The sequence below is a fragment of the Thamnophis elegans genome, chromosome 6, assembly GCF_009769535.1.
Source record: "Thamnophis elegans isolate rThaEle1 chromosome 6, rThaEle1.pri, whole genome shotgun sequence".
Classification (NCBI taxonomy): Eukaryota; Metazoa; Chordata; class Lepidosauria; order Squamata; family Colubridae; genus Thamnophis; species Thamnophis elegans.
This window is the reverse complement of record NC_045546.1, coordinates 50,566,309-50,710,487: the sequence shown is the minus strand read 5'-3', so window position 1 is coordinate 50,710,487 and position 144,179 is coordinate 50,566,309. Positions and strand designations below refer to the sequence as shown.

General features: G+C 36.7%; 1 protein-coding gene across 1 annotated transcript; it reads left to right on the top strand.

Annotated features, from left to right (window-relative positions):
- Nucleotides 1-48,398: 48,398 nt before the first annotated feature.
- TIAM1 (TIAM Rac1 associated GEF 1) lies at nt 48,399-143,917 on the top strand. The gene is given in 32 exon segments (XM_032220358.1): nt 48,399-48,512; nt 48,617-48,779; nt 48,782-48,883; nt 48,886-48,959; nt 48,962-49,010; nt 49,013-49,291; nt 49,294-49,442; nt 49,444-49,524; nt 78,743-79,187; nt 83,497-83,669; nt 88,359-88,592; nt 89,870-90,055; nt 93,213-93,359; nt 94,500-94,574; nt 96,850-97,020; nt 104,326-104,430; nt 106,255-106,333; nt 111,158-111,244; nt 113,178-113,402; nt 118,148-118,251; nt 122,752-122,931; nt 124,829-124,897; nt 125,098-125,223; nt 126,576-126,684; nt 127,877-128,056; nt 128,870-128,988; nt 130,554-130,662; nt 132,902-132,960; nt 134,727-134,829; nt 138,713-138,800; nt 138,964-139,136; nt 141,174-143,917. Coding segments are annotated over 32 exon segments (4,839 nt in total). The 3' UTR covers nt 141,656-143,917.
- The last annotated feature ends 262 nt before the right edge of the window (nt 143,918-144,179 follow it).

Genomic DNA, 144,179 nt, shown 5'->3' with positions numbered 1-144,179 from the left:
TATGACTCTTACAGATACTTCCATATGGCATGATACAACATTATAGAAATATACATATGAATGAGAGCCATATAGTATATAAAATTACCTTCCACAAAGGACTGATTGCCTAAAATCTGTTGGCAATGGCTGTTGAGATGTCTCTGAGAGAGTGCATATAAAACATATGTTTTCATGCAATATGTGCTATTAAATTAATACAGTAGTTTTCTGTATGAGTAGATTTCTGCAAGGCCTTAAACACCTGATTTTATTACTGAACCTTGAGCCCTGGATCTGTGGTGAGCCTATATCATAGATATGTTGATTGTGTTGGTTGATTGTTTTATCTTGGCTGCTGTACATGTTATTTTTTATTTTGTTATGTTGTTTTTACTTGTTTTTTATTCATTGTTAGCCTCTCAGAATCATCTATTTGAGATAGGAGCTATATAAATCAAGTAAGCAAACCAATTAAACATCCAGAATCATACAGGTGAGATGAGTAAAGTAGAAATTTGATAGAATGAAATAAAATGAAATAAACAAACTGATTGTGCATTGGGGCCATTTATTTATTTATTTACTTTATTATTTTTACAAATAATTCAAGGTAGAAAACATATCCAACACACTGTTCTTCTCCTATTTTCTCCACAACAACAATCCTGTGAGGTGATTTGCGCTGAGAGAAAGTGACTGGCAAAGGGCACCCAGTTGGCTTTCATTGCTAAGGCAGGATTTGGACTCAATGTCTCTTGCCCGGTGCCTTAACCACTAGACCACACGGGCTCTGGGCAGGCACTGACAATTAATTTAATTCACTTGGACACATTTTTATACTTCTGTAACAGGATAGTGTAATATATAAAACTTGTGTCAAGTTACACAGCATGTATATTGAAAGCTGGCAGCTGACTCATATTCTTCTTGAAATATTAGTTGAATAAAAAGGTTTTAACAAGATGAAAACAAAATCAAGATGAGAGAAAGATGGGAGGTATTAGCAGACTCAAGATCTGCTGGGAATGTCAATAGTGTTGGAAAGTAAATTTGAAGCCCTGGGTAGTTTTTCTCTCTGTGATAAACAGACACAAATACAGAACTGTAAGCTTAATACTGAGATATTGATAAAACTCAATGCACATTCAAAGAATTATTCTTCATCAGCTGGAATACAGTGGCAAATCTCATTTTAAAGTACAGACTACTCTATCTTTATGACATTTATAATCAAAGTAGGAATTGATTTGTTACTAAGAAATCTTTTTTTGGGGAAAAAACAGCTATATAGACTACATTAGCTCTTTCCAGTCTAGAAGCATCTAAGATACATTGGATCATAACTTCCAGAAATCCCGTTTACCGTGGTCAATCAGGAAAGTTAAACTGTACATCCTGTACATTTCACCATTAGAGCTGTGCAAGTCCTTCAGAAAAGTGCTTTAGATTAGAATATGTAGGAGTGCACAGGATGTAGCTCTTTTTAAATCAATTAACAGGTGTAATTTCTTCCAAACTTTGTGTGGCTGTACTTGGTTATCTTTGAATGGGTCTACAAGCATGGCTACTTCTTTCAAAACAGGATAATATCTGTTTAATCATTTTAATGTTTTTTTTACAAGTTTATTAATTGGGGTTAGATTTTGATTATTAAAGAGAAGGATGAAAGGAATTTAGACTAAATGGAAAGGAGGATTATATATTTATATTGTTATATATTTCTGATAATTTTTACTGGACCTTTGTTGATTAAGAAGAAGTGAAGGTTTACAAATGAGTTAATACAAAAATGGGATGGGATATGGATTGAAGATATATATGGTTATATGTTAAGAGACAGTGATACATTATTTTATATTGAGTATATTTGCTGGGGATGAAGGGGGATGTTTCTTTCTTTTTACCATTTTCTTTATGGGTGGGAGATTTTTTTTCCTCTTTGTTCCACCACTTTTCAATATTTTTTTGTATTTTTATATTAGGTTCTTGCATTACTTTTATTTTAATATCAACCTTAATTAAATTATTGAAAGCAGGGTAACATGGAGACAACTGGAACAATTTTTCAAAGTTATTACACCTGCATGAAAAAAGATATGGTTGCTTTAATGATTAAAAAACAAAAAGGTACATAGAATGCACACTTGCAAGTTCCAAAGCAGCCATTTTGAAGGATTTGCACAGCCTTAATGATTACCTTTCAGTGGTAATTGCAGACTATCTGTTATTTCACAAGATGTTGCCTGAGAAACTGAGTTCTGGTTGCTACATTTCTGAAGTGCTTAAAGTTGGGGAATATGGGCTTGGTTATCTGAATTTTTGCTTATTAGTTCTTAAAGGCAGTTTGTCAGTCATATATTGTTTTCAGTCAGGCATCAGTCTTTTTTAATCTCTGGTGGATATTATTCTGCTGTGTCAGTGTAGAATTCCTTTGTCCAGAAAAGTTTTCCTGTTCATTTTAACTAAAGTTTAATTAAAGTTATATATATAATTAAAGTTATATATATGCCCAGGGCAGAGATGCACAAGTTGTTTCATAAAACAAGGATGCCAACATGCACAGAAACACTATATCTGCTTTATATTTATTTGTTTTTGTACTGGTACAGATATGTGCTTCCTATCCTACCAAATTTACTCTTAAATTATATTTGAACGCATTAGCATACTTAAAGAAACAAAGTGGTTTTTCAGCACTGCTCATCTTCCTAGAGTTTTACTTATAATAAAAAATTATCTTGGAAGAACAGTTTGAATACACAGCAAAATGCAGCAGCCTGCATGGTTTTGTGCAGACCTTGGTGTGCACATGTATCACCTCTCCTAAGGGAATTACATTGATTCCAATTTGCCAAATCAGAGTACAATTCAAGGTGCTGGTTGTCACCTCTAAAGCCCTTCATGGCTTGGGACCAGGTTATCTGAGGGACCATTTCTTGCTGGTCACATCTACTAAATCGGGTCCCATCCCTAGAGCAATACATCTGGAGGGATCCAGAATAAGGGCCTTCTCTATGGTGGCTCTCTCTCTCTCTTTGTAAGATCATTTCCCCAGAGATTAGAATGGCCCCCACTCTAACACTCTTCTGGAAGGTGCTGAAGACCCAGTAAGAGGCGAGGTGGCGCAGTGGCTAGAGTGCAGTACTGCAGCCACTTCAGTGACTGCTAAGCTGCAGTTTGGCAGTTCAAATCTCACCGGCTCAAGGTTGACTCATCCTTCTATCCTTCCGAGGTGGGTAAAATGAGGACACAGACTGTGGGGGCAATATGCTGACTCTGTAAACCACTTAGAGAGGGCTGAAAGCCCTATGAAGGGGTATATAAGTCTAACTGCTATTACTATTGCTATTCTGCCAGTAGGCCTGGGGAATCAAGAGTGGCTGATGTGATATGTTATTGTCGGGTTGAGGGGTGGGGGGCTATTATATTATTTTATTATTTTTATACCCCTCTAAGATGCCTTGAGTCACCATGTGCAAATAGGTGGCAATATAAGTCTTCTAATAAATAAATAAATAAATAAACATTTCCTCAGTGGTTTCACGTCACTTCAAATATTCGAATATTTTATTAATCCAATGTATAATATTACACCGAGTTAGAGGGAAGTATGGAAAGTATAAGAAGGAGTGAAGTGGTTGGGAAGGGAAGCGAAGGAGCTAGCAAGAGGAGAGAGCTTTAGATCTCAGCTACTTTTTAAAAGATGTCTAAAAAGAAGATATATAACCATATGAATGTACACAATAATAGTGACATACTTGCTTGCCCATCTGTGCACAGGTTTTCCAGAGGGATGGCTGTCAAGCAAAAAATTCCAACTACTGCAGAGCCATTTTGCTAAACTGGGACTAAATATCCTGGTATTAGAAAATTCCATAACATTAAAAAGTTTTAAAATTACAAATACCTAAATGGACAGCAATTTAATAATTATGATTATAAGACCAATTTTTATTATTTTTATTCAGACAACAGTATTGACAATCCATTTGGCTATTCTAGTTTAAAAGTTCTGATGTGGAAAATAATATGACTTGCTTGTACTGGAAATGTTAGAGAAATAAAAAAGAGGAAATTAAAGGTGAAATCGAATATGAATATGAATGCCTTTAAGTAGAAAAGCAACTAAAGATCTATTTACCGTATTTTTCGGAGTAGAAGACGCACCAGAGTATAAGACTTACCAAGGTTTTGAAGAGGCAAATTTAAAAAAAAGCAGGTAGGGAGATAGAGGGATAGAGAGGGAGAGAAAGAGAGAGAAATACATTAAGTAGATAGTAGTTTGGTAGTTAGATAGATAAAGGGATAGATAGATAGATAGATAGATAGATAGATAGATAGATAAATAGAAATAGATAGATAGAGAAATACAGTAGGTAGGTTGGGAGAGAGAGTGTAGGTAGGTAGGTAGGTAGGTAGGTAGGTAGGTAGGTAGGTAGGTAGAGGGATAGAGAAATAGAAATGGAAAGAGAGAGAGAGAGAAATACAGTAGATAGGTAGGGAGAGAGAGAGAGTAGGTAGGTAAGTAGATAGAGGGAGGGGGAGAGAGAGAGAGAGAGAGAGAGAGAGAGAGAAGGTAGGTAGGGAGAGAGAGTAGGTAAGTAGGTAGATGTTTCCAGGTGTATTTATCCATGTGCTGGAGAAGGAAATCGCTGACAATCTGCAGCACCTAACTTTGTTTCTGCTGGCACAGCACTTGATCAATGTAATTTAATCAATTTGTTAAAAGAGCTTTCCAAAAGGGAAAAAAAAGTTTTTGCACTCTGAAAACCTCCCAAAAATGGCCCGTTTTTCGCAAAAACGGGCCCATTTTTAAAAAAAATTCATGAATAGCCTTGGGAGGGCTTGTAGAGTGCTCCTGGGAGGGGGGGGGGGCAAAAACAAGCAAAAAGGCCTGTTTTAGCGAAAACAGGCCCGTTTTTTGTCAAAAAAAATTGCATGCATAGCCTTATGGAGGCTTATAGAGTACTGCTGGGAGCTGGGGGGGGCAAAAAACAGCCCGTTTTTTGCTCATTTCTGCCCTCCCCAGCCCCTAGGAGCTCTCTGAAAGCCTCCATAAGGCTATGCATGGTCATTTTTGTGAAGAGCGGAGTTTCAGGAGGCAAAAAAAATGCTGTATTCAATGTATAAGACGCACCCAGATTTTCAGCCTCTTTTTTGAGGAAAAAAGATGTGTGTTATACTCCAAAAATTTTGGTAATTACAACCTATATTGTAGCTTTGCTCAAAACCATGTTTATCTCTAGAAGGTGTTGACCTAGAGCAAGCTTTTGAGTAGAATTGGGTATGTGCACTTAAGAGTTACCTCTTGCTCTGAACTCCTGCAACCTTTGAACTATCTTGAGCTGTGAGAAGTGTTGCACAAGCAATTAATATGGACAATTTTGGAGCTGCTGTCTCTCCAGAGTCTTGGATTCCCTATAAAATTTGAAATACACATATAAAGAACTTGCTCATTTAATTTGATAATTACTTCATGCTGGTGCGCTGTGTAGACATGACAGAGCTGGTTCTTGATTTAGAGGTAATTTGTTCAGGTCACCAAGGGCAGCATTCTTTGCATACTTAAACTTGTAACTTTGGGTCATTCTCTCCCCCTTTTCCCAAAATGAGAATGTGGTTGACTTAAATGCTTGCTCTTTTTGCTGTTGTAAAGCATACCTGAACAATGTTTCAAAGACCAACTGCAATCCCTACTCTGCTTATTTGTGACCACCTGGGGAATAATAGATACTGAATGTTATGTCCCTGCTTCTTCTCTGCAGAGAGATCTGTGGGACTGAAGAATAAAGTAAGAGATGGAGAATGTAAATATCTGTTCCTATTGCTTGGAAGAATTTCAACACTGAAGTGTTAACTGTATCTGCTGACAATGAAGGATAATTTTTAGCTTATTCTGGTAAAAGAGGAGCACAAGGCTTTTACAGAGCACCAATGTGTGTTGTTCTAAAGGACATGATGCTTTTTGTTCAACAATTTTGTAGATAGGGGACTTGAAGAAAGTAATTTAGTGAATTATTTGACCACTGGCAAATGCTATGTAGGAACCGCTATGTAGGAACTCCAACAACAGGCACATGATAAATCTTCAGGATAATAAGGAATATTTGAAGCTCTGTTCCAGTTTATAAGAAGGTTTCTCCAGCAATTTGAAAGATAACCTTTTCTTCTTGCCTCTTAAGCTCTGCCATTTTCACAATTTCCATCTGGTATGTTCTGCGTTTCTTCTAAGACCGATCTTCCAGCTTCATGAAGTTGGGCAGGCAGCCATAAGGTGAGTAACTTTTCTTGGATTAAGGGATACATTTGCTCTTGGGTGGTTTCCTAAGGATTATACTCAAAATTAGATGGAGCCAAAATAAAAAAGGCAGAACCAAAAGGGCTGGAGTGAACAAAAGAGCCAGCTGTTGATTGTTCATCAATTAATATATGCAATAATAGAATAGTCTGCTTCTAGTATTGACCTTATAGAAGTAGAAGTGAAAATTTAAACAAAACAACATTTCTTCATATGTAAACTTATACCAATGTGCCTCCTTTTTTAGAAAAAAATCCTCTGTTCTTTAATAATAGTACTATTAATAATGTAATAATTTTTATTTATGACTAAAGGATCTGAACACTATACGATTAAAATGAAATAAACTGGTCCAATACTCAATAATCATTGAGGGCATTTGAAAAAAAAACAAGATTTAAAAATAAACTAATCAAATGTTCAGTGTTTCTTATCCAGAAATTTAATGATACTGTCCTCAATATTTTTTTCATTTGTCAACCTTTTTTATAACTTCAGCCTTCAGTCTTTTCTGACTACTAAAACTGCTTCCAAGCAGTTTGCCCCTAACACTTGATGTAGTGATTTGCTGCCAAAACTCAATGGGAAATTAAATTATGGTAATTTGGGTGAGGGCTGCAAGGAAGTGAACCAATACCTTGGGAGGATGCCTCTGGCAAACAGATTGCCCATACATATTTATCTCTGTGGTTGTGCCCAGCATGAGTAATAGATTCTTCAGGTCCTGGCACCATACTCTTTAGGACAACACATAAAATACTATCTGTGTAAGAAGAATTTCATATAAAAGTTTTAATAATTCTTAAGGCATATGGGTAACTGCTTTATTTTGGCAATGTTTGTTTTTAGTTACTTATTTGGGCTTTATATCATTACTTCAGATAAAGCTGATTTTATGTTGCTTTCCTGTGAAATAGGAAGGAAATTTAGCTTCAAAACAATCTATATTTGTCCCATGTTTCTCAGAAAATAAAGAATTGGGTAGCAGATTAAATCTACACTGAAAATCTTGAATTTTTTGGTATACCACTCTGAGAAACAAAGGGGAAACATCTCTTGGCCATGCTCTGCAATGTACTGAACGTGCATCTCAAGCATTCATAATTTTCTAATCAGTGAGATGAAGTTGGTGGTCGGGAGCAGTTAGTGCAATTAATGAGGAAAATAATGTACATTTTGAACAAGAGGAATGTATTCTCTCATGCACGAAACAAATACATTAGCCCTTCTAATTGTGAACGGGAGGGATTTAGGCTTTGTCTTCTTTTCCCTCAGCTACTTGTATCTGAGCTTCAACACAGTCATACTCTTCTGCCTAATAGGGAACCCTAGTTCCGATTCTCCCCCCCCCCCCCATTTAGGAATCTGATTCTCAATCATAGTGTCTTAAGATATGTTGCAATTCAGAGATAATTATTTATCAAAATAAATGTTAAATAGAACATATCCGATGGCATTTTTCAGTATAGATCAGTCCATCTTATAATAAAGTTCTATACATCAACAAATGTTTTGTTAATAATTGTTATAAAACTCATCTGTTGTAATCTGAATATGTACCTTCCTCTATGACTTTCTTTCACTGTAACATTTAATTGGACAGGCAAGGCTTTACAATTAAGAAAAATAATCTGAAGCCAGAGTCATGCCAAAATAATGAAACATGCAGTATGCTGTCTTAGGGCTAGCTCTAGCCTTTCATATTTGAGTTATGAAGTTACACAGAAATACATAAGGGGAAAAATTTGTATTATGACATTGTGGCACATTTTCATCATTTTCCTCATGAATTCCTTCATCTGAAGCTTGCATCCAAGCACACCTGAAAGTTCTGTTTTTATTCAGGCTGTGGTCCTAAACATACTAGAAAACAGGCTGTATTGAATACAAGCCATATTTCTGAATAGATACCTAAAGTTGTTTGTCTATCTTGTCTGTTGATAGTATTGCCAAGCCTACTCCTCATATTCCTTATAAACTTCACTATTATCTCACTCAAGTTTAGCAACTCATTATAAATTGGCCAGGAGCTGATAAAATAAGGTCCTATAGTCATAATAAATTCAATTCACATATTAAGTTTAAATTTAAATTAGTTACAGTATATGCCTAATTATATGGTTATGAATCTGACAACAGCATTTCTGCATATCTTAGTTGGTTTGTGAACACAAGGAAAGGTTTTTTTCAGGTGTCCCTGATGCAGCCTGTTCCTGCCATATTTCTTGACTGGTATTGTTTTGAAAGATGGTCTTCAAGGAATACAAGAGGTGGCTAATGTTCCCTAAACTACTGATAGAACTATTGATTCTATTCTACTATTGGTAATAAATCAAACTGCAGTCAGTTGGCTTCTGAAGCCAGGCAGGAATGTTGGAGTCCCAACTTATTTGGTCAAGTGGAGAGAAATAAATAAATTAGAAGAATAGGAAGAAGTTGGGAAAACATTTGCAAGGTCAAAGTTGCTGTTTGTCTGTCTGTTTGTTTCTTTTTATTCAACCAATTCATTAAAAGTGTATGACTGCCCTTCCAAACAACATATATTGAATTGTATCCTAAAGTTGATTGGTAGCATGTGCAGTTCAAGAAGCAATGGTGTTTCATGGGTGTACTGCAATGGCTCTGTACTGTAAAAACTCATGTTTTTGCATTCTGTATCACTTTAATGTAGGTTAGTTCTTCATCCAGGAAATAAAATCACACTACATGGCAGGGTATTGGGTAACATGCACACCAGAGTTTTCTAAAATTCAGTGTGGGTTTAGGCCGTTACAAACAGGCCATTCTGGATTAAGATAATAGATTAGTAGGAAAAGAAATTTAATACTGTCCCACCCCACTTCTTCATCATTCTACCTTTCTTTAGCATCTAAAATAGCAAAACCCTCTTCACTTCAAATAAATCCCTACAAAACACAACCTTCCTGCCCCCCCCCCCCCCCAATTACCTTCCCCAATGATCTGAATCAGGATAGGCTTTTAAGTAAAAGAAAACCCAGAGCTATTCGTTCTATATTTTCTGATCTTGAGGCGTTCAAGTTCACTTGAAACCCCCCCCCCCCCGGGGTTGTGAGAGCACCATGTTAAAATCAGAACAAGAAGTTTCATTAGACTCAAAGGGCTATTTGTTTTTGATTCCTAAAGCAGCATCACACCTGATAGTTTGTGAGGAACGCAAGTCAAAAAGTTTTTGCATTTATCTAGGTTGACTTAACATTATATTTCCTGAGGCAAAAGACCAAATGGTACTCTTTTCAAATCCCATCTATCAGAGACAAATATCCTCCACATTATGTGAGTTAAGAGAGTAGCTTAGGGTAACAGGAAGGTTGCAAAACATACTTTGCTCTGTCCTCCAACATTAGCCTCTTCCTGCTGCTTAACATCTTCTGCCTCCGGCAGCTACCCCAGTCTGCCTAATTGTAGGGCTGGCCCTGATATTTATAGCTTTACAATACTGGTTACAGTGCATGAATTACATGTACCATGAACCAAAAATCATTTATGTTGTTTGAAATAAAATCATCACATGATGACAATTTAATTTTTATGTTCTGGGCTTAGAATTGCAAATCTTTAATGTGAACAGAACTTATCTCATTAATCATCATTATAGAGCTAGTCCCCTTTCATTAGAACATATTTCCATATTTTTATCTGCATTTTTATGGCAGGTTCTTTGATCTGTATTGCTGCTTAATTTCTAAAATAGAATGGGTTTCCCTATTCCTTTCTTAGAAAGATTTTCTGTCTTTCTAATCTAATAGGATGGTTTATTCCATGGTGCAAAGGAGATAAACATCTTGGTAGCCCCTGGGAACATCTGGAATAGCCCTAGTTAGAAACATATTAGGACGATTTTCAGATAGTAAGCAATGCGTAAAATGGGATAGTTTTATACAATTTATGAAGAAGAGAGTGGTGATTGAAAATACGAACTGTTGGTGATATATTTGGTTCTTCTGATTTTTGAGCTATTAAAGTTTGAAAGTGCTTTGTATGATAATGTAATTGCAATGAATTGTGTGCAAAGATATATTAACAGCTAGCATTGAATTGATCCAAGGGAACTACTTGCTCTCATAGTTTTGTGGAACATTAATTGCTGATGAAGCCCTAGCAACTATTCAAGCATTCAAGTGCTCAATACCAGTTCACGTTCCCAAACCATCTTCCCACATAGATGATCCTGCAGTAGTCAGATCTGATTTAATGCCAACATTCATAACCAATATTACGATTGCTTTTCTTAGACAAGATCACAGTTATGAAGAAACAAAAAAACTTCTATGTCTGAAGGCAAGAAGGCAAGGAAGCTCTGTAAAACAACTTCATTTTTCATTATATCAAAAATACTTTTCATGACAAAACTGGATTAAAGTGACAAATTGTGCTCATTACAATGATTAAACAGCAAAGGCAGATGTGCCACTGCTGGGTTTTTGCCATGATCCTGAGAGTCCATTTACTTGTTGCCAAGGAACTGAATGCACACAGCATGGCTCTTTTTTATCATTTTAAAAGCCACAGCTGAGTGATTCTCAATAGAGATTTTAGTTGACAAATTAAAAAGAAATATGTAAAACAGCAGTGAATGTGAATCTGACTTTAAAAAAAATCTTTTACAAATCCCAAACATTGAGTTTGATATGGGATGGATTAATTTCATTTTATTGTGCTATTATATTTACTTAACTACTTAACTGATCCGTACATATGGATTAAACTACAGTTGTTTTCTAGACATCCAACTTGAGGTCTGCTACATGTAACCAAGTTTAAGTAAAAGGAAACAAAAACGGGACAAAAACAATGTTGTTAGACAGATTGTCTAAGAACATTGTTTAGATTACAGCTAATGATTCAATTCTCATTATTGAGGACCAATGTATCCCCAATTTCTTTCTTTTGGTGAAGCGAGACAGTCAAACACCAACTGGTTGCATTCAAAGAGAAATCATCTTAAGAGTCACAATTTTTGCTTTCAACACCTGAAATATTTCTCCAACAAGAGATTTAAAAGAGAGATTTGATTATAGTGATTAATGTAACTTGAAGCTTTTAAAGTGTTTTTGAAGCAATTTATTTTCATATTTTTTAAAGGAAATAGTAGATTAAAGGATGAAAAAAATGATAATATGGCATTCCAATTAACAATTAGGAGTTTCTAATGTTCTTGTAATGATCATATTTAATGAGCAATCCTGAAAATACAGACTCATGCAGCTACACAAATCATCTAGCAGTAGTCCCTTAATTTAATATATATCCCTCCTTATCTTACCTACGGATCAAAAATAGTGGCACGGCAATTACTGAATTGTATATATAATCCATCCATCCTTTCATATATTTATAAACTTGGAATATCTAAAATGGGAGATCATATGAGGAAGCAGAATGGAAAATAGCCACCATGTTTGAAATATTACTTTAATATATATTTTGAAGGTTGTGCAATGATTTGTTTTCAAAGGGGAAATTGTAATTTAAGGTGTGTATGGATGTGCATTGAGCACATGATGACAACATCTTTAAAAACTGCTTCTTCAAGGAATTGCTGACAGCTCTAGATGTATGGAATTATTTTTGACATAATTTCAAAATAGGGACCCAGTATTGCCATAATTACTGTGTATTAAAGGGAACAGTGATGATGACATTAAAAGAAAGGTGCATTATTAGGAAATGCCCACCTTAAAATGGATCAGCAAGAATAATTGAAAGCTATTACTAATTTTTCACCATTAGGTAATTTTCAAAGTTCATTTAACTTCTAAATTTGTCACTCTTCTGAAGAGGAAAAAAATATGAAGAAATCCAAAATTTAGTTCAGCCTAATTTGGGGGGAAACAGTGAGAAAGTTGAGGAAGGGAAGGGAAGGTCTTCATTCTTTGAATATTTTTTAACATCTAAAGAGCCATTGCAGCTGGATATGATCTAACGGGGCACAAGACTTTGGCACCAAAATTAGCACTGGATTTGGGCTGAAGACCATTTAATATAGACAGACAAGTTATACATATTTTATATCCTGAGGTGATTCTGAATAGGGGATTTCTGTCTAAACCTTTGGTCTCTCCCTCTCCTATTTTTACAATCATTAAATGCTCAATAGCTTTATACCTGCTTAAAGGACGTCAGTTCCTGTCTGTAGCCATGAAGTGTTATAAATACAAAATGGAAAAAGAACGAAATGGAAAAAATAAAGTAAGGATTTTAAGCAGCATGTTTTGTAGTTGATAGTTGTGTCCCATTTGATTTTGCTATATCAGGTCTTCAGGCAAAAAGGTAGAAAACTGAGGTAGATAATTTTTGGCAGGCCATCTCTTTGGATTATAGATTTAGAAGCTGCAATTTAGGCCATAAATTTCCACTCCTGTTCAGTGGAGAAATACCAATTAAAGCATCTCTGACAAATTATCTAGTCTCTACTTGAACACATCTAATGAAAAGAAGCCCAATTAATTGCTGGACAATTAGTTTCACTGTTGAGTTGCTCTTACTGTTAGGTTTTCACCCCCCCACACCTTTCAGATATGGGAATCTGCCTTCCCATAGTTTGAATTCACTTGTCCTGCACTCTGGAATGATGATGGGTATGTCAAGACTTTTTTCTGTGTGACATTGCGTCCTGTATTTCAAGAATCCCTTTCAATCTTCTCTCAAGAAGAACCATTCCCAGTTCCTTCAATCTCTCTTCATAGGCTTAGTTTCTAATCCTTTGAAAATACTTGCTGTTCTTCTCTGAGCCTGTTGAGGTGACACTGATCTTTCTTAAAATGTGCCCAGGATAGAACATCCAAGGTATGTGTGATCAAGCTCCAAGTAAAGTAGAAACTATATTTCCAATGATGTTTGAAATCATAGTACTACCTAGCTGTGGTGGTGATGTGGTTAGAATGCAGTATTGCAGGCTAATTCTGCTGAATGCCAGCACCTTGATTCTCACTGTCTCAAGGTTGGCACAGCCTTCCATCCTTCTGAGGCCAATAAAATGAGGACCCAGATAGTTGGGGCCAATATGCTGACTCTATAAAACTGTTAGAGACAGCTTCAAAGCACCATGAAACAGTATATAAGTCTAAGTGCTATTGCTAAGTGTTATTATATTCAATCTGCAATCAACTATTCTTCCCAGATCATTATCACAAGCAATATTTTCAAGCCTAATATTTCTCAACTTACACTCCTGAATTTATCTTAGTTCTTTAATTTACCAAGTTTTTTGGTTGTGGAGGTTGCTGTTGTACAGCTAGATTACAGTGATTATTGTGCTGGCAGGAAATTATGAGTATGGAGGAACTAAGGCAGTTTGTATTGATTCCATGGTACCTACAGGACATCCAAGGCATTTTTTAGAAACACAGCAGCAAATAATTTCAGTTCAAAAGTTCCCAGCATGAACGGTTTAAACACGAGGAAGAAAAATACACAATTTTGTTTTGAATTTAATTTCTCTCTTTTATGGTATTAATTATACCATCCAACATTGTGTCATCTGCAACTTTAACAAGTATTTTGTTTCTTCATCAAAGTCATTTAAAAAGGTTGAATTGAGGAAAACAGAATTAAATCATGTAGCACATCTCTTAGGACTTCACAGTGAGTTATAGTTCTGCACCCGGAAAGTCATTGGTTATCTGTTTCCTAGAGCTGTGCACTCTTTGGTTAATGTAAGAAGCCAAGTTTTCCTTCCTGTATCATGATAGATCTTTCTCTTTTGTAAGGCAGGGAATGAACCCAACTCCAATTTGAATGAAGAACTGTGTTTGCATTGTTTCTCTAAAATAATTATTTCTTCTGTTTCCATTCCCCATTCTGCTCACTTTCCTTTAGTTCTCATTCTAAGGTCTCCACATTCTGAAATGTTAGAACCAAGAGACCATGTAAAACAATGGGCAAAGTTTCAATATAATAGAATATAAAATTTTTATGCTCTTTTTTCCCTCTACCCTCTTTTATATTTCACCTTTTTTCTTTTACCTCTTTCCTCTTCTGCAGAGATCTCTTTGCAACCTGTTAGCTTCTAACTATAAAAATTATTTCAGGTAGGTTGGGGTCTTACCCCTCTCTCCAATACTGCTAGTTTCTAGAAATATAGTGCAGTATCCAACACTGTATAATTCCCAGAAGCAACGTGTTTTGTTGACATATTGCATGAATTTTATAATATTAGGTAACAGTTGTGAAGATTATACTGCAATGGAAAGACAGTGAGTTCTACAAAACAAAGTGAGCAAAACTATTCTTGCTTGTGCTTAATTCTGAAGGCTGGGGGGATCTTTGATGTCTGGGGAGGAAAGGCGAAAGCTGTTCTGCTTATCCGCTTGGATTCTGAAAAACAGCCATGACTCTGCTATCTCTTTATTTTTGCAAGTTTCCAGTTGTGTTGAAAAATTTAAGTATACTTTCAGCTATTTTTAAAATCGTTCAGCTAATAGAACCAGTTTGATGTAGTGGGTTAAGGCTAAGGTGACCAGATTTTCAGATTGGTAGAGAGGGACACCTTTGACAGGGGGGGGGTGGGGGCTTGATTAAAAAATTTATATGGAGCAACAAAAATTTTCATACAACGCAAAAATAGTATTGTAATATTTTTTATTTCAACATAACTACAATTTACAAATATAAATTGTAACTGTTGCCAAACATCAAAATTTTAATCACGTGACCATAAGGATGCTGCAACGGTCGCTAAGTGTGAAAATGGTCGCTAAGTGTGAAAAATGGTCATCAGTTCCTTTTTTCAATGGCATTGCAACTTTGGCCACTAAATGAACTGTTTGAAAGCTAAGGCTAGCTTGCATTATAATGCCTTATGGTAGCTTACATTTTCAAGAGAGAGAAGCTAAACTCCTAAACACACAAAGAATTTGTCTTTGGTGAATATGCTCTCAGTGTACATAAAGAAAAATAAAATAGAATACATTCATCAAGAATCATAAGCTACAACACTTAGTGATGGTCACTAAAGCCTGGAGGATTGTTCCCTCTGTGCTTCTTTAAAACAGTATATGTTAGAATAGAATAACAGAGTTGTAAGGCACCTTGGAGATCTTCTAGTCCAACCCCCTGCTTAGGAAGGAAACCCTACACCATTTCAGAAAAATGGTTATCCAACATCTTTTAAAAAACTTCCAGTGTTGGAACATTCACAACTTCTCTCCTTGATTAGTTTCCACCCATTGCTTCTTGTTCTACCCTCACGTACCTTGAAGAAGAGTTTGACTCCCTCTTCTTTGTGGCAACCCCTGAGATATTGAAACACTGCTATCATGTCTCTCCTAGTCCTTCTTTTCATTAGTGGTTCAGGCACCAGACAAGAAATCAGGAGTTTCTAGTCCCATTTTGGACATGAAAACCTGCTTGGATGAAATGAGGCCAGTCACTCTTTTTTCTCTTCTTTCCTTCCTTCCTTCCTCCTTTCCTTCCTTCCTTTCTTCCTTCCTCCTTTCCTTCCTTCTTTTCCTTCTTTTCCTTCCTTCCTTGTTTCCTTCCCCCTTTCTTTCCTTTCCTTCCTTCTTTCTTTCCTTCCCTAACTTTCTCCCCCCCCGCTTTCTCTGTTGTGGGGAGTTGGAAGGAGCATTAGATCTGCTCACCGCCTTAAAAGTGGGATTTTTAAAAAATGGCTTTTTAAAAAAAGTGATTTCAGCCGGGATGCCTTTAGTACTCGCCCCATCTGTCCTCCCATCCTCCTTCCAAGAAGTTGATTTAAAAAGTCAGCGATCTGCGCCCGCTTCTCCAGCGTACCTGATTCAGGGGCAGAGGTGCCTGGGCGCGCCCTGCGCCCCCCTCAAGGCTTCACGTTAAAGCCAAAAAGGACCTCCACAGAGATGGCTCTGGGTCTGGGAAGGCAGGGCAGGGAGGGACACTGGAGAGCAGCTTTCGCCTACAGCCTTGGGGGGAGGGGGTGTTTGCAACCCTGCCCTGCTTGGTGCCCCTCGTTGCTTGAATTGTTTCACAGAAAACTACTCCTGTGCTTCTTATAGGGCTTTTTCTACAATGGGTTAACTCATGGTGCAGACATTAATTAACAGGTGCTTCAGGGTGTGGCAACTCATTGATGTTTATTAGGGTTCAGCAGTGCATCTTCCCAGTGCTCTGTTTCATTTGCATGTACTACAAGTAGATGTCATAATCCCACTTTGTTTTTCACCTTGCCTATCAGCAGTGATACTGCTTTCTTCAGCATGGCATGGGCAATTTAACTGTTGAATAAATCCTCTGGTTTTTGCTCCAGAGATGCAGTTCCAAAGTCTAGGATAGTTGCCTAATTTTGAAGAGCATGTTGTCTCCTGTTTTATGGGAACTTGAAAGAATTTTCTTCAATTTAGCTGACGTAAATTTGGGTAAGAGATCTGCATGGAAACAAATAATGCTTCATTTTAATGCAATGTGTGGAGTTTGGTATGTACATAAAGAGAATATTATTTCATTTTCCTCAACAGTATGAAACTGGGGGAATAGGATGTGTGTTTTTTTATGGGAAGTGATTGGAGGAACCTCCCAGCATGAAAGAAGAGTGTAACCAAAGTGGCATTGAAACTTTTAAAAATGTGCAGAAAGAGAACTGATTTGCTGTTTCAGTTGGAGAAAATGAGGGCACTTTATAGCACATTTTAGAAGCAGAATTGATTAAAATTGTGATCTATCCTTCCCATAACAGTGTCCCTTCCTTGTTTCATTTATGTGTGACCATCAATATTTAGAAGTATGAAGGGTTAGACTTTAGATTATTCTAGGGTTGAACTGCAAGTTGTAGATCTGGAGCTCCACAGTTGTAAGGAGCGCACACAGAGAGTGATAAGACCAAGGGCAAGTAATGATGGCGAGAACTAGTTTTGTTGCTTCAACAAAGGGGGGTGGGGGAATGTAGCGGCAGCATGACAGTTAAGCTGCATAGAGATAGGACTAGCCAGGATAAAGGGCTATTCCAGGATTTCTCAGAAAACTTTCTCAAACTTGTGGCTGTTGCTTAAACAATAATGGAAGGGAGTAGGGATGGCTTTGTCTCTTACTGCTGCTTTTATTGAAGAAGAGAGAATAGAGTTTTGAATGGACTGCATTACTGTCCCCAAAGTCTCCCTGAAAATAAAAATCCAAACTACATACCTGTTATTGGAAGCAATATATTGAGGAGAGTTGTTTTGAGACTAATGTCTTTTAGCCAAATGTGTCCGTCATGAAATCTAAAGTAGCACATGCTGATAGCCATTTGTTGAAGATTGCAATGTATTTCAGCAGACAAAATCTTCCGCCTCTTCATTCTAAAACAATGTGAATGTTTCTTCTGGACTTTCTCAACTTAACTGGTTATTTAAGAGGATGATCCAGAGTCTGGAAATGCCTGTTTTCAAAATGTAGTGGGCGTGAGTTGACAAGCCACTGTTGTGCCTTCAAGGACTATTGGCTAAGGTGTCAGTCAGACTCTCTGAATTTTCCTGAACTGGTATGCATCATTTGTGATTTGGGAACATGCTTAGACTGTAATATGTCATCTCCATGAGTCACCTCCTTCAGTCAGGCTGAATTTTAAGCATGTCTGCTTCATTTACAGCTGATTCTTACTACAAATAAATTAATTAAAACATAGTTGAAATGTGTGACTAAAAAAAAAGTGATTTTTTTTGTACAAGAAATTTTAGGATCCTTGCTAAATATAAGATCAAATTCTGTTTATTGTCTATTATTGACTCAAGTCAGTGACTTGTATTTCTCCATGCATCTGTTTAATTTTTGTATGTATTTTATTCTGTAAGTTGAATTTTTCCATTTTTATTTGTTATCTAAGTTATTAAAATAATTCAAATGAAAGGAAATCTGTGTAGATACCTTGAGAAGAACATAAATGTAATTCCTGTATAAACATGCAGTAATTAAATAAAATAATGCAGTAGTGTAAATTATGTCAGAGTGCACATGAAGAGAGGCTGGCAGCAAAATGGTGTGCCTCACTTAATATCTTTTAACTCTGCAAAACTATTTAAAACAAAGTTTCAGTAATTTATTTCTAGCTTGCTGCAGTTGAAGAAAATGTTTCTCCTTTACATATATAATTAGTTGCATTTGATATCTGTGTTTGCTAGATATTGCTTTTGATTGAGAATAGAATGCTGACTCTGTAATTTTTAGCATCTTCATTTCTGAATCATTAATAATACTTTCCAGCTGTGTGATTTTCTAAACCAGTCTTTCCCAACATGGTACCCTTTAGAAGCATTGGGAACACTGCTGTAAATATTGGAAGTGATCTTGTGGTCCAGAATGGAGATGTGCATTATAAGGTTTTGCTGCATTTAGTATGATTAGTACCAGTGGGTATCTATTATAATTATACTTGGAAGGCTCTTTTATTTACAGTAGGCTTTCAAGCATCAGGGTTAAGGATATATAAGAATTGCAAAGCATCTGCTATGCTTTATCTTCTTTAATGGCATATATTGCACATTCCATATATTTAATTTGTAATAGAAATTTAAGTAGGGATTTATCTATTTTAATTTCTTCAGTGCCAAGATGTCAAGATAATCATAGTATCCCTTTTCTGTACCTTAAAGAATCATCTTCTTGAGTTCTGTGAGGTACACATTGCAATGTTAATTTTGCTGATGGTATTTCTCCCAGTAATTGCAGGTCTCTTTGCCCATTCCCTAAAGGCACATGATCTGAAAGGCCAAGTGGTAGCCTGCCCTCAACTAATGTATATGAGAGGGAGAAAATATGATGATTAAAGACTTCTACCTATGACCTCTTAAGAACATGAGAATAATTAGAAGAGATATAGGGTACTGTAAAAATGAGTTAGGTAGTCTTCTAATGTGCATTTTTACAACTGTCAAAATGCTTTGATTACATTTAATTAAAAACTCAAACATGATGCAGAACTGTGCCTCTATGAAACATTTGTGCATCCATTTTTGGATGGATGGAAGATTTAAACCTTGCCAGTTAAAGGCTGTCCAAGATACAACTTGGTTTTTAATCCAATGAAGTAATATGGCTACTGTGTTAAAATTCTGTATCAGCACTAGGAAATAAGTGCTGTTCAGGAATGTGTGACACTTTCTTGGAGGCTTAATAATACCTACCATTTAATTTTATCATTTTTAATTTTTTTTATTAAATATTGGAAGTAGAATAGTAAAAGCCAATCAAATTTAAATTAAAGAATAAAAAGTGCAAAAAAGGGAAGAAACATTGTAACCATAACTTACAGCTTCAATATTACACATGGACTACTCTTTCAGCTTCTCCTGATGTAGTTCTGCTAATGATTACAAATAAGAAAGGATATTGTTTTCTGAATTAGAGTAGGAAACCTGGGACTGCAGATTTTGTTGGACTTAACTATTACTATGGGTAATACTAAAGAATGCTGGGAATTGTAACTGATCAACATTGGAAAAGCTTGAGTTGCTTCCTATTTTCTTTTTCCTTTTTTCCTTTTTTCCCTTTTCTCCTTTCCCTTTTCTTCCCACCCATGTCATGCACCATATCCTGGGAGGTTTACAAAGGACAATAAAAATAAAATAAAAAGACGAATCATAAAACCCTCACAAAAATTCCTGGTGCCTCACCTCAAAAACCATACTCCTCTAAAAACCAATATCCAACTTTGCTGATCTCTAGCTTTGCTTTACCCTTCTGCTTCTGGGAATTGACATTCAGGTCTTTCCAGAAAGCTAGGAGAATAGGGGCCTGCTGGTTCTCCAGGGGAAAGGGAATTTATTAGATTTGTACTCTGCTGCAATCAACAAGACTCTTGGCAGTTAAAGTGCAATTATTCATCCATGATAAAATATTTTTTTTCATTAAAAGCAAATAATCACACAATATTCAGATAGTCCATCAGGTAGACTACAGTAGGTAGGAAACATGACCAGATCAGCTAATGTAATGTAACACTATATTAACAGAATCTTTGTGAGTCTGAAAGTACAGTTATCCTGCCATCTCCTTTACAGCCTGAGGAACTAGGGAAGGGCTGTTCTGAGCCTCTTGCTACATCCTCTATGCAGCTATGGCTATGCTGTCCCTTATCTTACTATCCCCTTGGCAACTTCTCTTGCCCTGCTCCTAAGGTTTTCCCCACAAAGCTTTAGAAATGGCACATCAGTGAGTATCCCATAGCAACTAGCCACTATATTCTGAACCAATTGCAACTTCCAAATGATCTAAAGAAGTCATACTGTAGTCATAGCAAGCGAGGAGGACATGAGTTACTGTTCCAAAGTCATCTTCCTCCAGACAGCAATTTAGTTGGCACATCAGGTGGAGCTGGACCAATGGGCCTCTTGTTCCTGGTCTCTACTTGCCCATGTAAGAGTAATATAAACCCTTCCCCAGCAATTCTATGTAAACGTTAAAAAGAGAAGGGAAACGACTAAACCATGTAGCATCCCACAAATGAGCAGCTGCTTGGTTGATCTTTCCTCTTGATCTTCCTCTTTCCTCCTACCCTCCCCACTGAATGAAATTTATTCTGAGGAAGGAGTAGAACAGGAGTGTCAAACTCACGTTGTCCTGGCAGTGTCACATGGCATATTGGGACTTTCCGCCCCCTTTGCTAAATTGGGAGGGGACAGGGCCAGCATGTGATGCATCTGGCCCACGACCAGCAAATTTGACACCCCTGGAGTAGAGCAAATGTAATTCTGATCCCTTTCTTGTTAGCAGTCCAAAAGAATACCATGGTTGATGATATCTAAGCCTGGCGAGAAATCTGAAAAGACCCATATGGATGCATTGTCCCCATCTAAGTCACAACAAAAGTTTTCCATAATGATGATCAGTGCCATCTTCAGCCCTTATCCAGACTTCCCTGGCTAAAAAGGGTATATAATCACTTGATTTCCCTAAACTGCTGTGTAAATTGTACACTGATCATAACTTTTCAAAAGAAGAGAAGATTCAAAATTGGGCATTCGTTGTCAAATACTGATAGATTCAGAAGTGGGTGATCTACAATCAGTTTTAAGATTTCAAGAACATTACCACCTCCAAAATGGGGAATGGACCACCTCCTAGATCCAAGTTGTCATGTTTTCCTCTGAAGGAGCCAGGAAGGCCAAGGGCCAAGCACATGAATGGCCGGGGACAAACAACAGTTCACCATTCTTTCCACCATAATAGTTTACAGGCCATAAAGAGTTCCAGACATCTGGAATGAAATTGCAAAATCTAATCTTTAAATTTTGTCCACGAAAAAACCAATTTTTAGTGAGTCTGAGTGTTCAGCAAGGTCCTGTGATAACTGGCTACAACAACCAGATGGAGATCTACCTGTTGTCTTTTCTCTGAAAAGAAATTGGCCATCTGAAACAGGCAGAGGTGGATTGCTATACAATACAATACAATAGCAGAGTTGGAAGGGACCTTGAAGGTCTTGTAGTCCAATCCCCTGCCTAGGCAGGAAACCTTATACTGTTTCAGACCATATACCGTTTCAGACAAATGGCTATCCAACATCTTCTTAAAAACTTCCAGTGTTGGGGCATTCACAACTTCTGGATGCAAGCTGTTCCACTGATTAATTGTTCTAACTGTCAAGAAATTTCTCCTCAGTTCTAAGTTGCTTCTCTCCTTTGCTTCTCTCACCCATTGCTTCTTTTTCTACACACTGGTGCCTTGGAGAACACTGCTATCATGTCTCCCCTAGTCTTTCTTTTCATTAAACTAGATATACTCAGTTCCTGCAACCGTTCTTCATATGTTTTAGTCTCCAGTCCCCTAATCATCTTTGTTGCTCTTCTCTGCACTCTTTCTAGATTCTCCACATCTTTTCTACATCGTGGTGATCAAAACTGAATGCATTACTTCAAGTGTGGCCTTACCAAGGCATTATAAAGTGGTATTAACACTTCACGTGATTTTGATTCTATCCCTCTGTTTATGTAGCCTAGAACTGTGTTGGCTTTTTTGGCAGCTGCTGCACACTGCTAGCTCATATTTAAATGGTTGTCCACTAAGACTCCAAGATCCCTCTCACAGTTACTACTATTGTGCATTTTGTTTTTCTTGCCTAAATGTAGAACTTTACTCTTTTCACCATTGAATTTCATTTTATTAGATAGTGCCCAATGTTCAAGTTTGTCAAGATCCTTCTGTATCTTAAGCCTATCTTCTGGAGTGTTGGCTATTCCTGCCAGCTTGGTGTCATCTGATTTGACATTTGATGAGTTCCCCATTTATTCCCTCATCCAAATCATTGATGAAGATGTTGAAGAATACTGGGCCTAAAACAGAGCCTTGGGGTACTCCACTAAATACTTCCCTCCATGTAGATGCAGTTCCATTGAGGATTACACGTTGAGTGCAGTTGGTCAGCCAGTTACGAATCCATCTGGTGGTGATGCTGTCTAACCCACATTCTTCTACTTTATCTAGTAGTAGGTTATGGTGTACCTTACAAATGCCTTGCTGAAGTTCAAGTAAACTATATGGACGGCATTCCTCTCGTCCACTAATTTTATCACTTTGTCAAAGAATACAATAAGATTAGTCTGGCATGATCTGTTTTTGGCAAATCCATGTTGGCTTTTGGCTTCCGGTTCGGCCTGGATCGGGTGAACTGGTAGTAGCGGTGGAAGGAGGCTCTGCCTACCCACCCAGACGCATTTGTGCATGCACAGAAGCGCGCACGAGCACATGATCAAACCAGTAGGAAAAAAATTGGAGACCCACCACTGGAAACAGGGCTACTAGATGACACTGTCAATTCAGCAATACATTTGGGAGGTATTGTTTGACTTTAGAAGTGAAACATTCTGTAAAAGCTAAATTCAAATTGCAGTTATTAAAAAGGATGCATGTAGAATTTCCCTTCAGGGTGTGTTAAAAACAAGATTGCATATTGGTACAATGTAAATTAATGCAGTGGGGTTTAATTTCTTTTATTTAAAAGAAGTTTAAAATCCTGATGATTACAAGTAATAATTTCTGCAGCTAACAGTTGGCTGGAGTTTTACAGTTTAAATTTGATAGTGCCAGTAGATGGGAGGAAATTTGGAAGTTACAGAATGGACCCATGTCTTTTTCCACTGACTCCCTTTACTGAGAAGCATAACAGGTTTTTAAAGGATACATTTTCCTTAAATATAAATAAAATACATCCTTTAACATTTTTAAAATTCTACCTAAAGATTTATTGAGCAGATGAATAGATCAACAGGAAAATTGTTGTGGTGTCACATCTTAGATTCTAGATCTGTGTGGGAAAGGCAATATATTTGATATTTTGATATGACCATCAAAAGCTTTTCAATTTTCTGGCAGAAAAATTCAGATTTATATAATACCCTTTTCCCAAATGATGCTTGTCTTGGTAAATTTCTCGTGGTTTCCAAGTGTTAGAAAGAGCATAAATTGAAAAGGGTGTGGCAGGAAGGCATGCTTTATTCCACAGTAGGTTGGCAGAGACATTGTGACACCTAATCCAGTTGTGAGTCAGGAACTGCCTTTGCTTGCTCTTTGTATTGACTTTCCTGATCGACCTGTTGCTTCGCCATGTGTGTCAAAGACACACGGGTGCAGTTTCTCACTTGTGGACTAGGCTTCCCTCTTATATCTGGTGCATTATAGCTGTCAACATCTTTGGCAACCCAGCACTCCTGGAGAGCAATGGCCTAAGAAGGTTGACCTGGCCTTTTATTCAGCTCACTGTGTTTCTTCAGTGATTGTCTAAAGCTGCAGTTGTTCCCAAGCTTCTTTGTCTCTGCTGTGAGGTGCTGTTCCTAGGTATTTAGATTTCAGGGAACTGAAAAAGACCCCCAGCCTGCTTTCCTCTGTATGACAAAATGGGTGAAAAAAGAAAAGCTTTTATTCTAGAGAAAAGGAGGGGGAGGAGAGGAAACTTTACAAATACACCCAAATGACCCATTCCGACTTAGCATGGAACTTAACAAGTTACACCCACTTTCTGAGCCAGAAACGGAATGAAAGATTCATGCTTCCTCATTTTTGTTGCTAGAATTGGCTGCTTTCTGAAATGAGAGCAGAGAATATGTCTCTGTCACTGAGGAAAGAGGTAAGAATATCTACCAGTAGATATTCTCCTATTGGGTGCGCTTATAGCCCTAAGCAAAAAAGTGGGACTGGGGAAAAATGTATATGAGAGGTTTCTGTGGTAATTGGTATGCTATTTACAGAGTATTCCTTGTGTTTTCACATGTCTGATTTTCTTCTATGCCAGAAGCCGAAAGGTGTCCTTTTCTGTTTATTTTATACAAATAGGCCTTAGAGAATTTTCTCCTATCTTTTCATCATTTATCTATAGACCTGAAATGTGAGACTTTTTCAAAAAGGAAATTTGATGCAGTGGAAGGGAGTGATTGAGTGAACTATTCCCAGAGAGGCAAGGAAGACAGTAAGTTTCATGTTACATATTAAAGATGCACGTTTTCCCTTAGCTGCTTGCCTGTATAATTATAGGTTATCCACCTGAGCTACCTTTAAAGCTTACCTTGTGCAAGTTTCCAGTTTCAGTGAAGATTCTGCTGTGAGTACTGAGAATGTGGAAATGTGATTCTGCAATATTTATACTTGCTTTCTCCACCTTCATGTCTTCAGGAACCTTAGCTTATTCCCATTCAGCAAGGCCCACAGAATGATTCCAATGATATTTCTCATGGCATTGGAAAGGATTCTTCCTAGGGAAAGCTGCATTTTAGTTACAAGAAGTGATTGGATCTGTCCCATTTAGATTTGCAAAGTATTCCAAAGCACAGCTGTTTAAAATCATTTTGTGCAATTATGGCAATTTTTTCTTTACAAACTTTTAATATTAATTTGAAATGTTTCCTTTCAAGTTGAAGTTTCTTTCCTTTAGGAGATAATGAATTGTGAGTAGCAAAGGTTTTTGACTTGTATTTCTTTTAATTCCTATTTTTTAAAGTCAACCTTGCTATATTCACTCTTCATTTTTCTGTTCATTTGTTTTTTGTTTTCAATGTTTTTATTTGTAACTGTTCAGATTATTGGAAGCTGAGTAGGATATAATTTTATAATATAGAAAGATACAATATAATATAATTATTAATAATATTTGGTTCATGTTCAAAATTGATAGCAAAGTTTAAGTAAAGAAATTACTTGGACACTGCAATAAAATGTAGTGTACAAAGAATGGATTGTAAGCTGATATCAGTATCAAAATGCAATAAACCTGAGTTAAGATAGAATGGTGTAGGCCAGTCTTCTCCAATCTGGTGCTGCTGGCTGAAAATGGGGGAACAAAGTTGTTACCTAGCATATTCAGAGAGCAACAGATTGAGGTGTTAAAGCTCTTGCTTGTTTCTGACTCAGATTGCCTGATATTATAGCAATAGATAGGCTGCATTTTGAACTTCATAACATTTCGTCACTTGGACTTTTATCTCAAGATTACACAAACAAAATTCATTAGCTTTATTAAGACACTGTTACTGCTTTGGTTGGGTCATTTCAAAAAATCCAGTTATCAAAACTATTATTAATTTTGGAAGTGTTACTTTCAAAATTGATTTAAATGATCAAATGAAATCAACATAAAAAGCCTCTCTGGACCAGGCTTCTGTGAATATATCAATTTTAACCTTAAAAGCAATCATGATTTCATTTTCAAATATTTTGAAATTTGCGGACATAGTTGTATTCTTAGTGTACCGTATTTATTCTTTAAAAGAACATTCTTACAATTAGCATTGTTTCTTGATTTGTTATTTCTTCTGTGATTAAAGCAAATTTTCTATATTGGTGCCCATCAGTTCCAGGAGGCTTGAACAGGAAGTTGACAGATGCATACTTTTCTAACTTTAATCTGCAGAGGGTATAAATGACATCAAAATGTTGGTGAAACTGGGCAATCAAGGGCGCACGCGCGCGCGCACACACACACACACACACACACATGAATGTTAAAAAATTCACAGACTGTCAACTGTCTGGTCCTACCCACTATTTTGTGTCATTGACTCCCTTGGTGGATATCCCTGCTTAGATTACCAGTGCATTTTCCCCCTTATGTTTTCAGTGCGTGAATGCTGCTGATTTTATAAAGTGCCTTAATATAAGGCTGATACAAAAGTTTGACTACTGTATCTTAAATATGCAGTTTTATTTTAAAATATTAAAAATTAAAAAAATTCCAGTAGATGTCAGTGTTCAGCATTCCTTTCCCCTTCCCCTTCCCCTCTCTTCATGGCACTAGAGTGCAGTAAATTATGGCCTGTGCAAATCTTAAGTAGTATGTTGAACCAGAACAAAGTTGAGTTGCTAAACCCAAACAATATTGGATAGCTGAGCAAAGCAATACTCTTCTTTCTTTGCATTGCAAATTTGTAGCTAAATTTCCCTGATGTTATTCATAACATTATCTCTTACTTCCTGGAGAAACTGCACATACTTGGTTGTTCGAAGCAATCTGAGGCACACCTAATAATGTTCAAGAAAGATATGTACTACATTGACTTTTGTGACCCTAATGAACTTGGAGATTTATTATGGAAAAATGTCATGGATCGTAGCCATCTTTATCAGATATGATTCATGAATTCTCTTGCAACATGAAATCAGTTCATTTTTAGGATACCACATTGTGTCTTTGCTGTAACAGAAGTAACATTATCTTTCTTCATTATGCAAGGAAGTATAAATAATAAGTATTGTCTCAAGAACTGTTTAGTCTTTCTTTCTTCAACTTTTCCTCCATATGTGGTTATGATTGAAATTGCCAGTATTTCCAGTTGTACGATATCTGGAGGAGGTCAGCTTGTGTAAAAACTTAATTTATCTTCACCCTCTTCTCTTCTCTTTGGCTTTATTATGAAAACTGACAGGGCAAGTAAACCAATATAGGTAGCAATAAAGTTGCATAGATAAAATACCAGGTTATCTCAAGTATTGCAACTTTCAACCAGTTATTTGTTTTTAATCAGAATAAGTTTTTTAAAATCACTGCTATATCCAGGATCTTTAGATTAATATTTAAAATAGTGAATGTGCAGGAGTGGACATTGTTTTAACCATGTTTTCTTCGGAATGTCTTTCTGGGTATTTGTGCATGAGTGATTCCACCATGTTTCAGTGATTTTTATGGAACAATAATCCATCTCTGGATGAGAGAAATAAATTATTAATAGAGCTGAATGTTTCAGCATGGGGCTTTTAAGGGAGGTCAGGAGACAGAATGCTCAGTTCAAGATTAACACAGCCAGGCTACAATGCTCCTGGAGCAGTGAGGAAGAAAATGGGTAGAGAACAAGTTTAAGAATCCTGAAAGCATTTATACTTTAGTCATAGATGGTAGAGAAAACTGTACCTGACTCCATCTGATTCCAAAAGCATCCTGCCTTTAAATGGTTGTGTGGTTATAACCTACTCCAGTCTTAATAATATAAACAAAAGTGACGCTTTTATTCCTTTAATTCAGCAGGTATATCCTTTGACTGTTGGTTTAATTATGCTGCAAAACATTGTCATGAGTCTTTTAAGACGCCAAAACACAAAACATTTCTAACAAATTCAAGCCTCAAGAATACTTTATAAAGAATACATTATAAAAATGCTGTGGAGAAATTGGACTTGTTTTCCTCTTCTTTTAGAGAGTGAACTTTTTATTTGGCAGTATTGAGAAAGTTTGACATATTTGAGCCTAAGTTAAGTCCTCCAGTTTCGACAAAGCTAACTAACATAGCCCTTGTTTAGGCACATAACATGAAAAAAATAATTTTGCTGATTTTTTTCAGCAGAGATGTAAAGAATGCAATCATATTAATCCCTGTCAATATAAACAGAGTGACTGTAATGTTGACAGAGTCAGTTTGAAAGTTAAAAGCGCGGAGCTTGGTGAAATACATCATAGTCAGAATCACAGATGTTAGCAGAGGAAGAGACCTGAACTCAGCACCATAGTAGCAAAAGTTTTTCTGGTTAAGCCAGAATTCTGAAGAATCCTGGCTTATATCTGTTTGATGAGCCCCATTTGTTATTTCCCCCCTGCCAGGGAAAGCAGTTAAAAAACTTGGAAATATTTGGAATGGAGTGGAGTGGAATGGAATAGAATAGAATATGTCTGGATATGGTTTGGTACAAATATGCAATATGATTTGTTAAATAAATCTTTAATTCAGTATTTCATGAAGAAATGATGAAATAATATTGATCCTCACTGATGGACCAATATTTTAGAAGGTTTTATCTATTTTTCCATAGATTGTGATTTAGTTTGGTAGATCTTATACAAGAAATCTCACATTAAAGTTTATGGCGTTCTTTTCTTTTTTATAATCAGGGTCTGAATAATTCCTGAACAGAAATTTGCTCATGGGCTATGTAGTGATAACAACATATACTATTTTCACTCTTTAGAAAACCTGTTAGGAAACAGTTGCATTATTTATCACAACTGAATAGTGGATAGCAACAGAACAGTTCCTACAGCATGTTAAGTATAGCTTTTAGATATCCAAGAGAGATGGCATTTTGATCTGTTTAAATAATATAACAAAGCTTACCTAGTGTAGGTGAATGTTTTTATAATAGATTAAAAAAAACAAAGCTAAACTGGAAAGGATTATCTAATTATGGGAGAAAATGCACTTTCAAATAATATTGCTGCACAACACAGAAGAACTGGTATATTTGATCATATATGTTTTATTGAAGTGCATTCTCTCCCAGTATTAAGCAAATTTACCAAAATAGTTTGGGACTGACTTCTATCATCTAATACGATAGTTTACATTATCTTGAGATTTGTTTGCATACACAGTGGTGTAAACCAGCACTATCTCAATCAAATTCATTTTGCATCCTTCATCATTCCAGAGATTCCTTAACACTACAAACTGGAATATTCCTAGTTGAAATATCATCAAATCTCTCCTTTTGTGGTGGCTTTTTAACTGTCTTGCCTGATTAGCATATATTGGAAACTCAATATTTCCTATCTTGTAAACCTTTAGCTAGTTTAATAAAGATATTCCCAGTTGATACTAATTTTCATAGGAGCAGTTCTACATACATGGAGATTAGAATATTAGCATGAAGGGGTTCTGATAGGTCATCTTTGATTAGGTTTGCCTAACAAGGTAATGCCAATTTTCTGCAGCTAAAATCTGCAAACAAAGAACCACTCATCTGTCTCCTCATTTTCTCTTTCTGAAAAAAATGGAAACCAATATTTTGATTGAAATGAGCATTCTTGCATACTGAATTTTTTATAATTGAGAAGATACATTTAAGGGCATTCAACTAATGTATTTGAAAAACCAGCATTAACTTTATTCTAAGTTTTATTATTTAGAGGAGGGCTATAAGTCTTCTGTATCTACTGTAGACCCAAGTTTATATACCCCCCTCTTGCAAGTCATGGGTTTATAACAATACTTTTCACTAACAGTCTGTTTCTAGATTACCCATTTAATAATCGCACCACGAATACCATTCACGCTAACAAAATCACCATAAGTCAATTGAAAAAGGCAGTTTTACAGGTAACATCCTGTGGCATTACTTTTACTATTATTAAACATCTGCCTACCTCAGATGTTTTAGGGAAGAATAGGTGGACAAAAAATGCCAAATGCAGTTTAAATATCTCGCTGATTGGGTGGCCAACCATAATAATGCTATGGAAAAAGAAATATGCTGTTAAACCAATTGCAATTGGAGCCCTTGGAGAAATACCTAAAGGATATCTTCACTATCTGTAAATTTTGAATTTTTCAGATCTGAATATCCTAATTTTACCCCTTGCTTGGAACACTCTATATTCTTAGTCACTACCTTAATAATTTTTAGTCCTTGGTTAGGACTTCAGTTATTAAGTTTTTGCAAATCTTAGACTGTGAATCTAAGTGCAGATTACTACTATTATTACTATAACAACAACTACTAATGATAATACTGATAAAAATTGGAACTGCTTTCTTTTAATTATTTTATTTTTTTGAAATCTGCAAACTACATCTTTATGGACAGACTACTTTCCAGCAGGCAATCCTTGATTTGAAGCTGCTTCTATTTGAAGGGGTGGTCAATTCAACCCTGCTTTTTTTCTTATAATAAGACTATAAAAAGTCTAATTGCATCAGCATCAGTACCTGGATAAAAGAGCTGGTAAATGGAAGATTTGCTGGCTACACTTTCCCACTATAGTGAAATGTTCTGTATTTCTTGCTAGATTATAGTAATTATTTCTAAATCTGCACCTGCATCTATATATAAAAAATAACACATGCTGACCTTAGGCAACCTGGCATTCTGCTTTGTTCTCTTATGTATTTTTTCTTTTTTTCTGGGTGGTGATCATCCCTTAGTAACTGCTCTGGTTTACAGTGACAGTGGGGTTTTGTGTGTATTGTAATTTGCTCTGTTTAGCTGGGAAGCAAGAGATGAAAAAGTTAGACAGTGAGGAAACATTACAATGACATCTCATTATGCTTTTAAAATCTCTAGGTGTGGCGTCAGAAAAATAAGGCTGAGACCAAGCAGATTGTTTTAGTCTGCGTTCATAGATTATTTCTCATCTCCATAATGTCTGCACCACTAGTCCCAAGGGCCAAGAAGATCTAAGCAAGTCATGAATGGCATCATGGCTGAATACCTGCATCTTTTCCAGCTAACCAGGGCTATTAACATTTAAATTGAGAATGATGGGGGAGGGGGAGAAGGCAGTCTAGACAGAATAAACAAACTCACTTCATAAAAGTATAACACAAAAGGCAGGAGATGAAGTAGAACCAGAGACGTCTAAGAATTAAGCCATGTATTTCAGCCATGGATCAAAACAGTAATTATTCTTTTAAAATATATTTATTTTAGGGAGAGTGCACACAGAATCACTTAGTTGTAACCAAAATAAAGGTTGATAGTTTTATAGCAGTCTAGATACTAAGAGCTATCTAAGTTTTAAATTGTTTTGTAATGTATTATCTAGGATCTGAGGTTTAAAATTAATAGATGTATACTGTACACAGTGTACTCCCTCCCTCCCTCTCTCCCCCTCCTTCTTTCATTAAAAATGTATTTTAAATAAATCCCTATTTCATATGGATGCAAGTCAGAAGGAACACTTAAAAAACAAAGACAGCCAGAAAATTACCTGGTTAGCTCTTGGTTTAAATTCTTTATGTATTAATATTTTGATTATATTTATATCCAGATTTCTTGCAAGACGCTCATACCTCTATTTGATTTTTCATGTCAATTTTATTGTGAGGGCAGATATTTGTTTACTACCCAATCAAAGTAAAAACTGCTTGAGGTAGGCCATATTAGGGCATCCAAGAAATATTAGAACCTTATTAGAATGGACTATAGTAGTCAATCAAAAAGTTCGGTGGTTCAAATCCCTAGCGTCATGTAACGGAGTGAGCTCACGTTACTTGTCCCAGCTTCTGCCAACCTAGCAGTTCGAAAGCACATAATAATGCAAGTAGAAAAAATAGGAACCACGTTTGGTGGAAAGGTAATAGCGTTCTGTGCACCTTTGATGTTTAGTCATATCGGCTACATGACCATGGAGACGTCTTTGGACAGCATGGCTCCGGCTTTGCAACAGAGATGAGCACCGCCCCCTAGAGTCGGGAACGAGTAGCATATATGTGTGAGGGAAACCTTTACCTTTACTTTACCTTTATAGTAGCAGAATTGTGAAAGACTGACAGAATTTCTCCTTTCCTCCTCCTCATTTCAAGGAGAGTCAAATGAGATAATCGACTTACTTTTTCATGCTTTTCTATTTCCAGGATTAAGTTCACATTTTCCTAATGGTTACTGCATATTTTCTTTCTCTGGGTTGCTCTACACCATCTCATTCTGTTCTCCAGTTATTCTGAATGGTCATTAAACTGATAGGCCAGTTCCATTTCAGTAATAAAATGATTCCAAATCTGTTTTGTTGTTTATTTACTGACATTTGTTTATAGCTCGTAGAATACTAGGAAACTTATTTTGAAAATGCCCAGATCAGACATCCAGATCTGGCGGGTGGAGGCTAGAGCCAGGATAGAATCTGGGAGATTTCTATATTATGAGAAGGGAGATTTTTTTTTGAAAAATACATAATTAGCTAGATGCTTTTTGACTCAATTAAGATTGTGGGTGTTTATTTATTTAAGCCAGAGGTCTTCAAATGTAGCAACTTTAAGACTCGTGGACTTCAACACCCAGAATTTTCCAGCTGGCTGGAGAATTCTGGGAGTTGAAGTCCACGAGTCTTAAAGTTGTCAAGTTTGGGGACCCCTGATTTAAGCAGTCCTGAGAGAAAACGTTTAGCTAAAACACTGCAGAGAGATGACTTGTTCAATCAAGAGCTTGAATTGCTCTTGCTCTCTCCTCCTCACAGCCCTCTTCTCCATCATAAAAGGGAGTCGAAATTGGTAGACCAGGATTTTCCTTTTTTTAATGGCTTATTTTAAATCTCAGTTTAAAGTTGAGCCTAGTTGTAAAAGATAAAATAACCATTAATTTGGTGGAAGTGTTTTACCTCTAAATTTGGTAGAGGTCTACAAAATAAGTTGGATATATGTGTGATCTGTAGGTCACTTGTTGCTCTCCTTGAAGAACTAATTCATACAAAGAAATGTAACAATGATTCCATTTATTGAAGCAGAATAGTAGAACTTCATCTTTGTTCTTAACCCTCTCTGTTCATAGCCACAATAAACAAAAAATATTTTGGATTATTACAGTTAAAACAATATAGTGATAATGATAATAACACTAGTAACTAATACACCGTAATTGATAATGATAGAATATCCAGCTTCCCCCCCTCTTTTTTTGTATCTAATGCACTTTTTTTCTTTTTACAATCCTGTAATCCCTTAATTCAGGATTATTATTATTATTATTATTATTATTATTATTATACAATTGTATCACAGCGGCCAGTTGTTTCACCGGATTTGGCATTGGTTACTAGTCGGGCCCCACCCAGGGGCCTAGGACGTCGTAACGTATTTTCTTAATATGCGTGCAGATCCAAGCAGTGCGGCTTTTTGCATTTGACTGATGGTGATTTTGTCAATTTTTAACTGTTTTAAATGTAATTCCCATGCTTTTGGAATAGCACCCAGTGTGCCAATTACCACTGGAATTACCACTGCTGGTTTGTGCCATAGTCGTTGAATTTCGATTTTTAAGTCCTGGTATCTTGCGATTTTTTCATGTTCCTTCTCCGCGACCCTGCTATCACCTGGTATTGCGATGTCTATGATTGTGACCTTATTTTTCTCAACCAGTGTGATGTCTGGTGTATTATGCGCCAGTATTTTGTCGGTTTGTATACGGAAATCCCACAAGATCTTGACCATCTGATTTTCGGTGACTTTTTCAGGCTGATGTTCCCACCAGTTTGTTGCTGTTTTAATATTATAATTTTTGCACAAATTCCAATGGATCATTTGTGCTACTGAATTGTGCCGCAATTTATAATCAGTCTGCGCGATTTTTTTACAGCAGCTGAGTATGTGATCAACAGTTTCATCAGCTTCTTTGCAAAGTCTGCATTTGGCATCATCAGAGGATTTTTCGATTTTGGCCTTAATGGCATTTGTGCGGATAGCTTGTTCTTGCGCAGCCAGGATTAGTGACTCTGTTTCTTTCTTTAATGTACCTGTTGTTAACCATAACCAAGTTTGTTCACTGTCCACTTTATCTTTTATTTTTTCCAGAAATTGGCCATGCAGTGCTTTGTTCTGCCAACTCTCCATTCTTGATTTTATCACATCTTTTCTGTATTCTTGTTTCGTCTGTTGGGCCTTCAGTAGATTTTTGTTCTTTACTTCGATTAATAGATGTTCTTGACTTTCTTTTAAATAATCAGCCAGTGCATGTTTTTCTTCTTCAACTGTTTGCTTCACTTGTAATAATCCTCTGCCACCTGATTTTCGGGGCAGGTACAGTCTATCAGTATCACCACGTGGATGTAAACTGTAGTGCATTGTCATTAGTTTCCTGGTTTTTTCGGTCCAAAAGGTCCAAATCAGCTTGTGTCCAGTTAACTATACCAGCTGTGTATCTTATAACTGGTATTGCCCAGGTATTTATGGCCTTGATTGTATTTCCACCATTCAATTTAGATTTCAAAATTTTCCTAACTCTGTTGGTGTACTCTCGCCTGACAATAGTTTTTACTTCTCCATGCTTGATGTTATCCAACTGTAGAATGCCTAAGTATTTGTAGGCTTCATTTTCTTTGCATTTAATTAATTGGCCATTGGGCATTTCAATTCCCTCACATGCAGTGATTTTGCCCCTTTTTATGGATACAGTGGCGCATTTTTCCATGCCAAACTGCATTGAAATATCGGTGCTGAATACTCGGACTGTGTTTGTCAATGATTGGATTTCTATTTCTGACTTTCCATAGAGTTTCAAATCATCCATATATAGTAAATGTGAAATTTTTTCAGCTTCTTTGGCTGTTTGGTAGCCTAATTTCATTTTTTTAAAGATTATTGATAGTGGGATTATTGCGATGATGAAGAGAAGAGGTGAAAGTGAATCACCCTGGAAAATTCCTCGCTTGATATTAACCATTCCGTAGATCTCATTCCCTACTGCCAACTCAGTTCTCCATTGTTTCATCGCCTTTTCAGTAAAGGATGTAATATTTTTGCTAATGCCAGTTGTTTCTAAGCATTTTATGATCCAACTATGTGGCAGTGAGTCAAATGCCTTTTTGTAATCAATCCAGACCATATTCAAGTTCGTTTTTCTGTTCTTACAATTTTCTAATATCATTTGTCAATTAGAAGCTGATCTTTGGTGCCCCTGCTCCTTCTTTTGTTGCCTTTTTGCTCTACTGGCAAGATGTTGTTTGTTTCCAAATAATCCATCATGTTATCTGCAATAATGCCTGTGAGTAATTTGAAGGTTGTTGGCAAGCATGTTATTGGTCTGTAGTTTTCAGGTGTTGTTCCTTTAGTTGCATCTTTCTGAATCAAGTATGTTTTTCCAGTTGTCAACCATTCATCAATTTGGCCCTTTTGTAAAATTTCATTCAGTTGCCTGGCCAATATTGCATGTAAACTGGTCAGATATTTGAGCCAGAAACCATGTAATTGGTCCTTTCCAGGTGATGTCCAATTCTTTACCTTTTTAACTCGATTTTTGACCATCTCAGTTGTTATTTCTAATACTTGCATTTGCTTGTTGCCAATGCTTTTCTCAAAGTCATGTATCCACTTTGCTTCCTTGTTGTAGTCCTTTGCATTTTCCCACAATTCTTTCCAGAATTCAACTGTGGCCTGTTTTTCTGGTTTTTCACTTTTGGTGTCACCATTCACATTAAGACTTTGATAAAACGCCGTTGGTCTGATCGAAATTGCTGATTTTGTTTATATTGGATGATTCGTGCCTCATATCTTTCAATTTTTCTAGCTGTTGCTGTTATCTGCTGTTTTACAATATCTACAGCTTCATTGATGTTTCTTGTATCCAATCTATATCGTCTGATTAGCCGATCTATGATTTTGTTGTTTTTAAGCCGTTGCTCATGCATGTTCTTTAAGTTACTAGCATCTGCCCTTAATTTTTTGATTTTTTGTTCTAAACGGATTTTCCACTTTGGCTTTGATGCTTTTTCTGTTGTGTGACTAGGTACTTTAATTTTAATGCCTAGTTCATTAGTGACTATTACAGCTGCGCTGTACATTAACTGGTTTGTTTCCAAGATGGATCCCGGTTCAATTGTTGAAAACACTGCATTAACCATTTTCATGATAGGGGCCAAAATTTTCTTAGGCACAGTTTTTAGTGATGGTAAACGTTGCCTTTCCTCATTAAGCAGAAAATGCTCCATGATCTTATCCTTCAATTCTTTTTGTTTTTGAGTTAGTTCATCAGTTGGTTCAGTGATAACTGGTTCTAGTGGTGGTGATGTTATTTCCTCCCCGAGAGCTTCTTCTGGGAGTTCTACTATAGTGTCTTTAGTTGTGTCTTGAGTATCAGTTATTTCCGCTTGTGATATTGTTTTTTGGGTTTTGCAATTTGCCTGAATTTCCTCATGTTCAACTTCACTAAACACTTTATTCCGTATAATAAATCGCCTTTGATCTGCTAGTCGTTGTTCACTAACATTTGAATCTGGATATTGTTGTTTCCATAATTCATACATTCGCTTTAAATAGCCTCTTTTTTCTGGCTCTGAGTTGTAGTAACAGGCCATTATGGCACGGTTTTCATCTGCACTATATTTTTGTCGTTTTGTTGGCTGGTCCACTTGTAGCCCACTTGTCGACGGATGTCCAGGGACCCCAACATCCACCGCGGCCCTTGTTAACCCGCGCGACGACCGATGCGGTATGGAATTCTTATTTGTTTTTTTCACCATATTGTATGGGTTGGCGGGGGTTTTTTTACGGGACCAGATGCTAACCTGTTCCCAACCTTCCTCCTTTCTCATCCGGGCTTGGGACCGGCAACGGCGGAGTTGTTATTATTATTATTATTATTATTATTATTATTATTATTATTAAATGGATTTATAGGCCACCCAATCCCGAAGGACTCCGGGTGTCTTACACAACAAAAGAAGTAATTAGTAAAAAAGTAAAAGAAAACATTTTAAAACATCACCATGCACCCAATCTGATCGGGGCTGTACCTCAGTACTGAGGTCAACAGCCCCAGGCCTGCCGGAATAGCCAGGTTTTAACGGCTTTTCGGAAGGCCATGAGAGTGGGTAAGGTCTGGATCTCTGGGGGTAGTTCATTCCATAGGGTCGGAGCGGCCACAGAGAAGGCCCTTCTCTGGGGAGCCACCAGCCGACACTGCCTGGCTGACGGCACTTGAAGGAGGCCCACTCTGTGCGATCTCACCGGCTGTTGGGAGGTATGCGGCAGTAGGCGGTCTCACAGGTATCCCGGTCCTAAGCCATGTAGGGCTTTAAAGGTAATGACCAGCACCTTGAATTGCGATCGGAGACCAATAGGAAGCCAGTGCAGCTCACGGAGGATAGGTGTAACGTGGGTGTATCTTGGTACACCCAATATCGCTCACGCGACTGCGTTCTGGACTAATTGTAGTCTCCGAATGCTTTTCAGGGGCAGCCCCATGTAGAGCGCATTACAGTAGTCTAGTCTTGAGGTGATGAGGGCATGAGTGACCGTTTGAAGTGCCTCCCGATCCAAATAGGGCCGCAACTGATACACCAGGCGAACCTGGGCAAAGGCCCCCCTGGTCACAGCCGACAGATGGTGTTCCAATGTCAGCTGTGAATCCAAGAGGACCCCCAAGTTGCGGGCCCTCTCTGAGGGGTGTAAATTCTCACTCCTCAGGGTTAAGGATGGACTATCTGGACTGTCCTTCGGGGGCAGCATCACCAGCCACTTGGTCTTGTCAGGATTGAGTGCAAGTTTGTTCACTCCCATCCAGATCCTGACAGCTTCCAGGCATCGGCACATCACGTCCACCGCTACACTGAGCTGGCACGGGGAGGAGAGATACAATTGTGTATCGTCCGCATATTGATGGTATTTAACCCCGTGCTGACGAATGATCTCACCCAGCAGCTTCATGTAGATATTAACTAGGAGGGGGGACAGGACCAAACCATGCAGCACACCATATTTAAGGGGCCTAGGGGGTTGACCTTTGCCCCCCAACCAACACCGACTGCCACCTGTTGGAGAGGTAAGAGGAGAACCACTGTAAAACGGTGCCTCCCACTCCCACCTCTTCCAGCCGTCGCAGAAGGATACCATGGTCGATGGTATCGAAGGCCGCTGAGAGGTCAAGGAGCACCAGGATAGAGGAATGTCCCCCATCCCTGGCCGCCAGAGATCATCGGTCAGTGCGACCAAAGCGGTTTTGATGCTGTACCCAGGCCTGAAACCAGACTGAAAGGAATCTAGGTAATCTGCTTCATCCAAGGTCCATCAGAGTTGAAGGGCCACCACCTTCTCGACAACCTTCCCCAAAAAAGGAAGGTTGGAGCAGGACGGTAGTTCTTAAGAATAGCTGGGTCCAGAGAAGGCTTCTTAAGGAGGGGTCTTACCACCTCTTCCTTCAAAGGTTGCGGGAAAGATCCCTCCTGTAAGGACGCGTTCATAATCATCTGGAGCCAGCCTCGTGTTACCTCCTTGCTGGTCGAGACCAGCCAGGAGGGGCACGGATCCAGTAAACAGGTGGAGGCACTCATCGCTCCCATGGCCTTGTCCACTTCCTCAGGGGTGACAAGCTCGAACTCATTCCAGGAAATCTGATCAAGACTCTCCGTCGGCATCTCCTCTGGTACTGCCCAAGTGGAGTCCAGGTCTGCCCGAATCTGAGTGCTTAGGTTACCCTAAACAAGGCAGCTGGATGAGATTCAGGATAGAGTCAGGTTACTGGGTGGAGCTGGGTGGAGCTGAGCATTTACTGGCTGGATGTCTTTCATGATGCCTACGTGGAGGTTGCAGCAGATATTTTTTCTTTGTGCCTTAGGAGAGAAACATGTGCCAGTATCTAGGTTTGGACTCTCAACCTTCTGAATGGAAGGAGAACAACTTCATCACTAGGCTACCACACCGCACTTTGGTACCTAAACAATGGAATGCTAATAACTTAAAGTATATTATATAAATATAATTGTACTGAAATAACAATGTATCAAGAATTATATTTACACAATAAAAAGAGCCCCCCCCCCACACAGTTGTTATAATTATTGAACAACTGTAGAGCCAGTGGTATCATTTAATTATATCACTCTTCATTGTACCCTACTGTGTTAGCACGTCAAAGGCTATTGATGGTCATTCTATCTAAAGTAGCAGATATGAACTAGTGATGAGAAAAATATCTCTAGTGCTTTTCCCTTAATCCTGCAGAGCTCCATCCTTGTGTCTGCTGTGTGTTTTATTCCAATTGTCTATTCTGACTGTGGATTCTGTGAATTGGAGGTCAAAATGTCCGTAAGTCATCAGGTTGAAGAAGGCTGCCTAATGACCTTAGTATTGTAATGCATATGGGCTATTCCAAACTCCTCCTTTTTTAGATTATTAATTCCTATTTCTCATTTGCTGATTTTATTGTTGTTTGGAGGATGTGACATGTCAGTTACATAGAGATACAAGGTCTTTGGGGAGGGATAATTAACTTTCTATTTATAGTTTTGTGTAGGATTGATCTTCATACTGGGATGAATCATTTATTTGACAGTTTTATCTGCAGCTTTGTTTGCGAATGTTCCATGATTAGACAAATATGCCTGAGAACGATAGCTGCTTGAGAGAGAGAGGGGGGGGGGGAATCTTTCCACTTATTCTTTCAGAATATCTACTTGTTACTGCAATATATTTATGGAGTGGGGAGTTATAAAAACTCCTGTGAAAAGTTCCTCCTTTGGACGTGGACATTAAATCAGATTTATATCAGCTATAGTTTGCAAAATGTATTTGCTATGAATGTACTTTGATTCTCTTTGCATATTGTAAGCTCAAGATTCTTAACCATATATTCCAACCATAGGATTGTTTCTGGAATGTAATATACTACACAAATGTCCTCAGAAATAAGCATACTGTGGTAGCATCACACCTACATTTTGAAATCAACATAAAAGTAATCTCGAATAGCACTTTTTTGCCTGGTGATAATCTGAACTCAGGTCCAATGATGATGATAAGGACAATACATTGCATGAGATAGATTGCAAGATGATTACATTTTTGAAATATCTGAATATCACTTTTTCCATGCTCTAAATCATGAGCAAAACCCAAACAAGGCAATTAAATAATAATAATAAAAAAAAATCAGGGGACCCAACAGTTTCAGAGTTGTAAAGAGAGACAAGGGTGAGGAAAGAGAGAGCAGGGACATTCCTATATTGCCAGTAATTAGGAGGAAGGGGAAAAAGGAAACAAAGGGAAAAACTACTTACCCAATGCCATATAATTCCTATTGTTTGCCAGTTTAATAATAAATAAAATTAGAAGGCAAAGTGAGCTGTCATGTACAGTGGTTAGGGATGAATTTTACAGATACAAGTAATATTGTGTGTACTTAGTTGGTATAATCCACATACCCAACATAACCCTTTCATTAAAGGACTTGCTTGATTGGCTGAAAGAAGAAATACTAGCAAACTATCCAAATCTGCCTTTGGATTCTGTGTCATAGCCCCTTCCTCATGCTCAGACGATGGGGAAGATCAAGGAAGATCTTGGAGAACAAAATCGATAAGCAATGGTCCAAGATGACTAGGCTGGAAGGTTTGAACTCCATTAACAAAAGACTTGTAGGCCCAGCTCTGATTGGAACTTCTCAGAGCATCCTCCAAGTCATCACTCCAGGTGAGATGCCAGAGAGCTAAAATATATCAGGAATGCGAGATTGGACAGTTCCTGTGCTCCTGGAATACACTGACATTCTGAGCTGAGTGAATGCTGTCCAGCATGATTAGAACAGAGATGTGAATCTGGACCTAAAGCTTACCATCTGGATGTGAGTCAGAGCTGGGTTCATCTTTGATGTACTTCATTAAATAGCTGCCTGAAATCCTGCTAACCTTGATATATTTGACTTTGCTTTTAGTTAATGCCATTTTTGATTTGGAATTTAGGTTGATTAGCTCAGTTCAAACATTAGGCTGTTTTGGGGCTAAGCCTTTGCATAATTGCCTACCTATTGTAGTTTGTAAATTTGTTTGACGTCCCAGCTTTCTGTTTATGAGAGGTTAGATAGGAAAAGGAACACAGTAGTCTCACTTTCTATGTGCAGTGCTCTAGTTTCTGAGTAACTGGTTAAGGAAGAAAAAGGGCTTTTGTGGCTAATCCTCCACTCCATATTAATAAAGACTGCCTTATAAATGGATAGATTAAAAGGCGTCTATGGTATTGTAAACTGATGCCTAGAAATAAATTACTATGCATGCTTCTAGAAAGGAGTCTCTGTTCCTAGGGTTGGTCTGGGCAAATCTAAGCACAGCACCTGAGCACGTGTCCTCAGCTGAGTGAAATGGTCAAATGCCATATAAACATATTAATCTTTCCTAGGAACTCAGCTGTTTGGTCTAATTGGTATGTTTCTCCAGTGGGTTTACTTTGTTCCTCTTGGGAACAGTTTTTTTCTTATCCATTTTTTGAGGTTGAGAAACCAGAAGTGCTTAGCTTTGAGTGATCTTTCTTGTTAATAACTGTTATAGTTCAAATTTAGCATTTCTTTAAGAGCCCTTTAATTAGCTGAGATGAAGAGATACGCGTTGGCTTGTGAAGTAGGACCTTTTGTATCCCACAGTGATGAGTTCATAAAAGTTTAGATTTTGAGCATGGGCTTTTTTCAGGCATACTTAATTGAATGCTAAATACTGATTGCAATTGAGTAATAGTTGTCTCTGGATATAAGCATTTAGAGGCAGATGTCAACTGCAACTTCCAAGTAGTCTTCAAAAGTAGCCCACATAAAGTACGTGGACAGTAGTTGACTTTAGGGGTAATAATAGAATGTGAAGTGGTGAGATTATAGTGCCTTGAACCAGCATGACCCAATAATTATTGTCACTGCATTTAGGGGATGGCCCAAATAATCACAGAAAGTTGTTCAACAAAATGTTGTAATTTAAGGCTATGGTCTTAGGTCTCCACAGTAATGCATGATGCACAAATTGAAGTCAGTAAGATTTGGTATAGAGTTGAAATAATAGCTAGTTTCAGACACAAACATTTAGCAAATGAAGGTAAATATGTGTGTCTTAGGATAATGTTGCAGGATCCAATTTGAGTCGGTCACTCAGATCAAAGTTTTTTCTTCCAAGCTTTTGGGCTGGAGCCCATCATCAGGGAACTTCTCTCCAGAATATGCACATACATGAGAGAAGTTCCCTGATGATGGGCTCCAGCACTAGTCCAAAACTTTGAAGAATAAACCTTTGGTCCCAATGACAAACTCAGATTGGATCCTGCAACAAATCCTTTAATTTGGTTGTGTCCTGGTGATTTCGTTCTTTCTCACATGTTCCCGCTTTTTGTCAAATCATATCCTGTCATTTATACTTGAAACTTTTAATTATTTTCAACTTCCTTGTAAATTAGTATTTCATTGAGAAAAAAAGAGTCACAGGAAGGATAGAAGGCCATCTAAGACCACCCCTCTGTCACATAATGGCAAACTCTGATTTGTGGAATCATTGCATCCTGAGGGTTGTCTTAGAGGGAACAAATCTGTGTAATAATCTGGGAAAACAGTTACAGTATTCTGTTCCCAAATAATTTGGTTCAAAGTAACATGTACCAAATATTTTCTGTTATCATCCTCATGTATATACAGTGTCTATGAAATGTCTGAATAATAAAGTGAATAGCCAAATCTAGGCGGATGGCTTGCAAAATGTTGTGAATCTAGCCTTGTAGATTGTTGGCAACTGGCATGCTAATGAAACTATTTAAATAGGAATGATCTGCCCATTTGTTAGACTTTAAGGAACAGGTGGTGTTTTCAGTGTAATAGGTAACAATGATATCAAAATATCACACCTTCTCTTAATTTTTGGATAATTCTTTTCTACTGAGAACATTTTTTTACAAATGTAAATGTTGCCTTTAAAGTAAAAGTGTATGGGAAAATCTGGTCATATGTATGTCTCATTCAGTTTCACCCTATACTGTTAGTCATTTTTAAATTGTGCAATGAATTTAAGTGAAGCCAGTCAAACCTGTTTCTCCAAGTGCTGCCCTTTAAATTCAACTTGCAGATTCTGAAATTTACATGAACGTAAAAGGCATTTCAATGGGTTTGTTTCTTTTCTTATTGAGGGGGCTGTGTGAGAGTTGCTTCATATAGCGATTTGTGGAAATAGCAAAGACAAGCCATCTAATTAGAATCTTCTTCATTTCTTCACTTCACATCTTTGCATTTTACTCCTATTTAAAACCAAGAGATACCATTTTAGGTTTGCATTTGTGTTAGACTATTTTTAATGATAATTAAAGGTAAGGTAAAGAAAAGTAGTTATTACGTACTGTAGCGTGGCTTTTGTAACATCAGCACATAAATGATAAATGTAAATGATGAAAATGGAACTTTATACCCATTCTGGTTAACTTTTGTTTTGCTTCTCTCTTTTTTCTTCCCCACCAGGATTTTGGCATATATTCACAGGCTCCTACAAGACAATAATGAAATCTTTGAATGGCAGGTGATAACATAACAACAGCTCCAGTAACTGCTCATTTAGTTAGAAATCTAAATTCCACATTTTTCCCTAAGAGAGTAGTGCCGTGCTTCAGGACTTGTTGGGTGAGGTATGTAGGTTCTATGCATTTTTGTATGAGAGCTTTCTAATGAAATTTTTGAGATTAGAACATACCTTATCATTATACCTGTTCACTTCCCATCCTCTCACTACTGATAGCACACACTTTCTCCTCCAGGTTTGAATTGCTTACCAGCCAATTTAGAATGCGTTTTGATCTTTAATGGATAAATAGTAGATTATAAATGGCCACAGACCATTAAAAACTGAAATATTTGCTGCTGTGGCATGCTAATAAAGATTAACGTAGTCTGTTACAATTAAGGCAACACAAAAACACAAACTTAATATGACTTCTGAAGATTTTTCATTTTGTACAAAATACAGATTTGCTAGAAGATAAATTGAAAAAGTCACACACACACACACACACAGTCATTACTTCCCTTTACTTCACTTTGCCAGCCCATTTTTTGGAGGGGAAAGGGCAGTGAATGCAATTCCAAAGAAAACATGGGTTTGCAGTCACTGACCTTTTCCATTTGGTAAGAGTACATAGAGGGTCTTATGCCATAGCTCCAGAAGTGGTAGCTCTTTGCTTTGCAGCAGACTATCAAAGGAAAGAACAGGCTCAGATATTAGACAAGGGTCCCGGAATCTTCAAATAAGGTATCCGCTAGCACTATTAGCCTTGGAAACCACTTTGTTTTTTCTCTGTTGAAAGTAATTAAGACAGACTTGGCTTTAAAATAATTAGCCTGCTGCTATCATATATAGTTGGAGCTGAGAATACATTTAGTTCAGGTGACAAAGGTTTTGTATTATTGAACCTTCTTCCCATTTTCACAGTCTTAAAACTTAGCTTGCTGTAGAAGTACGGATCTGATGGTAATAGCCTCCCACCAGAATCTAATTTAAGTTGCAATCTGCTGTCTTGTAAGGTACTTCACATTTAATGGTGATGGTGTAAATTCAGGAGAGCTAAAACTTTGGAGATTTTAATTTAGCTTGTAATTTCAAGTAAGTTAATAAGAAACAAAGAAACAATAACAAAATGCTTAGTAAAAAAGACAATTTGTTAGGAAAGCAAGAACTAGGAAAATCAATAGATTTCATTTATAATTAATATATCAGTGTATTGTTCTGTAAGATTTACCACGTAAATAGCTGAGATGTCATAGCAATAAAATCAAGAGCTGTAATCTAGAAAGTACCATTCATTTTATTAGTTTAAATATTACTATTAGTTCATGTTGATTAGATGTGCGTTCCATTTTCCCTTGAGGACTTCAGAGTTATAAACTGAACAATCCTATGGGAGAGGGAGAGTTTCAGAATCACCCAGGAAGCTACATCCTTAAACAGGAAATATTTGAAAGGAAGGAAGCAGTAGTATCTTCAAGAGGAGGCATCTTTTGTTTGTAGGAACAAACATAAGAAGTTGTTCTAGTATTTTCATTGTATTTCTTTTTAGCATTTATCAATCTAGTATTGAAGTATTGAAAGTCATACACCTGGAATGTGTTAGAACAACTACCAAAACAAGACCAATATTCCTTATTACAGAAGAGTGGTCAAAACTGAGAAAGGGTGGACTGTGTTAGTTTCCTAATACATTAATTGCAGAATTGAGATTCAAAAAGCAAACAGTTATTCTTTTTTCCTTCATGAGTTTTGAATGTGAAAGCTCCAGGGAAGTGGGAAGGCCAAAACACCATCCTTTTTAAAAAAAAATTACACAGGCTATTTTGTTTTAAAAGCCTATTATGCTAAACAGATTGTACTTCAACATTTATTTTAGACTACTACCTTTATTTTACCAACGAACATATCACAGCAATATGCCTCCTTTCATTGAAATGTTTCACCTTGGAAATGTATTGGCCTAAGAGAGACTTTGAAATTTGGGACAGGGTGGGTGGGTGTGCGGCACTGCTTATTTTGCTTTTTTCAATTGTTTGACCTCAATACATAGCCAGAATGTAGCCTGACTAGTATTTTACCTCTTTCTAAATAATGAACAGTGCAAAAACTGTAGTAGGAGTAACATTTTCTTTGTCCCCATAACCTTTGAGTGGTGATGAGAAAATCTTTAAAAATTAAAGAATGTGTTTTGCTATTTGAGCAGCGTCTATGGCACATTACAGGCACTGAGTCTATACCAGCTCCAATGTACTGAAGCTGCTTAGGTCAGAATACTGTCCTATATCATATGATATTGGTGGCTAAAGCATTTTCCTTATTTCCTCTGTTTGTATTTCCAAACATAGCAATACGCAGGAAACCATTATCTAAGATTCTTTGTGGTAGCAAATATATTTCTACTTGCATTAATGCGATTTTCTCTTAGCTGCTTTTATTCTTCATTCAGCATAGGTTATCCTAAGATTATTTTGTGGGGTGGGGGGATAGAGAACCTTTTAACATTTTGTACATTTATGTTTAGTTATATTTTATGTATGGTTCATGGTAGGTCTTAACTGAACAGTACATTGTCTCCAGTTGTTTTTCTGAGAGCAAGTTTTGACATGTCTAGGGATGGAGTTTCTGTATTCAATCAGTCTAGAATGAGTAACTTCTAAAACTTCTTCATGCTTTTTCTCACACTATGATCTCATTTTCTTGAGAGTGATCTGTCACAGAACAGATTTTTACAGATTTGAAAAACCAAAGTGAAATGGTGGCTATTGAAAAAAACAATGCCTGGTAGTTCTCAAATTTTATCTTTTTGTTTCTTCCCTAATTCAATATAGAAAATGAGTGAAGACTAATCCTCTAAACACACTTACCTTGGGATAATTGAACACTGTGGAATTTCTGAAATGGTGACCTAGAATTATCTCAGATCTTAGTAATTGCAGCTGAGAGACACATGCACACATTCTTTGATACAAATTAGCGATAATAATCTTTAAAACAATCTTAAACAGAAGCACAAACTTTCATGCTTCTGTTTAAGATTGTTAAATGTTGTTGTTAGTGTTAGTAGTTGCACAGTCGTGTCCGACACCATTGCGGCCCCATGGACAATGTGCCTCCAGGCCTTCCTGTCCTCTACCATCCTCTGGAGTCTATTCAAACTCACTCCCACTGCTTCGGTGACTCCACCCAACCACCTCATTCTCTGTCGTCCCATTCTTCTTTGCCCTCAATTGTTCTCAATTGTTAATTAGCAAGACATATATTTTTGTTTTTTAAACTTTGGAAGTTTGGAAAGGGAATACCATTTCAAGAAAACTTTTAAAAGTATGAAACATGTGAAGGAATTATTCTCTCCACCATTCATAAACTTTGTCAGAAAGAAAAGCCTGGGGCAGCTTTTCTCAGAAGTTTGCCATACTGACTGTAATTCATACATTTGGATGATATTAGGCTGAGAAAACCTGTCACATAATTTTATCAAGGCTAGTGGTTTACTGCTGAAAGAGAAGATGGTGCTTCTCAACTAACTGCAAACAATTTCAACTAAATGATTCGACAACTAGATATCAGGCTACAGTCTGTGCCAAAGGAGAAATATAGAAATAAGAAATCAGTCAAGCAGCATAGACCGGTGTGAAAACCAGCGCTGCATTTCCTGGGTTGGATGAAGAGAGCACCTCTTTCTCCTTCCACTTTTTGGCCACTTTTTACAGAGGCATGATTGAGAGCATTTTAACAAACTGCATCACTGTTTGGTTTTGTGGCTGCAGTGCCTCAGAGAGAAAGGTATCAGAGAGTGGTAAGGACAGCTAAGAAGTTTATAGCTCGCTTCCTGTAATTCAGGATACTGCTTATAAGCGCTATGTGCTTAGAGCTCAAAGCATTGCTAGAGACCCCACACACCTGCTTAATGTTCTGTTTCTGTTGCTCCCTCCTGGGAGGATATTTCAAAGTATTTCTAGCAGGGACTACACAATTCTTTAACAGCTTTGTTCCCTATGCCATCCATTTGATAAACTTGCAAGATTTGTTTTTCTCATCATGTACTGGTACATGTATGCATCCGAACTAGACTGTGTTGTTTTCTGTGTCATATAATATATATAAGTATTTGCATAATTTTTTATTTATTTATTTATTTATTTATCTATTTATTTATTTAGGTCATGTTTATGTAGTGTATATTGGAGGTGGTGGACCCTTTGAGAGTTATAGGCATCGAAATTTCATTTTAATGTATGCTGATGAGTATACATTCGAAGTGACAATAAAGTTGGTCTAAGTCTACATTTGGGTGACCTACTGGATTACACAATTATCCAACCTGATCTTGGAAAGTTTGATAGGCTAATCAGTAGGCCTAGCAATAGAGACAGGAGAGAGTAAGGACTACTGATTCTGCCAAGCATGGAGTGAGTAGAGAAGAGTGGGAAGAAGCAAGTTGTGCTTACACACACTACTAAAATCTACTGCCTGATGCCAAGCCTCATTCAATAAGGGTAGGTTTTGCCTTTTGGCAGGTCTGGGTTATCCCAACAGACTTGGGATGTAATGCCTCACTTTTTTAGGTAAGATATAGTCACATTTTACTGCTTAAAAGATGCTTGTAGCTTGTACATAATATTTGGGTTGCATCTAGTAAAGCTATTCTTTTTTATTATTTCAGATTTTCCCAACAATTGTGTTTATACCTTGCTTTTAAATGTTAAAAAATGGAACCAATATAACCTTAATTATGTTCAACCAAGCTAAACATTGCAGCTTTTATTTATGGTGCAAATTAAAATAACTGTTGATCATCTGCTAAGAAATAATGTAAAAATGTCATATGTAACTCTAAACTTGCTTGAAATAAATAGGGAATAATAAGAAGGCACGTCATATAGAATCATACTAACATGCAAAAGGAGATTAAGCAATACTGTAGGAAAATGCATTATCCTAATTAATTATTACAATCACTTTGGTCAAAGTAATAATTACTTTTCAGGAAGAAAAGAAGTTTATAATTATATCTATGTAGACGAAGATATGCAGGTTACCTATTTGCAAGCGATTCACAAGAACATATTTCAGACTTTAAAGAAAGGAAAAAGTAACATTTTAAAGTTTATAGAGTTAGATCAAGCACCATTGTATATTCAGGTTCTAATAATTATGTTTTGCAATCTTGCAGGTATTAAAAACAATGGGAAATGCAAGAGAGCCAAAGTGTGAGCAGCATCAATTTATGGTGAGAAACATGCTAGTTGAGCCGAAAGCATACATCACGTTCTCTTCGCCTTTCAAACAAAACAGTACGCCGGACCAGACATGCATCCTCAGGAAAAATTATTCACAGAAACTCAGAAGTAAGCACAAGATCCAGCAGTACTCCCAGCATCCCTCAATCATTAGCAGACAATTGTTTGGAGTCTTTACTCAAGAATCCAATTTAGGGGATTTTGGAAGCCCAATCTGGGGGGACAGAATGGATATGGGCTTGAGGCCATTTTCTTACCACACTGATTCTTCTGTTACCCAAGCATGGATAGCAGTTCAGCTCTTATGGCAGCCTCGGTACAAAGCATGCCAGATTCAGAAGGTTGGAAGACCTCTACAGAGACGAGTCAACATATTTGTCTGAAGTAGGTGGTAGGCAACATTCTATTCAACAAATGGGACCACATTTTTGGAGCCTATGACTTTCAAGAAAAAACGTTCAAAGTCTGCAGATATCTGGCGGGAGGACAGTTTGGAATTTTCTCTGTCTGATCTTAGTCAAGAACATTTGACAAGCAATGAAGAAATCCTAGGATCTCCTGAAGAAAAGGATGGCGAGGAGACTCCAGGGAGAGAACCTAGTAATAGTCGTCAACCCTTGGTCACATGCCAGCGTGCCAATTCCATGAGTGACTTGTATTCTCCTAAAAGTTCAACTGTTACAATAACGGTGGACCACGTAACAGGCTAGGAGGTATTGTCGGAATATAGGGTCTCATATCCCAGATATGGAAACCTCACAAAATGTCACCAAACACAGTGGATAATGTGTCGTCTTATAGTACTTACAACACACTTCCCTGTCGAAAATCCTCATTGCCTTTCTGAAGGACTCAGTCACATCAAAATGAACCACAGCAACAGTATGCATGGCAGACGAGCAAAAACAACACAGGTAGGAAGCCCATATATTCTTTCAACATAGATAAATAGCAGGTGGCTGATAACACCTTTTACTTAGATAACTCAGGTAAGTTCTGTTTAGTTTCAGATCCCTTTAATAGGTAATAAAGGGCAATATAGGTATTGACAGAACTGAAGCATTCCTTTGTTTAAAAGAGAACTTGTTTTCCAACATTTCTTATCTTACATTAAAACTTTTCCTGAGAATAGGACTCTCAAAACATTCCTGATGGTAATTGAACTTAAGCTAATCGTAGAGAATAGCAATTCCCAAACTAGAATTTTTCAGATATACTGCAATTAAGTCCCAAATTTCTCAACTGGGTTGGCCAAAGGTATGTCCAACACATGTAGAAGGTATTTAATGTTGGCTCGTTCAAAGGAAGTGCAGTTTTCACTCCATGAAAAATTTATGAATGGTGAAAAAAAATCAACTGCTTAATTATCAGTATATACACAGCCATGATGTTTGTATTTTACTACTATGTGGAAGAAGAAAATTTTCCTCCTTCTACTAAAAAATAAATTTACTCTATTACACAGGAAATAGTGTTGCTACCCATGCTATCTGTTGTATTTCTTAAAAATTGGTTTAAAAATAAATATACTTGATAGGGAAATGAAACAATATAGAAGTACACTCAATCAAAGCTGATTATTACAAAAATCAAACAATCTTGTTTTTTTAATCAGAAGTATTATATGAGATTGCCTGATAAGATTTCCAGCAGCCACTTCCTGATGAACTTCTATTTTTCCTTGCAAACGATTAAGCTTTCAGTCAACTTACTTTTAAACTGATTATGCATCTACATTTGATTAATGGAAGCAGTCTGAGAATTCATTCTTATTCTAGAGATGCAATATGAATTAATAGTCAAATGTAAAAGAAAAGTTTTTTTTGAAGCTTTTGTAAACAATATGATTGGTGAAGAAGAGAAACATAGAGCTTTCTTCCATTTTTAATAATTTTTATTCCTTTTACCTTGACAGGTTAACATTTTTAGAAATAGTCATTTGAAATATGCATTTGTGTTTTGCTTTGAATTTACATTTTTCAATGTTTTGGACTGAAATGGTATATGAACCAAGGGCTTAAAAAATGAAAAAAATGATATCCCATGCAATTTATGCAACTTTTCCAATTGGAATGTTTCTGAAAATATCCTTTGCAGAGTACAGATTTAAGGAATAAGTGCTATGATAATCTTAGTATAATGTTCTTCAGTAATCTCTTAATTGCTTTCCTTCAACATTTGATGTGAAATGTAGTCAGTGGAGTGAAACAGAATAGATATAATTTCCTAGTATTCTGATTTTCTTATATTTTCAACCTTGATATAGTGGGAAGGATTCAATGGCCCTGTGATATAGTGGCAGGATCATGAGCTGAGAGTACCGTTGGTGGGGGTCATCATGCAAACTTGATCAAAAAAGAGTAGTATGAAGCTCACGAATTAACAATCAGTTGAGGGCCAGGGGGGACTTTGCAGTGCGAGGGGAAGCCAACAAACTTAGGAAATGGATCTGCAGAATCAAACATGGAAGAAGGCAAAACCACTTTTGTGTTGTTGCCAGGAGAATAGTATAGACATGGCTATAACATTAGTTATAGTTTAGGTGCCAAAGGAATCAGGCATAGGTGTTCTTCTCCTCTGTTCATTATTATTATTTACATGCATTATTTATAAATTTATTATAGTTCACAGCCATAGACTCTGGGTAGTTTACAAATAAATATGAAATAATAGAATGCATTAAAAACACAACAACCCCTTGGCAACCAAGACTAAAATGGTCCAAACAATCAAACAGCCTAAACCAAGATCCTCACCAACAATAACAACCACAGTCCTGAGACCAAAACTAGGACTTAAGTGCTTTTCAGAACACTAGGAGAGAGAGCTCTGTCTGTATCTCTGAGGGAATACTGTTCCAGAGGGTGGAGTTGATACAGACCCATAAGGCATACTTCCTTCCCATAGATGGCATCATTGATTAAAAGGTCCTGGAGCCTCCCCACTCTGCTGCAATGTGCCAGATGAGCAGAAAACAGTTGGAGATAGTTACTGGGGAAGAACAATAAAATGTTCACGAGAAAATTTAAAAATGATTTGGAATAGGGAGGGGAAAATGAGACAAGGAGTGTTTTTATTCTATAGGTCTATAATTTACACAACAAATATGAAGTGGTAACTCTGGAGAGATGCTTCCTGGACTCAATATTAAACACCAAACCATTAACAACTGAGATCTGCAAAGGTTGCCACTTTATTAACTGAAAGCTTAGAAAGCTAGAAATTCGATTATTAAAGTAAAAACAAGGGGAACAATCTTGTTTAGCATTAAATATTAAGAAGATAATGGTGATCTATTAACTACAAGCATACCACTATGGTTCTATTTTGTTTGCTGTAAAGCATTCATTGGTCAGGTTGCTCCTATGGTGCTTTGCCTTTAATGAATTCCTTAGTCTTTTAGTGTGGAAAATTTATTGCTGAAACCGGGCATGAAGTCTGGCACTTAGTGAACTTACAATTTATAGGAAAGTGTAGAATTTTTTTATCCTGGAACCAATAGAACAATCTCGGAAAGTCAGTAGAAGATTATATAAGGCTAGAGAGAAAGCTAATACACGATTTAGACAAGATCAGAAGGATAACAATACTATTACAACCAAAATACAGGAATAGTTAAAGCAAAGTTTTAACTGCAGTGATTATATGGCTATAAAAGCTAGATATGGAGAAAACTAGACAAAAAGCAATACCTTCCAGTTATTTCAGTATGTAGGTACATTTGCTAAGAATAGTTAAGAGGTACCATGCCTGAGAAAGAAAAATCAGTCTAAAGCAAATAAATGCTAGTTTTTTTTCTTGAGGCAACTATCAGTAAGCAGAAATTCCCATACTTTGCTATGCATTGGAAAACTATTTACGTTTAGCATAGGAGAGGGAAAGGGAAGACTATGTATGTATGTATGTTATGTATGTATGTATGTAGGTAGGTAGGTAGGTAGGTAGGTAGGTAGGTAGGTAGGTGTGTGTGTGTGTGTGTGTGGTGTGATATATATAATATATATATATATGTTTTTTTAATTTGTGCTGATACATAAATAATTATCAGCACAAATAAAAAAAAACACAAATATAACAAAGGCAACAGTAAAAATATTGGGTTTGTGTCGTGATGGACTCTTGTGGACGAGCCGATTGACAGATGATGGAAGCAGTTAGCTTCTTCCCATAATTGGGGCTTACCAGGGGTTGTAAAAATATTTTATATATATATATATATATATCATGGAGATTACTGAAATATTCTTAGAAGGGCCATGGATTATTAATGGAGACAAATTGAGATGGCATTTGCCCATACAGTTATCAAGTCATCTGCCTTGGCTTGAATATTACCAAACTAACCATATGTGACAGGGAATATAGACTGCATCTTACGATTCAGAAAAGGAGAAATTCTGTATATAAAGATAAAATGGTGGTAGGGTAGTGGGGTGAGAATTCTTTGAATTGGCGCCCAGATCCTTTGGCAAGGCAGCTCTCCTAAGTGCATTCAGTTTAAGAGTTTTGAACATCCTGCAAAGTGTTTGGAATCTGCAAAGAGAATGCATTAGATAGAGAAGCCCACCGAGTAATGAAAATAAGTCTAAACAAACAGAGAATTTGGACAGGAGGGAGGGAACACATGTCTCCATTGACACTGAGGCAACTGGAGGTGGGTTTCTGGATTTGTTGCCTGTGCTTCATCTAAGAAGATGTGCTGCTTCTATATATAACTATGACATTTTGGAAACAGATGCTGTTGTTTTCACAGCAGAAGTTCTATAGCTTAAAAAAATCATATCAACCTTTATTTTCTTTTTGAGGTTATTTATCCAGGACAAATCAAAGGTCTGGTTAAAGATCGGAAACAAGCTGAGAAGTCCTTAGAGATATCTACCTTGGTGTCTGCTCGGCTATCTTCCCTTTGGATTAATTTTTTAAAAATACTTTTTACTTAAAAATAGAAGGAACATACTGCAAAACATGGTGCCAGCTTTTAACATTTTAAAAAGAAAATCTGAATTGCCTTAAATCTACATATGCCCCATGGACATTTAAAAAAATAATAATAATGAACGACTGCAGCCCAATGCTTTCTGTAGAGGTGTATCTGTTCGGTCAGAAAAACAAACAAACTGGAGGATAGAGTGGAGCATACCAGTGGGTCTGGAGAAATATCCTTCCGTTATGGCCAATGGCATTATAATGTAGAAGAGGGGCAGTGGCTTGTGTTACAATATCATGATGCTGCTTGCATCACTCTGGCTTCTTTTGTTCTCCTCCTGTTGTCATTGCTGCTCTAGAAAGGAACCTGTATCTTTAGCAGTTTGCCTTCTGATAAAGTTATCTTTTATGATAGGCCAGAATCAATCAACCGAGTTTCCTCATAGCAACCATTTTGTTGGCATTGAAAGAACAGTCTCAGAACTCCAAAAGCTTATTTCTGAAATAAATGCTTTTTACTACTATCACAAAAGACGTCCAACACAGAACATAAAAATTAAAAAAAGAACTAGTCTTGAAGCATGTTTTATACAGTCTTTTTTAAAACAAAGAACACAGAATAACATCTGAGTTTCATTTTGAATCTTGAATGTTATCCATTGGGAATAATATGAAACAGTTCAAACCAGATTTGTTTCTCTACATTGACTAAAATTATATATGTCAAAATGACATCTAATTTCAGTAGACACTTATTCTGTGATGCGCTTTCAGTAGATCTTTATTCTTAAGCTTGTCTTTCAATTCTGGCTGTTCTAATATGCTGTTCTGCTGATACTTTGCAGTTTATTCTAGAAAAAAGAAAACAGACCTACAAATCTGAATGCACTGACATTTCCCTTTGCTCTAAGCTACAGAAATGTAATAAATAAAGGTATGACTTAAAGTCCTAGCTTTCCTCAGAATGATTATACCTACATATTATTTTCATATTTTCTTCAGATGGAGAAAAACTGATCCATCATATTCCGAATCTGTGAGGTAGATCATCTATGAGTCAAACTTGCTTCTAAAATAGAAATTCAGTTGAAGTGCTGCAAATAACCTTTACAAATTATACCAACCCAGTTCCTAATTTCACTGAAAGTAAATACAGGGATATAAAAAATCCTTGTGACTAAAATTTTAAAAAAGTATTTAGTTTTCTTAATTTTAGGTTAAACATGACTATAGATTTTGAGAACTGGAGTGCTTTTTGAGCACTCTGAATGTGAATGGATGCAAGTGATTAACATTTAAAATATTGGGGTAAGGGTAACTACAAAGCACTTAAGAATTCAGCCTGACAAAGATCCCCTGGAGAGGGGGAGTAGATATTAGATTTTGCATCTTGAATTGGCATAAAAGCTCTAAAGGAAGCCAGCTTTTCAATAGTGTTCTTTCCCTTAACATAATGTTCCTTTGGATAGCCAGGTTCTAAGCTTCTTTCTGATCCTTTCCTTTTCAAAACCAAATTCTTATTATTCCAGAGTAATCTCTAGATCTTTTGCCATCCTTTCATACCTCTTGAAAACTGCTGCCTATGCAAACTACCCCAGCTAGGACTGACCTTCAAGATGAGAGAGCACCTCATGACCTAAGTTCCTTTCTTTTCTTTTCTGAAAGACTCAGATTGGGTCCACAACCATTTCTTCTCATTAAAAAAGGAAAGCTACAGGATTGTAGTTATAGAATGGAGTTAGTTGTTTTTCATTTTTAGCAGCCATTACTAAGTTTGCTGTGTGCGTGTGAGTGTGCATGCATGCGTGCGCGCATGTGTGCATGCGTTATATGTACCCTCCCGAAAAAGATATATTTAGTAGATGATTACATTCTTCTTTTTAACAATTACCATAAATTGATTTTCAGCTAGCATTGCTGTTCTGCAATCAAATGTCCATTGTCGACACTCAGCTCCTTATGCAATAACTGCTTACAATAGGAGCAGATATCTAAGTTGTTATTGTGATTACAAGATAAATAGCTATATTTCAAAATAAAATTTTAAATTGTTACTGGGAGTAGGAGCAAATTGTCATATAGTATAAAAGAATGTTAAAAATGTTTCAAGTAAGTACATACTGTTCACATTTCTGAATGAGATATCCACAGAATTGGTTTTTCAGCTGTGTATCTAGCTGTGAAAAGGGCAAAATGTAAATTGGATTTGTGAGATAGCCATCAGTTGTTGACAAATCTGCTTCTAACTTGGTAGACCCAACTCTAATTTTATTAAAAATAATAAAGATTAGAAGAATACAATATGAAATGTCCCTTGATGGGTTTTTGAACCTTCCTAACTAAAGATATAACCCACATTGAAAGGGGATTTGTCTGTGCTTCTAGTGACTTGCCTGCATAAGAGATTTTGTACACTAATCCTCTGGGTTTTCAATAATGGTAATTAATGTGTATTTAGCAGCACTAATTAGAGCTTGAACATTGAGATATAATATTAGAACATAATGCCACTTGGGATTCAGATGGAATTCCAAGTGTACTTGGTGAAAGTTAGATCCATTGAAATAATTTATTTCCAAATTAGGGTTAATTGAATGAGATTGAAAGATTATATTTTAAAAATAGTTATTAGACATTAAAGCACTAACAGATTTATTTATTATTTATTTATTATTTATTTATTTATTTATTTATTTATTTATTTATTTATTTATTTATTTGATTTGTATGCTTGCCCATCATGTGAAACATATGTCTGGTCAGTTAATAGCAATAATAACACAACAATAAAACAATCCAGCAACAAACAAGCAAAATATGGCACTCACTCACTCAAAGGCATCTATCCAGCTATTCAGTCTCCTGAGGTCCAACTTATTATCTCAATGACTGATGGAAAAGCCAATTCTTAATGACTTTCTGAAAAGCTAAGAGGGTGGGAGACTCCCAAACACAAGGGGGAGGGTATTCCACAGGACAGGGACTGCTATAAAAAAAGCATCCTTCCCAAGTCCCATTAGACGGCAACATTTGAGGGAACCTGAAGAATGTCTACTTTATCTGACATATGGGATAAGCATATACCCTCAGATAGAGGTGGTCTTGCAGATAACCTTTTCCTATGCCATATAGGACTTTAAAAATGATGTCTGACAGTTTGAAGTATGCCCAGAAAGAGCCATAGCATCTCACACCGCAATAGTATAATATGGGTAAACAGAGAGGCACTCAGTGTGGTACAAGTTGTTGCATTCTAGAGCAATAGTATAATATGGGTAAACAGAGAGGCACTCAGTGTGGTACAAGTTGTTGTATTCTAGAGCAATAGTATAATATGGGTAAACAGAGAGGCATTCAGTGTGGTACAAGTTGTTGTATTCTAGAGCAATAGTATAATATGGGTAAACAGAGAGGCACTCAGTGTGGTACAAGTTGTTGTATTCTAGAGCAGCTGTAATTCCCAGATGGTCTTTGAGGCCAACCTCATGTGAGGCAACTGGAAAGTGACCAAAGTATGAGTGAGTGCAAGGCTTCCCAGTTGAGGAATGAGAATAATTGGCATACAAGACATACTGTATCTGTGCAAAGGTCCCCTAGCCATGCCTGTCAGTTGCAGCATCTCTATTGCTGAGCCCTCTAAAGGTGATTATATGCATTAACAATGATGTTTCTGTATTATGTCCTGTGTTGTAATGGAATGGAATGACTTTGGTGGACGAGAGAAAGAGATGCTGCAAAAATGTCAGCAAAGGTGTTTACCTCTGGATAGATGAGGGAGGAGACATGGCTTGATGAGCTAAATCTACTTGATTGTATGGCTACATTAACAGTAACTTGTAAGTCTGAGAGTACAAACTTCCCGCCTCTACTTTTAACTATTTGATACATTAGGATGAGTCTTTCTAAGTTTCTTTCTCCAATTAGAGTTTAGAGTTTTATTAGAATTTGTAGGCCGCCCTTTTCCCTGAGGGGACTCAGGGCGGCTCACATAAAACCGGGAAAGGGGAATACAGACATCAAGATAGAAACATATAATAAAATGGTAGGCAACATACATTCATCATTCGGGAGGGGCAACTATCCTTATCCCCAGGCCTGACGGGCGAGCCAGTTCTTCAAGGCTATGCGGAAGGCCTGGACGGTGGAGAGGGTACGAATCTCTACGGGGAGCTCGTTCCAAAGGGTCGGGGCTACTGCTGAGAAGGCCCTCCTCCTTGTGGTTGCCAGCCGACACTGGCTGGCCGATGGGATACGGAGGAGGCCTAGTCTATGGGATCTTATTGGTCGCAGGGATGTAATTGGCAGAAGGCGGTCTCTCAAGTATCCAGATCCACTGCCATGTAGGGCTTTATGGGTGATTAATAGCACCTTGAAGCGCATCCGGAGATCGACAGGCAGCCAGCGCAGCTCGCGGAGGATAGGTGTTATGCGGGTGAATCGAGGTGCACCCGCAATCACTCGCGCGGCTGCGTTCTGCACTAGCTGAAGTCGCCGGATGCTCTTCAAGGGCAGCCCCATGTAGAGCACATTGCAGTATTCCAGCCTAGAGATCACAAGGGCCCAAGTGACTGTTGTGAGAGCCTCCCGATTCAGGTAGGGTCGCAACTGGCGCACCAGGCGAACCTGGGCGAATGCCCCCTGGTCACAGCCGTTAGGTGGTGGTCAAATGACAGCTGTGGATCCAGGAGGACTCCCAAGTTGCGAACCCTCTCTGAGGGGTGTAAAATTTGACCCCCCAGCCTGAGTGGTGGAATATTAGTCAAATCTTTGGGAGGAAAACACAACAGCCACTCGGTCTTTTCTGGGTTGAGCACAAGCTTGTTAACCCTCATCCAGTCCATAACGGCCTCAAGGCCCCGGCCCATCACATCTACCGCTTCATTGAGTTGGCACGGGGCGGACAGATACAATTGAGTATCGTCCGCATATTGATGGTATCTAATCCCGTGCCTGCGGATGATCTCTCCCAGCGGTTTCATGTAGATGTTGAATAGTAGGGGGGATAAGACCGAACCCTGAGGCACCCCATAATTTAGGGGCCTAGGGGACGATCTCTGCCCCCCCCCACTAACACCGACTGCGACCTGTCCGAGAGGTAGGAGGAGAACCACCGTAACACGGTGCCTCCCACTCCCACCTCCCGCAGTCGTCGCAGAAGGATACCATGGTCGATGGTATCGAAAGCCGCTGAGAGGTCAAGGAGGACCAGGATGGAGGGATGTCCTTCATCTCTGGCTCTCCAGAGATCATCAATCAATGCGACCAAAGCGGTTTCTGTGCTGTAACCGGGTCTGAAGCCTGACTGGAAGGGGTCTAGGTAGTTTGCTTCCTCCAAGGACCGTTGGAGCTGGAAGGCCACCACCTTCTCAACAACCTTCCCCAAGAAGGGAAGGTTGGAGACTGGGCGATAGCTATTAAGAACAGCTGGATCCAAGGATGATTTCTTCAGGAGGGGTCTCACCACCGCCGCTTTCAGTGCGGCGGGGAAGTTCCCCTCCCGAAGGGAGGCGGTTACAACCGCCTGGATCCAGCCTCGTGTCACCTCACTGCAGTTCGTGACCAGCCATGAGGGACACGGATCCAGAACACAGGTGGAGGAACTTACAGCTCTCATGGCCTTGTCCACGTCCCCGGGGGTAACGTCCTGAAACTCAACCCAGAGCTGTTCTACTTGGTCCCCCTGTGCCTCGGCTGGAACTGCGGGGGTGGAGTCCAAGTCCGACCGAAACCGAGCAATTTTGTCCGCTAAGAATTGGGCATACTCTTCAGCTCTGCCCTGCAAGGGTTCCCCCGCCTCCCTTTTGTTCAGTAGGGAGCGGGTTATCCTAAACAGGGCGGCTGGACGGGACTCAGCGGATGCAACCAGGGTGGCTATGTGGGATCTTTTTGCTGCCCTGAGTGCCCTGGTGTATTCCCTGGTGCAGGTGGTTACCATTGCTCGGTTCGATTCGGACTTATCGGACCTCCAACGGTGCTCTAGGCATCTCCTCCGGCGCTTCATCTCCCGGAGTTCCTCGGTGAACCAAGGGGGTCTCCGGGATCCGCTGCCTCGGAGGAGCCGCAGTGGCGCAATCCGGTCGAGGGCCTCCGACGCTGCCGAGTGCCACGCAGCAGCCAGAGTCTCCACCGGACTGTGGGCGAGAGTGTCAGGAATAACCCCAAGCTCTGTCTGGAACCTTGACGGCTCCATAAGGCGCCTGGGGCGGAACCACCTGGTCGGTTCCTCCTCCCTACAGTGGGGGTTTGGCCTCCGGAAGTCGAGCCTCAGTAGGCAGTGGTCTGACCACGACAGGGGTATGATGTCACTCCCCCTCAGACCAAGTTCACAAATCCACTGCTCCGAGAGAAATACAAGGTCAAGCATGTGTCCCGCTGAATGGGTTGGGCCTCGAATTACTTGGGTCAAGCCCATGGCTGTCATGGAAGCCATGAACTCCTGCGCCCCATCAGAGTTTTCACCGAGCGACGGCAAATTAAAGTCCCCCAGGACCATCAACCTAGGGAACTCAATTGCCAGCTCGGCTACCGACTTGAGGAGCGAGGGGAGGGCTGCTGCAACGCTGTTGGGAGGCAGGTACGTTAGCAGCAGACCCACTTGACCCTTGAGGTCCAACTTTAACAGCAAAGACTCACACCCGACAATCTCCGGGGCAGGGACCCTACGAGGAACTAACGACTCCCGGATGACAGCGGCCACACCCCCACCCCTTGTTAAGTCACTGGGGGCTCCTACCTTTCTTGTCTGATTACTGCCTAGACAGCATCTCCTCCTGTCTTTCCCCAAGGTCATTCTCACATTTCATTATGCTAGGAAACAATCAGACAAAAGAAGTAGGAGCCCCAATGGATTATCAACTAAAGAAGAAAATTGGGAAGAACCTGTCCATAGCAATAAAAATATAGCTGTGTCCATATATTGTACTTGGAATTTCTGGGACAAGTTTTGAGGAAGTCAAGATTGAAATTTAAGATTTTATTATATTTTATGAAAAGTAACTGGAGCATAATAAAATATGGGATTGATTTGAAGTTGGTGACTTTTCTTTAAATTCCATATTAGAAAAGACAGATTCAAAATTTTGTCTTGATATTGAAGATAATAGCTTTCCCCTTTGCAAGTATAGAAAACAAGACCTACCTTTCTAAGCATTCCAGAATGATTTTCTGCATAGCACAAAGATGAAAAATTTATCCTTCTTGTGTCTGGAGCTCTTAAATAGGGTTGACCAAATTTCTGTAATCTTTTTTTGTCAGAGTTTTGGCAGTGTGACTATTATTATGAGGTAAACTCAGGAGCAATACACAACACACAGAGCTTTTAGGCAATTAACAGTGGTTTATATACAAAATATATACAGACATATACATGCAGGAGATGAATTCCCTTACCACTCAGCTCGGACACAAGGAGAGAAAACTATATATATATATATATATATATATATATATATATATATATATATATATATATATATATATATACACATACATATATACATATATACATATATACATATATACATATATACATATATACATCATATATACATCATATATACATCATATATACATCATATATACATCATATATACATATATACATCATATATACATCATATATACATCATATATACATCATATATACATCATATATACATATATACATATATACATATATACATATATACATATATACATATATACATATATACATATATACATATATACATATATACATATATATATATATATATATATATATATATATACACAGACTTGTGTGGACCTCCCATCAGAGTCTTAAAAGGGTTATACCATAGCTGCAGTGAATCAACCTCATTGCATCAGCCTTGCCTTATATTGCATCAGCATAGTGATTATAGCTTACAACCTTTCATTAGCTGGCAGCTATTAAATCCTCAGTTCCTTGACATTTTTGTTTGTTTGTTTTGAATAACTGACTTCAATATATTGCTTTAAAAACTACAGAACATTGCTAAATGTAATATATCAATATCAGTAGTCAGAACAATATAAATCATAAAATGAGATTACCATATTTTTCAGAGTATAAGATGCACCTTTTTCCCTCAAAAAAAGAGGGTGAAAATATGGGTATGTCTTATATCCTGAATACAGCATTTTTGGCCTCCCAAAACCTCACCCCCTTCACAAAAATGGACGTGCGTAAGGTTTGGGATGACTGCAAAGTGCTCCTGGGAGCTGGGGAGGGCACAAATGAGTGGAAAACGGACCATTTTTGCTCATTTTTGGCCCCCCAGCCCCCAGAAGCACACTACAAGCCTCCTAAAGGCTATGCGTGCCCTTTTTTTGGCAAAAAAACCTGGCTGTTTTCATGAAAAACGGGGCTGTTTTTTGCTTGTTTTTGCCTCCCCAGCCCCCACGAGCACTTTGCAGGCCTCTCAAACTCTCTGTATGCCCCGTTTTTTCACAAAAAATGAGACATGCAGAGTGTTTGGGAGATCTGCAAAGGGGCAAAAACTTTTTTTAAAAAAATTACCTCTTCAAAATCTTGGTGCGTCTTATACTCGGTTGCATCTTATACTCCGAAAAATGTGGTAATAATTATGGTAATTTCTATCCAGCAAATTAAAAATGTTATGTTAATAGAAACTTATTCTAGTACAATATAATTAGATGTAATAACAAGTTCATATAGAGAGTTCCTCTCCAGAAATGGTTTCAGTTTGAAGTAAATTCTGTATTTGATTTACTTGTAAACCATAAAGTTATTCTGGACAATAAGGCATTCCCTCAGGTTTGTTAGCAATTTTTCTGAGAAAGAATTCTGTGTACTTTTAAATAGCTAAAAACTTAATTGTTACATTACAGATATTATTTTTTTCCAAATTCCATATTTGATAAAAATAAAAATATAAAATTGTAGGCATATGGGGTTTGATAAAATTGATTTTTTTAAAAAGCTGATAAGCAAATTCAATAAATCATTTTCCAACATTATTTAGCTGTCCAACATTGCGACCAAGTTGGACAAATCCTCAAATCTGTTCATTATATTTCAAATAATTGTTTTCATATTTAGAGAACTGCCGTTTTTATTGATCAGACTGGATTGTTACACCAGTGCTAAAACATGTTACATTTTCTCTAATATTCAATGTAAATATTTTTCTCCCATTGAAATACCCATTGTTGCATATTAATTATTGTTTGTAAATTCTTCATTTAACCATATGTTTGCTTTGTTAGAATTTACAGTAGACAAAGTAGAGACTCATTTAATCAACAATTTATAAACAAGGCCTAACAAATGCTTCAAAATTTATGTTATAAGGTTTTAAAACGAAGTCTCAACTTCCATAATGTGCTATGCTGTGCTGTGCTGTGACTGACTTTTCAGGATAGTGACTATAGGAACTGGAGTGCAATATATCTAGAAAAAAGAAAGGTTTTAAAAAAAATCAAGATACCTCAAATGGGCTAACTTAGACAGAGTATGTTTAAAATCCACAACCCACAACTCCCCTGGAATTGAAATTTGGCAAATTTTATAAAAAATATCATGAAACAAAACAAAATGTCATAAAGCATTTCCTCTGGTGATGTTTGTGCTGTGCAGTTCAACATGGACTATTTTTAAAGCAGATACATCTTTGAATATATCCCCACATTTCTAGTGAAGGCAGAACATTAGAAGTTCTGTCATTGCTGAAGGAAGTTGAAGAAGCTGGTAAGGAAATGTCTTTGAAATTATGACCCAGTAAGGCATGGGTTGCCTAGTGATTATTACAAACCATATATAATATATGTGTATGTATGTATGTGTGTGTGTATGTATATGGGTATGTGTGTGTGTGTGTGTGTGTGTATGTATGTATGTATATGTATATGCTGGTCTTGTTGTATTCAGGTCTTTTCCCATGTAAGAGTGAGATTGTCTTGGCAATGTTTCAGCGAGGTCTCACTTGCCATCTTCAGGCTGGGTTTTTGGGCTTAAAACTGTGGGCGGCAGCGAATACAACAAGATCAGCATATATGTATATGTATGTATACATTTATACATTCATTCATACATACATACATATATCACTATCTGCATCTAATTTTTCTATGGCATCTAACATAGATAAGGTGACCAGACGTCCCGCTTTCAGCGGGACGGTCCCACTTTTGAACAATTTATCCCGCGTCCCGGTTTTTTTAAAAAAAAGTCCCGATTTTTTTAAGTTACGAAAAAGCCTCCAGCCGCCGAGGCTCTTAGCAACTGGGAGCGTATTTCTTCTTCGAGATGAGCGCATTTCTGCCCGCGCGTCCCTGGGAGCTGTGGCCAATGGTTGAGAGAGGAGAAGATTTACTCCATGTGGAGACCGCGGGCTTCCCTCACGGATTTTTTTTCTTCTTCTGTTGCTTTGAGCAGCCCCTCCCTCCCCCTTCTCTCTTTCTCTCTCTCTTGGAGTTAGCAGCTGCCTCCGAGGCTGTCCAAGCTCAGCCCCGCCCCCACCCCGGACTGCTGCTTCGCCTAGGCTGCTCGGGGCTCTAAATTGGCATTGCATGTTGTTTGGGGAGGGGATTACTGTGCCATAGAAACATAGCGTATGTCTCACGTGGCTGATAACCTGATCTCTACAGAAGAGGTAATTTAAAAAACTTCAGAGCGAATCCAGAAAGAGGGGAGAAAGAGGCTGAAGGAGTGTGTGAGGAGGGGGGATTTTCTAAATGACCCATTGAATCCAGAGGAGGGGAGAGAGAGAGAGAGAGAGAGAGAGAAAGAGGGAGTGTGTGCACGGAGGGGAGATTTTCTAAACCCCATTGAATCCAGAGGAGGGGAGAGAGAGAGAGAGAGAGTGAGAGAGAGAGAGAGAGGGGGGGGGAGTGTGTGCACGGAGGGGGGATTTTCTAAACCCCATTGAATCCAGAGGAGGGAAGCGAGAGAGAGAGAGGGAGTGTTGGAGGAGGGGGATTTCCTAAACCCCATTGAATCCAGAGGAGGAGAGAGAGAGAGAGAGAGAGAGAGAGGGAGTGTGTGCACAGGAGAGAGGATTTTCTAAAAGTCCCACTGAATCCAGAGGAGAAGTGTGTGTGTGTGTGTGTGTGTGTGTGTGTGAGAGAGAGAGAGAGAGAGAGAGAGACTATCACTAAGTGTTGTAGCTTATGATTCTTGATGAATGTATTCTATTTTATTTTTTTTATGTACACCGAAGACAAATTCCTTGTGTGTCCAATCACACTTGGCTAATAAACTACTCTACTCTACTCTACTCTACTCTACTCTACTCTACTCTACTCTACTCTACTCTACTCTACTCTACTCTACTCATTTCTAATAAGGAGTTTAGCTTCTCTCTCTTGAAAATGTAAACTAGCATAAGGCATTATAATGCAAGCTAGCTTTAGCTTTCAAACAGTTCATTTAGTGACCAAAGTTACAATGGCATTGAAAAAAGTGACTGATGACCATTTTTCACACTTAGCGACCATTTTTCACACTTAACGACCGTTGCAGCATCCTCATGGTCACGTGATCAAAATTTTGATGTTTGGCAACAGATTCATACTTATGATGCTTTCAGTGTCCTGGGGTCATGTAATCACCTTGTGTGACCTTTTGACAAAATATAAATTTTTAATCAAGCCCCCCCCCCCCCGCCCTCCCGGTCATGGTGTCCCTCTTTACCAATCTGAAAATCTGGTCACCTTAAACATAGAGCTAAAATAGAGCAATATAAAATATTACAACAGTAATACTATTTTCCTTCATTAACTTAACATGAAATTCTACTGTATTGTGTAAATTGCTCAGTGTACTATTTTTGCATACGTTCCTCAACTGAACTGAAAGTTCAAGGACTTATTTAAAAATACCTTTCCTCTGGCAATAAATATTATGTCAGCATGAATGCAAATTATGGCTAAAGTTAAAATGATGTGTAAATCATATATTGGCCAGGTAGGTAGTATTCAGATTTACTATGCAGCAGCGTTTCCTTTTTAAAAAAAGTAAATTTCCTTTGAAGATTCAGGAGGAATCTGCACTTTCACTTACGGCTATCGTAGAATAGATATTAAAACTTTTCATCTGGGGAATATAAAAATGTCATTGTTGCTGCTCTTCTGAAACAAATGACAGGTTGCCTTTTTTTATCTAGCACCAGAGACCTAAAGAGAAAAGAGAGGATACAAAGAACAGAAGAGAGACAAGGAAGTGTAGAGGAGAGTTAAACATTATTGCTCATGAACACCATTTAGTGGTATTAACAAACCTGAAAATCTTTTTGTTATCTTAATAATAGAATATTTTGAAATGATTGGAGTTTGAAAGCAAATGTTTCATCATGTTTTCTGTTTCTAATGCTCAGGTGTGAGTGTCACTGCAAATGTAACAAAAATCAGTAGGTGGTAATGGTTTAAAGTCTGGAGACATACAGTAAACCAAGAGGACTTCCACACATAGGTTAATAAGACCAATAGCTATTCTCTGTGATGTCTCAGTAGATGGTAGAACTATCTGAGCTTGACTGATCCCCTTCCTACAAAACTAATCAGGAATGGCTCTCATTAGCACTTGGATATAAGTTTACCAAGAAATCTAAAAGCCGTAGCTTCAAAACAGAAATATTTTGGTAGAAAGCCATAGCAACCCACTTTCATGTCTGCAAAAAAGCTTTCCAATGGCATATCCTTGCAGTTGCCATCACTGAAGCTCAGTTTAAGAATCTCGAGGAAGCTCAGTTTAAACTCAGCTTAATCTTGATTTCCACCAGGTTTTTTTTAACAGAGGACCTGCATATTCAGACCATTATGCTCTAAATGCTAATTGCAGAAAGAAAATATGAGTGCTAGTAATGTTATTTTTCATGCGCTGTCCAAATGGGATGATTGACAGGGCTACGAACTCTGAAGCTGAAAACTGGAAGTTCAGAATAAGAATGATAGATGTCAGAGAACAAACCACAATTACCATAAAAAAGACCAGAAATTTTATGTGCACATAGAGAATGGAAAGATTTTGTTGCCTGAGCGGAGTTCCACTGGGAAGCACTTTTATATTTCTTCTTTTCAGAAGAAACTAGTGGCCAATCTAAAAGCAGCTAATCTCAAAGGCTTTTTTAAATCAAGAACTGTGGCTGTCAGCCTGGGCAGTGGTTCCATATTACTGGGATGGTCAAAAGAGTTTTGATTTTAAAGGCTTGATATTGTTATATAAAATAAATGATTTCAACCAGTACAATAGACATTTGTGATTCTTCCTCCTACCCTGGAATCCTGTCATTTCATGTACTCTATATAGTCCAAATATAATGACTTTAGATAATTACAATGATTTGGTTTTCTTTTTGTATTGAATGTATACATTTCAATTTTATGCACACAATTCAAGTTTTGAGTTAGGGATATCTCTCGATTATCTATTATACACTTCAAGGACATCTTGTGAAAATTTACAAAGAATCCCTACAACTGATGAGAAACTATGTTCAATTAGATGAGTGTTGTTTGAAAGAGTTAACATTTCCAGTTAAGTGTTTTTTTCAATCTTTTTTCCCTGAATGATTTTCTTTTACATTTTTCTATGACTGGTTGACATCTGGTGCATGATAACTAATTTCTGTCTCAATTCACTTATGAAATTGTTCATAATTGTTGCTTGTATGCAACTAGTTTGCTTCTTCAGCATTTTTCTTGTTCTATCTTGTACACTTTGAAAATATATTTAAAGGTAAGTGCAAATAATCCTCATATTTTGCTGAAGGCAAGACGGTTTGTTCCAGCCTTAAAAGGAAGGTACTATTTTTGTAAACATTATAAAATATGAAAACTATCTCTTCTAGTGTGTTCTTGCAGTTAAGATAGCTTTCATATAGATCACCATAACAATTTCTTAGGGAAACAGGAAAATAACAAGTCCTATTAACATATTTCACTGAGATGAACTTGGACTTTTGTCCTTTGAGGACTTTTGTCCTCAAAAATTTGCTGTAACCATTCATAGTGCTCTGGTAATCATTCCATGCAGTGGACATGCTTGCAAAGCATATGTGTCATATTCATATTAAGATACATGCATTGACTCAGAACGAGTATGAAGTACACAATGGTCTGAATAGCTTCTTTAATAGTTTGATAACATTGATTTGCTATTATTAATCATAGGGACAACTAGAAAATCCTCTCTGAGTTATATGTTGAGTTATAACACAACTGTTATGTGAAAGTAACTCTAGGTCAGTGATGGTTAACCTTTTCGACACCAAGTGTTGCAACTGGCCAGTGCGCATGCACACAGTGGTCAGCTGGTCTTCCAGCTTCTGCATGTGCATGCGCACTGAGCAGCTGCTCTTTTCTGGGTTTCGGGGTGTGTGTGCATGCTGAAGAAGAGCTGGCTGGTGCGCATGCATGCTCGACCAGCTGTCAGGTGCACAGGCACGGAACGGAACCCAGAAGAGCTGCTGGCGATGGCGCACGTGCCCACAGAGAGGGCTCTGTGTGCCACCTCTGGCATGTCCCATAGATTTGCCATCATGGCCCTAGGTTCTCCAAATCTTCATAGTCCTTTCATATCTAAATCTGTAACTCAGTATAAAACAACCAATCCCATCCTGAATGCCATTTGGATGTATTAGGAAAATTATACCAGTGCATCAAGAGGACACCCAGCTGAGGAAGACTAGCATAAAACATTGTTTCTTCAATATTTGAAACAACTTTTTGTATCTCCTATAATTTCCCTTATTTGCATTCAAGAATGTTTTCTGCTTAAACAAATCTTTCTGTCTATCATGTGATTTTAAAAAAAAATGCCATTCAATGTTTATGCTGTAAGCTTGATGGGGCATAATAGCACAGCTCTCTCTATATCATAATGAAGATTTAATTGTCCTGAGTGCCCTAAGATAAAACAGATATTGCCAATAGTAATTATACTGTTAAAAACTCTATTGACCAATTTCTACTCTTATAATTTTTATTATTTTCATCGAATACTTTCATTCAAATCTGAGCTCTCTCTGGATGCAGTTCATCTTCCTCAATCTCATAGTTCCATTGTGTAAAATAACTGTAGCTGCTTTTCAGAATGTGATAAAATCGTGTTTACTGCTTAGGAGTAGAATATCTACTAGCATCATAGGGGCCCAACAGATATAGTGATCACCCAATTCTATAGACTTAAAACATGGGCTTACATGGAATTATAATTTTTGGCAATATGTAGCAATTTAACTATTTAACATGTTTCCCTGGAGCAAACTAGGTCTTACTGTGTCAGTATTTATCTGAAAAACTCTGCATTAATATATAGGATTATGGGAGGAGGTTATCAGTTTTGCCTGTGGCAATATTGCTGAAATTTTACCAAGAAACAATGACTCAGCATATCACCTGGATCAGTTTTTGACAAAGAGGGAGAAAAACTCTGCACTTCATAACCCATCCATTGTTTGACATAATATGAATTCTGCCTATAATTACCCCTCTCCCTTGTTTTGGCTGAGCACCAGAAGCCTCAAGGAGAAGAACTGAATACTATATGTATATAGTCTTTTAGGGGTTGCCTAGTGATGCAAGAAGTCCTGGAAAGATAGGAAGAAAAAAAATACTTTAGGAAAACATCAACTTGAGGATTATTGCTGCTTTTCCTTGATTCTTGAATCCAGAGGAAGAGTTGGCGGTCATGGGGAAGAACTAAAGGATAGGCATTTGAGAACAGGTTGGAAAGAAACACTTCACTAAAAAATTCCATACAGTGATACACAGAATAATCAGATACCAACATTTTAGCTAGAACTGATAACATTTATTGCTGAGTTGTGAGTTTTGAAGCTTGCATGATAAATTTCTTTTTGGGAGTGGGGGAGATGAGAGAGGGTATTTGCATAAAATCTATATAGATCCAGATGCTTGTATTTTGCATTAAAGCTTCTACTGATATCATGATGCCATAGCTTTCCAAAAGATGTTTCCCAAGCTAAAGTTTATGCAGACAAAAGCTCAAGGAGCTGATTTAATCAATTTAATCCCAATGGCATTGGAAGTTTTCATGGTTGAAAACCAGTTTAGAGCTTAGTACTTACTGTATGCTGGATAATGTAAATAACAAGTTTGTAAGTAGTGAGGTCTGTAATCATAAAGAAGCATAATAAAGCTTTCAGTTCAATGGAACTGCCAGATTCAGGACAGATCATCTTGGAGAAACATCTATATGGTCATTCAGAGTCAACATTCACTTGTTGGCATTAGTCCAAGTGATGCACTTGGAAGAAAACACTCATTTTGATTTCAAGGGGAAGAAAAGCACTTGATGGGAAGTTTGCTACTTTTGGCGGACTGGATAAGTGTGTGCAATCTGGCCAATATTTAATTATATGTTTTCTTATTAATGATTCTTATATAGACTGTATGTTAGAACATTTCAATATTAAATACTTTGAGTTAGCAATTCAAGTAAACCTGTGATTGAATTGTAGCTGTACCTATTATTTTTACATGCTGGATGGTTCTATACATTTTATGGATATGGTCACAGAGAACATAAACCATGTAATGTGCTTCAGTGATGAAACTGTTTGCACAATTGACTGATGTATTAACAGAAAAGAGCAGAAATGTTGGAATGAGTCCACAGCCTTCATTCATTTTGTAATTTTTAATATTCCATTTTTGCTACTTTTAAAGAAATGACTTGAGCAAGATAATCTTGCATTAACTTTCTATTTTAAAAATTCCTCCAATAATGCAGTGAAGAATTAGAACCTATTAAATTTCACACAGGCAGTAGAGATGGTATAATTATGGGGGTATGTTTGTTTAAAGGTGGTGGCTTGAAATTCCTTCCCCAAAATTATAAAATACCTGGTCACTTTTCCAAATTTGACAAAGATTGAAATATGTGAGTTTAGAAAACATGTGCTTGCTTCCTGTATTTTTGATATTTACTACCAGTGAAGTAATATACATCAGAGCAAAAATAAACTGTAGTAGCTAACATTGTCATTAAACAGTTTATGACATAATACAAAATGTCATAAAATATTTCCTGTGCTGACATTTGTGCTACAGATATCAACATGGACTATTTTAAGACAGGTACATCTCTTAATGTATCCCAGCTTTTCCAGTGAAGTTAGTACATTAGAAGTACTATCATTGTTGAAAGCATTGAGAAATCTGGTAAGGAATTGTCTCATCTGAAATGATGATCCAAGGGATCAGAGGTTGTCTAGTAGCTAATTAATTCTGTCTTGTCTTAAATAGGTTTTTAAGAAGAGATTGGACAACCATTTGTCTGAAATGGTATAGGGTTTCCTGCCTGAGCAGGGGGTTGGACTAGAAGACCTCCAAGCTCCCTTCCAACTCTGTTATTCTTATTTGCTTGAATAAAAAACATGCCACAGTTTCCTATTCAGGCTTAATACTAAAGAAATCTTGACTACCGCTGTCCAAATTTGTTAGCTAAGCCCACTGGTAATGGAAGCCAAATAGCATCAATCAACCACACATTAATGGTTCCGCTTTGCTGTATTCTGCCTACTGTTGAAGTGTTACCTGTGAACATAGTATAGTTTATATATGTCTTTCATAACTATTCTTCTGCCTTACAAGCTGTCTGCTTTTATCTGAGACCTGCATCTTCTGCAGAATACACAGAACAGAGGAAAGTCAAATGATCTATAGCTTAGATATTTTTTTAATGCCAGCAGTCTAGAAAACCTTTGAAAACAATACGGTCTAAAAATCTTACTGCTTATTTACTGATTAGTACATTTATATTACCTGTTACTTCTTACTGGAATTCAAAGTGGTATATATAGAGTTTACATATGAAATCTCATCTGGTGACTGTCCAGACTCAGACCCATATTTGTTTGGCTAGCTTAGCAACTTATTAAGGCATATTTTTGAATATACCATATGCCAATATTGAGCATAATTCTTGGGTGCTGATACGTATGAGCAGCAGTACTGTCACTGTCCAAGATAGAGATGTTAGAACAAAAAATTCCAAGACTTGTAGATGTCCTGAAAATAGCAGGGAAGAAAAAACTCTGGGAGAACTTACAAAAGAAGCTATTACCATATATAGCTATCTAATTGCCATAGAATATTCTGCTAAAGCAGTGGTTCTCAACCTTCCCAATGCTGCGACCCTTTAATACAGTTCCTTATGTTGTGGTGACCCCCAACCATAAAATTGGTATTTCGGTTCCTAAGACCATCGAAAATATGTGTTTTCTGATGGTCTTAGGCGACCCCTGTGAAAAGATTGCTCGACCCCCAAAGGGGTCCTGACCCACAGGTTGAGAACCACTGTGCTAAAGGAAGAAAGGATGGCAATTTTGCATGGTTAAACTGAGGATAATTATTTATTTAGAACATTTATATAACCACTTATCTTATACCCCCAATAAAGAATTAAACAATATAAAAACCATATTAAAACCACAATAACACCAGAAGTTCAGTGTATTATGAGCTGACTGCAGTCTGAACATGAGCACCCCTTTATAACAGAGTGTGGCTGTATAACATTCATCCAAATGCTTTTCTATGGATAACATTTATATGAAAACAATATTGATATGACTTATTTCTGATGTAATACGTGATTCATGCATTTCCTTTGACATCAACCAGTCTGTGTTGCTTCTTGCTAATATGGTACATACGAAGGTTTAGAATTGTGGTATTCAAATATTTGGTATCTGTCAAAAGGATGCCAGTATATGGTTTTTCTGGGCCATGCCACACACACAAATTCCAGACATCTATTTCTTATATGCAGGTCAATCCCATGCAGAAGAAGACATATCACACAATGTAATTTTTCTGCCTTAAGAACACTGACAAGAATAACAAATCAAACAAATATGCAGTGAAATCTCTGTGGAATGTCATAATATAGCCTGTAAAGAACTCTACATTTAAGCTTACTTAGAAAACCACTCCCATTTGTTGGATGGAGTGATTTATTGGTCATAACAGCTGAGGCTGGGGAACAATAACTCACCTGCTTGATAACTGAACTATACATATATTTTAAAGGATAATGCTTTATGTGACCTTCTAATGAACCCCTTTCAATTCAATGTAATTAATCATAACGTATTGAAATGCCAGTTGAAATATGTAATTGTTTTCTCAGTTTTAATATAGTGTTTAAACAATGTTATGTATAGTTGAAATCAAAGTTACTCGGTGCCTGAAGCTGCAATTTTGAGAGCCATTTTTTAAAAATGAGGCAACTCATGAAAATGAATAAAAGAAAAGCAGTGATAGACAGCTTGCTTGAAGCATGTGAGTTGGAATAAGATGCAGCTGAAACAGCATTTGATGTAGTGTTATCTACATCTGTTATTCAAACTGTGAAGGTATGAGTAAATTATGGTTTCACAGCTGAGGAGCAGGTTATAGATTCACATTTTTAAAGCATCTGTGTCCATTAATTGATGTCACATTTTTAAATGGGTCAAGTACATTTTCTCTAATTTATCCAAATCTCTAGACTAGTATTTTCAACCTTTTCCTTTAGATAGACTGCTACATTATCACTGAAAATTTGTTAAGGTTTATTGCATAAACCAGGGACCAGCAACATAATGGCATGGATATCCTGGCAAAAGTATTTTTCATTAGATGCAAAAATTAAATATTTTAATTAAAATTTATTATTGGTACTGATCAATCTTGTGAGATTTTGGCTATTTTAAAAAATATATAATCTGAATTTATTTTGATAGCTGTACTGGAGACAGTCTGGCGTAACTGTGTACTATGATCTATATATCACAAATGTGGAAACACTGTGCTAGACCACTTTTCTCATAAAAGAGATTAAGATCTCCAAATACTACATCTGGACATTCTAATGTGAGTCACAGTTCATAAACAATGTTTACTTGATTGGTATTTTTATAGCATTCCAGACTTGCTGGGAGACAAAGAAGGCAAGGAAGCTGCCATCTTTCTGATAATGAACCAGTGGAAGCTGATGGTTTCCAACTGTCACATACAATGTGTGTCTCCTCTCTTCCCATTGATCAATCTGACTAGCTCATCAGCAAAACATAAAGGATCAGCTGACTAGTGTAAAAGTAGGTAGTTCTTCAATGCCACACTTGTAGTTTTAGGCCACACTGCCCAACTATCTCTTAAATTGAATGTTCTGATTGCTTGTCATATGTTCACTCACTCACTCACTCACTCACTCAATCAATCAATCAATCAGGATTGCTTTCTCTATTATATGCAAATGATAGTAATCTGAGAGTTTTCAGCATCACCCTTCCCCCTGCTAATTACCCATATTTTTTGGAGTATAAGACACATCTTTTTTTCTCAAAAAAGAGGCTGAAAAGCTGGGTGCATCTTATACATCGAATACAGCATTTTTTGCCTCCCGAAGCCCTGTCCTTTCATCAAAATGGCCATGCATACCTTACGGAGGCTTTCAGAGAGCTCCTGGGGGCTGGGGAGGGCAGAAATGAGGAAAAAAACAGGCTGGTTTTTGCCCCCCAGCCCCCAGCAGCACTCTATAAGCCTCCATAGGGCTATGCATGCAATTTATTTGAGAAAAAACGAGCCCATTTTCACGAAAAACGGACTATTTTTTGCTCATTTTGGTCCCCCCACCCCCCAGGTGTACTCTGCAAGCCCCCCCTCCCAAGGCTATTCATGCGAAAAACGGGCTGTTTTGGGAGGTTTGCAGAGTGCAACAACTTTTTTTCCCCTTTTGGAAAGCTCTGAACAAATTAAAATAAATGATTGATTATTGTTAATTTTAATATAATTTTTAAATGTTATTGTTAATCTTAATTGGGTTGTTTTTTTGGATACTCTGTAATTTTTTAAAAAAACTTTTGTAATATGTGTTTTTTTTTAATGTGTACGCCGCCCTGAGTCCTTTGGGAGAAGGGCAGCATATAAATCCAATAAACAAACAACAAACAAACAAACTCTTAACTGATTGACAAGAATTACATTGATCAAGTGCTGTGCCAGCAGAAATAAAGTCTTAGGTGTGCAGATTGTCAGCGATTTCCTTCTCCTGCACATGGATAAATAATTACACCTGTAAACATCTACCTACCTATCTACCTATCTATAAAGAGCCGAGGTGGCGCAGTGGTTAAATGCAGCACTGCAGGCTACTTCAGCTGACTTCAGTTCTGCAGTTCGGCTGTTCAAATCTCACCGGTTCAGGGTTGACTCAGCCTTCCATCCTTCCGAGGTGGGTAAAATGAGAACCCAGACTGTGGGGGCAATATGCTGACTCTGTAAACCGCTTAGAGAGTGCTGAAAGCCCTATGAAGCGGTATATAAGTCTAACTGCTATTGCTAACTGCTACCTACTCTCTCTCCCTATCTAACTGTATTTCTCTCTCTCTCTATCCCTCTATCTACTTACCTACACACACACTCTCTCTTCCTACCTATCTACTGTATTTCTCTCTCTCTTTCACTCTCTCTCTCTCTCTATCCCTCTACCTACCAACCTACCTACTCTCTCTGTCTCTCCCTACCTATCTACTGTATTTCTCTCTCTCTCTCTCTCTCTCTCTCTTTATCTACCTACCTACCTAACTACTCTCTCTCTTCCTTCCTACCTACTGTATTTCTCTCTCTTTCTCTCCCTCTCTATCCCTCTATCTACCTACCTACTTTTTTTTTAAAAAAAATTGCCTCTTCAAAACCTTGGTGTGTCTTATACCTGGAAATATTGGAGATATTTCTCATTCAACTTTTTTCATTTTTAACATTTTTAACATTTAAAACTAGAACTTAAAACCTTAAAGCAGAACAAAATCATAAGTAGGACTTCTGCTTACTAGTTCAGTATTAAAACTTGTTTCTAATATGGTATGATCCAATACTAAATTATGTTTTGAATTCTGGAGGGAGAAACTAAGAACTGATGCCTAACATGATTATCAAAATTGTAAGCTAACACAATTCATTTTGAATTGCCATTTCTATTATAAAATTAAATTAAAATGTCTCTAGTTTATATTTTAAATATTTATAGCCTAACTCCAGTTGTCTATTCTCTTGTTAATATTCTGGATTATTAGAAAAATGAAAAAAAAAAACCCTCAACACCTGAAAAACTGTTTATCAAAATAAGAAGAGAAATGTTATTTAAGAATTTATACTTTGTTAAACCAGAAATGTTTAAATCATTCCAGTAAAGGTCATTTTAGTGATAGAATCATAAATTAATTACTTATAAAGTCGACCCATTTTTCCTTATAACTAAGCACAAGAAATTATAATCCTCAGAGAGATTCTCATTTTTAATCAAGTTTGACAGTTTGCCTGAGCTCCAGGGTTTGTGTTGCTATAAAGCTGACATAAACCCAACATTGAAATAAAGCTGATAGTGTATTCATGGCTAATCACCAGTCACTTGTCCAGTCCCAGAACTGGAATCCTCTGATCCTGATACCACAAAATAGTTAAAATAAATTCACCACCTCCTATTACACCTTTTAAAAACTTTTGTTATCATTTCAACCTGTATCTGATGGGGAACAATAATTTAAAATAATTTGTTTCCAGGAACTGAGAACATGTTTTTATACAACTGTAACTGAACAAAATAAAGCTCCAATTCTCCAAGTTTCTGTTTCTCTTTATATGCATGGAAAAGTATGACAATGCAGCCGTTTGCATTTTCAGATTTAGTCCTAACAGTCTATTTGAAGGTCATTCAGACTGTTTGGGAACAGCTGATTGCTCTAATTTCACTGAATGTAGCACAGTCCCACAGTTATCCACTGCTACTTATGGAAATCTGCCCTGAAAGTCATGTTGCTGTTTCTGTGCCTCTTTGTGAAAATCATTTGTATGATATCCCAAGGGTCTGAGTTATTTTGGTTTATATCAGATTTCCAAAATGTTTTCAGGATATGCAAAGGGAGTGTTTATTCTTGAATGTATTCCTAATCAGCCAGACACGATTCACAATTTTACAGGGATTCAGAATGTCTTGGTTGCAATTTATGTGTTATTCCTCACTACTTCAAATGGAATTCTGCCTAAGGATCTGTTCAAGCACTTGGTTTATTCACAGCGAGGCTTATTCAGTCATATTGGGAAGAAATTAACTTTGATCCTCTAGCTGGGGAATTTGTCTCTTTATTTTTGAACTCAAGCGTTCCATTATTATGGTTATATTGTAAGAATATATAATTCACTAACAAAATTAGCCATATGAAAATGTATACTGCTGCTTTTTTACATGCATTAACTTTGGAGAAAAGTAATCACATGACAAACTGAAGACATACAATATATGAACTTTAATATTTAAGAATGCGCCTAAATGTGTGTTGGGCATTAGACATCCTTACTATATGAGGTTGATTTTAATCCCACCTCAAAAAAGGTCTTAAATTTTTGTGTTCTTATGAGTATGATTTCAAATTTGAAGAAGATTATCAATATGTTACAGTTGTTGAATATTAATAAAATCCAAAATTATTTCATAATAACATATTTTATCAGTTTTATATTCTAGTAATTTGTATTCATGAGATAAAAACAAATCCAGTTCCTTAAGAAATGTTTAAACTACACTTCTGGTTTAATTTTATATCTGTTGATTGCTTTCTAAAGATGGAAATGAGTAGAGATGGAGATTTAAGGCTGAAAAGAATACTTCTCTGCTGAATAATTCTAAGCTCATTCATACATACACTCATATGCATATGTGTAAATCACCATCATTATTATCTTCCCAAATAGCCCATTGCAGGATGAAAACCTATTAATTGAAAGTTATAGATCATAATTTACTTCTCTAACCCAATCAAGGTTTTTTACTTCTCAGGCTAAAGCTGGGAGAGACTAACTGGCTGAAAGACACTCAGCTGGCTTTTACACAAAAGGGTTAACTACAACCTTTATTCCAGACCTTAACCACTATATATTGATGTCTATATGTGTATGGTGGGAGTATTGGTTTGATTAATACATGCACATTAAGGCAAATAGTTTTTGAATTTGCTGCCTGGTACAGGAGGTTGAAAATAGATTATTGTACCAGAGCAATATAACCATAAAAGCTGTATCAGATATCCAAAAACCCGAAGGCAATCTTTGTCAATAGCAGTGATTGATGGGATGAACCATCAAGTCCCTCTGGCAGAAAGATTCAGTCTACTTGAGCCAATTCCAGACTAAAAAAATCTGTCTCATTATTTGTTTTATTATCCTTCATATTTATATCTTCAGGGGAAAATAAAATCTCTAGATAAGTTACCTGTACACTATTTTGTCATATATATTCTAAAAGACATGATTTTCTTGTTATGTTATCATTTGTGTTACCCAGAATGTGTAGATTCTTTTGATGCTGTGACCTTAAATATATAGATCAACTGATGAGCCTTAATCACAATTAACTGTAAAGAACATTCTGCATTTAGAATTTAGATGCCTGCTTGGCTAAGGACCTTAAATCTTTACTGTATGTTAGCAATTCTTCCTTACATTCTTTCATTTCATATTCATAACAATTTGAATCTTGTATTTGATTGTATTGCATTTATTTTAATAATTTTCTTTTCTATAGCACTTTTACCTGATGACATAGGAAGAAGCACCAATATATTTAAATAAATATGAAATATGATTTTACTTAAATTTGATGAATTTATCTCTTTAAAATGTTTTAATTTACTACATAATTAGTACCATTATTAAGGTAATTCCCCTATTGTGATGTGAGTTTCATCAGCAACTGCAAGAAAACAGCCATAAAATTCAGCATCAATAAGGACTAGAAGAGCTTCCATTTTCATTTTCTGTGTTTATATTACCATTCAAGTCAATTTAAAATGCTGAATGAATAGTTTAAAACTTAAGGCCAAGCGGTTTAAATCTCTCTCTCTGAAATCTACAATAGTTTAAAAATGCTAAACTTTTAAAATGCACTTGTTTCTAATAAATGTATTAAACTGTTTTATTTATTTATTTTTTATAAACAAGGTTTTTTAAAAAAATAACTAGCAAGTAAGATAAATATACTTTACATAGAACTATAAATGGTATGCTTCCTGATTTTTGAATGAAGGTTCCTGTACTAGGTGGTCATAATGAGTGCTAAGTTAGATGGAATTGCTCTATGTAGACAGCAAAGAATGAATTTAGCTGCAAAAATAACGTTTTTTTAGTAACTAGACTTAGTTGGAGCACTTTTTCATGTCGCTTTTATTTTATTTTTAAATAGGATGTTAATACAGGAGATGGAAGTGAATTTGCTGACAGTGGAATTGAGGGTGCAACGACAGACACAGACCTCCTTTCTAGACGTTCAAATGCCACAAACTCCAGCTACTCACCAACAACCAGCCGAGCCTTTGCTGGTAGTGACAGTGGCAGTTCTTCAACTGGAGATGGGGCCCGTCAGGGCGTCTATGAGAACTTTCGGCGAGAGTTGGAGTTGAGCAGCACCAATGACAATTTGGATGAGGCTGGCTCTACCCTGAGTGATGAACAGAGCAGTGGGACTTTGAGTTCTCCAGGACAGTCAGATATTCTTCTTACAGCTGGGCAGGGAACAGTAAGGAAGGCTGGAGCTCTTGCAGTGAAAAACTTCCTTGTCCATAAAAAGAACAAGAAGGTGGAGTTAGCCACACGGAGGAAATGGAAACAGTATTGGGTTTCCCTGAAAGGTACAGTGAATATGTTTTGTTTATCTGCACATTACAAAATATAGAAGCACCTAAAATTATATAGACTTAATGAAAGCTTGCTTTGAAATTTAAGAATGTGTGTGTCTTTGTGAGAAACATTGTGTGTGTCATGCTATTTGTAAACATTTTAAAACCAGGTGTACCTTTTGCAGGCTCATTTTGGGAAATGATCAATATTCTTCTCTGAACATATGTGTTGAAAGATTATATGCTCTTCACATGTCTGTTTTGAAGCTCTTCCCACCTTGCTTGGTGAGATGACAATTCCACTAGGATTGTAACTGAAGTGTAGAGGGTTGGAGGGAGACTTGGTCAAAGGCAGTATGACTAATTTGCCAAGCACCATCAAGCATAATAAATGCAAAAAAGTGTATTTTGTTGTGTGATTGGGTTTTCCTTCCTTTCTTAACATGTTTGGAGATAACATACTATGTTAGTACAGGTAGTCCTCAACTTATGACCAGAATTAAGGCCAGAATTACAGCTGTAAGTCATTGCATTTGTAAGTTAAGGCATCACATGCCCAGGGCCAATTTTTCAACATTTTTTTGTGGCAGCAGTTAAGCAAATCCACTTTCTCCAATGGGTATCTTTTGTTGGAAAACTGGAAGTAAATGCCACCAGCAAAAAATGTTGCAAATTGCAGTAGAGTGATTATGGGCTACTGGAAATGCCCATATAAGTGAGACAGATGCTGAGTGACCCAAATGTTTCAAAATCATCAACACTTTAAATTCATTTCCTTTATCTGTTAAAGCAAGTGTTAGAAACTGATATCTGATAGTGGTTATTTCCATAAAAAGTTTTAAAATATCTTTATGGATTAAAATATAATTTTTGTATTGGAAAAAAACTCCTTTAACTTTAGCAGAAACAGTGTCATATAGTGATAAATGATAAATAGTGTGAATTAACATTAGATCCCAATCCAAAGCACATTTGTTTGGAAATAATCTTCTTATAACTTGTGGTGATTGTTTCTGAATACATATGCTAGACTTGAATTTTTTTCTAATTTTGCTTGTGATTACAGTTGTTTTTTCCTCAGATTGCTGAATAAAACTGACTCTTACTTTTTTCTCATATCTTAAGCAAGTGTAGTATAAATATGATAGTTTTGTTCACATAGACAGTATATCTGTAATTGCAGTCTTGTTCCACTGCTTTTCCTTTCCAAGAGCACCCTTTCAACTGTAGCTTAAGATGAAACAGATAATAGAAATCACAAGAGCATGAAAGAATACAATCCACAGTTTTAAATCACGTGATTCTTATTATTTACCTCAGAACACTGAATAAACTCTAGGAGAAGCTCATATCAGAATAAGTCATCTTAGCCTAAATGAGAGAATTCCCATATTGTATTTGTAATGCTGCCTATACAAGAATTAGGTGGTGGTGGGGAGAGTATCAGAATGGAATATGGCTCAAGGCAGATCAAGGAATAAAAGGGATATGGCAGCTAATTTCTCTATGAAATTATTCTTTTAAAAAATCAACATTGAAATACTAGTTAATAGCTAGATCCAAGGAATAGAATCCGGTGATTCTATTATTTTATAGTAAGTACTGCCTAAAGCTTATAGAGGCTGAATGTATGTACAGATAATCCTTGACTTACAATCGCAATTGAGCCCAAAATTTCTGTTGCTAAGCAAGACAGTTGAGTGAGATTTGTCCCATTCTTGCCATAGTTGTTAAGTTAGTAACATGGTGGTTAAATGAATTTGGTTTCTCTATTGATGTAGCTTTTTAGAAGGTTTCAAAAGCGATCACATGTCCCTGGGATCTTGCAACAGTCATAATTGTGCAAACAGTCATAAGTCACTTTTTTCAGTGCCATTGTAACTTTGAACTGTTGTATATTGAGGACTATCTGAGTCCAGAAAAACTGATCAACTGTGGCTAGTTAAGGATTGGAGAGAGCAGTAATTCCTTTAACTCAAGCAGTGTGCAGGAAGAATGTGATATTGTGACACAAATAAACATGGCCATCTGGAGAGAAAGAGGGGAAAAGATGATTAGAAAAGAGTTATTACTTTGAAGTGTGACTCAGATTGGATTACTGAGGTTTAGTGAAGTTAGTATTTAAGCTTTGAAATTAACAATTGCTGTATCTTGCTGACAATTGATTTCTAAAGTCTTGGGTTAAGTTTGGTAACTTTAACTTGAAAGTAGAAAATATATATTAAATTGAAAAATTCAACTGAAAATAATATAAACTTTAACTGTATCCTTCCACACTAGAAGAGTCTAGCCTAACTAAAAAATCGAAGGTGTTTTTTAACTTGAAACTGATCATTAGCTAAAATACTATGCTAATTTTTGTTCCCTTTCAGTGAGGCTAGATCAGGCCACAACTTTTTTTTTCCAGAAAATTCTCATTGTTTACTTTAAGTCATCTTGGAACATGTCATGTTTCAGGGGTGTGTATCTTCTTTGCACGTCTAATTACCCCCAAATGATTTTACTTTAGGAACCAGTGATTATATCTGCTGGTTCTCTCATTATTTGGTTTCTTTATAGAAAGGCAGGGATGGGTAAAAACAAAAAAGTTGTTTAATTTATGAAAATACATTTCATTTCCCCTTGCTAAATGGGCACTAGTTCCAAAAATTAATGACAATCAAGAGGTGTATTAAAGAGATATAGGACTCATTCAGTATTATGCACACATGTTTTTCATCTATTTCATCTATCCAATCTGCCAGTGTAATGGAGATTTTAAAATTAGGATAACAAATTTGACTCACATTCCTTTCCCCATATGAAGTGGCTTTACCTTTACTTAGTAGTGGCATCCCCTTTTGTGCATTCCTTTGCAATTAGATACTCCTTTGAGGACAAACTATGTCAGCTTAATTTATTTCCAAAGAAAAAAAGAACTCATGACAAATCTTAAATAATTGCTTCATGCAAGACTTTTGTTCTTTATGTTTCTCATCTTCTTTTTGAGGATTTCATCAACTCCATCCAACATGACTTTCTCAGAATTCCACTTCCTTTCCACCCATTTCCTTATTCTTCTTTCATATCTTGCTTTGCAGTTAAATCCTCATTCATTCACTCTATATGACTGTGCTTATTTCATACTGGTTACACACTTTTATACAATCCACAATACTTTCATATATAAAGTGGACAGAGGTACACTGTTAGCAGAGGCATCTTTACTTCTCACAGACAGTCATTTCTCAACACATTGCTCTCTTTCTATTAAATCTTAATTTTTTTTAAAAAAATATGTATCTTAATAAACTTGCTGCAGTATTTTATGTTTTATGTTTTGAAAATTTTCACTCCATTTTCCCTGTCAGGCAAAAACTATATTAATTTTCAGACCAATACTATTGGTTGCATGTAACATTCTCTGCAAATTATTTGTATCCTGAGCCAACAACACAGCATTATCTGCATACAAAAATGCAATGCAGTCATAGCATTCTTTTATTCATAAATTTGTTAAATAATCACGGAAGTCCTGCACATGACAATTGATTAAACTCAAATGCACAAAAGTTTCTTTAAGCAAATGTGTTAATAGGTTGCAAGTTTCTCAGGTTGTTGAGATGTACAGAACAATATATTGCTTGCAAGATTGTCTCTAGATTAGAGATTTAAGCTTGCATAAAATAGTATTAGGATGCTTGGTGTAAAATTGGGCTTTGGTTGAATGTTTTCCTACACCCAAAATATGCCACAATTGACCATTACTATTGTCCTTATTATTCTGAGGGAATGCTACATATTGGCCAGATATTGAAACTGGTAATATAGTTTCTATATTGTACTTCATGCATCCCTGTATTACTAAGTGTTATATGAAATATTATTATTACGATGTACTCTGAAAAATCTGTAATACTGTTCATTATTTTGCCAAACTGGCATTGGCTCTGAACAGAAGGTGAGGAATCAAGATATGAGTGATTTTTAAGTTGGTTAAAAATTCAAGTTTTTAGGAGAAACACTCTCAGTCCACAGAAGGCGCAGCATGCTTGGTGAACATGGAATACTAATTTTTGAATGAATAGCAAATATTGTATACATTTGTGTAATTTATGAAATAGAACATACTGAAGGTCATGGCTAAGTGAATGAAATAGTAGATTTACATGATCCACAGCAGAACATACATGCTTGCTTATTTATTTATTAGCACTCGTACTGGTTATTATTTCTATTGTTTCATCATTCTGAATGCTGGCATTGCATAATTCTGAAAGGTTATATTTATTATTATTTTGTCAGATACATAGATTGCTAATAAGTTGCTGTTTTTCTCAAGGTTGTACTTTATTCTTCTATGAAAGTGATGGAAGATCTGGGATAGACCACAACAGCATCCCAAAACATGCAGTCTGGGTGGAAAACAGCATAGTGCAAGCAGTACCTGAACATCCAAAGAAAGATTATGTTTTTTGCCTCAGCAATTCTCTTGGAGATGCATTTCTCTTTCAGGTTAGTTCCACTCATCCATGTTGTTGTTATTGCTGCTGATGCTGTTGATTTCCTTCTTGATCATATCCTTCAGAGAAAGCCCTGAATGATACTTCAACATTTGACGAGAGCAGCTAATTATTGACCTGCTTAATTATTTATAACTGTATAAATTAGAATCACTAATGATATTTAGGGGTTCTCCTTTATTCACCACCCAGAGTTTTGTTCCATAAATAAGTGGTGTAGATAGATAGCATAGATAAATGTGGGCTCTTTTTATAAACTGGGCAAGACTACACTATATCATAGCATTCCTTGGCTATGCTGTGATATATTTGGGGCTCATGTCCTCCCAAATAATAATAATAGTAATGTTGGATCACAAAGAGAAATGCAGAAAACATGTATTTAATACCTACATTTAATATATAGGGAAACATAACATTAGAACCCATAAATATTTTACTGCAGTTCTTTAAACACTACTTGAGATATTGGTTATAAAACTCTGCCCTGAACTTTGCTTTCAAGTATACATGTATCTTTTCCACCAAAGAAAACATTGCCTAAAGACCATAAAATAATTTTCCCGTAAAGATTTATTTGCTTTAGGTGGAGAGATACTCTTCTATTAAAAAATAGGTGTAAGATTGTTTTGCCATCCAGTGAGCAATTTCAATTTATGCATCTGCTAAGAATCTCTGGATATTGCTGAAGATTGTGAAATATTGAGTTGGGATACTAATTCATGTGGGTTTCAGCCTATTTGATTTTTACATAACCTGCATGAATTGCATATCATTTTCTGCATATCTATCCTTGGCAGTTTTGAACTCTGTTCGCCAAGATGTCCTTCTGAACTGGCTCCACAGGTTGGGGATCGTGTGAACCATTTTATAATAGTTCTCATTCTATCTCCGGAATCAGTTCCAGGATGAGGGTGAGGGAGAGATTGCTCCCTAAGGCTCTCCTTTGTGGGATGCTTCATGTTCTGTTTTCTTTCTCTTCTGTTTCATTAGCTACATTAAATCATTGTATGAGGTCCTCTGCTGATTTGGGGTTAGGTATCATCAGTATGCTGATGGTACCCTAATTATATCTTTTGACCAAGGGCTACCCAAGTGGTACTTTCAAGATTCAGTTCCAGTGGCTAAAGATTATGATGGGATGGAACCATCTCTCCTATTAAAACCGAGTGGCTGTGAGTGTTTGGGCTGCCCAGATATAGAGATATTTCATCTCTAATCTTGCACTTCACTATTAAAGGATGGGATGCCATTTGAGGGTTTAACTTAAACTCAGCGCTCCTGCTCAATGAGCAGGGGGCTGCTGTTGGAAGGTAGAACTTTGCAAGGCTTCATCTGGCATGCCAGTCACACCTTTCCTAGTTAAAGGGAGCTTTCGGTTAGTTATGACTTACTTAATGCTACAATGTGTTCTATATGGAGATTCCCTTGAAGATCATCCAGAAACTTCAACTGATTCAGAAGGTAGCAGTGAGGGCAGCGATGAACATGTCTTGGGATGTTCATGTAACACTTTGCTTTGCAAGCTGCACTAGTTACCAGCTTGCAGGCTTGCAGGTATGAGTCAAGGTGTGATTCAAAGTGCTTTTTCATTACCCTATGGGCATAAGGCATGGTTACTTGAGAGACTGCCTGCCTTCTGTGTAATATGTAATATATGTAATATGTAATATATTTCATGTGTAATATGGGTAAAGTCCACTTTGGATTGCGTGGTTTTATTTTCTGTTTGTGTCTGCTTTTTACTATCTTTACTTTTCTTTTACTGATACTGTCGGTCATGTGACATAAATATTTAATAAATTACAGTAATGATTATTGTTTTTATTATATTCTAGGGAAGATTAGTAGTGAAAGGCAAAGTGTCCTTCAGTGAATTTACTTCTTTTTTGTTTCAGTGAATTTGCCTCATGTACCAACCTAATAAGTATCTAATGATACAAAATGTTTTCAAAAAGAAGCTTAGAAAACAATGGGCCACATAGTTGTTAAATACATAGGGGCCCTCCTATAGCTAAGCCAATTATAATATTTTGTTTTAATTATAAAGTGATTTCTGTCATTGGTGTATCTATTAGGCCTTCCTTCCTTCCCTTCCTCCTAAGATTTAGGAAAGAAATTATGAGTAGGAAGATATATATATATCTCCCTACCCATAATTTCCTTCTAATACAATACAATTTCTAATATTACAATTTCTAATACAATATATAAACTGTATTATGATAGAATTGATCTGCATATTATTATATCTCCCCAACTTTGATTTGTTATGCAAAAATTTATAAAATATGCATAATTTAAATGTAATAATCTACCTTTGCCCACATAATTCATAAATATTTACAACAGCATATAAATGGAATCAAGTAGCATATAAAGTTAATACAAAAGTTTTATTCATGAGATTTTATTGCTTATACTTTCAGATATAAAGATCCTTGACCATTTTCATCTCATTCAGGACTTCAGTATATAGCAGAAACTGTTGATGAAGCTGAATGCAAAACAAAACTGTAAAAATATTGCACATGCAAAGAAGAGATGTTATTGTGGGCTCAGAGATAACTTTGAACAAGGCACCTAATAGTAGTTATGGAGAGAAAAGATGGGAGGAGGTGAGGAAGAGACTCAAGCTTGTCCTTCCTTGACTCTCTTAAGCATAAGAGGGAGGGAGAAAGAAACACTGTCAAGATTCTGTTGTTATTCTACATAACAATAACACTTGTATAGTTTTTCTGGTGCCTATTTCCTGACCTACCTCAAAGCACTGACACAATTTTTGCTTCCTTGCTTTCAAGTGTGTCATATACTCCTGCTGATTTCCTCTTCAGACAGGCAGCTACCATGGATGCCTCTGTGGATCCATTAAATTTGAAAGACATCTGGTGTTAATCAGATGCCTGTGACATCTTAAAATGACATGCTCATGTTTCAGTTACATACATTTCTTTATAAGGTTTTACATTTCTTTTGGAGAGAGAACAATAGAAAACCAAACTGCTTAGTTTGTAATAGCTCAGTGCTCCTACTTCACTTAATTCTGAGACAACTTAAATAATAGTTACATTCCCTTTCTGTCACTGACCAGTCAAAACACTGACATAACCGATAACTGAATTCTTTGATGCAGTAAAGCATTATAATTTAAACTTCACTTACAGTTGTCTATATCTAATATCAGCCAGAAATATTCTGGCATTTTCCAGCTAATGAAAGTTTTTATGTCCTCCTTCCATAGTTATCCCATGTCAATTCACCTAAAACAGCTATTATTGTTATTATAGTAGGTCACTCAGAAGTTTAGACTGAATTTACATTTTTCTCCACCTATTGAGTCCTTCCCAAGGACCTGTTATCATATTGTTGTTATTATTTCCCATTATTTAGCTTGTTCACTGAAAATTAGTATGTATGTTAGATATGAACAAGGAAGCCTGAAGAAAACAGGCTATGTTTCTAAAAATAGAGATGTTATTCAGTGAAACATTTTTTTAAAATATAAAACAGGTGAAAGAAAAGTAATGAAAAGGTTAATAAATATTAGTATGTAGTTAACAGATTTCTAGGTAGGACTTTGAATCTCAGATATTTGTAACATTCTCTGTGTGTAGATCTTAAAACTGGATCCATGAGTAGACCCTCTATTCCTTTTTTTACACACATGATCTAATTGCAAGATCTATATCTGCATCCAAATTAATTATAGTTAAGGGTTACAAGAACTTATGCTTAATTGAAGATTTTAAAAGAGGATTCAGATATTATACGTCTTTTCGGTTTTTTTAAAAAAATGGCAGCGATATGCTGGAAAACAGTAGCCAGCAGATAATTTATGGAAATTTATTAACTAAGCAATTGGTTCTTCATTTTAACTCCAATTTATTTATTTGTTTGTTTTATTTGCCACTCACCTCACCTCATGGGTTTTATATAATAGATATACAGTATTCTGAGGGGGGAAAACAAGCTCACTAGCTAGAAGTGGTTGTTCAGTCCTGAGTTATATTTTAAGGGCATTTAAAATAAAATTTTGTTCATTTTTCAATCTTCTCAGGAACTAAAACAGGTAAATTATTTTATCTCTATGTCAGCGACATAAGCGTTTCTTTTTCATAAATCTATTTTCTATTGTGCTTCTATTGCTTTCATCTTCTTTTCCTGCTTCTTCATATTTGTTGCTATCTATCGTGGTAGCAATGGTGGAGATAAATGCCTATTATATAATAAAGTCATATAGATCTAATAAAGCTTCATGTCACTTATTCCTTGATATGGTTATTCTGTTAATTAGTTGTTTCATATTTAATTGCAAAGCTTATAGAGATATTATAGAATAATTATGATCAGTTAAAAAGTTGTTAAATGATAGTAATATTAATGGAACTATATTTAGTTTTTATTATTAAAAGCAAATACTTATGCTATAAATATTCACCTGCTGCCTCTAAAATGCTACTCTAAATCACTGAATATTCCTTTGGAGATGTTCTAGGAAGCTTTCTTTAACAAAGTGATTCTTTAGTTTAATGACACATTCTGCAGTTGTTAGTTTTGGTTCTAATGCTAAATAAAAGGTGATAAAACAACATATTCATGAATATCTACAAAGTTTATTGAAGCAAAATCTTTTAAAACAGCTTATATTAAACAAGATGCTTCTGGCCTCTCTATTTTATAGACTTCTAGCCAAACAGAATTAGAGAATTGGATCACAGCAGTTCATTCTGCTTGCGCAACAGCAGTAGCACGACAACACCACAAAGAAGATACTGTGAAACTGTTGAAAACTGAAATTAAAAAACTGGAGCAGAAGATTGATATGGATGAGAAGATGAAGAAAATGGGAGAAATGCATTTCCTCAGCTTGTCTTCAGTTAGAGACTCTAAGAAAAAGAAAACGATTCTTGATCAGGTAGTTTTACTTTAATGTATTCAATATGCAACTCTAAAATAAATTCAGGTGCTTCTTACACAATACTAGACTTGTCTTTTCTACTATGTTTCCCAAAATTTATATGTCAGAATTTTATAAATGAGTAACAATCTGGTTTCTGCTTTGAAACACAAATTTCCAACATGAAAGGGATCACTTTCAAACTGACTTTGCTAAGGATTAAAATAAAATATAAATTCATTGAGAACAATCATTTTTGAGTTCATCTGGGGATACTAATTAATATGTAAGTTTAAAATTGCAGTGTATGCCATATTGAACTCCTGAAGGAAACTCTACAAAAATAAACCAATGTCAAAACTTTTATTCAGTAAACATATTTGACCTGTGCTGAGTTACTAGAACTACTAAATGTGTACAGAATATTATCCAGGGGAAAACTGTATCATACAGATAGTCCTCATTTAACACTTATTGGGATTAGAAACTCCATTATTAAGTGATAAGGGCATAAGTTGAAAAAAATCACATGAAAGTGCTACTTAGTGATGGCAGTTTTGGCAGCCCTGATTGTTGTTGTTAAATTAAGGTCATTAAGTGATAACCTTATGTGACCATGATATGCAACTTTCTGCCAGCTTTCCCAATGACATTGTCAGACGTGCCAGGGGGTTTCATGACTGTGCTGTTATGTGAGGACCGATTGCAAGTTCTGCTTATTCAAATTGGAATGATTGTTGAATGATTGATCATTAAATGAGGAATACCCCTGTAATGGGGATTTCCAGCCATTGGAAATATTTTCCATTAGCAAGGTGAAGAAATGATTATGCAACAAATGATGCTACAACTGGTTAAATTTAATACTCCCCTGAATATTATATTTATTTTACATAAATAAACATTGGCTTTAAACTGATGATGTCAACAGTCTAGAGAGTCTTTTTCTATTGAAGTGGTGTCTTCATATCCTTATGATATTGCATAAAAACAGTTTCTAAATGATTTTGAACCTTTGAGGGAAGAATCTGGCCACAATAAAGAAGAAATCGAAACTGGATATCTGTGGAAAGCATGACGAACTTAACGCACTTCTTTTTTAAAAAAATTTCAATCTTATTAACATTCAAGAAACACCTGTCTCAGAATCTTTATCTCTTTTTCTTTTTTCAAAATAAATATATTTACTTTGTTCTCATTTAGTACATCAAATTCTTCCTTCTTCATGCAAATGTGATCTGTTTGTATGATATAAGATATATGTTTTCTTCTTAATTTATTTTGTCTTGTTGTAGATCTTTGTTTGGGAACAAAACTTAGAACAGTTCCAAATGGACCTCTTTCGATATCGTTGTTACTTAGCTAGTCTTCAAGGAGGGGAACTGCCAAACCCCAAAACACTACTTGCATTTGCAAGTCGTCCAACTAAAGATGCAATGGGTCGTCTTGGAATCTTTTCAGTGTCCTCCTTTCATGCACTGGTGAGTTTAACTTGAAGGTTATTTTTTGTTAAACTAGATATCACCTGATATAGAGTGAATGCTGTTGCTATGCAACATCTGGTCTCTGCTTCTCTAGCCATAAAAAGCCAAATGTATTTTTTGTGACAAATGTTTCTTTCTCTTCTAAATTCCTGACTAATATAGCTTTACCTTAATAGCTGTTTTCCTTTTGTGTTATAAATGTATAATTCCAAGACTGCATGGACAGAGGTTGGGAAATGGGGAGGAAAGGGAAAACAGTAGAAAAAAAATCTGCTCCTGTTTCTGGAAGCTCAATAGATCTAAGTGTCATCAATCAATGGAAAAACTCCTGTTGTAGAAAAGAAAAGAACCATTAAAACCAACAGTATAAGCAGCAGCATCAGTACAACTCTCACATAAAAAGTTTTAATTGACCTATTGAACTAAGTGGCTTTCTGTTGTCTCTGATTCATTCAAAAAAGACAATTTATTTATCTAGGACAGCAATGGCGAACCTTTTTTGGCTTGCGTGCCATAAGTGGGGAGAGCGCAGGGAGGTTGTGCGCGGGCGTGCCGCATCCATAATGCCATGCATGACCCCCCCACTCTGCATGCGTGCACTATAGGCGCAACCCCCCATTTTTTACATCTTTTTTTCGCCCTCCCCAGGCTTCAGAGGCTTTATAGGAGCCTGGGGAGGGTGAAAAAAAGCCTCCCCACCCCGAGGCCCTCCGGAGGCTTCAGGGACCTTCAGGAGGCTTCCCTGAAGCCTCCGGAAGGCAAAAAAAGACCCTTTGAGCAAACTGGAAGTGACTTCCAGTTTGCTCAGAGGGTTGTTTTGAGCGCTCTGGAGGCTTCATGGACCTTCAGGAGGCTTCCCTTGAATCCTCAGGAGCACTTAAAATGACCCTCCAAGCAAACTGCAAGTGATTTCTGGTTTGCTTGGAGGGTTGTTTTGAGCGCTTCGGAGGCTTCAGTGACCTTCAGGAGGCTTCCCTTGAATCCTCAGGAGCACTTAAAATGACCCTCCAAGCAAACTGGAAGTGATTTCCGGTTTGCTCGGAGGGTTGTTCTGAGCGCTTCGGAGGCTTCAGGGATCTTCAGGAAGCTTCAATTGAAGCCTCAGGAGCACTTAAAACGACCCTCCAAGCAAACTGGAAGTGATTTCTGGTTTGCTCGGAGGGTTGTTTTGAGTGCTCCGGAGGTTTCAGGGACCTTCAGGAGGCTTCCCTGAAGCCTCCGGAGCACTTAAAATGACCCTCCAAGCAAACCGGAAGTCTGTTCCCGAACTTCCGGTTTGCCCATAGGGCTGTTTTTTTGTGCTCCGGAGGCTTCAGGGAAGCTCATGAAGCCTCCAGAGGGCCTCCGGGGGGGGGGGCTCTTTTCACCTACCCCAGCCTCCTATAAAGCCTTTGGAGCCTGGCGAGGGTGAAAAATGGCTTTAAAAAAGGGTGAACTCAGCTGGCCAGTGTGTGCATGTGTGCTGGCCAGCTGACAGGGCAACGCCTCGTGTCCCCTGACAAATGGCTCCGCGTGCCACCTGTGGCACACGTGCCATAGGTTCACCATCCCAGATCTAAGACTTACAATGTTCTCCATTAAAAATGACTTACGTGGCTTACAGTAAGTGAGAGATTTCAAAATATTTTAGAACCTCTTCTGTAGGTGTGGCCTGCTTGTGGGAGTAGCTTGCCGGCCATGTGACTGGGTGGGAGTGGCTTGCAGCCATGTGACCGGGTGGGAGTGGCTTGCCAGCCATGTGACTGGGTGGGCATGGCCAACTTGTAAAATGTGGTGAAACTCACTTAACAATGCTCTTGCTTAGCAGCCAAAATGTTGGCTCAGAAACATTTGAAGCACTTAAGTCTTAAAGCTTTCAAGTTACAAGACCCTTGCACCCCTAACCCTTTAGAAAAAAACCCCAGGGGTGTTCAAACTCAACTCACAGAATTCCTCCTCTCACTCTTCATCTTGATGATGTGCGGACGGGCAGGGGGAGGGAGCTGGAACCCGTTTCTAAACAGCACTAGATTTGTGGAACCTCTTCTATAGAAGAGGTTAGAACTGGCAGAAACCCACCCCTGCTTACAGTCCTTATTATAGTAATTTGGTTAAAATAGAAATTAGAAACAAATAAAAATTCAAAGGCACAGCAACAACACAACAGTAGTAATCAACAATACCCTACCCATCGCAATCAGAAATTTCCTAGTACCATTCTTCAGGGACAATTCAACTATCAAAAGTTTTCCAGGAGCACCAGATATTAATTGCCTTCTGGAATAATATAAAAATGGCTGGCTTCTTTCTGGGTGATATTCTGCAGGAACGAAGCCACCACAAAGAAGGGTCACCTTTTGGATCTTTGTTGACCCTTCTTTGTGGTAGCCTCTCCTCCTTGGAAATAACATCCAGAAAAAAACCAGCCATTTGTGATATTATTCCAGAAGGCAATTAACATCTGGTGCTCCTGGAAGTGGAATCAGTCCATTCATTGAGATGCAGTTGGGAAGAGTTATTTTGGCTCCCAATGAAAGGTCTTTGGTTGGGAACCACAATAACTCTTCCCAATTGCATCTCAGTGGATGGACTAATTCCACTTGGACAAGGCAATCTTCAAATTGTATAACTTAACTCCTCCAATTTAAGATGATAAGCATTTGTTTGATGCTGCTGCAGTATTCACATTGCCTTAAAATACCCCAAAGAGACCCAAATTAAGTTTGGGTCTTTGAAAATTTTAACTTTTTAAAAAACTGATGCAGTGCTATTATGACACATATGCAATTGCTCTTTTCACAGGAGCAGTCAGAGGTGGTATTCAGCTGGTTCTGACCAGTTCTGTAGAACTGGTAGCAAAAATTTTGAGTAGTTCGGAGAACCAATAAATACCACCTCTGACCCCCATCTATTCTCTGCCTCCCGAGTCCCAGATGATCGGGAGGGAATGAAGATTTTACAGTATCCTTCCCCTGCCACACCCACAAAGCCACACGCACAGAACCAGTAGTAAAATATTTTAAATCTCACCACTGGGAGGAGGGTATGTGAAACCCAATTTTGAGCACATCTCTCTCATCCTAAATAATTGTTTGTGTAATATGTATGTGAAGATATGTATTTCTTGGCATTATTGTGAATCCCTTAGTTAAGGAATTGTTTTTTTGGCTGGTAGGTGGCAGCTCGCACAGGTGAATCTGGTGTCAGAAGACGAACACAGGTAATGTCAAGATCAGCAAGCAAACGAAGAAGCCGGTTTTCTTCTCTTTGGGGTTTGGACACTGCTTCAAAGAAAAAGCAAGGGAGGCCAAGCATTAATCAGGTAGCTCAGGTGGTTTAATAATTGGAGGCTTTGAAGATGGTACTTTTGATATTACATTCTGTTCTTTTCTGTTGGGATGCAGGACAGATATGAAGTATAATATTACATAAAAGTAACAATACAAAATACATTATTGTATTTATTCTGTCTTTCAACCTTCTCCATAATTTTTAAAACTTTGAATCTATGTCTGTTTTCTGTGTCATCAAGATTTATTAGGTGGAAATTTGTTGCCCATTATCTACTTGATGCAGGCTATTTCCCATTCCTGGGACATGTAATTTTGAAGCTATAATGGTTTCTTTGCAGTTCTTTTCCGCAGGAAAAAAGTATGATTAATTATTAATCAAGTCTCCAAGGTTTATTAAAATAAGCTGTATTCTTAGTCAATCCAACTTTCTTAACTTTATATTAAAGCACAAAATGTAACAGATTTTCCCATTAGAGAGAGGGGAAGGTGAGAAAAGAGCCTTCAAATCTAAATTTCCAATGGGAAACAAGTTGGAATCTGGACTTTTGAACTAAAAAATAGCAAGTCCGTATCCTAGCTTTTCTAAGAATGGACATGTCATTTTATAGATACTTTTTCAGACTTCATATTCCGTGTGCTGAAAAGCCTGGGTGGGATTAAGCATATGTATGAGCTGCCCCCAATATAATTTCATCAATTTACAGATCTAGCATTTTAACACAACAGAAGAATAATCTATTGCAAGTATTGATAAATACTTTAACTTGGTATCCACACAAAATCTTTTTGGGACCAGAATTAGCTTAAAAACACTACTTTATAATATAGTGAATATTTGGCTACAATTTATAAATGCTGCCTATTAGCATCCCTCACTTCTGGCTTGAAAAATGTTTTTCTGTTTCTTGCTTGTAACTCTCATTTTTTTCCAAATGGTTGCAGTTTAGAATGAGTACATCTTGTACTTTGTTTGAAAAGACCAGGTAACCAGTATAATTTAGCTATTTTTGTACTAAGAAACTAATTTTATCCAAGTATAATTGATATGCAAATTTTCCTCCTGAGCCCTTCTTCATTTCTTCTATCAACATGAAACGTTTCCAAATTTAGCAAGTATTTGCATCATCTTACTGTATTTAAAATAGCACAATTTCTTTTGTGTTTTGAAGGTTTTTGGTGAAGGAACTGATTCTGTAAAGAAATCTTTAGAAGGAATATTTGATGACACTGTGCAAGAAAGTAAGGTAAAAAAAAAGAATATAATTAATTTACATAAAAGGAGTTCAATTAGCTTGTGACCCAGAACCCAGTACAGTGAAGCAGAGTGAAATAATGTGAAATGAAAATCTGAAGTGAAGGGGAAGTGAAGAAGAAGCAAAGCTTGAAGCATGATGACAGCTCTGTTCAAAGTCTGTTTGCTAGAGATATGAAAGTTTCTGAATATTCACTGGCATTTGAAGGAGTAGTTGGTGGACACAGAATTAGTCAGAATTTTGTTTATTTTAAAAATGATAGATAGAAACTTCTTCCCATGAAAAATATTTAGACAAGAACTTGCTGTTATGAAAAGCCTATATATTTTCATGCATATTAGGCAGATATTAGCTGAAGCAGAATTGAATTCTGCTTTCAAATCTATGGTGACACCTCCTTTTACAAATACGAAACTAAGTATTTCTTCCACAGATTATATAAGACTATAAAGACTTGGGTATTTACTCTGCTAGATCAGATCTCACTTCAGATTTAACAAGCATTTACGGTAACTAGCATAGGGGAACTTTATGCCCCATTCAGACTTTTCTGAGTGTGTAGATAGAAAATGGACTGGTTTGCAGTCCTATTCCCACACCTTTCCTGCATTCACATGTTCAGAAAAGACCCTGAAGAGAAGCTGAATGGGTGTACACTTAAACAAGAATACAGCTATCCTCAGTCATAGTGGCAATTGTATTTGCATTCCAAGAGTACAAGTCCACTTGCCCTTCATGTGTATGGCCTGAATATTACGGAAACTAACTTAAAACAGAAAAGACTGGACATGCGCTTAAGTTCTCATCTCACGTTCTCCATGTGTTCGAGTGAACATCTGTTTTCGAGACAAAGTATTCTACTGATCAGCTTTCTCCTTTCTGGATAAATATATGCCTTCATTTTATAAGGTTGATCTTATTTTTTGTTGAACTGACTTTTGTTGTTAAATATTTTTCTTCATATACCTTCATTTATCCAACATGCTTTTGGTACTTTTCTATATCTTTTCCAAACTGTGAAGAGCTTTTATACCCCACTATTTTTTTCTTACAAAACACCCTCAGCTTCACAGCTACCAGAAAAAAGACCATTTTTGTAATATTTTTCTGGAGAATTCATAAGAAAAAAGTCAAATATCTTATTACAGTCACCAGGGCTATATTCCTAATTAATGATATGCATGCAAAGCCAAATGTAGAGATTTTCATCAATAGCAAGTATAATTCTCCTTCACATACTACTTTGCTGCCTGGACACTTCTGATTTCCACTTGTGTTCCTTCATGTTAAGAGCCCTCATTCCATTTTCCTTTCCTTCTGCCCACAACAGAACATTCATTAATTTTCTATCTGTGCCATTACATGTCACCAGTAATATACTTTTCTTTTCTTAAGTAGGAATGGGAAATACTGAATTTTTTCAATGCTAACATTAAACATATTTGAACATATAATAACATATTTCAGAAAATATCAAGTCATAGGATATGCTGCCATAAAGTCTAAATATGAGTGGAGTATTTTCCATTTCATGTTGAAGAACCTTCATAGAGACCTCAGCTAATTTACTTTTCTATTTAGTTGATCAGTATGTATAGTTTACTGAGACTTCTGTTTTGGTAAATACAGTTCTGTTTTACCTTTTTCGTATTGTATGTACATAACTGAAACTGGGTTTTGAAACATTATTACTTAGGGCCAGGGGACATATTTTTAATTGAACAAATGGGATTTAACAGATTGAACCATTTAAAACTAATGAGAATTCCATACATCTATCGCTTGATAGAAATGGTAACCTCAGGGTCTAGTTTAAACTTACAAAAGCAGCAAGCATTTGAAATGAATGCTGCAGTTTGCTAGAGGGCATTCATAATTCTAAATCAGCCAATTCCATAGTGTATTTATCACCTTAATTTATTTCTACCATATTAATACAAGAAAATGTTAGCTTTAACTTCAGGGGCACAACTCCAACATATGCAAGGAATTTAGGAGAAACAGACTTCCCATTGGGAATCCAATGCATGTATGGAATTGTTCCTTCAAAGTGAGTTGTCCTTTCCCAAATGCTGGAAAATTGCTAAGAAAACTGACAACTGGAGGTTTTTCTATTCAGCATTAAGTGACTAATTCCCCATGTGTAATAAAATGCAGTAGATTTTATAATTTAATTCGATAGAAAATAACTCTTGCTGAATAAGCTTGTTTTTAATAGAAAACCTGAGTTCCACTTAATCAGAAATATTTTCATGGCATTTTTCAGAGAGAAAAAGAAGTAACCCTCACTACTGTCCATCCTCATAATCCCGACTCTGACATGTGGGTTCATGAGTATTTTACACCATCATGGTATTGTCTGCCAAATAACCAGTCAGCTTTGACTGTCATCCACCCAGGAGACACAGCAAGAGATGTCCTGGAAATGATTTGCAAGGTAAAGTAATAAATTATACATAAATAAATAAAATAGTGTGTGTGTTTGTATGTGTGTGAAACAGGAGTGTGAAACGAGGACTTTATGGAGTTGGTATTCAATTGGTAATTCAAATAGTATTATTTGAAATGATAAGTAATTGATAGGTGGCTCCAATTTCAAAGCATTTCCACTAAACCAACAGTTCTATGATTTTTCCCCTTATATGCAAGTAAATTACACAAAAAGGTAAAGGTGTATTTTCCATATTTGAATGATCTGTTTTTGATAAATTCTGCATGCAAAGTGCACACTTGAAGATTTTGAGTTTGAAAATCATACTGAAATCTGCTTTCCTTCCTGATGTATTATTGGAGGAGTAGGAGAAATGCTTCAGTTTTAATTCATTGTACTATATTATCTTTTCAACTAGCTTTAATGCAATTAAATTCAATGTCAGTGTAATCTGAATTTAGATGATTTAATAGAGAACATTTCTAAAGGCCATAAATACTGGAGAAAATAGATGCTCTGATATACTTGCATTTCACAGCTTCCTGTAGTTTACCTCTTTGCATGCACCTCTCTTTAAATAAAATGATGAAACCTTGATTGTGTCAGACATTCATACTAATAATGTCTGCAGGTAGTTCTTGGTTAACAATCACTTGTTTAGCAATTTTCTGAAGTTAAGACAGTGCAGAACAAGTGTGGTTTTGACTAGTTCTCAAAGTTTCAGTTGTCCCAACATCCTTGTGGCAGTGGTGGGTTCCTACCGTTTGGGACTGGTTCGGCTGAACCATTAGTAGCTTGGCGGTGTGGGTCACTGAAACTGGCAGCAACCCATGTCTGCCATGCCCCCGAACTGATTTTCCCGCCGGCGCCATAGGCACCGCCATCTTGTATTCAATTCCCGTTGTACTGTGATGCGCGAACCAGCAGTAGCAGCTGCCGGAACCCACCACTGCTTTGGAGTCATGTGACCAAGATTCAAGTGCTTCAAAACTGGCTCACACAACGTTTGTACCACTCCACTGTCACATGTATCCCATTTGTGACCTTCCCTGCCAGTTTCACAAAACAAAGTCAATGGGGAGGATGGCAGGGAAGGTTGTAAGTTGCTCAGGTAAATCTCCCCCACTCCTGCATTGTCCCTCACCCCCTCTTTGCTCATACACCCGCTCCAGCTATCTGTGCACTCCGGTTCACCGACAAAAGGCGAAGAACAAAGGCGTGCCTGACTAAACCGCGGTGACAAAACCATGAGTTCTAAACCACGTGGCCGAATGAGCGCTGAAGCGAGCCGACAACAGCGGAGCCGACAGAAGCGCGCTGTAAACCTAAACCTAACCCTAAACCTAACCTAACCCTAACCCTAAACCTAACCCTAACCCTAACCCTAAACCTAACCCTAAACCTAACCCTTACCTTAACTTAAATCACGCTTCTGTCGGAGCGCTGTTGTCGGCGCGTTGATGACGTCACGGTTTTAGCGCCGTGGTTTTGTCGGTGTGCTTTTGTCGTACGCGCATTTGTCGGGTCACGGTCCACTGCACCTTCCTTGAATCTCATCATGCTAGCACTGGACTTCCCCTACCTGCAGCACCCCTTTCCCCATCTGGCATTAGCATTCGAAGCTTTGCCACACTCATGCCATGTTTCTCCCACACCTTTCCCACCAGTTATGCACCCTCTCACTCCTTCTTCCACCTGGCAGCAGCTGGGACTTGCAACTTGCTGTCAGCTTTCTCACTGACTTTGATTGTTGGAAGCAAGCAGGAAGTTACAATGATCCACGATCCTCGCTTAATGATGACAATGAGGACTGTAGGGATTATTCATTCATGTAGATACTAAATAATGTTATATTTGAAAATGATGAACAAGCAGGATTCAGAAATTTAGTGTGCATTGCATTATGAGTGTGGGCGTGCTGGCGCTTTTGGCACCCAACGACAAAAAGGTTAGCCATCACTGATGCATACAGATGTGGATATATATCTTGACAGGCAGGTTTTTAATTGTTCAACTTTCTCAATACTGTTCCTTCACATTAACAATTTATTCTCCAACTTTAACCCTTAGTTTACTTCTACTTTTAGAATTCAAGATTTATGTAATGGAATACTCATTATTTGAAAAAATTGATAACATAAATAAATACATAGATACATGCATACATACTTCTGGAAGTAAATTTAGAGAGAGGGAGAGAGGGAGAGGAAGGGAGAGAGAGAGACATTATTTGCTGTATTGCAACAAATTGAACTAATAATTTGTTTTCTAAATTAAATCTTTACACTTGAGAAAAGAATAATTAGAAAATGATGCACATTGTAATTTACAAGGTATAGAAGGAATGGATGTATAGTTATAATTTAAAAGTCATCATCATTGTTATCCATGATGTTCATCCCCCAATAACATGAACTAACCAAGTAAACTGAAACACTAAAACAATGTATATGAAATTTTGTATTCTCTATATTCAAATTATATCTTAAGGAGATTTGCATATATTGTGTGAAAAGGTTCTAATTTAATTATATATCATTTAGTAATATCGATTCTGTAAATCGATATTCTAGAACAAAAATGTTTCATTAACACTATTATTTATCAAAATAAAGTGATATTTTTAAAAAGATACACAATAGAAAACATTAATATTATTAGCAATAATTTTCATTTTTAGAACTTTTGTATAAATACTATAGTAATTTCATATAGATAGTAATTTTTATAGGTAGCATAGGTAGAACGTGAAAAGCATTTTCTCATCTTTCATTTATAGTATGTGAAACCTAACCTTATATTTTTTTGAGACCAATGTTAAATTATTTTAAATGAATTCACTTTGACTAAACTGGTTTGTTATTCACGCTATGTGTCTGTCTCTTTCTTTCTGAATTATCTACGTATGAAAATGCTGATGGTTCTGTCTGCCCTGTAACATCTACTAATGAATCTTTCTCTTCTATCTCTTGCATTCAGCTCATTCTTTTTCCTTTAATTCTCTGAACCACATCATTTCACATCAGTTTGCCATCTGCCATCTGAGAATCAGTCGAGTTCTGGTATAGTAAACATTTCACGCTCTACAGTTCATATAGCTTCTTCATGCTCTAGATGTTGTAAAGACTACCTATATTGCAATTTTCACCTGGTTCATGGGAACTAAAGATGAAAATTCTATCCTTTGCTAAATATTCAGGACTGCAATTACTGCTAGTCATAAATATGCTTTGTTTTTGATGTTATGTTCTATTCATTCATGTATCAAAAGGAGACCCAATATCTCAATTTAACATCATGGGGTGTGTGTGTGTGTGTGTGTGTGTGTGTGTGTGTGTGTGTGTGTGTGTTCCAGCATAATTCTGGAACGCCTCGATCAATTTCAACCAAACTTGGTACACAGATGATTTACTCTCTGGAAAGAAATACTGTAGGGGGTAATACATCCCTAACACTTCTCGGGGGGGGGGGGGTATGTTCTGTTAAGATACAGCCTGTTGTACCTTAAAATGGCTTCTACTGTACTGCCATAAAATGGCTACTACTGTACAGTGCAGTGGAGTTGCCATGGTAATGGCTTCACAGTACTCCACAAGGGGGTGGGGCGGCCCTCTGGTAAGGGGGAAAATTCAACATTAGAAATTACGTTTGGTCTGGACATTTTCCCCCTATAAATAAATAACTGGGCAATGCCGGGTTATCAACTAGTTTTATATAAAAAGAAGTGAACTCCACTCCTATCATTACCAAGCAGGGGTGGAACAGATTACTGTCTAAAATTGCACATACCACTATTCAGTACATAGAATACATAGCTAAATGGATCTGTTACTCTGATCTAATTTTTGTGTCATAGTGTAACTTGTTTGGACGTGGCTTATTGCCTTGTGAGAACCCAGCTGATTGTGGTATTCTATAGATGAAGATTAAACAAATCATGAGTTTATCTTAATGTGCGAATTCAATCATTGGAAAGCAGTTTGATCCTATTCAAGTAACCACTAATAGGAAACTTATTGTTTCAAGATTAAAAAAAGACTATTCTATGTTAACAGTATCAGTCCTAAAGTTTGAAGCCCTAGGGAAAAGAAATATCTTAACTTTCTTTCCATATGTCTCCCTCATACAAAATGAACTATAGATTCCTCCCTCCCTCCCATAAGAAGTTGTCCAGAAACTGCCTTTCATCAGCATATGATAGAGATATCTGTATTTAGTATGATGCTCCCAAGACATTAATTTGTCTGTTCACTTTGGACTGAATTTTCCTACCATGTTTTTTGGTCCCTGTATTTAGAAGTTGAATGAGATGCACACAAGCTTTCCATTGATCAGTAACTTCCAAAAGGCTATTGGAAGGTCTTCAGTTCCATTCATGTGGTTTTATTTCTTTGTTCTTGTGCTGGCCTCTGAAGTTCTGTTTTAATGTGTTTGAGAAATACGCAAGTTTCTCAAACAATTTCTTCATCAATACATTTTGCACCTAATGTGCTTTCATAGTCCATTAAGCTTGAACATGTTATGTTTAGCTGAAAATATGTCTACTTCAGGGGTGGTATTCACTTACCTTCCCTACCGGTTCACAAATATGAGTGTGCACGTGATTTCCTCTACCGGTTTGAGTGAACCGGTCCAAACCGGTAGAATGCCACTTCTGGTCTACTTCCCTTAAATCAAGATAATTTAAAATGGCATATCTTAGAGTATAATAAAAGAGAAGATGGATTTTTATTTGAGCCAGTCTTCTTTTGAGGAGGGTGGGTGGGTAGAGATCAGGATGTGCGAAGTTGTAATCAATGAGCACTTCTGTGCAAGATAATATCTTATGTGTTGGTATAAATGTAATAATACCCACTGGAACTCATGCCATAAGATATATTAATTAGAAAACACTGCAGGAGAAATGCTGTGTAAATCTATGGTAGCATAAAAGTAGGAGTCTAGTGATATCTTATCTAACTAACAAAATACTAAAAGCATAAGCTTTCATGAGTTGCAGCCTTTTATTAAAACCTTTTAGAAAAAAATGCTACCAGACTCCCGTTGTGGTTGTTAATTTCTGTGATTCAGAATAGAATTTGTACAGGTTTACCTAATATGAATAATTGTTGTCTTTAGGAGTGTAGGTGAATAGCAATCCTAATTTGCCCAGTTTTTTTTCTCCATGACACTGTCATTTTCTTTGTGCCCAGTCAAGAAAACAAAAAAAAGTGTGTGTGTAAGTTATCAAACATCCTTTTAATTCCAAGATATTGTAGATGCAGCCTTGCAGTTTCTGTAATGTTATTTTTAATTTCGGCAAGGACAGGGCAGTGCCTTTTTTCCCCAGTATGGAATCTCCTATTGCATTATTATATGTGGTTGTTGTCTGGGAAAGGGCAGGAACACAGGTGTCTTTAGTTGAATCACGGTGGGCAATTCTTTAAAGAAAACATTCATTTGAAGGAAATAATGTTTGAGGGCCTTAAGAGTAAGAAAGAGAAATATGCAAGTTAGTGGTATAATAATAAGGATATTAGCTAATAAAACTGTCTAACTTAACATTATAGCAGATTTAGGCTCCTACTGTTTTCGATGAGAAGAAAATACTCTTGATCAATTTAGTTTTGCAATTCTTTCAGCCCATTAATAAATAACTTTGGAATGGTACCCAGGATCATCATTGATCAACTCTACTTTTAGTCTACTTTAATCAATAAAGGGAAATTAAATTGGAAATACCATAACCTATGCAGTAGTGGGTTTCAATTTTTTTAGAACCTATTCTGTGGGTGTGGCCTATTTTGTGAGCATGGCTTGGCAGTCATGTGACCATGCAGGTATGGTCAACTTGACATCACTCATGCACACTCAATCACATGACCACCACCTCCAAGCCATGCGGCAAATTTTTTTGGGACTCCTATGAAGTGGGGGGGAAGAGAGGAGAAAACCTCTCAAAAATAGACAACTGGAGGATTAAGGGCCAAAATTAGGGAGATTGGGGAAGGCAGGACAGAGAGGAATCCAGTAGAAAGCTATCGCATGCTGGTGAAAGAACTTTGGGAGATCGGAGGCAAGACAGAGGGGAATCCAGTACAAAGCTATCACACTCTGGGGAAAGAACTTTGGGAGAACGGAGGAGGCACGACAGAGGGGAATCCAGTAGAAAGCTACCAATGCTGGGGAAAGAACTTTGGGAGATCAGAGGAGGCAAGACAGAGAGGAATCTAGAGAAAGCTATCACACCCTGGGGAAAGAACTTTGGGAGATTGGAGGAGGCAAGACAGAGGGGAATCGAGGACAAAGCTACCACACTCTGGGGAAAGAACAGAAGGGAATCCAGGACAAAGCTATCACATGTTGGGGAAAGAACTTTGGGAGAACGGAGGTGCAAGACAGAGGGGAATCCAGTAGAAAGCTATCACACTCTGGAGAAAGAACTTTGGGAGATAGGAGGAGGCATGACAGAGAGGAATCCAGGAGAAAACTCCTGAGCTTGCTGCTGCTGTCTAATGGATTGTGCCGCTGGACCTCTCCATGCTTCTCGGTTCACCACTTCCACTCCCAGGTATGGGACTTGACACCGAATTGGGCTAGGATAGTGCGGACAGGCGGGGGGAGCGAGCGATGGAGTGGATTCTGGACGGGCGGGGGTGAGTGAGGAGCGACAGGGCTGGGGCAGGTGTTCCGGAAGTTACTTCCGGGTCCACTGGTCGAACCTCCTCTCACCGGATTGGTAAATTTTACCATCCGGTTCTCCCGATGCAGTGTGAACTGGCAGAAACTCACCAATGAACCTATGGTTAATTATAACTAATTAATTTTAATGTATATAAATTGTTTTAGATGAGAAAAGATTGTAAGAAATCATCAAATATGGTTTCAGAACAACATTTTCACAATAAATGGAATTTATGTTACTAATGTTCCCCTTTATACTCTGAATTATAATATATTTTATGACCTAGAGATAATGGATACAGTCAGTAACAAACTTGGTTGTATTATAGGTAACCATGAGGGTTTTATTGGGAAAGAAGAGAAATAAACTTGTTAATTTTAACATTATGTTTAGTACATTTATTTTCACCCAGATCTGATGTTTAGTGATGTTTCCATTCAGAATAATGTTGTTGCCTTTTTTAATTTGGGAGTCAAATATGACCAGTTCTCTTTTTGAGCATCAATAAAGTATTCTTTTGGGTTGTTTAGACAATAATTTTAAACTTTTCCTTTTAAGTAGAACAGACTTTTCCCTCCATTAAGAGATGCATTTCACTAAACGAAAATGGTTATTGATATGGATATTTATTTTCCTTTTTCTTTCAGGCACATCAGTTGGATTACTCAGCTCACTATGTCCGTCTCAAATTCTTCATAAGAAACCAAATGGAATATTACATACCAAAGCCAGAAGAAGATATTTATGAATTGGTAACGTTATTTATCAATTATTATTCAACTATGTCTATTACAAATAAAATTAATTAGGTTTAGCTAATTTTGAATTGTATTCTTCCATCTATCAGCCTGTGTCCCTCCAATAACAAAACCTCCTTAATCCTGTTGCCATTCATGGATCAAATTCTCCAAACGTCTTTATGAGCAAGTCCAAACAAGAAGATTTTTGCACCTTTTTGCTTAAGGTGCCTCTCATATAATGTTGCCGTCCTCCGCTTATTCCCCTTTTCAGCTTGTCTTTAATTCTCAGTGGTGGTATCAAAAGTTTTGCAAATGATATTTCATAAAGTATAAATTCTTTAATGCTTCACATTCCTCCTACGCTCTGTCTTTCGAAGTAAATCTTCTGTGTGGCTGCCCCCCCTTCAAACATTCCATCTTTTTCTCCCTCAGAGGTAAACCAGATGCCCGGAATGTCAACAAATTGAAAATCTTCATCTCTGACATCCTTCGTTTGTATTTCAGGAACATTCAAACATTCAACATTCTCATTTTTTTCTTCATATTTTGTTGTTAGAAACAGCAAATAATCCAGCTTCCTCTCAAATCTGTCGTATGTGTCAGATAACTTTTGTAGTGCGGAAAAAATCATTTGAAATGAATCATTTGAAACTTGAACAGACGCCATCTTTGTACGCAGTTAGTATTTTCCCTTTAGAAACTTTAAGGTATTCGCAAGTAAAAAGAAGCTGGGAGCTGTATAATCTTATCTGATCTTAGACCAACCCAGCCAAGCAATAAAAGTGTCAAGTTGTAGGGAGCCAAATTATAGTAAATTAGTTTACAGCCCACTTACAGAGAGTCAGAGGAGATGTTGGAGTAATCTTTCCTTTGTCCATGTAAGTAGCATTTAAAACATTTAAAAAATAGAGTAACCACCGTCCATAAACCATTAAAGAGATCAAAATCGCCGCTAGATTCTTCTGTTCTTTGGTTTGATTTAAATTTTAAATTTTTATGCAGACCATCTCTCTTTGAGTAATAAAATCACCTTACCAGCTGGAAACACTCACACCATTCTTAGGGGCAACCTGCAGTTTCGGTTAGCTTAGAGCTAATCCAGAAGTCACTGGCAAAGGAGGTTAAATTCGAAGCCCCCAGGGACTTTGCGAACATCTCTGGGGTCACTGGATCTCCTCCTACCTTTCACTGTCTCTCCGGGACAGCTTGGGTCCGAAATGAACCGTCCAATTTCCTTCGGAATAGGGGAATTTCAGGAATAGCCTGAAAATCCGTCTTCTCACTGCTAAGCCCCGCCTTCTTCCCATAATTGTAGTTTTAATACATGACACTAGATTAGGAAATACTCCTTTAGGACATGCTGACATTGCTGTCACTCTTATTCACTAATAGCTTAGTTTACATTGAGAAAGGGAAGGAAAATGGCACTATGAAAAGGAGGAAAATAAATATTGTGGAAGGAAGAATTAAAGGTAGACATTAAAGATGAAGAAAAAATATAACTTCAAAATATTATTAAATTTACATTTTATAATCTTACAGTGTTCTGAAGTAATGTGACTGGGAAAGCCATATATACTGATCCACAGAAGAAATAGTTGAGATTATGTGATAAAGAAGGAATATTGTGTAAATTCGCTTTATCAGCTGAAAACTACATGGTGTATGTCTACGATATTATCAGTTAAGCTCCACATAACCAATTAGAACTTTACCGAACTGTGATTTTTTTTCATCTGTCCTCTCTACGTTCAAAAGGGATGCTGCATGAAAAATGACAAAGAGCAGTATCATTCTATGTAACTAATTCTTTTAAAAAATGTATTGTCTTTTCAGTTATATAAAGAAATTGAAATCTGTGAGAAAATTACACAGCAAATTCATCTTGAAAAATCTGACACATTGGATAATTATGGTGAGTTTGGGATTTGCATACATTTGTATATCAAGTTTTCATTTACACATGTATCATAAAATACTTCAATATTCACAACAGCTTTCTTCTACCTACTTCTATCTAGGAGCATCTAGAGGTGTTGATTGCAAGCCAGACGTTCTATCCAGTAATGGGGGTTTAGAATTATGAAGCTGAAATCTTTAAAAGTCTTACTGAATTTAGTCTGTAGCCACATCTAAGGACAATTATTTTAGGTGGCTAACGTTGATACTACTGGCCATCTTTCCATTTTTAAAATACAGAGGAGAAAGAAAGTAACTTTTCACACTGAAGATAGGAGATAAAACTGTGTACTGCTGAGTATGAAAACATTAATCTTCAATGCTAAACTTCCAGGAAATGTTACATTTCATATATAGCATGGTTATTTGATACGTACTTATAACATCTTTTCAAAACTACCCTGTTGGTTTGGATGCAGTATATCTCTGAGTCTTTCTACTATTGTTATTAATCTATTATTATTATCAAAAAAAAAATAGTCTTTGAATTTAACAATAAATCCAGACAAAATCCCGTATTATTATATTGTGTTTCCAGTCTACCTCAATGAGCAAACCTTCCACATCTGTAGCATTTATCTGAAGTTCTGTGATTTCTTAATATTTAGCATTTTAAAATCCCTAAACGGCTTATTATACAGCTGCAGGGCAAAACATTGAGATCTGGTATAACCCAGCAATGCTGGATTCATTTGAAAACTTATATGATGAATATGTATTGGCTAAATTTTGACATTGGTTTGTACAGTTACATGTTAATATATGTAGGAAATATATATTTTTCATCCAAGTTAAAAATACTCAAAAGACTTCCAAAATGCTCCAAATTTGTAACAGAAATGTTTAAACTTGAAGCAACAGTTTCTCACTTGGGAAATTTGATGAAACAGTGATCATAAAACTTATTGTATACCCTTAAATACCACCATACAATATGTGGGTCACTATAAATTGGTAAATCTCTATCTAAATCTGTATGTATTGAATACACTATTAAATTACAAATACAGTATGTAAATGCTTTTTTCAAATGCAATAATATATATTTACTAAGCTTGTTAAGCTTCCTGGAAATCGAACACACCTATTTGTTTTATTTTCCACTACTAATTGGCAGAAAAATACCACTATTATTTGGCATTTATCATCAATTTCAGTAACACAAAATTGGGGTTCATGGAGATAAAAACACGATGCTTCTAGACTGCATGAAGCCTGCAAATTCTAGGTTGCCCATCTCTATTTGAAAGGAATATTACAAAAAAACAAACACCAAGTACATTTCTATTGAAAGGAAGGCTGCTACTTCTGCATATACAGTAGGTATATGCATTTATGTTTATCATAAAATCATAGAAAGTCACTGAGTTCACCCCTATGGTCTTCCAAATTCAAGTATTCCCAATAGACTCTGTTCAATCAGTTAGTGAAAGTTAGTTTATAATCTCTCTTTATAATTAATTTTATCATCAAACTTTCAGGAGTTTTAAAAACTTTTCAAAAATCTTTTCATACATTTTTTTCAGTCTGACTTAACTTAAATTTACTATTCCTGTTGCACAATCTCATGCATGAAAGTCTTGATTTATGTGATATATGTGATATATTTTCAAGAATTAGAAAAGAGTGTTATATTCCATCTTGCACGGCATTTCTCAAGGCTAAATTTATTCAGCTCCTTCAGTCTGTCTCTATGAGATATTTAGTCCTGTCATCCTCTGAGCGAGTGGTGGGTTTCAATTTTTTTTAGAACCTCTTCTGTAGGTGTGGCCTGCTTTATGGGAGTGGCATGCTGGCCATGTGACTGGGTGGGAGTGGCTTGCAGCCATGTGACCGAGTGGGAATGGCTTGCCAGCCATATGACTGGGTGGGCATGGCCAACTTGTAAAATGTGGTGAAACTAATTTAACAACGCTCTTGCTTAGCAACCAAAATGTTGGCTCAGAAACTCTGGCATTTGAAGCATGCAAGTCTTAAAGCTGTCAAGTTAGAAGACCCTTGCACCCCTAACCCTTTAGAAAAAACCCCCAGGGGTATTCAAACTTGACAGCTTTAAGACTTGTGGACTTCAACTCCCAGAATTCCTCCTCTCGCTTTTCATCTTGATGATGTGCGGATGGGTGGGGGGAGGGAGCTGGAACCGGTTCTAAACGGCACTGTAGATTTGTGGAACATCTTCTATAGAAGAGGTTAGAACTGGCAGGTAGCCACCCCTGCTCTGAGTGTCCAAAGTGGGCATAGCACATAGCAAGATGGCAGCTGATCAAAGCAGAGTGAAATGGAATAAATACTTTCCATGATTTGACACTTGATGTCACGATGCAGCCAAAAATTGCCTTTGCTTCCTTTGCAGCTTTATCACTAGAATTATGTCAACTATTATTTCAATATCTTTTCACAAGTACAATCATATAGCAGGGTATGCTCTGTTCCTAAATGTCATGTGGCAGCTCTAAGCAGCATTTTCAAATGCTAAGAAGAACATTTTTTTACTAGTTGACCTTTCTTTGGAAGTTCCTTAAGAAAAAGATATTATCAATTTATTAAAGCTTTCTTTTGGATTGCTAACCATTTATCCTTTCAGTTATTTTCAACATAGTATTCTTTGCAGCTGGCAAATGGTTTTCAGAGTTAGGGTTATTGACCTCTGGCTGTGCTTTTCATCAATATCATGTGGTTCTGAGGAATCCCATTTGTCTTTGCACAAACTCAGCTCCAAAACATTCTCTTCTCTACTTTCTCATGGCTTGGTGCTTATTTAGGCATAAATTATTTTATTTATTTATTAACCAAATTTATATAGTTGCCCAGTTCACATATAGCTGACTCCGGGTGGCTTAGATCAATGTTCAGGGAATTTACTTTCATTGTACACCCTAAATTTAAAAAAAAATGAAATTCTGTTTGCCTCATGTTTTCTTGAAGGGAAACATTTCATCTTCTACTCATCATCTTGTCTGTCTGAAAGAATAATTTCATTTATCAATTCAAGAAAAGCCCATCCTGCACATGAACCATTACTGTAGCTTTGAAAGTAGTGATGCTATCAATGATATCTTTAATAAAGGCAATTAAGCTTTCAGCACACCTTTATAAAGCAGCAGATGGTCAATGACAGGCCTAATTCAGGCCTAATCCTATTACTGTAGAATAATATAGATAATATTTCTAGCCAATTCCTTCCTTTCCCTTCAGGAACAATGTCCTTGCATTGTATACTGTAAATGATTCCTGATTTCTTGTCTTCAGTTTTTTGGTTTGCTTAAGGTGTTTTAGAGGAATTTAGTTGGCTGTGTGCTACAGGGATGCCATGTAGTTGTAGTCTGTTGGTTATTTCTGAAATCCTTTTGATTTATGGGTGTGCTATCCTTTTCATAGGTAATATTGGTTGTGCTAAAGCAAATTGTGTGGCTATGCACTTTTTGATAAAGTTGTGTCCGTATCTATTTTGTTGATAGGTATTTTATAGGTCTATTTTTAGTTTCAGGCGTACTGGGTTGCTGCACTGCAGTGTGTTTATACTCATCTGAATTATGCTCTTTGATAGTTTCTCTTATGGGAGTTGGGTTATTGCTTTGGTAGCGGAGCACTCATTTTTCATTTCATTTTCATTTTTCCTTTATTTGTATGCTGCCCTTTTCCCTGGGGGGACTCAGGGCGGCTCACAGTTCAAAAAAAAAGGGGGGGGGGGAAGGACAAACAATTTCTAACATAAAGACAATACATCATTATTAAAAACACAACAGTCACACAATTCGAGTGGGGTTAGAATCTTAACCCCAGGGCCAGCTGGGACAGCCAGATCTTTAGGGTGGCGCGGAAGGACTGGAGGGTGGTGAGGGTCCGAATCTCCACGGGGAGTTCGTTCCAGAGGGTCGGAGCAGCCACCGAGAAGGCTCTCCTCTGGGTAGTTGCCAGTCTACACTGGCTGGATGATGGAATTCGGAGGAGGCCTAATCTATGCGATTAGATTAAAGCACTCGGTTGCTTTATGTTGTTTTCCGATAGTCCTGGGTTTCTAATTTGCCATCATTTCCTGTTCTGATGAGGATATCCAGGAAGGTAGTATGTTCTTTTTTCGTCTTCTCTTGTGAATGTTTTTTCTTTGAAGATATTGTTAATTGTTTCACGTGCCTGCTGTAGTTGTTTCTTTTTTATTATGATGAAGGTGACACTAAATAATGGACCCATACTTTGAATTTTATGTTAAGCTTCTAGATATTGCACCACAGTCTCTGCTATGAATCCTAAGACTGATCTGTTTTTCCATTTTATAATATTCCACTATAAATGTTTTATACCTGAATCTCCAAACCAGCATCCAATCACTAAAGCTGTTTCCCTCTTATACATACTGCTGATTTCCCCTATGACTGCCAGATTTTAAAGCTGAATTTTAAAAACCAATTTACATGCAGTAGTAGACATAGATGATTGCAATTGTACACATGCTATTTAACATACACAATTTTTCAGTGTTTTGCCAAAACATATGTACTTTGTATGTGTGCAAAATCTGAAGAATAGAACCATAATGTTTGACTCTAAGCAAAGAATATTAACGCTGGGAGAAGTGTTATAATCTGGAGAAATGGTTGTATAACTTATGTCATTTATTCTATTATTCTGTTATTACTTGGCCTTTTTTGTTGTTTTCCTTTTTTTGGGGGGAGGAATCAGCAAAGAAAAATAGTTTGCTTCCAGAGAACCAAATGCTTCCTTTTAAATACTATTGCTTAAAATATTAACAAATATTCTTATTTTGTTTTTATTTTAACAGGTTTTTCTCTATCCTCAATAGAAGAAGAAGGGATTCGTCGTCTCCACATCAACAGTGTCAAAGAAACAGGACTGGCTTTTAAAAAAGGTAAGATGCTAGAACTTGTGTCATATGATGTCTTCAGCATTCAAGGATTTTCCCCTCTCTATTATTCAAGAGTATACCATCTGCTGTACTGTGTAAAAATAATTTGTGAATGGCTATAAGAAGCTGGGATTCTTCATAATTATATATTTATCCATCATCTTTTAGATATTATATATAATAATGAGTGAGTGTACGCTTCCTTTTTGCCATTTAAAATTCATGATTGTAAATTTACTGTATCTTTAGACATCTTTCTAATTTAACAAAGCTGCCCTAACTATAAGAATTCAAGAATTTAAGTATCCTAGAGAGCTCAGGAGAATGTGGGTGGGTGTAGAATGTTCTCCTTTATTTGTTTATCTAATGACTGTATAAGGGCAGGAATTTATTAAAAATCAGCAAAAAAGGAATTTTAAATGTTAATAGCAATATACCATTTTTATGAAAAAAATAAATCTAACTGTCCTGGCATAGCAGCAGTACTAGATAGAGTAGGCATTTTGTTTATGTTAGCACTGCAGTGTCAAGTGAAGTTTGTGTGTGAATAAGTCTGGGAATTTTCCAGAACTTAGGCAATATAGAAGAAGGGTGGAATATTTCTCATTGGCATCTCCAACACTCTGAAGCATCTAAAGAATAAGATAGTCTTTGTAGGGACTGGAAAAGAGGTTTCATCCTCAAAATCTAAGTCAAGACTCGAAGATCCTAAGCTTGAGAGAGCATTGAAGGTTATTGATGGCTCCTTCAAATCAACTATGTTCATTGAATTCTGAGTTACTGTATGTACATGAGGTTGCTGTGTTTCTGGTCAAACACCGCAATATATAATCTTACAAATTTTCTATCTAGACTTGCAATTTTACATCCCTGGAGTGATGAACAAATTGTGTATGGGAGTGGGCAGCTCTATTAAATCGTGATAACAACAACATGAATAAGTCTGTGAAATGGACTGGCTCCAGAAGGAGTAGGCCAGGCTGTATACTCTCCCCTCATTTATTCACTCTATATGATTGAATACTTATTCACCGAAGTCATCTTGCAAATGGCATAGTTCTGACCATTCTCATGAAGCACTGGATCATTTTCCCACCAAAGTGGTACCTATTTATCTACTCGCATATAACATGCTTTTAAACTGCTAGGTGGGCAGAAGCTGAGGCAAGTGATGGGAGCTCACCCCACCGCTCAGTGCCTGATCTTGAATCTCCTGAGAAAACCATCTCTAACATCATTAAGTCAAAGAGCAGTGGTGGGTTGTAGGCGGTATGCCCTGGTACGGGTGTACCAGAGCCTGCCCGGAACACTGGATACTGTTCCGGTATGGTGCTCAGCAGGGCCCACCCACCCGCCCTCGCTCCTTAACTGTGCTTTAAGCTTTTGGTGCTTTTGCACACGCGCATGGCACGTATGGCGCCTGCACAACGCTCCGCCGACCATCTGGAGCATCACGGAGGCTTGCGGAAGCGTTGCAGGCAAGTATGATGCATGTGCATGCCACGTGTGTGTGCGTGTGCTACGCGTATCCATGTGGGTGACACCGGGACCATTCCAACCGTACCAGTTGGAATGAAATCCGGAACCCACCACTGTCACAGAGCCACCATGCCTCTATAATTTTAAAGTATTTGTGTAGGAATAGAATACCTGAAGTGATATCTTTACAAGCTGTGCTTGGTACTTGGCTGTCATATATGCCAAGGTTTACTGCGACTCAAATACCATTGGACTAGATTAGTACAATAGAATTCATCTATGAATACTGTCTAAAACTATTTCATTAATGATCAATAAAATGCTTCTTATCTCAAAATACAGAATGTACAGGAAATGAAAGGATTTGTTCTTTGGTGTCTATGGCTTAAGGAAATTAAAAATCCTAACATCTAGGTACAGGACACCCCTTGTTGAGCTTTAATATGTTTCTTTTCAGGTCTGAAAGCAGGTGATGAAATTGTTGAAATCAATAAGAAGGCTGCTGAAGACCTGAACTCAGCCATGTTAAGAGATGTTCTTGTTCAGCCTTCTCTGTGCCTTATTGTACAGACTTATCCCGAGAAAGAGGCAGGCCAGAATCGAATACACTTACCACCTCGGCGGATAGATGATTCTTTTGACTCGACTGACAGTCCATTAAAATCTGTATGCAGCACCCAAGGTATTCATATTGATTGGCATGAAATTAGCTTACATTTAGATGTCTCTCTACTCAAGCATGCTGTATGTAAACACTTAAGAGTACAAAGTGCTCTAGACCTTTCTGTAAGCAAATTCCAGGTTATGCTTGTTGTTTCACCAGGTAAAAGTGCTAGATATCAGTATTATTTAATGGTTAAAAATGAGATAGCTACAGTTGGAAGTAACTGCAGTGATTCATCATATATGATATTAGTCATTTCAGAATAATCAATCATAGTGCTGGATTAAAAAGAGCGGTGACTTTCTGTTTATATGCTGGAGTACAGAATGTTAAGAACAAATTCCAATTTTTAAATTCTTTTTTTTCTGTGTATAGAAATTCACAATTGGATGGTATAACAAAAAATATATGTGGGGAATTTTACTGCAATTATGCATACTTGTCAGAAACAGTTTAGTGCAATTAAAGAACTTGTTGAGTGTAAATATAAACTATATGGACTGGCTAAAAAAGTAATTTCAGTAATTATATGAATATAAATCGCATTGTAAAAATGTGGAGTATATCTGTAAAAGATGCAGAAAATGAATTAAATTAAAAAATATAGGTGAAAACTGTACATCTATCTTCCTGCTAGGTGGCAGCACCTAGCCAATCTTGAAAAACTAAACAGGTTTCACTAATTTTGTATTTAGGACACAGAAGTCAGCAAAGGCAATTCAACATATGGAAGTCAATATATGGAAGTCAGTAGTGGTTCAATATATGGAATTCAATATATGAAAGTCAGTAGAAGACAATCTTGACTTGAGGACATTTTATTTTTTACACAATTACTTTTATTCTATATCATAGGCATGTTCTAAAGAAACTTGATAAAAATATAGAAAAGAAACCTAGGAAACTACAGCTTGGTCTTCTGTCTCATATATAGGACAAAATCATACTTACATCAAAATATGTTTGGCCACAAGATGTCAGTACTGACCTATATGGAAATTCACCATAGGAATTATTTGTTACACTAAGTACACTTGACAATAATCAAATAAAGCTAAAAGGGGGTTATTTACAATGCAATGAAAATAGGCCTTCAAGTGTACTGTATGCCCATTTTATACAATTTAGGAGATCAATCCCTTTGTATTCATAGGATATAGACTGTATGGGTCTATATAGGACCGGGAATTTGATTTACCACATAAGATATAATGCACATTAATTGCAGAAAATTATTTACAGACTATAGAATGTTTCTTCATGCCTTCACTGAACATAATCTCTAACATGGAAAAATATAATAATAATATTATCATACTTGTTAATACTATACTTGGGTTTTTTATGCCTTGTATATTTGCAAGCAATCAGGGCCATCCAGAAATAAGGATTGATATATATGTGTGTGTGTATAACTTTGAGTGACATATATGTACATGCATTAATTCAGTCATTCCAGGAGCCACCCATTATAAAGATCATAGTGATAAGAATATGCAACTGTATTTAATATTATTTAGGGAGGCAATATTGGGTTTAATCTCAAGGATAGCCACAGGCTGTGGTTTAGTCGCTACTCTGCTAATAGCCTATGTTTCTTCGTTGTTTTTCCTGAGTAACAATCATGTTCAATTAGAAAAGGCAAGATGTTCAAAAAATCAGGTCATCCAGATTGCATCAATATAACAACTAAGCTGAGGTAATTTAGATCTCCAAATTTTGAATTTGCAAACTGATGAAAAAAGCAAAGGGGGGGTGGGGAAAAGATAGATAGATAGATGATAGATAGATAGATAGATAGATAGATAGATAGATAGATAGATAGATAGATAGATAGATAGATAGAACAGTAATAGTTTTTAGCTCTTAGCAGCAATTTAATCTTTGAGCTAATACTGGACTGGGAGAGGAAAGTTTAATTTGGTCCCAACTCACCCCAACATCTAAATATCATGTTGGAGCCTCACTCCAAAGGCAGCAGGCCTCCTAAACATATTGTAAAAGTAGATAGGAAAGATAAGCTAAATGAAATACTAATATTAATTATTTTATTTAGATAGCTAGCTAAGAGTATGTAGCATCATTTGTGTTCAACAGGAAAGTTTTTATTGAGGGGCAAAAAGATTTAAAGCTACAAAAGGCCTATGGAGATTCTCAGTCATCCAGGTCATGGTTGCCCCAAAGGTGTTTTTTCAAGAGGCAACAGGACTTTCTGATTTTTCTTTGAAGACGTTTCACTTCTCATCCAAGAAGATTCTTCAGCTTCTTCAGCTTCTTGGATGAGAAGTGAAACGTTTTCAAAGAAAAACCAGAAAGTCCAGTTGCCTCTTGAAAAAGCACATTTGGAACTACAAAAGGCCCCTCAACTTTGATTGACAGCATATCTTTGTTGCATAGCAATAAAGCACTTGGATTCAAAATATTTGGCAGCATTAGATTCTGAGTGTACTTGTGCTATGTCACATACCCTGTTTCCCTGAAAATAAGACCTCCCTGGATAATAAGCCCAATTGGGCTTTTGAGCGCATGCGCTAAAATAAGCCCTCCCCCCAAAATATTGCAATACAGCAGCCGCCATGAGGTGACCACGCTTCCTGCCTCCTGCACCCCAAAAATAATAAAACCTCCCCGAAAATAAGGCCAAGCACTTATTTCGGGGGTCAAAAGAAAATAAGACCCTATCTTATTTTCGTGGAAACATGGTACTAAGAGGATATTGTAAGTGTGTGGATAACAGTGGGAAATTTGTTTTTTAAAAAAAACCAGTTTAAATATGAATAGCATGTATTATCTTAGTAGCAAAATTCACTAGTCATGCCTTTAGTGAAACAAAACAATTGTCAGATATACTCCTTGTAGAAACCAAAAGTTCAGTCAGTCTTTCATTCATTCAAATAACCTGGCTGCAAGTCTTCAAGGCTTGGAAAGTTGTGAAACTCATTTTGAATTGGACTAGTCAATCTCACTGCCTTATTTGGGCTACCAGAAATTTAGTTTAGATATGGGAGTGTTTTAATGTACTTGTTTACATTTTAAAGGTGTATCTATATATCCACACACACACACATACAGACATAAACAAGCACACTTACTTTAAAGAAAACATATATTAAAATTAAAATAATATGATTTATTTAGTTTCAACAGTGAATTAAATCTAGACCGTGTTCCTCAGTTTTGCTTCTCTTTTGGTTCAAAACTAATTTGAAGGATGAGAATTGACAAGTTTCACTAAGCAAAGTCTTAGATTTGTAATATATACATTCTTCCATGAGTATATAAACACTTTTTATACAACAATCTAAGATTGTTAAATCCTTTATTCTTCAATTTGATGGACAAGATTTCACCGAGCGTTTATATTTTTAACTTTCAATTGCTTTCCAAGAATCTGGTTTGCTATACTAATAATATTTAATATAAAGAATCCTCTCTGTAATTCTGTAGCCTAGATCTGATAACCCTAACACAATCTAATTTATTCATCTTTTACTACCATAAACAATTTTTTTATTTTATGAAAAAAAAACCTATTGAAGCTTGTAACTACTGTATAATTAATATTACAAGGGAAACATTAAGAGACCTATATTTGCCATCTTCATTTGCCAATATTTTACCTAATTTTTCATCAATGTCAGCTCTCCTTATCCAGTCCACATAACTTTAATCTAATCCAAAGATAATTTATTTTTTAGCGGCCAAGCAGGAAAGCTCATAGTCTGAAGTCAATGCTACATCTTCTATAGCATGAACAGATAAATAAAAATGAACCATAAATACAAAATAAATACAATGGAATAGGGCAAGTACTTCACTACAGTTGGTAGAAATTGTATGAATAGCTTGTATTTTTAAATAATAGCATTAATCATTACTAGTGGATAGTTTAAGTAAAGAATTTATGTTTTTAAGAATGGAAGGCACTACTGATTGTTCTTTATAACTCAATATTAAAAATAGCTTTTTGGGGAAATAATGTCTCTATTGCAGGAAGCAGATTATTGTGTGGTATATTTTTGTGTAACAGGAAAGAAAGTGTTGATAGCTATAAAAAGTTCATTAGCATCAACTAAGAAATTAATATTGACAGGTCACTTCTCCATATCAAATGAAGTTATTACAGCCTCATATATATGACATAGCACAGATATATGACATTGTTTTAGCTATTTCTATTGATGCTTTAAAAAATTTTTAAGAGTCAATTGTAAGTTGAAAGCTGATTATTTTGATATCTCAGGATTGGAATACTATAAACAGATGAAATGGAATATACAACAGAGTAAAAATGCATCTCAGCTCAGATCTACTTATATATATAACCTTACTCTGATCTACTTTCAAAAGTATTCTTGTATTCATAATAGGCAGCATAGTCTAATAATATAAACATAATGCCAATAGTGTTTCTATGACAAGTAGGCACATTTTTTATTTTAATTCTTTGGAGTTCAAAAACCAGTTTTGTCATATATTCCAGCATGTTTGATCCCTAGGATTTGTTTTGAGAGAGGGTGGGGGGAGGGGAAGAGGGAGGGAGGGGGAGGGATACCAGATATCCAATTCTATAGTTTTATTTTGATCTGAATCTCTCCTATTTACATGATCATGTGTTTTAAAAATATTTTTGAAAGCCTTGCCATTAGAGAAGAGAATAGGAGATTTTTCTTTTCTTTTTATTTCTTTTTTTTTGTTTATAAACTTTTTTTGTATTGGTACTGAAATGTTACCCATTTCATCCTTGTTTTGCACCCTGGCAGGACCCTTGCTCAGCAATGATCAAGACAACTGTATTGAGGTATCTGTAGAAGAGACAGAAGTGAACATCTTGGAATCCTCTGAAGACAGTGATAAAACAAGCAAGGTGTGAAACTTTCATTTTCACATTGTAAATAGCAAAATCTCTGCTGTCTCAAACTTGTCATGCTGATTTCACAAGAATGTGATTGGAGTATTGCTTCCAGGAGAATATTTTTCCCGCCTTACAACAAATATGAAATAAAACCAATTAGTGCCTCAATTATAGTTCATTATCACCTGCAAAATCCAAATGCTTCTGTCTTGCTCATAATAAGTGCAAGAGCTATGGAGTCATAATAACTACTATGAGTTTCAAATATTGATATTGCCCCTTTTTAGTGCATCACTGCTTCTGTGAATGGCACAATTTTACACACACGTAGGCAGACCATCATTGTGTGTTTGTGTGTGTGTGTGTGTGTAAAGGTGTACCACAGTTTTCATGGAAAGAACTTAATTGGAAAGTTATTTCAGGGCCATCTATCTTTGACTGAAGCATAAGACAACAATTGTATTAAAGTGACTGAACAAATGGATTTCTAATTGCTGACCATTAGCATATGAGTTTGTCCATTTAATTTTCTTATCTGATAGCTTAGTATGAGGTTTATTATCTTGAAATTCTTCTAAAGGTACATGTATGTGAAATAAAATTTAAAAAGATGGGCACCCTGCATCATATGAAAGGTAATTTTCATCTGATGAATTCAACTTTACATGGGAGGGATGGGGTTATGCAAAAACACCTACTTCATCTAATCTTCAATATGTTCAGGGTCAGGAGAAGGTTCTGTCTGAAGGACAACTATATAGGTATTTGCATATGCTGCTACAGCTAGTTCAATTGCTTCCAGAGCATTTACTTTTATATATGCAAATTAGAATATGGTCCTTGAGCTGTCCAATGTATGGACCTTTGGAGAGAGGTGAAGTCAGGAGTCAGGGCATGCTCTCTGCCGCCTTCATCTTCTCGAAATAATGTCTCCGTGTAGCTGATCTGGTAATAAGAATCAAATGAGCTAAGGAAAAAAGGTCTCAGTTCCATGAATCTTTTTAATTTTTTTTTATTTTGTATGTATTTTTTTATCACATGCTACTTACAGTTGTTTTTAGAGTTATTGCATTGATGGCACAAATACCATCATTTGGGTTAATTATGTAATGATATTTATGATACAAGTGCCACATTTGGTGTTTGATTTTTATTAGGAATGTTATTAATATTGAATTTTCATCAAGACTAAAGCTTATTCTTTTTAAATGCAGCTTAAATAAAATAAACTTCACTAATTTAATTTATTTTAATTTTAATTTGACACTTTTTGTCCACTGGTCTTTTCCTTTGGGACATAGTAGTGCTTTCTTTGAGAACACAGCTCTCAATCTATACAATCCTGATTCTTGGAAATGATACAACTGCCAAGTTGTTTTATGCAATATTCATCCCTTACATAAACATCATTCTTCTAAAAGAAATGCCTTTCTCATACATTTATGCTGCCATATGGGAAGAACACATTAATGCATATTACGATGAGGCAGGAAAATATATTTGCTGATATTCCAAAGCATGAACAAATGGCAAAAAGATAAATCCATTGGTATGTGTAAATCATCCCTGTGAGAGAGATGGCATATCTACTTGAAAACACAATAATGTAATGAATTTACACTGTGAGAGTTGGGTCTGACCTATGAAGTAATGCACTAATAGTGTTGCCATTGTATCATAGTGGAAAGGAAGGAAAATGCACTTGGCCCCTGACTTCCTTACACTTTGACATATAAGCCTGTAGCCTTTCTTCTGATAGCTAGTTTTAGACAGTGGAAATGAGCTAGCAGAAGGCAAACTCAAGTTTGAAGCAGCTGCAGCACTCATTCCAGCTGCTAAAGCTCAAATGCTTTGTCTCGCAAAAAACAGCGAGTTTGTCTTTGCTTTTATGGAAAACCAATTTTAGAGGTAAGTGATGCTGAATGTTTTAAGTTCAAAAGAGAAGACAAATATTAATTTTTCTTAAGGCATGTCTGAGTTGTATTAGTGTAAGCTTGGGCAGTAAACAATTTTTCTTTGATGTTATTTACTTTTAAAGTGATTTATTAATTGGAACAGTTTCTAAATGATCTAGTGCTATTATGCCTTTTAAAAATTCTTGTATTTCTCAGGGACTGCTTGGAGTCTTTCTCAAGTAGTTAGTTTCTTTTCTATTTAGTTTTCCATATGTAAAGTTTCATTTCAAGCTCTAAAAATAGCAAATTAGGAAAAAAATTGAAAACTTTGGTAAATGATTTATGACCAACTTACTTAAAGTAGTTGGGTCATTAATAATCATTGGCTTAATTATACCATCCATTGTATTTGTAATTGTAATCTCAGGGAGAATGATACATTTAAGAATAGAAAATTAATTCAAGATTTAGCAGCAGAGAAACACTTTGTATAAATGAAGACTCCTTTTTAGTGTGCTCTCATAGATTGAAATGCATATTTTGTTCTTTTAAATGGAGGATATAGAATGTTAAATTATTTCTGGATTTTATTAAATCTGTTATAGGAAAATGGGTTATGTGGGTTATTCTACAATATCTACTTTGGAGTTGATGTTAAATGTATACTTTAACAGTTCCTACATAATAGAACTATATAATTTAACAGTTCCTGGTTATTATTCTATCTTATTGTGCTCATACATAATTTAAGAGTCTAAAGCAGGATTTCCCAAAGTGGTTAATATCAGTCGCCAAAGATTTTGCTGTTGTTGTTACTATTATTATTGTTTATAATACTATTAGTTAAAGTAGTATTTATTAAATTATTTTCATATATTAAATTTTGGGGGATTGATAAACAATTCTAAGACTCCATGGAGGGATTAATATCTGAAAAGTTTGGATTTTCTCTGGTTTATGCTCAAAATATATCAGCACATTACTCCTGCCATCATGTCCGATGAAGTAACTGTAGAAAGTAAGGAACCTGCTTAACCTGGAGGGAAATACACTGGAACTGTTTCCTAGCCAAAAGAAGCTGAAACATTTTTAAAGTCCAGAACAGATAATGCCTCCCTAGCCTGCTGAAGTATAAGAAAGAAGAGGTACAGCACAATCAGAATTGCAAGATTCAGTTATTGCAACTAATTTCAATAAAAATAGCCTTCTTGTGATTTCGTGGTCTGGTTTACCTAGTGCAGCTGATGGTAACTATTGCCTGACACTTGTGGATTGCACCAGAATTTGGAAAGGCTATTCATTGGGTTAAAATATTTTACTTTATTTCTAATTCTGCTTTTAGTATAAATTATTCTAGGTTGCACAGACTACTAAAGAATAATATTTTCCTGAAATACATTCAGACAGCTGAATTTAAAACATTTGAGAAATTTTACATTGAATTGTTTAATAGTCAGGTAAGAGTACAAAATTTTCATTATGGTATTGGAAAAGGAAAGAGGCATTTTTAATTCGGTCCATTGTGTACCTTGTTTTGCAACCAACTTTTTGGGTGTTTTTGAGTCAGTGTTGACTCCTGGTGACTACCTAAACTTTCTGCAAGGTTTTTTTTCCTCACAAGTATTGTGCTTGAGACAGTGAGTGGACCAAAGTCACTCAGTTGGGATTATGCCATAGGCAAGATTAGAATCACAGTCTCATGGTTTTTAGCATGATGCCTTAATCACATCATGAGGCTGGCTCTCTGCAATTGACTATGCACACTATCAATGCAAATGCTGTACTTATAAAGACAAATATAAGTAGAAAAGTAATATTTTCTTTGACATGTAAAGTTTTGCAAGGAAGTGATATTTGTCAAAATGGTAGCATATAAAATATGCTTGTTTGTTTTGTGGAAACAAGAGATTGTGCGTCAAGGAAAACATAAACAATAGGTTGTGTGCAGTAGGAATAGGTTTCTTTAAAATGAGAGTAGTGAAGCAAGAAGATATAGCAACATGAATGAATGTGGGCAAAATGAATAAGAATTGAATGCAAATGTGAGTGACCAGTAGGAAATATGTAAGAAGTATATTATTTGACCATTTACGATATAAGGTGAAGGAATTAGAATAAAACTATAAAACAAATATATGAAGGAGTGGGAAGAGTGAATGTGGATTGAAAGGAAGGAAAACACTGAAAAAATGGTAGTTGGATGGTTCTGAAGAGTTCATCAAAAAGACAAAAATGAGAAGTTTAAGGAACAAATTGCAATGTATAGCCATTCTGGAACCAAGTAGAGAAAGCATGGAATGTACAATGAATGGTGTTTACATAAATAATTTAATTACTTTCCTTTTGCCTGCTGCTTTTTATTTCTTTTGCTTACTACTACTTTTTACATGCTTTACCTAACAGTTCTTATTCCTATGGAATAACATCATGGATATGGACATGGGTGTTCTGGAATCAATTGCTGATTCATATTTTTTAAGTTTTGGTACAATATGTCACAGTTTGTTTAATTTCCATTTCTTAGAACAGGAAAATGTACTTTAAGCTGGATAATTCAAAAGAATTATATTTATGTCATTATGAATTCTGGAAATAATCATTTGTTTTAATTTTATAGACTACAGAACAGGTTGCTGCTTTTTGTTGCAGTCTTCATGAGATGACTCCATCTGACCCTAATGTGACCCTTCAGGAATCTACTGGACCTCAGCAATCCACTACAAGACAGCTAACTGATGCTGATAAACTGCGCAAAGTTATTTGTGAACTGCTTGAAACAGAATGCACATATGTCAAGGTAATATCCTGTTATGTGTTAATTTGCATGTCAAGAAGTGTAGACAAATAGTCACAAACATGACTCATTCTAGCATTTTTCTAGAGTTAACCCATAATGCTCACGTGTATCATCCCTGCTCTTCTCTTCCTCTATCCTGTCATGCTAATTTCAGCTTAAGCAGAAATAAGATAACACCGACTCTTTAAACATCATATCTTTAAAGAAAAAAAAACTGAGTGCTTTGATATATCTCTTTCCTATTCTCTCTTTATTCTGCTGCCATCAGCTCTTTGAAGAAGCCCTTTGGAGTACAACAGGAGTGCCTCTTTGTTAGCAGTAGAAAAATCAAAGCTGCTCACAGTTTCCTCTCTTTCTTTAGAATGAGGGTTTTCTGTCCTTTACTCTGCTAATAGAGGATCTAAAGTTTGATGCATTCAGTATAGTCCTGTTTATAATAACCAGTTGATAAGGGTTGATTGGAGTACAGTTGGCAACTGCAGAAGAAAAGGGTGTAAGTTGTGGATCTCAAATATAAAATAAAAAGTTAAATACTACAGATATTCCTCATTTAAAAACAAATTGGGACTGGAATTTCTGTTGCTAAGTGACATGGTCATAACGTGTGATTTCCTATGACCATGCCACTTAGAAATGGCAGTTCCAATACTTATTAAATGAATCCTATGCCATTATTAAACGTGACATCATGTGTCACCATTTGCAACCTCCTGGCAGTTTTCCCACTGACCTTTTTGTGGGCAACTGTCAGTGAAGGTTGCAAATGGCAGTCACATGACTGTGGGATGTTGTAATATCATACTTGAGAGCTGGTTCCCCAGCACCCAGAATACAATCACGTGACACTGGAAATATTGCAATCACAACTACGTGGACCAGTCATAAATACTATTTATTCAGTGCTGTTGTAAGGTTGAATGGTTGCTGAATAAGCAGTTATTAAGCAAGGACCACCTGTGTTTCTTAATGCATATCAGGGATGCATATTTCTAATGACTGATCTTTCCTTGTGACTTGGCAAGTCCTTAAAAGTAAGTTCAATAGCCTCTTTATTAGAGAGAGAGAAATCCATTTTGCCCTAAAAAAAAAGTAAACACAAACCTCTAACTACCTAAACTAAAGTTACCATGCTGTAACATGAGAGGGCAATAAATTTTATAAACAAATATACTATTCCCCTTTTAAAAAAACAGTATAAAGTTTTGAACCGGAAAAGAATTGCTCATGGCTCTTGCTTTTATCATGTTTATTAAGTGGAGACAATTTTAAGACATCAAATATAAATCTTGGTAATATTAAAATAATATTATTTGACTTTCTAAATCTACTTTAATGTTTTCCCAAAATGTACCCTACTGTGATAAATGCAATATGTTAAATTCTTCAGCCTTCCCCAACTAGACATCTCCCAAGATGTCTGGAAATTCTGGGAGTTGCAGTTCCAGAGTATTTAGTTTTACATTAGTAAAGGCTGATTTAAGGTTTCCAAGTTGTGTTTTCAATAGCAATGTTTTTCCTTTTGCCCTTTGATGATTCATGATACTTTTAGGTTAATATTTGTCATATTACTTTTCAAGTTATATAGATGCTTATTTGAGTCTTTATATCAGGCAACTTTTAATTGGCTGCAGTAGGGAAAAGAACCCCTGCATTCCCTATGAAGTAGATTAATGCTCCAATAAAGAAAATACAATAATTATTCCATGCCAAATCAAAGCAATATGCTTTATCTAACACAGAATTTATTTGACAGTAGCCAATAGATGCTTCAAGAAAGTTCCAAATCCAGCATTAATGATGGATATTAACTGACTGAAAATCCTGCAAAGGTATTTGGAATTTGAAGTTTTTAAATTTCTCATTGAAAACTGCTAAAAGTATAATCTTTCATTTTCAGGATTTAAATTGTCTAATGGAGAGATACCTGAAACCACTACAAAAAGAAATTTTCCTTACTCAGGAAGAGGTATAGTATCTTTTGTTTGTTAGTCAAAATAAAAAAAGATACAGTATATTTATATATATACTTCTAAGAGCCAATTTTCCTGAAATTCTTCAGTAATTTTTTTAAAGTGGCTAACAAAGCCAAACTTGGCTAACATAGCACCTACATTTTGTTATTGTTTTTTATGAAAAATATGATTTTTATATTTTATTCCTTACTAGCTTGATGTTCTCTTTGGGAATCTGAATGAAATGGTGGCATTTCAAGTAGAGTTTTTGAAAACGCTTGAAGATGGAATAAGATTGGTGCCAGATTTGGAAAAGCTTGAAAAAGTTGACCAGTTTAAAGTAAGCCTTTAATTGCAATTCTTTTATTAATAACGGAATAATCATATAAACATGTTTTCACATTTTTAAATTTGTTTTTGCAATCATTTATTAAGATGCAACTTTGATGAGAATGAAATCTTAAAAATAAAGTACATTAGTACTGCAAGCTGCAACAAAGAATAATTGCAACTCCTGTAAAGGCATACGTAACTATATATTTAATTCTATGTAAATTTTTGATTAGCGGCAAAAACATTGCTGCCTGAAGTCTTAGTTCAGCAACTCTAACATACCATTGCCTACGAAATAATTGAGGCAACGTTTCTGAATTATAATTGTAGCTTGAACTCACTGAAGCAGGAGGAAAGTAGTTAAAGTTCCTGCTGAAGGAGTGGAGGTGAAAGCTATTAGCCTCTGACACTTCTTTTTTTCTTTATCAGGAATTGTCTATCATTTCAAATGAAGGAGTAAAAAACAGGGCTGAAAAAACACCAGCGGCATTAAAAAATGGCATTTAGTATTACTGTAGGCAGTAATTTACAATAGGGCAATGGGTGCAAATTCCACAATTCACTGTGATTATGATTTCAGTGCAATTTAATTAATTTAGCTTTTAAAATGTTCATCTGATCTCAATAAGGTGACATGTTTGAATGATATTTGATCCACAGCTATGGGTTTCTTGTAGGACTATGCATTAAATAAATAACAAGACCAGCCTAGCTACAGTAATCTCTTTCTTTGTGTAAGATTTTAAATCTAGGAGCTGATGTCTGTCACAATGCAGCTACCCAGAAAAGCTCCCACTTTCCATGTAGAAGTAGGGGAGAATTCTACAGTGGGATAAGTTCTTTTTTCCTAAATGGAAAATTCTCCCATGTATGGGAAAGAGAATGCCCCAAAATTCCATATCAATCATATTCTTTTAAAGATTAGTTTAATAAAGAGGAACTTCCTAGTGACCCAATTCTATGCAATATCGTCTGCTTTTAGTAAGAATGTATGAGGGTGAAGGTTTGTCCTCCAAGCTTGTGGGTTGGTTTCTGAACATTTTGGAACATTTGTAAACCAACCCACAAGCTCAGAGAACGAACCTTCACCCTCGTCCTACATCCAAGCTACAGATGCTTGCCACTATTGCAAATGTATATCTTGATGTTTAATTTGTATTTAATATTTTAAGTGATCTTTCTCACCCTCTGTCTCTTAGAATGTATAAACAAAAAACATTGCTTTAGTAAATATGAAGTCAAAAATTGTCAATTATTAGTTGGAAAATATTTAATTTCTTTTATGATGCTAAGGTCAGCAGCCTGTCCCCACCCCCCAAATCTATTTCAACATTCTGATTTATATATTCTTAATCCTAGAAAGTGTTGTTTTCCTTGGGTGGGTCCTTCCTGTATTATGCTGACCGTTTCAAGCTGTATAGTGCCTTCTGTGCAAGCCACACCAAGGTTCCAAAAGTCCTAGTGAAAGGTAAGAGTGGAATATACACAACATTCTCTGTTCCATATAGTGTAATGTTTCTCAAAATTCAGAATTGTCTCAGTGTGTGAAGGTCAAGTTGATGTTGGAACTTCAGAAGACAAATAGGAAAGGTGAATTCTACTTTTCTAGAGAGTGAACGAGGCATCCTTTTGTCAATAATTCTTTATTGAAAGCTTTAAGTGTAGTAGGGAGCCGTACTTCATGGCAGCTAAGATACCTTTTAATTTTACACTTCTCTAATCATATTACTGTAAGAAAGGTTACATTAGATAAGGTTAGTTGAAAAATACTGTGAAATGGAAGACATTTAAGTTCCATGACTTTTCAGCAACATGAAATGTGAGAACCTGATTTCTTTTATGTTGAAAAAAGTAAAGAAAAAAGTAAACGTAACATGAATTTCTTCCTTTCTTCCTATTCCGCCCAGTATGATTATTTACTACTAGTTGACCTCTTGGCATTATTTATACACAAGTAGTAGATCAAAGTTAAACTACATCATTTTGACTACTTTATGTATTGAATGATCAATGGCCATTTCTTTACTTTAATATACCAGAAAGGATCATTCGCATTTTAAAGATGAAAGCTGGAATAAGTTTTACCTATAATTTGTATCTGCTTATCACAATACAATATCATCTTGAACATTTTTATTTCAATAAGAACAATTACTCAAAATGCGGAAAGTAGTGACTCATTTTGACTCTGGCTTACATGTATAAGCTAAGTTCTGATTCATATGAAATGAACTTGAATTTAAGGCCTTCCTGAGATGAAAAGTCACACAATATCACACATAAAGTGAACACGGAGAGCATTTTAGTCCAATGTGCTTTCAGTCCCAATGGATGGGTCTGTCAATTCCTATCATGAGTTTTATTTTATTTGTATGGGTTGCATATGTCAATATTTACCATATTAAAAATTAAAATTGATGTGCCTACTGCTGCTACTGCTTCTCACAATTGTTTGATGGAGACTGGCAGATAATTTTTATTTTTGTAGACCCCTAAGAGCTTCAGGAATCTTAAGGACCATATTTTTAAAAAGACTTCTTAATGCTATTTTGAGAGCCTCTTACAGAAATGAACAGCTAAATAATATGGTAGAAATATTCTGTAGTAGAGCTAGTTAAAACATTATTTCTTGAGATATCTTTTTTATTTTCAAAATATAGCTAAGACAGACACAGCATTTAAAGCATTCTTAGATGCCCAGAATCCCAGAAGACAACATTCATCAACATTAGAGTCTTACCTCATCAAACCAATCCAGAGGATATTGAAGTACCCTCTTTTGCTGAAAGAACTATTTACTCTCACTGATGCTGATAGTGAAGAACATTATCACCTTGATGGTAAACTATTCTAACTTTTCTTTTGTTGATACTTTTTGTTTTGCCATTGTTTCTGATAAAGTTTCTTAACATATTAGAAAGTTACCAACTTCTGTAAGAGATATTAATGTATCTGAAAGTATATAAAGAATGGAGCATCAGTGACTCTGTGATAAAGATGATGGCTAGGATGTAGAAATGTTTATTGTACGTTTTCATACATAAATAAGTTTGCAGAAACCTCAATTGCATATTTTTAGGGATTTTGCTTGAAAAGTGTTCAAGTGTTATCTTTTATGACTGCATATAAAGGCACCCAATAGGACACTTTGGTTATGTGTACCAGATATTTAGATGTGTATTACATTGCTTCAATACATGCAGAGCATTCAGTTTTATATGCATCAATAATGGTCAAAGTGTAAGTTAACAAGGACATGCAGTGTGATAACAGAAATTTGGTATGATCATCATAAGTGTGAGAACAGGATGCAAATAACTTTTTTCAAGGCTATTCTAACTTTGAACCATTGTTAAAACCTGTAATCCTTAGATTTTATGAGACTGTAGTTAAAAATGCAGCTTATTCACTTTAACTGCTGTTCCTTTGTTTACTAGAGACTCAGTAGACATCTCCATTTAGTTGACGATCAGAATACTAAAAATGACTTAGGTAGTAATGCAAAAGAAAATCCTCCTAACCAATATAGGATAATATAATATCATGAACATGATAGATTTTTCAAGACTATGACAGAAAAGAGTTTTTCATGTTTACTAATATAATCAGGTCAAACCTGCTGTAATCTTTTTATATCTTTGCTTGTCTTCTAGTGGCCATAAAAACAATGAACAAGGTTGCTAGCCATATCAATGAAATGCAGAAAATCCATGAAGAATATGGAGCTGTGTTTGATCAGCTCATTGCAGAACAAACAGGAGATAAGAAAGAGGTACCCAGCTATGAAAATCCTCTCTCAAAGTGTAAATAATGATGTTTAACCTTTGTTAGATTGTAATTGTATTAGATATTGCCACCTGGATGTTGTAGGGAGATGGGCTCATATATTATAAGGAAAGAAAAAATAATTGGAAATAATTCTCAGCTTACCCTATAAGCGAGTTGCTTAAATAAAATCTCAGTATTAATATTTTGATGAAGATTCTCAGTCATCCAGGTACTTAGACTGAGGAAGTTACATTGTTAAGCAGTGAAACATCACAAATTAACAAAAATAAATCCAGTTGCCATGACTCGATTTTCAGATTCAGTAATTTTTTTAATTTAATACTGCATGTATAATCTCTTTAATCAGGATAGGCATACTTAGGTCAGTCACATTGGTGAAAATCTGCTTCAGTATGTTATACATAGTGTAACAAAACATTAAACGGTGAAGTAACTGGGTTTGGGGTTTAGTTTCCTTTTGTTAGACATTCTATAAAGAAATGATATGATTGATAGCTAGAATTTTTAAACACATTTGAAACAGTTTTAATATCTACAGTATAATGTACCTGGAAACTTATTAGGACAACAGTTTTAAGATTAAAATGTACACAATTTGCTTTTTACTTTTGCTTGAAGAAACAAAGCAAGAAAAAAAAGCAAGACTTTCTTCCTTTTGCTTTTAATCTCTTTTTTCCTTTTCTTTTTGTTCCTTTTCATGTTTTATTTGGATAATTTAGATAAAACATTAAAAATGGAACAAAAAGAAAAGAAAAAGGAAGAAAATAGATTAAAAGAAAAAAGGTGAAACTGAAAAAAATGGAAGTATGTATACATGTTAGCTCCGGGCCCATTTTGGTCCTCTCACAAAGCAAAGCAGAGCTCCTCCTGTTTACCAGGACAGCTGTTTCATGTTCTGGAATGTATGAATTTAGCACCTGGTTGCAACACCTTGGAGCTGCTCTGTTCGTTCTTGAGCGGAATCCCAGGAAAAGGAGGCTCCAATCTATTTTCAAATAAGGAAAGAGCAGCAATTTCAGTGTCTATATAAACAGTGTGTTGTCTGGTTACAGTTAATTTGAGCAATTGTCATCATCATCACTACATTAGTAGTGATCATATAACAACAGTATTTTCTCTACATAATATTAATACTTAATTGTTAAAATTAAATCATATCAATAACAAACATATCATAATAAACCCTCATGGTAAAATTAATCCTTCGCTTACGTATAATTTTAAATATTTTAACTTCTGTTTCTGTTATTTAACCATAGATAAAATGATTTCCCCATGTTTCAAAATATTCTGTATCTTCCTTCTCTTTAATTTCAACTGTTAATCTATCTATTTCTGCACATTCTAGTATTTTTTTTTTTACTATCTTCTCATGTGTGGGGATTGCCACACCTTTCCAATGTTGTGCAAATACAATGCTGGCTGCTGTTAACACATGTAATATTAAATACATAGTCCCTTTATTATACATCAAATTTATTTTCAATGACTTTATTAAATACCTTTTAAAAGCTCTCATTTTCTTTTGCATGGGCATGTGACTGGCAGGTGGCAGATCTTTCTATGGGAGATTTGCTACTGCATACCACAGTCATCTGGCTTAATCCTCCTGCGTCACTTGGAAAGTGGAAGAAGGAACCTGAACTGGCAGCATTTGGTACGTGCTTCTTTTCAGAGAAAAAGCAAATGAGTGTTTCATATAAAAAATTAAATAAAACTTGCATCTATAGTTTCCAATGACACCAGTGAAGGTGTTTCTAGAAGGGCATGCTGCGGGGTGGGAAATTGTCAAGATGGCAATCACAACTGTTTAACTTCTCCACTCCTCCCTTTTATGTGGGTCACATCAAACAACTTCGCTTTTGGCATAAAATGGATTAATATTTGAGGCAGATTATCTGTTATGACATTGGATTTCAAAACGTAAAAATGATTCCTAGATTGATAGGAAAGCTTGATTAAATATGCAAAAATGTTGGAAAATAAATGAATAAGATTTGAGTTTACAGTCAGGTATTTTAGGCCACCTCCCCCCCTCCCCCAGTGGCATGCTTTAGAACAGTGTTTCTCAACCTTGGCAACTTGAAGATGTCCGGACTTCAACTCCCAGAATTCCCCAGCCAGCGAATGTTGAAGTCCGGACATCTTCAAGTTGCCAAGGTTGAGAAACACTGCTTTAGAAGCTTGACTGGAAATGATGAGAACCAAAATACATTAGCTTTGGGGAAATTGTTTTAAGCTGTTGGTATTCTTGTTTTTAAAGATGTTTTAAGAAGTAACAATTTAGGGCTTTGGAGTCTGTTTTTATACTGAGTATGCATCTATTTAAACTTTACAAGCTTAATAATTATTGTAATGCTCAGTAAGTCAGGAAATATAAAAAAGCTGTGAAATGTAAAATAGATGGCTGTAGGCAGTAGCTCTTATTTTTCCTTCCATCTTCAGAATTCATCCTTCAGGGAGATTTGCTGAAATGCTTCTTGTATATAAATGTTGGTTTTGGTTCTTTCCATGCATAGTGCTGTATCAGAGAAATTCCCTGCAAATAATCTAGGAGTGCATGATAATTTATGGAATTTATGCACTATGTAATTTTTAACTTTTTTTCATAATTTGGAAAAATCATTAAAAGTTTTACATTTTAGAATGTTTTTAATTGTTTATAGGGACCATTTACGGGTACGAATACTAAATGATACTTATTAAAGTGCTTATTCTACAGCAGTGGTGTCAAACTCAATTTCATTGAGGGCCACATCAGGATTGGATTTGACCTTAGAGAGCCGGGTGTGGATGTGGGGTAGGTGTGGCCATGGTCGGTGTGGCCATGGTGGGCATGACACGGAACTGCACCGTCGCAGGCATGATTTTATAAACTTATAAAAATAGGGAAGCATACATTTCTGTGATTTTGTTTTTTTAATACTTATTTAATCTACTTGATCATCTTATGAGAGAGAGAGAGAGAGAGACCGGATCAAGAAACTGGCTCCATAGGAAGACTAGAACTGTTAGATCGGGTAATGGATAGGCACACACAGGCTAATGGTAACAACAGCTCTTTATTATAACACAAGTAAGAACAATCCAGCGAAGGTTGAGTCTGACATCAGCCCTTTTATAGGGAGCTGTTAGACCCTTCGACCAATGAGATTAAATCTCTGTTTCCACCGGAACAGAGGACCTTGGTGGAAACCACTATAACTGAATCTAGTATCTAACACCAACTATAAATTATTGAGATTAGTTAGTAGCAGAATGCTACAAGCCTGGAAGGTAAAATATTTTACTTTTCCTCCCTTTTATAACCTTCTGAGTCAAGGACAGCCTCGTGCAGTACTTCCAGGCCCAAAACTCCTGTTTTGGGCCTGGAAGATCTAGGCCACTCTGGAGGCCCCGTTTTGGGCCTGGACAACTCTGGAGGCCACAGGTGGTTGTGGGGGGGGGGTCAGGGTTAGGGTTCCATTTTTGCTAGAAGAGGCATCGCAGGCCAGTCCTTTGCTATTTCTAGACTGGCCTGTGGGCCTTGAGCTTGACACCCCTGTTCTAGAGTAATCCTGTTAAATGAATGAACTGACTCTGTTGCGAAGATCATCATATCCCATAAAAGTTTAAATATACGATTACAATTTATAACCCTTTATCAATGAAGTAAGTGCCATTGATTGTTAAAAACATTGAGTATTATTTTTTTGTCCAGATTAGATACTACTTCAGTTCATCTGGCTATCACGTATTTAGAAAATTATTTTTGGGGCATATGAGGAAGGCTATTACATGGATGCAGAGGAAGAAACTTTGGACATTTTCCACAGAATTAGTAGTGGATATTTTTTTCTGGTTGTGCATTGGCAAACTGTTGATTTCCTATATTTGGTTTTTTTCTCTCTCTGTAGTGTTCAAAACTGCTGTGGTACTTGTATATAAAGAAGGAGTGAAACAGAAGAAAAAATTGGTAAGTTTATCAACTGTAAATAATATTAAGCAACAAAAAAGTGAAATGTTCTATTAGATTGGGCTAATTGGACAGGTTATTCTAGCAATAGAATGAGCTGCGGTGGCTCAGTGGTTAAAATGCAGTACTGCAATATTGTAGGCTTCTTCTGCAGACTGCTAGTTGCTTGCAATTTGGCAGTTCAAATCTCACCAGGCTCAAGGTTGACTCAGTTTTCCATCCTTCTGAGGTGGGTAAAATGATGATCCAACTTGTTGGGGGCAATATGCTGAGTCTGTAAACTGCTTAGACAGGGCTGTAAAGCACTATAAAGTGATATATGTCTAAGTATTATTGCTATTGCTAATAATTATTGTAAATTATTTTTAGTTGTAAACGTAATGCTTGGAAAGAACAGTCAAAGCTTTCCTTTTTTTATTAGAGTGATTTATTATTACTTCCAGTTTCTTCAAAAGCAAACACTTGGACATACATATTCTGTTTAATTATTTGCAACTCATTTCCTAATATATGCTCATACAGCTTTCCTTTATCTGCTTTTTCATTGTGCTTTTACTTTCTTATTCATTGTTTTATTGTTTTTACTGTTTTATGATCGTTTTATTTATGGGTTTTATTGTTGTTGTGAGGTGCCCAGAGTTGCTTAAGATGGACGGCCTTATAAATATTTCAGATAAATAAATAAACCATGCAGATTAGGCAGATTTTCATTGAAATATCCTGTGCTTGAGATAGAATTGCATTTAATAGAGTTGGAAAAAGAGCTGTTAGGGCCACTCTATATAATAATGCAAAATTTTAAAATAGTAAAAATCCATTATATCGGATGATTTATCATCAGATAATCAGATAATTATTTGGTGAATGGTAACCAATCACTTCTCTGGGCAATTGATACCTTCCTAAAATCTAACCAGAATTTGGTGTTTTGTAAATTAAATATATTATTCTGTGCCCTGCTATTTGTGGTGATCCAGAATAGAGCTTTATATTTTTAGGTTGTTAAACCTAAATGCCCCACTCACCCATTCTCCTTGGTCTTTTCAAAGCAAACTGCTTCTAGTTTTTTCATTATCTCATCATTTGATTTGATTTCTGGTCTTCTAATTATCCCTGCTGATCTTTTTGATCAGTTCTATTATCTATGAATTGTTCTTAAAATATTTATAATGTACTTAGAGAAATTAGACAAAAGTGAAGTAAAGTAAAATTGTACCTTCCTATAATTATAAAAGTATAGTTCTGCTGATGCAGAAACTGTACTTGCCTTTTTTGCACTCTACCAACATATATTTAATGCAGAAAACCTTTAGTTCTTTGCTATGTTAGATATAAAAATAAAACTTTGATGGATCATTATAAGTTCTCTAATTTTGGTATAAAAATGATTCACAAGGCAATACTCATAAGATGAAACAGAGAGCTTCTATTATACCCCTGTGACATTTGATCTCAACCTGTTTCTGCCTGAGACAGAAAGATTATTCAGCAAGATAATGGTTGCTCTGATAATCAAATTAATGAATAATGGAATGACAGTATAAAGTTACTTTTTCAGATGAGAAATTATCATTAGGGAATGAAACAATGAAGCCCTTAGGGAAAACGCCTATATAAACTTCCTTAATTCCATCACTTTCCTTCACTGTGAATTGATCAAGACTGAAGGCGTTTGTAGATATTTTTAACATTTGATATGAAACAAACCAGTTTTCATACTATTTATATAATATCATTAATGATAAAAAATGTTTTTCCTTACATAGGGTGGATCTCATAGGGCTTCCATTTATGAAGACTCAGATCCATTTCGTTTCCGTCACATGATTCCCTTGGAGGCTTTGCAGGTCCGAGCATTGGCAAGTGCAGGTAGGGTTAAATGGGTTTGTTTATGATATTTTAAAAATCTGGTTATTGTAAAACTTCTCTTTTGAAGAAATACATCCCAGTAGTTACCAAACTACAAGTATGGTAAGTATGCAATCTAGCAGGTAAAGCCAATTTATCAAAAATAATAAGAATTACAAAGCAAACCAAAAATAGCAGAAAAAATAGCAGGATGTTCCATTTAGATTATATTTGATAACATATTTTAATTATACAAATGGACTCTTTTATTTGTTAAATATGAGAGCTTGAATTCTTGTTGTTTTCCTATTTCCTGAATTTCAGAGCAGAAACCACAAGAGAGCAGGAATTGGGTAACTCAGTTGCTTTCACACTTTCTTCTTTTGAAGGGAGTTTAAAAATTGCTTAAAGGAGTGGGAGCCCATCATTATTTTAGTGTTTTACCTAATGCTTGTTAAATAGGGCTTCAGGGTGCTATTTCTGCTTGTCTCACTTTTTTGTGTTTACATTGCTTATCAATCTCCATAGCATCATCATTTCTTTAATTGGCCAGAAAACCTCTTGATCCATCTCCCACAGCCCTTATATCCTCTAGAATTCCCTTCAGTCACTGTTTCCCACCCTCCTTTTCCCATGAGGCAAAACAGGCCATTAGCAGGGTTAACATAGCTTTCCCAATGACTCTTGTTTGTGCAGATACATTTAATCTTTAAAATGTAAAGAAAATTGAAACTCACCTGCCAGATTATCTTTCTAACATGAAAATAGATTTGAATTGTCCGTAATGCTTTTGTAATTTTTCTTGTCAGGTGTTTGTGTGTATGTGTGTACATTGCAGTGGTGGGTTTCAATTTTTTTAGAACCTATTGTGTAGGTGTGGCCTGTTTTGTGGGAGTGGCCTGTGACCAGGTGGGAGTGGCCAACTTGATGCCACTCACCAGGAGATGTCATGGATTGGGTAAAATGTGGTGAAGCTCACTTAACAACGCTCTTGCTTAGCAACCAAACTTTTGAGCTCAATTGTAGTCATAAGTCAAGGACTATCTCTGCCTTCCTCTGCATGGCAGCCTTGTCCTAGTAAACTATTTCTCTCTTCTGGCAATTTTCCTCTCTGTTAGAGGCACCAAAATAATCCATACAATGTAAGGTTTCCTGCTGCAGCAGGGGGTTGGACTAGATGACCTCCTAGTAGCCTTCTAGCCCCAAATTGTGGGCTGTTTTTCTTTCACTCTGCTAAAAAAGAAACCTGCCTGAGGCTCATTCTACATGCCTACCAGATAGAGATAATGAGATAATGACCCTAGAGAAAGTTTGGCTCCATTCACAAGCCTTTTAGAAACACAATGCTCATATTGCACAAACCCCAAAACTTCAAAAACATAAAACCATATAACATATAACCATATAACCAATTTGTTCTTTCCTGCACCTTTTCAATTTAAAATTATTAAGACTTGTGGATTTCAACTCCCAGAATTCCACAGCCAGGCATGCTCAATTCCGATTTAAAGCAACAGCATTTGTTTTTCTCCTTTGCGAAAGAAGTTTTCTTCTTTCTTTTTCTTTTTCTTCTCCCCTCCTTCCTCCCTCCCTCCCTCTCTCAAACACACACACACACACAGAGAAGTTGGATTGCATCTCCTACCCCTTCCCTCTCTCACTCACTCACTCTCAAACACACACACACAAGTTGGATTGGATATCTCTCCCAATGGCTTGAAAGCAGCTTCTCTGCCATTCCCCCAACCCATTCCCCTGCTGCCTTCCCCAAACACCTCCTACATTGCAAATGCAGCCTGCTGTCTGGGTGGGAAATGCCTGGTATGCAATAAAGCCACCCACTCACCTCCTGCTGGCAGGCTGGGGTGAGAGGAGAGGCAGAGAAGCCGGAGGGGAGCCAATCTGAGCTTTCCAAAAGTAAGATGCTGGGGAATTAGGCCTCCTCCGGATTCCATCTTCTGGTCAATGTCGGCTGGCGACTCCCCGGGGGAGGGCCTTCTCTGTAGCTGCTCCGGCCCTATGGAATGATCTCCCCGTAGAGATCCGGACCCTTACTACTCTTCCGGCCTTCCGCAAAGCGATTAAGACCTGGCTGTTCCAGCAGGCCTGGGGCTGTTGATTTATCCAGCCCCATCCTAAGTTATATGAATGTTGTGCAATTTTAATGTCTGTTCTTTTAATTTTTATATGTTCCCCCTCCCTGTTTTTATCTGTAAGCCGCCCTGAGTCTCTCGAGAGTGGGCAGCATACAAATCCTAATAAACCGTAAACCATAAACCGAAAGTGTGTATACTACAGCATGGCTCTTTGCCTGGCTTCCCGCCTCCTCCAGTGGTCTCCTCAGTGCTCGCTTGTGCTCTCCCTCCTTAAGTGTAGTTTGATTGCAGGCGGAGGCACGTTGCCTTTTCAAACTTGTAATTAGTGAAGCTGGCCTGGATTTTTATATAGTTTTATCCAGCTGTGTGTGTGTCGGGGGGAGAAATGGATGTGGGTCTGGGGAGGAAGTCACTACACTTGGGGAGGGAGAGCACGAGCGAGCACTGAGGAGACCACAGGAGGAGGCAGGCAGCCAGGCAAAGAGCCATGCTGTAGCACACACATTTTCCCCCAGCCCCGGAAGGTTCAGATCCACTATGTAAAAATCCAGCCCAGCTTCACTGATTACAAGTTTGAAAAGGCAACGTGGCTCTGCCTGCAATCAAACTACATTTGGGGAGGGAGAGCACAAGTGAGCCAGGGTCCTTCCCTCCAGCCTTTGCCCAAAGCCCCGCACAGCACCAGGAGGATGAAGTTTGAATTCCTCCCCCTCCTTCCAACCCACACGTACCTTTTCCAACTGCTTCAGAGAGGACTTCAACTCTGCTCTTGCTTCGGGTCCTCTGAAGAAGCCCACGCTCACTTCCTTCTCTTTGAGAAGCGCCTTGCAAATGGGCTGCAGGGCAGGGGAGCGTACTGGTATGGGGACATGGCCACGCCTCTGTGAAACGGATATGCGAAAGTATGGCAAATTTCTGGAACCGGTACGCCCGAAGAAGTGTGAATCAGCAGGAACCCACCTCTGGTGCAATGGCTGACACAAATTCTGTTTTCCAATCTGTAGCCAGAATGTATAACTTGAGTGATTTTTGGGAGCTGTTATTTTTCTTCTTCATTGGTATTGTGCTAGACTGGGCTTTGTGTAATCTCATTTTTCAAAATTTCCCAAGCTTCGTGAGTTGTTTCCCCCTTGAGAATTCTCATCCATGGAATTCTTCCCAAGCTCTCTTTAGGTTTATTGAAATTAGCTCTCTTAAAGTCCAAGACTCTAGTTTGACTTTGTTCTACTACTTGTGTTTGCATAATGTTGAATTTGCTTAAGACGATCCCTTGAAATTGTTTACATTTGATTATTAACAAAATGGTTTGAATGGGAGTCATATACAGTCCACTCTGAAATGAATGGAGGGTGTCTATGCAACTGGCTGCAGCTGTTTATGATGCTATAGAGGCAGAGACCTCCTTGTGAAAGGAAAATTGTTTTCTTGGGAATGTCTGATTGCAATGGTCTTTAGAATCATTCATCATGTAAGCAAAGTCAGGGTAAGAAAAAATTATACCACCTTGTAGTACCAGTCTTGGACATTGCTAATGGGAAGATGCTTGATTTGATGGGATTGCAACCATGTTAAGAAGCTTTTACATGTTTTGTTCATTCCATATATTCAGCATGCCATGGAAATAATCCATCATTTCACATAACCATTCCTGGGGTTATAATTCTTGAACCAATTAATATTATGTATTTCATTCATTCAGCTAATCATCACAGTAATCTTAAAATTTCAGATGAGTTTGATTTTGAAATGCTTTCAGTAAATAACAAGTCAAAATGTTGCTTTTAAAATGTTCTTTTCTCTTTGTCTAGATGCAGATACCAGTTCTGTCTGTGAGATAGTTCATGTGAAATCTGAGTCTGAAGGCAGGCCAGAGAGGTCATTCCATCTTTGTTGTAGGTAAGGAGTGATAATTTGCAAAATTATAATAAATAAATAAATAAATAAATAAATAAATAAATAAATAAATAAATAAATAAATAAATACTAAATAAATAAATGTCAATATTCTGCTGACAGATCAGCATGTAACAGCTGTATGTTCTTTCTTTCTTTTTTTCAGTTCACCAGATCACAGGAAAGATTTTCTAAAAGCTGTGCATTCAATTTTACGAGACAAACACAGAAGACAACTGCTCAAAACTGAAAGTTTGCCCTCATCACAGCACTATGTTCCATTTGGAGGAAAAAGGCTGAGTGCACTGAAAGGTGCAAGGCCAGTTATGAACAGAACAGGTATTAATGGATAAGTTTGTTAAAACACTCCAGAAGAGGGGGAAAAAAGAAGTTTAAGAGTGTTTCCTCATTAATATTTTTATCCCAGCTTCAGAAATGTGTAATAAGATCTTATTCAATTAATAATTAACTGCCGTATTGGCAGACTTATGTAACACAACTGTCATTTGACACTTGAATGTTGTGAGGTTTGAAAGGAAGCTGAATTCACAAAACCCCACATCAGGTATAGGGCAAGACATCACATTACCATATTTTTCAGAGTATAAGACGCACTGGAGTATAAGACGCACCAAGGTTTTGAAAAGGCATTTGTTTTTTTTAAAAAAGTAGGTGGGTAGATAGAGGGATAGAGAGGGAGCGGAAGAGAGAGAAATACAGTAGATAGGTAAGGAGACAGAGAGAATAGGTAGGTAAGTAGGTAGATAAAAGGAGAGAGAGAGAGAGAGAGAGAGATACAGTAGGTAGGTAGGGAGAGAGAGAGAGAGTAGGTAGGTAGGGAGAGGGATAGAGAGAGAGAGAAATACAGTAGATTGTTTCTGCTGGCGCAGCACTTGATCAATCTAATTCTCATCAATCAGTTAAAAAGCTTTCCAAAAGGGAAAAAAAGTTTTTGTACTCTGCAAACCTCCCCAAAACAACCCGTTTTTTTGCAAAAGCGGCCCCATTTTTTAAAAAAAAGGTATAAATAGCCTTGGGGGAGGGCTTTCAGAGTGCAAAAACAAGCAAAAATGACCCATTTTTCACAAAAACAGCCCTGTTTTTTGTCAAAAATTGCATGCATAGCCTTATGGTGGCTTATAGAGTGCTCTTGGGGGCTGGGAGGGCAAAAATGGTCCATTTTTTGCTCATTTCTGCCCTCCCGAGCCCCCAGGAGCTCTCTGAAAGCCTCCATAAGGCTATGCATGGCCATTTTGGTGAAGGGGCGGGGCTTCGGGAGACAAAAAATGCTGTATTCGATATATAAGACACACCCAGATTTTCAGCCTCTTTTTTGAGGAAAAAAGGTGCATCTTATACTGCGAAAAATACGGTATATATCAGCTCTCTGTATTTCACCCCATGACTGCTATTTTTGTTTCTATTCAAAAAGTCTGACATGCAGCGCTATTGAAGCACTACTAATTGCCAAATCTATTACCATATCTTAAAATAATGAAGTGAAAAGTAATAGAGGACCACTGAGCCACATGTTTCAGTTCCAATAGTCCAGAATTAACTCTTAAGACATTTCTATGTCCTGAAGGAAGAAAAAATACCACCTTCTTTTTCCATTATCATATCTAATGTTAATTAAAGGATATTTTAAAATTGACAAGGCAAATTTTAACCTTGTATACAACTTAATTTCTCTGCCTAGAAGATTTAGATATAAACATTTTCAATGATTATTGACAGTATCATCACTTTATTTCAGGCATTGGTCAGAAATATATGTCTGTGTACAGACACACATGGACACATACAGCACAAATAGATGTTAACACATTCAAAGCATTTATTATTTATTTTGTATTTTATAGTAAATGAAACATAAATTAATTTATATTTTGTATTTCTAAACTGCTCATCTCCCTCAAGGAGATTTATTAGCCTTTCTTCGGGTTTATCAATTCCCCGAGTCATATCTTGTCAGATTTTACATGTTTCATTGTGATTAATTATCAGCTAAGGTTAGGGGGGCATGATGGCTCATTGGTTAAAGATCCTGAGCTTATCAGCTGGAAACCCAAGCACTTTGCAATGGGGTGAGCTTGTCCCATCTCCCCACCTAGCAGTTCCAAGCCCTTCAACTGCGAGTAGATAAATAGGTAGCAATTTAGTAGGAAGATAACAGCATTCCATGACCCTTTGGTGTATAGTCATGCTGGCGTTCTTGGCCAAGAAACGGAGATGAGCACCACCCCCTAGAGTTGGACATGACAAAAGAAACAGTTACCTTTACCTTAATTGTGAAAGGAAGTGTGCAAAGGCTGATTTTAAAAATATTCAAATTTCTCTTTATAAATCTGGGATTTTATTTTTCTGTATGCACAGTGTCCGCCCCGAGCAAGTCACTTGGGAGGAGAAGGCGACGCCTAGCTCGAAACAGATTTACAATTGACTCAGATGCTGTCTTTGCCAGCAGTCCTGAGAAAGAGACCCATCAGACAGGCAATAAGGACACTGACAGCTGGGTAGAAGAGCAGTTTGATCTTGGTCAATATGAAGAGCAAGAGGACATAAAAGAAACAGATATTCTCAGTGATGAGGAGGACTGTTGTGAGCCTTTGAAGAGCACCATGGTTGAAAAAGAACTCCAGGAGCAATTGCAGTCAGCCTCTATTACAAACAACCCGTCATACCGGGGTACCAGAACACGGTATACTATGGGCACACACGCATCCAGAATGGCTCAGTTAAAGAAGCAAACTGCTCTGTCTGGAATTAATGGTGGCATGGAGGGCAACACTGAAGAAGTCATCTGGGTTCGCCGTCAAGACTTTGTACCATCAAGAAAATTAAACACGGAACTTTAGAGCCAATACTTTCTTATTAGATGCTAGGTGTAGGTGAGCCCCAAATTTACCCCTTATACATTGTGGAGAGCCATCCCTTAGAATGCATACTTGCACATATAGTAATGGCAGCTAAATTCCTTGAAACTACAGCCTCTCCTCCTGTTTTCTCCTTTAAAGTAGTATAAAAAGGAGAAGTGAAGCAAAATTTGGAAATAGAATGAGCTTGAGTCCTTCTCTATATAGTACCAAGGGCTTTATTTATTAAAAACAAATCAGGGGCTGCATAATATAATGGGCTGCATAGATATTGCTAAAAAACACAATGCCGTGGGTGTTTTTCTTAAAATATATGCGTGCAGCAAATTAGCTTAAGTAATAGCACAACAGCAAATGAATTTTATATATGATAAGTAAAATCATAGGTTCATCTTTTAAAAAGTTGCAGCAAACAAGGAACAATTGTCCATGACTGCAGCAGATTTCACTCTTCAACTCAAAACTATTCACCCTTATCCAGCAAGGGCAATCTGTTCTGTAAATGGAATTTCCTTCTTTCTGAGGTACCACAAGTGGGAATGGTGTTGAATGGAGGGAATAAACTTGCATTCAGCATTCAAGGACATACATACAAGGGATGATCTGCATTGCACATGCACTGCTAACCAGATGTTTGACATCATCACTGCTGAGTAGTCCAGTCACTTATTTGCAGGAACTAGAACCAGCCTTCCCTTTCTTTTCTCCTTTAATAAGTTATAGTCTTTATAGTGCCAAACATCTCTAGTAGCTGAGGTAGCTGCATGTAGTAGCATTCACAAAGTTTCCTGTTGCGAAGTGAAAGTCTCTGGATTTGGTGATGCCATGTGTATTTTAGGGATGTGTGAGGGAAAATCTGGAATTTATGTTGTGCTAAGTTCTTTTTGGTCTGTGGTTAGTTGAATGTCAATGTTGGAATTTCTAGTTTTACATAAAAATTATAACAACGCAGAACTTTTTTTTTCAACTTTAGAGATCAAAATTCAACACTTGAAAATAGTTTTCTGTGTGTTACCTAAATTGCAAAGGCACAAATGAATGGGGATTTGATTGTGTTAAACTGCAATCTTAAATGCAACGACTGAGGAGTAAGACTGACTTTCAAGTAGACATGCAGATGGCTCTGCTGTTCGATTCCAAGTTTGGGCTGTAAAACAAACCTTTCAGAAAGGGTATGAAGATGTTGGTTGTATAGTCTGAACTGCAAACTTTTATGGACAAACTCATTTCTGTAAAATATCGTGGGCAGCTACACATATTTGAGACTGGAATTAAGTTAGCAATGTCAAATAGCTGAACATCCAAGGAAGTTAAGTTAATCCCTGCTGTGATTTTGTTGCAGTTGGTAGGATTTCACCTTGGGTGAGTTTGATCCTCCCTGCCTGATCAAGTTAGGCTCAGGAAAAATTAAATATTTTATGGCCAGAAAAGCTAACCTCATCCATGTGAGATTAGTGTACATTACTTGATTCCCTCACCACACTATTAGATAATATGAACAATGTACTAAACAGGCAACTTTCAATTACATTTAAATTGTCCTATTTAAACATCTATAACAGGGTATAGATACAACTTATAATCAAAGATTTCCAAATAATTTTTAAAGCACTTTTTTTTTTCTTTTTAAATATTTATATGGCTTACCCATCTTAGTTTTGCTCTGCAAAAATGGGAGGATTTGGGGTTTTTTGTTTTTCAAGTGGGATTCTTTTCGGACCTACTGATGTTTGACACATTAGTGCGTATATTGAAAATCTAAAATTTTGTAGTAACTTTAGAGAATACATTTTGTATAATTAGCTATGGCTATGTTTGGTGACATGAACAGGAAATATTACCCAGTACCATCTGCTGTCTTATGTCCCAACCAGTATTGAAGTGTCACCTGTTTGATTCTCAGTGCACTATATTCAGTATTTTGATAGTTTTATTCTCTCAACTTTTGCTATTTTTTAACCGTTTATTAAAAAGCTTTCTAAGCCCTGTGTATCTCATCATATTAAAATTAAATCAGTTGTGTACCAACTTATTAGACATTACAATGCTTTTGCTGTCCCCAGTGGAATACAATAAGCCTGTGAAATGCTGGATGTCCTGTGCTTGGAGGGTGCCATTGTTCTTGTACATAATATAATGACCTGCCAATGTCAAAAGTTCTTATATATTTCTTTTATAAGCTGAAAGAAGGTCTATTTTTATGTTTTTAGGCATATGAATGGAACGTTGTAAATGCCTGTCAAATAAAATAATGCTGAAAAATATCACGGGAACATGTTCTTTTTATTTTATTTCAGTATAAAGCATTTTGGTTATATTGCCTGGAGATTTGCAGAGTTAATACCAATTTATCTGGAGTACCATAGGTTGGAAAGATCTTGTAGTAGACACAAGGACAACAGATACAACCCAAGCAAATTTAACATGTTTCTATATCTTAAATTAAGAATAATTAAACCAAAATCACCCATATTGAATTTCTAGATACTAGAGCACCTACGGAATT